The sequence below is a fragment of the Sciurus vulgaris genome (genome assembly GCF_902686455.1).
Source record: "Sciurus vulgaris genome assembly, chromosome: 5".
Lineage (NCBI taxonomy): Eukaryota > Metazoa > Chordata > Mammalia > Rodentia > Sciuridae > Sciurus > Sciurus vulgaris.
The window spans coordinates 171306982-171444679 of record NC_136465.1 but is presented as its reverse complement, the minus strand read 5'-3'; the positions used below and the strand labels follow the sequence as shown (position 1 = coordinate 171444679).

Here is a 137698-nt window from a genome sequence, read left to right as displayed (position 1 = left end):
CCGAGGGCCCCTGAGGGATTTCCCGCGGGCCGCTTCAGGCCTCAGGCCCGGGAGCTGCCCGCCGCGGCCCTGCATGGTGGCCAGGCCCCGGCTTGTCAGACCATAGCCTGCGTGCTGCCATCCTGCCCCCTCCTGCCACTCAGGGCTGCGGCCATCACCTCAGTACAGCCGCTGGGCACTGCCAGGTGGCCCTCAGGAGCTGGTCCCCTCCAGCCCCACTGGCCCGCGTGGTTGCCAGGGCCTGCCTTCCATCCGCCGCCCACCACAGCACCTTCCAGAGGCAGCGGGCCAGGCCATCGGACAGGACCCGCCTCGGCTTCCGGCTGGCCCGTCCTTCTCCTTCTCCCAGTCCCTTAGAAGCTGTCCCTTGTCTTGTCCCAGACCCACTTCTGCCCCTTCCTGGGCCCTCACGCTGGCACCTGTCCCTCACCCCTGGAATGTTCACAAGTGGCTGTCATTTGGCAGTCACCCCTGAACCCCGAACCCTGCCTTCCCCTCGTCCCTCTCCTCAGCCCCACCCCTTGTTCCTTCTCCCCTGTCACATCTCGGCTCCCTCCTCGGGAGGGACCCCTCCCTCTGGACCCCTCCCGGCCGGGCGCTGCCCCACAGAGGACTTCTCTATTGCTAAATCCAGGTCGGGTCCAGCCTTCTCTCTGTCCTGAGCACACGACCCAGTTCCCCTCCTTTTCATTTTTAATTTATTTCCTCTTTTTTTGGGGGGGGGGGTACTGGACACTGACCCCAGAGCCTCACACATGCTAGGCAAGTGCTCTACCACTGAGCTGTGTCCCCGACCTGTTTTATTTTTTATTTTGAGACAGAGTCTTGCTAAGTTAACCAGGATGGCCTCAAACCCACCATTCTCCTGTCTCAGCCCCCAGATAGCTGGGATTAATGGGCATGTGCCTCCGTGCCCAGATTTCCCCTCCTTTTTGAAACAGGCTTTCTAAAGCTTGGATCCTAAAGTCCGAATTCCCCTCAGCCTTCCAATCTCTGTCCCTGGCCTCCATCCCTCATTTCTATCCTGGGCCTCCATCCCTGGCCACCATCCCTGGCCTCTATCCCTGGCCTCCATCCTTGGTCTCCTTGGACCTTCTAGTTAGTAGTGAGACTCAGCTTTGGCCTTTGCCCTTTTTTTTTTTTTTAATTTATTTTTATTGTAAACAAATGGGATACATATTGTTTCTGTTTGTACATGGAGTAACAGCATACCATTTGCATATTCATAAATTTACATAGAGTAATGATGTTTGATTCATTCCATTATTTTTTTCCTTCCCCCCCACCCCTCCCACCTCTCTTTTCCCTCTATACAGTCCCTCCTTCCTCCATTCTTGTCCCACTCCCGCCCCCCATTAAGAGTCATCATTCGCTTATCAGTGAGATCATTCCTCTTTTGGATTTTTGAGATTGGCTTATCTCACTTAACATGATATTCTCCAATTTCATCCATTTGCCTGCAAATGCCATAATTTTATTATTCTTTATAGCTGAGTAATATTCCATTGTATATATATATACCACAGTTTCTTTATTCATTCATCAATTGAAGGGCATCTAGGTTGGTTCCATAGTCTGGCTATTGTGAATTGAGCCGCTATGAACATTGATGTGGCTGTATCTCTGTAGTGTGCTGATTTTAAGTCCTTTGGGCCTTTGCCCTTTTCTCTCGTGAGACGTGATGATGACAAGATTTTTATTGCCTGCTCACAACTGTCACCCCTGGCCCAGGTTCACTTCCCCTGCCCTTCTGGCCCATACAACTCAACATTGTCAAAGGGAACTCAGCGTCACCCTCCCACCTGTGCCCCCTTGTGGCTCTGACAGGTGGGTGATACCACCTTTCCCAGCCACTCTAGAGAGAAGCCAGGCCACCAAGCTTCAGCCATCCCTCTCCCTGGTTCCCGTGGCCTCGGTGACCCCACCTCCTCCATTTCTCTCTCTCTCTGTCCTCTCCTCTTCCCTCTTCACGATCTCTGCTCAAGCTGTGGCATCTCTCCTCAAGACAACTGCAGCGCCTCCTGCCCAGCCTCCCTACCTCCAGACTCCATGCAGAGAGAGTCTTCTGGACTGAGGGTAGAGCTGGCACGTGAGAAGCCCTGGGTCCTAACCCCAGTGCGCAGAGCGCGGCCGCCTGAGCCCCACCTGGGCCTGGCCCCTCCTCTTCGCCACAGCCCCCATGGCTCCCCATCGCCTTCACGCCGCGCGCAGCTTCCAGGGGCTCCCAGAGCTGGCCTCTGCCTGCCTCACTCGTTCCGCGTGGACCTGCAGCCATGGGACCTCTGTCCTCATGGGCACCCTGGCTGTCCAGCCGCAGAGGCCCGGCTGGAGCCCCCTGCCAGCCTGCATGGCTCTCGGGCCACCGTGCTGGCTCTGGTGCCTGGCGCCTGGTAGGACGCATGGGGCGCGTCCCTGCGTGGCAGCGCTTTTCCCCTCGTGCCTTGATGGCTGTCTTCCCTTAAGCCACAAGCTCTCCGAGGACAGGGATTCTGTTCTTCTCACTTCTGTGTCGCCCTGTCTGCCCAGGGCTGGCATGTGCTCGAGCAGAGCTGGATGAGTGGGGAGGTTGACCTTGGGGCCTCGACCTAGGTTGGAGAGGGAAGGTCAGGCGTGGCAGAGCCGGGAGGGAGGAAGGGGTGTTGCTCACCTCCTGCCAGGTCGCTTGGACCCCGGCTGCCTGATGGCCTCTGCTCCTACTCTCGTCTCTGCTCTGGGGATCCTGGCCATTCCTTTATTATCCCTGGAACAAGTCTGTGTGGCCTGCTTGGGAATGCGCCAGGGTAGGTGGCTGGCAGGAGCCCCCGGGACCCAAGAGAGGGTCACCAGCACAGCAAGCAGGTCACCCGGCTGAGGCGGCCCGGGCTGCCCCGGGGTGCGGCGCGCTCACACTCAGCACCTCTCCCCCCTCTGCCGCTTCACTCGCGATGCCTCCTGCCTGCCATCGTCCAGGACTCTCCACCCCTTCTTGACTCTTGGGGCTCCAGGTGTCCCCCCAGCCCCCATCACCTCCTTGGGGCCCAGGGGGCAACTGGATGGCTCAGGTGTCCCTACTCTCCTCCTGGTGGCTCTGCCCTGCTCAGCTGCCACAGGGCCGCAGAGCTGACGGTCCCAGCTGAGCCAGTGTCAGCTCCCCATCCCTGGCCAGAGCCGATGCTCAGGGGCAGGCGCCCTGCCCGCTTGCTCCGTTAGGGTTCCCACTGGGAATCAGGGGGAGAAGGTCAGTATGGCTCCGGCTGCAGTGCTGTGGGTTGGGAGGGACTGTGTCCTTCCTTCCTGCGCAGAAGAAGCCAGAGAAAGAACAAGGTGTCTGTGCAAAAAGACAGGCCACGTAAGGCCCACCTAGCTTCACCCTGACGCCTCCACCATTGGCGGGTCCCTCCTCCTGGGATTCTGGAAGATTCTCTGGTCACGTCCCAATGGTTTGCTTACTTACCCACACTGGTGTCGAGTTGGTTTCTGTCACACCGAGAGTCTGACTCATTGGGATCTGTCTTCTTGCTCCCGTAGAACCCTGGCCCTCTCCAACCAATTCCCTGCCAGAGAGCCCTGAAACGCATTCCTATTGCCACGCCAAGTTCATTTGTGTCACTGGAGAAAGCTTCATGCTGAAGACTGACGGGAGCATGTGTTGTAGTTGTTAAGCTTGGGGTTTCTGCCACCACAGACAGACAGCCTGTCACCTTGTCAATTAGGTGCAAGTCACGAGGGGTTTCACATATATTTTGGTTCCTCCCTCCTTTGACCCCACGGGAAAGCCGCATTTCCCACTTCCTTTGAAGTCAGGTACGACGTGGGGCTTGCTCCGGCCAATGAAAAGCTGAAGAGTGTGTCACTTCTGAGAAGGAGCTTTAAGAGCCAGGACTTGACTGATCGCAGACAGTCCCTCCCTCCCTGCCACAGTGGTCATGGAAGTCCATGTTGGGAGGTGCTCCTTGGCCTCTCAATAAACAGAGACTCTGCCCCTCCTTACACAGAGGGAACAAAGACATCAACTTGCGCAGAGCCGAGATTGAGGGGCTGTTTGTTACTGCACCGTTCCCTCGACTCTCCTGCCTGCTACAGGCTGGAGGGCAATGCACTGGAACTTCACGGTTTTGACTACATGTTTATGAACATTGTCTGAGTCCACCTGATCCTCCATAATAAAACACCTTGAACCAGGTAATTTACAAGCAGCAAGTTTTGCTCACGGTTGTGGAGGCTCATCAGTCTGTCCCAGATCAAGACATCAGCAGATCTGGTATTTGATGAGGGCTTACTCTCTGCTTCAGAGTCAGCGGCTTGTTGGAGGGGGTGCAGAAGGGGGCAGGTAGGCGCCCTCAAGCCTCTTTGTTGTTGTTGTTGTTGTGTTGTCCTGGGGATTGAATCCGGGGCCTTGTGTGTGCCAAGCAAGTACCCTACTATTGAGCTAAAATAAAAACAATTTTTTTTTTTTTTTTTTAGTTTTGAGATAGGCTAAGGTGCCCGGGCTGGCCTCTAGCTTGTGATCCTCCTCCTTCAACCTCCAGAGCAGCTGGGATTGCAGATGTGCGCCACCACAGCTGGCTTCCCGCCTCATCTGTAAGAGTACCGATCCCTTCTTGAGGGGGGGCGGGTGTGACCTAATAACCTCCTGAAGGCTCAGTGGACACCGTCTTCTTGGTGAGCAGGTTTAACACCTGAAGCTGGGGACAGAGACGTTCGGATCGCAGCAACCGTGATCCACACAGGGGTGAGGTCTCTGGGACTGGCTCATTTCGTCTAATGTGATGTCCTCCAGTCCCCTTCTCGTCTCAGATTACGGCGTTTCCTCCTTGCCCTGGCTGACCCATGTCCCACTGTATACGCGGACCACGTTCTCCTTGTCCACTCTTGGTCCGTGGGCACTTCAGAGAGCAGACGGCCAGCGCCATGCCAGGGAAACTGCGTGGCGTCCCTGCACAGTCACAGTGGCCTGTGGACTTGAGGTGAGACCATCTGAACTCTAAGAGCAGGAAGAGAGGTCTCTATAGTCCCTGAACTACCCAGGCGAGGCCATGCGTGTGGTGGGGACTTTGTAAATAACGCCGACGAGAAGCCCAAGAGGAGGATGGAAGGGAACACTATTTGAATGTCCCCTCAATGGCCCATGTGTCCAAGGCTCGGTCCCCAGCTTGGCACAGCCAGGAGGTGGTAGAAACTGCTGAGCCGGGCGTGGTGGCGCACACCTGTGATCACAGCGACTCGGGAGGCTGAGGCAGGAGGATACCCAGTTCAAAGCCAGCCTCAGTAATTTGGCGAGGCCCTAAACTACTCAGCAAGACCCTGTCTCTAAATAAAATATAATAAAGGCCTGGGGACGTGGCTCAGTGGTTAAGCGCCCCTGGCTTCAATCCCTGGTACCAAAAGAAAGAAAAGCTGGGCCCAGTGGGGGTCTTCTGGTCACGGGGTGGGGGGGGGCTTCCCAGGTGGAACAGTGGGACCCTCGCCTCTCCCCCACTTTCTCTTTCACTTCCCTGCCTCCTCCTCTTTGCTGTCACAGGGCGTGTTGGCCCCTCCCAGACCTAAACCCGACGTGCCTGCCGGATCCTGGGCTGGAACCCGCAAGCCCCCCAGCCAAAGTCAACCTTTCCTGTCCCACCGCGGCTGGGCTGTCTCGGGGTCTGCTGGGGCAGGGAGAGCTGACCGCCCTGCGAGCCCGCTGCCACCTCCGCCCTGTGCCGCCTCCAGGCCCGGACGCCCTCCGCTCAGCTCCCGCCGCCTTCCCAGCTGCAGGTTCAGCTGGCGCCTCTGCAAAGCGCCCCCCCCCCCCCCCGCCCCGCCTGAGCCTGTCCTGGGAGTCCCTGAGCCACCGAGCGTGCTCCAGGGTGGGGACTCCTCCTCCCCTGGGGCAGGGGGTGCGGGGGCTGCTGCCTCGGGGCTCAGGGTCGCCTGCATCTGCTTCCTTCGTGCAGAGGGCACGAGACCCAGTGGCCCCTCGGAAGCCCGGGATTACCGTTACCATACACAGCAGCCTCGTGGCCTCTGTGCCATCCGTCGCCTCTCCCCACGGCAGCCCTTCTGGGGCTCCACGGCCAGCAGGAGGTCTGGCACCACAGCCTGGCGCTCCAGACCCTTCACGGTGGCCCCTGTGGCTTCTCTTGCTACCACAGTGGCAATGCTCAGTTCCTCTGTGACCGAAAGCTCGGTCCTCGTCCCCCATGCCAATTCCATAATGAGGACACGGGTTTGAGAAAAAGGAAAAAGAAGTTTTATTGCTTGTCTAGCAAAGGAGACCAGGGACTCCTGTCCCGGAGGCCCTGATTCTGCGCATCAGGAGGAGCAGGGGCTCGTAGAGGCGCTCTTCAAAGGCTGCATTCCAGGCGCGTCTCGGTCCTGCGCCCTGAACATTCACTTGTGAATTTGGGAGAGATTCACTTCCTAGATCCTCAGCAGGCCTCTCCTTCCTGTGGAGCACAGAGCCTCAGGGTCATCTTGTTCCCTGACCCCAGGTTAGGGAGGGGGAGAGGGAGAGGAGGAAAAGGAAAACTTGTCTCTTTAAAAAATAAGTCCCAGAGCTATATTGGAAAGGTGAAGTGGACCCTGCTATACCTCCATGTTCCCCAACAAGCCTCACAATCTCAAGATAGTGACCTTTCCCCGTGGGCAACGGCTCCTTCTACCTAGGATGTTCTTACTCTCCTAATCCAGTCAGCAAACTCCTATTCAACCTTTGAAACCCAATTTAAGAACAGTGCTCGGTAAAGGAAAAAAAGAAGCAGTAAAGGGCCAGATAGAAATGTTTCAGGTTTCTTAGTCTATATGATTTCTGTCACTCGCACTCGAGTCTGACATTGCAGGAAGTGCAGATGTACAAGTTTCTCTAGAGAAGAGTGAATGCCTCCGGGCGATAACTTCTACCCATGGCACATGCTGTGGTCACACCAGCTCGGCTGTCATGGTTCCCTTGGTGTGATGACTAAATGAAATGCTGGCCAGATCATTGTCTCTCATCTAGATTTCTGCAACGGCCTCCTCACTGGTCTCCTGGCCTCTGCCTTGTCCTTACAGTCCATTCTCACGGAACAGACCTCATCTGTTAAAATATAAGTCTGATTCAATCACTCCTTTGCTATAAAACATTCCATGGCTCCCAATTTCTCTGAGGGGGGAAATCAAAGTCTTTTTTGGGGGGGTACTGGGGATGGAACTCAGGAGCACTCAACCACTAAGTCACATCCCCAGCCCTATTTTGTATTTTATTTAGAGACAGAGTCTCACCGAATTGCTTAGCACCTTGCTGTTGCTGAGGCTGGCTTTGAACTCAGGATCCTCCGGCCTCAGCCTTCCGAGTCACTGTGATCACAGGTGTGCACCACTGAGCCGGGCCAAAGTCTTAAAATGGTCTACAATGTCCTACAGATCTGACACTCCCCACCGCTTATATTTCCTTGACCTCATTACCTACTATGCTCCTTGTATTACTCAGCTTTCTGTCACTGTGACCAAATACCTGAGAAAAACAACTTAAAGGAGGAAAGATTTATTTTGGCTCCTAGTTTCAGAGGTTTCAATCCACATTACTTGGTGGTGTTGATTCTGGATTTTGGTCATCTGTGCTGAGGCAGGACATCATGATAGGGCGGCTGTGGTGTAGCAAAGCTGCTTACTTCATGGAGGCCAGGAATGGGGTGCAGAGGAGGGACAGACAGACAGAAACAGAGCGAGGGAGAGGGAAAGGGGCCAGGGCTCTCTTTAACTAGGTCCCACTTATAATTTCCACCCTCTCCATTCAGCTGTGAATCCGTCAGTGAAGTAATCCACCCACGAGGTCACAGCTGACACGATCCTATCACTTCCCCACGGCCCCACTCTGAACATGGCTACACTGAGGACCAAGCCTTCAACACACAAGCCCTTGGGGGACAGTCCAAATCCAAACCATGACAGTTCCCACTCACCCACTCTTCTCCAGCCACAACAACCTCCTTTGCTTTTCTTGAAACAAGCTAGGCCAACTCCTGCCCGGGGCCTTTGCACGTGCATGTGGAACATACTTCAGACAATCCACCTGGCTCCCTCCCTCCATCATGTCTTTATTTAAAGGTCTCCCTTCTCAGTGGGTCCTTTCCTGATCACTCCATTGAAACTGCAGGGACTGGGGTGCATCTCAGGGGCACAGAACTTGCTAGCAGGCTTCCGGAGTTCCCTCCCCAACCCCACAAACAAAACCCCCAAAGAACAAAAATTACAGCCCTCCCAAGTCTCCTCTCTGCTTTTTGTCCATAGCATTCATCATCCCTATTGCAGTATGTATTTCCCCCAACTTTTTAATTATAGAAATGTTCAATTTGCAGAGGATGGAAGGATGGGGCCATGACCCTCAAAACACATGACCTGGAAGTCCACCTTTGACTTCAGGACACCTCAGCCAAGACTTTAGCTCCAGGTTTCACTGTTCTTGTTTACTTTCCCTGCTGGGCTGTGAGCCCCAGGAGGGCAGGGTTTTGTGACTTCCTTCACTGCAGTTTTCTCAGCACCAGGAACTTGGCCTATCTGGCAGTCAGTACAGAAAAGACAAGCCAGGTCCTGACTCTGATGATGCCTCTCATCGACACGCACTTCTGGGGATCCTTTCCTTTCATGGAACCTCGGTTTCATCATCTAAAAAGTGGGGATAGTAGTATTATTTCTCAGGGACTTTATGAGAATCGGAAGGGCAAGAGGTATAAGACTGCTCTGTGAGCATGTCAGCTACTTCCTTGAGGGAGGCGGCTTGGTCTAGTCTGAGCCTCTGGACCGAGAGGGCCTGGCACAGCCCTGCAGGGGTTCTCTGACCTGGGCTGCTAACATCTCCAATGCAAAGCCCAGCAGAAACTCAACGGAGTACATTTCCTTGGATTTACTTGCTCTTCCCTTGACATTGCTTGTTCAGTGCTACCTAGTAATCCCGTGTACTCCACCTCTTGATTTCCCACTCACCTAACAGTTTCCACCAAGAATAACTTGGGAAGGGACACTTAAGTACATCAGGCACTGAGATTGTTTTTCAAATTGGTCTTTGTCTCCAAAGAAACAAAGTCTTCCTGAGCTAGACTTTCTTGGCCTGTTCTGTATTTCACATTCAGCTTGTGTCTACGTTGCCAAATCTGCCTTTCAGGCCACTTTGAACACAGGGTGGGTGTTTACTGAAGAATAGGACTCATCCTCTTAACCTTTCTGATTTTCTTGGGTCAGACTGCATGGTTGTGGGTGCAAAGTCTGGCCTTTTGCAAGCTCTCTGATTATCATCACCCAAACTTCACTTGTTGGGGTGTGGAGGGCAAGATATTTTCACTGAGAATTCTAAGTCTTCATCCTGTTCTCTCAGATCCAAGCTGGAAAAAAAAAAATTTTTTTTTGGTGGGGGGACAGGGCACTGGGGACTGAACCCAGAGGCGCTTACCCACTGAGCCCACGTCCCTAGCCCTTTTTAAATATTTTATTTAGAGACAGGTCTTGCTGAGTTACTTAGGGCCACACTAAGTTGCTGAGGTTGGCTTTGAACTCCTGTCTCAGTTTCCCAAGCCACTGGGATTTCAGGTGTGCACAACCTGGCCCGGCTTGAGTAAATTTTAAATCTTAGTTTAAGGGTACAGTTTCCCCAACTGCGAAATGGGGATAAGAGTTACTACAACCCATAGAAGATGGAGATGAAGTCACTTTGTAACTGATAAAGCTCTGTACAAATATTAGTTACTATAGTTAGCCTTATTAACCTGCATAGAATCTTATCTAAGCCTGTGGAACAGGTTGTATTTGCTGCTCAAGTCTGGGCGCTTATCTTTGGATGGACTAGGATAACACCAGCAGCTACACTGCTCAGAGTGGACAGAGTAGTCCAGCAGATACCTCCAGTTCTAGGGTAGGGGAATTATCGGGAAAAGTAAAAGCCCAACCGAGTCTGGTGGGCTGGAGTCGGGAAAGGGCCTGCTTAGGCGAAGCACACAACCTCACCATTGGCACTGTTCATCGTAAGAACTGCCAATCATTGAAATCCCACTATGTGCAGGCACAAGGACTAAGTTCTTTCTGGTCACAGCACACATCGCCGTGGGGTATTCCTGCACCCACCTCTCTCAGGTTCACTGAGATCATTTACCCAAGTGCTAAGAGCTTTCCAAGATTTGCCTGGAGTAGGGTTGTCAGAAAAAGTTTTAGCACTATGCTGTACTTACGCTGTATTATTTTTACGCACACTAAATATGCATTCGTTGGTTACCTGAAATTCAAATTTAATTGGAGGTCCCTTATTTTTTTATTTGCTGCATCTGGCAATTCTAGTTTGGGAGTACCTGGCAAAATCAGGGCAGGTTCCTCCCTGTCACGCCCGTGCCTCGGTTGGCTTTATTTTATCTTTAGGAGCCGCCGTGAGCCGCGAGCTCAGCGGGCGCGCCGGGATGTTTGGGGCGGGGCAGGGAGGAAAGGGACGAGGCTCTTGCCCCTCTTCAACATGTCCTCCAACTAGCCCTCTCGAGGGCCTTCCGCCCGGCACAGACATGGCCGCACCCCGCCGCCAAGAATTGGCTCCAGCCGAGAGCCCGTCCTCCCCCGGCGACGGGAGCCCCTTCCATTGGGCAGTTATTCAAGATGGCGGAGCCCCGCCCCCGCCCGTCCTCGAGCGCCGGGATCGCGGCGCGGGGGCGGAGCCGCAGCGACGTTCCGCGGCACAGGCTCAGGTGATTGGCGGAGAGCCGCGGTCGGGCCGTCACGTGGTCCGGCACGCGTTTGTTTGCGGAAGTGGGAGGAGGCGGAGGGCTGAGTAAGCCGAGGTGAGTGACGGCGCAGCGGGGCGGGGCCCGGGGCCTTCCCTAACCTCCTCGGCACCCCGGGCTCCGAGGTCTCCACCCGGACCCTCCTTGGGACCGTCCAGGGGCCTCCGATTCTGAGGCATGTCCTCCATTGATCCCTATGCAACCGCCCAGTGCCCCTGGCTTCCGTCCTTTGATCCCCCGACCTCCCAACTCCCCTCCTGTGGCCGCTCTTGACTGTCTCCAACTGTGCTCTCAAGGGGACCCCGGCCTCGTCCCTGGACCCCTCTTCAGTATCCCAGTCCCCTCCTCGTGCCTCCCTCAGCACCCCTAGCTTCCTGAATCGTCCCCTCCCAACCCTCGCAGCCTCCAGCTCCCACCTGGGACCCTTTGGTTGTCCTCAGCTTCCTTCCTGTGCCCTTCTAAGCGCTCCCGATTTTCTTCCACTGGCTTCCCCGCTTCCTCTTTGTCTCTTGCATTCTTCCTTTTGTGTTTTCTTCTTTTCCCCATTTCTAATTCCCTACCTCTCCCCGCTTACTGTTTCATGAGCCTCTGTTTCATCGGCTCTCTCCTTCCCCACAGCCTAGTTTCCCAGTCCCCGATCCTCTGTCCACCTCCAGTCCTACAGATGACCTGCAAGTCAGTGACAGGGAGCTTGTGAACTGGGTGACCATGGGACTGGTCAGGGTGTGGTTGTGGCACAGGGAGGGCACAGGGCTCTGGGATCTGTGCCCATTTTCTTAATGGGCTACCACATGACCCCAAACAAATAACCACCCCTTCGCCTGAGCTTCTGGGTCTTTCCCTCACCTGCCCTTTTACCAGCCCAACAGGATGTTAGGCAGGTTTGGTTTGGCAACACTGAAACTCCACCCTTGGGCTGAGTGCAGTGTTTTTGTTATTGTCTGTGCCTTAAAATGTTCCTGAAGTTTGGAGGCTATTTTCTATCCAATCTCAGTTTTCTCATCTGTGGCAAGGGACTGCAGTTCTACTGAGACTGTCATGAGGTTCAGCATTTGAGACACACATGTAGAAGGCACAGCTTTGTAACCATGTGGCCTGGTACAAATGTATGACCATTGCTGTCGTATCAGAGGCAGGACAGAATGGAACTCCAAGGGAAAGGAGTGAAATGATGAAGACAAGAGAAAGAGCAGCACATGTCTTTCCTTTGTCATTTGTCATTTGACAGTGTTTATTGAATCAGGCTCTTTTAGTGCCTATTCTTTTTTTTTTTTTTTTGCGGTGCTGGCGATCGAACCCAGGGCTTTGTGCTTGCAAGGCAAGCAACTCTACCGACTGAGCTATCTCCCCAGCCCCAAATCAGGCTCTTTTAAATCTTTACCATTTCATTCATTCACTGAACAGGTACTAATTTGACTCCAGTGTTTTGGGACACTTTCCATGTAGTCAGTGTTATTCCCACTTAATAGGTAGAGGAAGAGGGTAAAAGAGTTGTCTGAGGTCATACTAATGAGGTTGGAGCTGGGATCTGAGTTCAGTGTGCGTGGTCCCCAGTTCACAGTGGTTTGACTTGATTTTTGTAATGAATAATGCAAAGGGGATAATGCATTCAGTAGCAGCCATACTTTTGAATTTGGAATTTGGATCATTTCCTAGGTTAGGGATATGTGGCTCAGTCCTCTCCTCTCAATGCTGGGCGGTGGTGGTTTACTGCTCTCAGTCAGCCAGAGGATCACGAGGGGAAACTGCAGGCACTCTCCGGTGCACTGTGTTGCTAGGCTATGATGTCCGATGACATCGTACCAGGAGTTGAACCCAGGGGTGCTTAACCACTGAATCATATCCCCAGCCCTTTTATTTATTTTTGAGACAGGGTCTCAGTAAGTTGTTTAGGGCCTCGCCAAGTTGCTGAGACTGGTCATGAACTTGTGCTCCTCCTGCCTCAGCCTCTAGAGTCTCTGGGATTGCAGGTGTGCACTACCACTCCTGGCCAATAAAATGCATTTTTGACTTGTGATATTTCCAAGTTATGGTGGGTGTATTGGAGCAAAACCCCATCATAAGTCAGGGAGCGTCTGTACCGTCCGGTGGGGTGCCAGGGCCTATGTGATTGTCCTGTGTAAGGGTTGCTACTGTTGTCTCCGTGTGTGGGAGGTTTTCTCTCCCTGGGACGGGTTCCTTATATGCTAGATGACTTTACTTTTCACTCAGCGGAATGACATCACCAAGAAAAGGAAAAAGGGGGAATTTAAAGCTGTGTGTACACACGTGTGCTCACCTGCAGGGGTGTGTGTGCAGGGGCAGCGGGTAGGCGAGGTCTGTAGTGAGGGGAGTGTTCTGAACTTTGCTGGGTCTTAAGTGCCACTTCTCTTTTTCGTCCAGCCTCAGTTTCAAGTGATCTCATCTAGTCTCATAGTTTCAAAAGTACCATCTCTACTGTAATAGCCTGAATTTTTTTGCTTTTTTACTTCTTTGCAGGGCTGGGGTGGAACACTCTGCGTGCGTGCAGGTCTCTGCTACTGAAGCTACATCCCAGCCCGACGTTCCTCGCCTATAGGCCTCAAGTGCAGGGAGATCATTTCTCTGAGCGATGCTCACATTTCTTGATGCTCACTCGGCATCTCGAACTTAGGCATTTCGAACTTGAAGTACTTGGAGTTGAACTATTACTCATCCTCTCCACCCCTCACCCACTGCTGGAGCGAAACTTTTCCTCCCACTCTCTCTTCACCTTGTGGAAATGCGAGCATTATTCTTTCAGGTGTTCAGAGCAAAGCTGTGAGATTATCCCTGATGGCGCTCCTTTTTGCTACCCCATATCCAGCCAGAGTGATCTGGTTAAAATGTCACTCATTTGCTCCATGCTCTGCTGTGACTTCACTCCCTGCATAGGCCTGGCCCCTGTTCTTCCCATTTGTTTCCTTGCTGTTCCTGGAACTCACCAGGCATGCCGCAGCCCCAGGCCCCTTGCACCTGCTCTTCCTCTCCCTAAAAGAAAGCTCTTTACCTGGGTATCCATACGACTTTACCCTCCTTTCTTCCGGGTATTTATCCAAGGTCAAGTCTTGGTGAGGACTTCTCTGGACACCCTATCTAAAATTTCAGCCTCTACCTCCACCCTTCCTATCCACCTTCTCTGATTTGTTTTTGTCCTCGGCAGCTAATCAGCACCTATACACACACATATGCACACGCTTGTATGTGTGCACACACACATTTTATTTATCTTCTTTAGTGTTTGCAGTCCTCTCTGAAATACAAGTCCCAGGAGAGTAGGGAGCTTCTCTTTTCTGCCCACTGTTGTGTCCTCAGTGGTTGAACAGTGTCTGCCATGGCAGGTCCTTCGTAAGTGTGGAGTGAATCCCAAAACAGCCCACCTGTGCCCGCTGCGGGGGCTCTTGACTCTTCCTGGCTCACCTTCTCAGGGGCTCCCGCAGTCCTCTGGACAGTTTGTTATCGCTGTGCTTTGGCCTAACAGAGTGAATGGGAGAGACACCTTTCCATTTTATTTATTTGTTTGTTTATTTATTGGTACAGGGGATTGAACCTGGGGTGCTTAACCACTGAGCCACGTCCCTGGTCCTTTTTATTTTTTATTTAGAGACAGGGTCTTGCTGAGTTGCTTAGGACCACGCTAAGTTGCTGAGGCTGGCATTGAACTGTGACCCTCCTGCCTCAGCCTCCTGAGCCGCTGGGATGACAGGTGTGTGCCACCACACCCAGCACCTTTTCCCTTTTAAAAGGGCGCTTCACCCCGGCTCATGGGAACTGCAGCACATTTTAGATGAGGACCCTGGCTTTGGAAATCCAAGGGGCAAAATCAAGCCTCACTCAGCATTTCCGGCCAATTTCTTCTTGAAGGCGGTTTGGGCACTAAGTGCTGCTGCTCTGGATTCCAGCGAATTGAGTTCAGATCCTGGCAGTTACCAGGCCTCTTGTGCCTCAGCGTCTGGTGAAACACCGGGAGACCTGCCTTCTCTTGGGGTATTCTGAGGATTAGGGGTGATGATTCACCTCCTGCCCTTGAGGTGTCTGGCGCTCAGTGGACGAAGGTGTCAGGAGTGAGCCCTTTCCTTTCCTCACTTGCTTAGCAAAGAGGTTGGTGCGAGCTGGAGTCAGGGTGAGCAGCTGGAGGGACATTTTGGTGGGGCGGCAGGCTTGGAAGCACAGGGCGCGGATGGCAGGTAGACGTGACGTCCGACTTGGCCTCGGCCTTCATCTGGTCATCTCGCAGGTGAACTGCACGCCTGCTCTGTGGCAGGCCCCTCGCCTCCTGCTCTTCGGGATCCAGCCCCATGCAGGGCCCCCTTTCTGTCTCTGGCTGCTTTCTGCACGTGCCACACAGGGATACGCCGCCCCGTCCTGATTTCTGTCAGTGCACTGGCAGATATGGGAGCCCTTTGCCACCCATAAGACGTGGCCTCCTATTGGAGGCTGGGGTCCCATGCTGGTGGTCAGGCTGTGAGAGCTGCAGGAAGGAAGGCCAGGGGGCCTGTAAGCTCAGCGCTCTGGTCAGACCCAGTGTCCTCAGTGGGCTTTGTCCTGACGGGTGGCACGAGGTGTTGGTAGCTCAGGAAGGTGTCACTGTCCTGTTGCCAGGACTGGCTGCAGTTGTTCCAATCATGGGACGTCCTGCCGTAAGCGCCCAGGACCCATGAGGCCTCATTTCCGCCACCGGCAGTTCTGTGTGCTCCTAGAACCCCCACATGGCCTGTCCTGTGAGGCCTGCTCCTGGCCGGGTGCCTCTGGGCTCCTGTCACCTCCTGGGCAGCTGTCCCACTCTTCCGGCTCAGCTCGGCTCGGCTTAGTCAGGAGGAAGCCCGAGGCCTGGAGTGTGTTCCCTGCTTGGAGTAGGAGCGAGCTCAGCTGTCAGCACCCCGTCTGCGGGGCTGAGCCCTCCAGACCCGAGCCTGGGGGGCTGTGCCTCGCGCTGAGAGCCCCCAGAAGCCCTGCAGGTGCTGGAGGAGGGTTCTCCGGGTGGGGGGCTGAGCTCCTCACAACGGGGCCGCACTCGCAGCGGGGCGGGTGGTAGAGAGGAGCCTGGCAGAGCTGGTGGGGATGAGGGTGTGGTCTCCATTATCCCCGAAGGAGGGAGGCTTGGGGGACCTCACAGGCGCCCAGGGTGGGCTTGTTTTCAGCCAGCCATTCGTGTGAGGTTTATTAGACCCCCACTGGGGTCAGGAACAGCATGCCAGGTGCTTGGGGAACAAATAAAGAAGCCCACAGGTGCACCGTCATTGTCCCTTGGTAAGCATCCCACGGACTGCGCGCTGGCCATGTGGGGTGCTGAGGGGCGGGAGGACTCTTGCAGGAGGGGGCTCCCGAACTGAGTCTTGAAGGACAGGAAGGGTTTATTCGTGTCTCTCAGCGTCTCCTATGTTCTGTGTTGTTCTCTGGCATTCTGGGGACTGAACCCAGGGCCTCGCACATGCGAGGCAAGTGCTCTACTGCTGAGCCACGCCCCAGTCCTTTCTATTTTATTTTGAGACTGGGTCTCACTAAGTTGCCCAGGCTGGTCTCAAACTTGTGGTCTTCCTGGCTCAACCTCCAAAGCAGCTGGGATTATAGGCATGGCCACTATACCCAGGCAGATGTCCTTTACTGAGACAGACTCTGAGGCAGGAAGTGCGAGGGCAGCAGGTGGGGAGTGTGCACAGGCGCCGCTCAGGTGGTGGGTGAGTGGGGCTCCTCCTGTGGACACTTGTGCTCGGTGCTGGGGACCCACTGGACAGGGTCAGTAGCAGCACAGGGTTTGCACCTCCAGCAGGGCTGGAAGAAGCCCTGGCCCCTCGGTGTGTGCCTATAGAAAGGTCGTGGTGCAGCCAGCAGGGGAGGGCCTGAGGGGCAGGTCTGGCACTGAGCCGTCAGCGGAGCAGGTGGGCCTGAAGAACCCCGTCAGGAGCAAGGGGAGAGCATTCTGGGTCTGACAGCCAGGGAGGATGGAGGCACGGGTGCCCTCACCCCGAAAGAGCAGTTTTCATGTGAAACTGCAAAGGGTCAGGGGAAGACAGGGGACACCAAGCCTGGTGACTTTGGCAGATGACTAGCCACCAGAGGACAGAGACAGTTCCTTCCTCACCTGAGAGGGAGTTCATGACTGGGAAGCCACCAGTCCTTCAGGAGTGACCTTTCTTGACCCCTTTGCTCCCTGTCCTCTGCCGCACTTGCCCAGCTTGTCCCTTCTGAGACAGGGATAGAGCCTGCTTCCCTGGGCGGCCAGGTGCAGGGCTGACGTGGGTGCTGCACAGGGCGCTGGGTGGCTGTACTCCTGCAGATGGCAGCAGGACCCCCTCAGCTGCCCAGTCCAGACAGGCAGCTGTTCCTGGAGGGTCGGCAGGCCCGTCTGCTCCACCTGCCGAGGGCCTCTCCGGCAGCCTCCTCCAGTCATCTCCAGCAAGGGCCTGCATCCTGAGGCAGGGCCTGGGCTTGGGGCCCGTGACCTTCCTCTCCTGGATCGCAGATCCTGCCCCGGGGTTGCAGTCTTCCTCTATCTCAGGAGGGTTTTTTGATTTTATTTTGTTTTATGGCCCTGGGGGTTGCACCCAGTTGCTATCCACTAGGCTACATCCCCAGCCCTTTTTATTTTGAAACGATCTGGCAAATTTGCCCATTCTGGCCTTGAACTTGCGATCCTGCCTCCGCTTCCCAAGTTGCTGGGAGAACAGAGTGCACCCCTGCACCTGGCTTTTGTTAGGTTTTCCTTGCTGGTGGGGATCAGCACTGCCCACTCTGCTTGCTCTTTGAATGCGGACAGCTCGAGGCTGCTGGCCTCGTGCTCTCAGGTGGGAAGCCAGCAGTGGGTCCTCCTCTGTTTGGTGCCTCTGGAGGTGCTGCCTCAGTCCTGCAGATACTGTCAGTTTCCTTGAACACACTGCACAGGTGAGCTGGGCCTGTGACAAGGATTGATGAGCACAGACAAGGAGAAAGGTCACTGATATCTGGCCTCATCCCAGGGGAGACAAAATTGGCCCCTGGAAAGTGCCTGGAGTGACTGCCCTCGTCACAGGTCTTGGGTTTGTGTTTTTCTGCTGGGGAGTTCCAGGGAGTTGCTTGGCACAGCCGCGCATGCCCAGGAGGATGTCAGATGACCCACATCATGGTGTGCCACTGGCAAGCAGGGAGCAGGTGGGGAGCCGGAGGGGATAGTCATTAGTAGGTTAAAGCAGATGTTTACACCACGGGAAGGTCAAGGGTAGAGGCTGGAGGAACGGGGGAAGTGCAGAGGGAGGCCGTGCCGGGAAGGTGTCCCGTGCCCGGTGCGGAGGTCCTGAGTGGCTGCCCACTCCCCAGCCGTGTCCTGTGCCCTGCAGCTGGGCGGGGAGGAACCTGGCCTTGGGCTCCGCGTGGGGCAGGAATGGGGAGTCACGCGCCTGCCTTTCTCCCCACTTGCCGCCTTCCTGGCTGGCTGGGCTGTGATTGTTCCAGGATGTGGTGGTGGTTTTCGTTTCCTTTCTTCCGCCTAGTGATAACAATGGTGGCTGCTTGTGTGCACAGTGGGCCCGCGTCCCGGACCCTGCCCTCCATTGCGTCACTTCATCCTCACGCCAACCCGGGAGTCTGGGCACCAGCCAGGCCATCCTTTCTGTGGCCACACTGCCGTCAGCATGTGGGAGTCACCTCCACCAGCCCTGGCGCAGGGGCCTGGGCTGGGACCCCGAGGCAGGGCCTCCTCTGGAGTTGGGGGTTGTCCTCCAAGGCAGCGGAGCCGGCCGGTGAGCTTCCGCCTTGGTCCCAGGGCCCTGGCTGCCGGTGCTCTCGTGCTCTCCCCGTCCTGGGAGTCACTGTGTGCCTGGGCCTGCGGCCGGGAAGCCTGTCTGTGACTGTTCTAAGCCACCCTGACCCTGTAGCCCCAAGAGCTCAGCTGGCTCCCACTTTCTTTAGAGGCTTATAATCGTTTGCATCCCATTGGGAAAATACAGGAAAGCGAAAGTCGCCACAAGCCCAGCACCCTCCTCTGCTGTTCACACTTCGGTGTGTTTTCCATCTTGATATTCTTTTTTTCTCTGTGTAATACTTACTCAGTTAAATTCTGTTCTCACACACTTGCCATGAGCTGTGGGGTGAGCAGAGCCAGCAGCTGCCCTGAGGGAGCTCAGATCCAGAGCTGGCTGGGGCCTCTCCTCTGTCCCCGCCTTCTAGCCGTGTGACCTCAGGCACATCACTTAGCCTCCGTGGCTGACTCCCATGTGCGCTGAGGTCGGGGATGGTCGTGCAGGGTGGTGAGAGTCCATCGGGGACCGTGCGAGCACAGGGAGGCCTGGGTGGTGTCGTGTGATCGCTCCGAAGCTCGAGGTCTGGCAGGAGGGGTGCGCGGGACCCCTGGGGCACAGAGTGGAGATTTTTAACTTTGGTGGTGAGGGGGAGGGGACATACTGAGCACGTGCTGTATCTGAACTGAACTGTACCCCGAGTCCTGAGATGGCTTTATGATGGGGGGCAGCGCTGAGCAAGGGGACCTGGCAGCTTGTACTTGAAGAGACAGAAAAGGAGAGGGAGGACCCCGTTCCAGGTGGCCACAGCCGCAGGGCAGGTGGGGTGCTCGGGGCTCTGTTCTCCTGAACGACAGGAGGTTTGGAGCCTGAGGTGGGGAGGCTGCACGGGCAGCAGGGGCTACACGGGTCTCTGCGGCCCCGCTCTCACAGGAGCAGCACAGGCAGTGGTGTGGGCGGTCCCTCCCTGTCCCCTGGCTGTGGAAAGTGACACAATCTCCCCAGCTTCTTTGTCCTTAAAGCCCCAAGAAGGGGAGAGAGAAGGAGGCTTGGCAGGTCTGAGTGTTCCCACATTCTCACGTGCTCCTCACCGTGTGTGGGAGGTGAATGTTGTCCCCATTTTAAAGGAGAAAACTGAGGCTGCCTTCCCACACTGCATCTTTCCACGGCTCACAGAGGGAAAGACATTGCAAAGCTTCAGTGTTTTCAGAGGCCTGCAGTCATGGTGCGCTGAGCCTTCGCTTCCTTATCTGTAAGAGGGTTGACCAAAATTAAGACGGCTAATGTTTATTGAACATTTACTATCTGCATGTGCTATTGCTAGGCACTGTTATCAAGGTCTCTGTGATACAGATGAGGAAACCTAGACCCAGAGAGGTTAAGTGACCTACCTAAGGTCATGCAGCTGGTAAGTGGTAAGACCAGAACTTGAACTCAGTCTAGACCTGCACTGTGCTCTCAGTGCACCTGCCTCGTATGCTTTTGTGAGAAATAAGTGAGGCAATCATATAAAGTGCTGAGCTCAGGAATTATTGCATAGTAGGTTGTCAGCAAACATCTCAGTGTAATGACAGTAGTTCTCCCTCATTCAACAGGGGATACATTCCAAGAACCCCAGTAGTTGCCTAAAACCAAAGACAGTACCAAAAACTATATATTCATCACTTTAGGGCTTCTCTTTGGCATTTCCAAATGGCCAGCATTACTACTCGTGCACCTTCCAGCCGTCACTGAGTAAGCCAGGATCATTTGAACGCAAGCAGTGCAGAAAGGGGCCACTGATCTGGCTGCTGAGATGGCTAGTAAGTGACTAACGAGTGGGTAACGTATACATGTGGACGAGGGAATGAATTCACACCCTGGTTGGGACATAGCTGGAGGGCATGACGCTTCATCTTGCTGCTCACAATGGCATGCAAGTTATAACTTCTGGATTATTTATTTCTAGAACTTTTCATGTAATGTTTGGACTACAATCCCCAGAACTATGGGAAGTGAGAAGTCAAACAAGGGGCTCGTTTCTGGGGCTCCCCCTGCCAGGGCTCTTTGGGAAGCCAGTGCCAGCAGGAAGCAGGGAATGAGACGGATGCTCACTGCCCTTGTCCCCAAAAGAGCGCCATGAGATCTGGTTCCCTTTTGGTGTCTAGTGGGGAGGGGACACTGACTTTGCTTCTGGGATTGAAATGCTGACCTCTTTGCCAAAAACTTGTCTCTGTACCTTGTGAAGGAGAAGCCCTTGCGTGCCAGGGCCTTCCTGCCACAGTGTGCGTGTGCACATCTGCTGTCCCATTTGACCACTGATGAGGAAACTGAGTCTGTCAGGGACACTGGGTCAGAGAGTGGGGGCTTAAGGTCACTGTGCATCTGGGTCTCCAGCCTGGCCCCGAGGGCTCCAGAACTTCCTGTTAGACTTTCTGACCTCCTGCTCAGTGCTGTTTCTCTCTGTCTCCTTCTTTTTAGGTCCCTGCAGGCCCAGAATCAAGGGACACCTGGTGGGGGCCACAGGTGCCTGTGCAGGACGCTGCTGTGTTGGTGAGGTGGGCATGGGAGACGGAGCCCAGCTGACTCGAGACCCCGTTCTCTTCCAGACTGAGGGGGCAGGCGGCGGGGCCTCCCAACCTGCCCCACAGAAGATGCAGTTCTTCGGCCGCCTGGTCAATACCCTCACTAGCGTCACCAACCTGTTCTCTAACCCATTCCGGGTGAAGGAGGTGGCTGTGGTGGACTACGCCTCGAGCGATCGGGTTCGGGAAGAAGGGCAGCTGGTCCTGTTCCAGAACACTCCCAGTCGCACCTGGGACTGCATCCTGGTCAACCCCAGGCACTCACAGAATGGCTTCCGGTGGGTGATGAGTGGGGACACCCACACCCCTCCTTCCTTGGACTCCAGTGCTCAGACTGGAGGTGCCGTGCATGTGGGGTCTCCAGCTGAGGGCTCTGGGAGCAGAGGGGGGCGGAGAGGCTTCCTTCCTTCCTCACCTCGGGGCTGGGGAGGGGAGCCTGGGTCATTCCTGTCTGCAGGCCTGAGCCTTGCAGATGGAGGGAAGGGGAACGATGGGGGAGGCTGAGGAGGGCCGAGTCAGGTCAGGTCCTCCCGTGTGACCTTTACCCCTGGGACTTCACAGGCATGACCAGGGGCTGGCCAGGATTGGTTCTGGGGCCTGTGAGGCCTTGCCAGAGCTGTGCCTTCGCAGGCGTGTTGGAACTCTGCTGGGCTAGGAGGGCAGGGAGGAAGTCAGCACAGGCCTAGGGCATGGCCAGCTGCGGGACTGGCCGCACGGGAAGGCAGAGCCAGGTCTCTGACAGCAGGAGCCCGGCAGACCAACGTGGAGGTGTGCTCATAGCTCCTTTTCTCTTGTTTGTCTGTCTGACGGTCCCACATCTGTCCATTCAGCATGCACTGAGCTCTTGCAGTGTCTCGAGTCCTAGGCTGAGGCCGGGCCCCAGGGGGCCTGTGAGGTGACAAACGTGTCTTTAAGGAATGTGCGGAGCAGGGGTGCCTCGTGCACACAGGCATTTTGACACTGACACCCTGATGGGGGAGCGAGGAACTTCCTGGCGGGTTGAGCCCAGGGAATGGTGGGGCAGAAGGAGCGACCACTTCCTAGTGGGCTGGCCAGAGCCCCAGAGCTGCTCTGGAAGGACGAAGAGCGCTTGTCCTGCGGGACAGGCAGCTGTGGACGCGGGAGGTGTGCAGGCTGAGCTGCAGGCAGGGCCCTGGACGGGCTCCGGGGCTTCGGTGAGGTGTGAGGCTTGGGGTCAGCTGGGTCCATTCTGGTTGAGGAGATGTGGCATCAGGAGTCTCAGAGAGTGGCCAGCTGGGGGCCAGGGCCAGCTGACCAGAGAACAAGGCCAGTATCATGGTTCCGCCCAGTCAGGTGAACATCCAGAACCTGGCTCCACAAGAAAACTTGTGGTCCCCACAGCCGGTGCTGTCCAGACGCTGGCAGCAGAGCGGTCCAGATGCGGAGTGTGCTGGGGCCGGCACCTTCTGGCTGGCCACCATCAAGGCCGAGGATGGGACAGGCTTGCCCTGCAGTATAGGCTGCTGGGAAGACAGCCGGGCAGGGCAGCGGGTCCACTCCATAGGGATCCTGGGACGGGCCCGGGGAGCCCTCTGTCCTCCATGTGCAGGAATGCAGTCCCCTCAGGAAGCCTGAGCTTCTGTCCCAGGCACACCACACCCAGGGCGTTCAGTCCTCTTTGACAGCTGTTGACTGTGCTGATAAGTCATCTATGCTTTTTCTTTTTTTGCTTCTTCTTTCAGTGCTGGGGATGGAACCCAGGGCCTTGTGCACACTGGGCAAGCTCTCCCACTGAGCCGCCCCAGCCCCTGCTCTTAACCAGGGACTTTACAGTTTCCAGAATGCATTCATGTGTTACCGTAGTGCCAGCTCCACTGACCCACTGGGCTAGGCCAGGAAGGCAGTATCCCATCTTACAGGTGGGGAAACTGAGGCTGGGGTGGTAAGCGACTCACCTAGCGTGGCCCACGCAGCAGCGAGAAGGCGGAGCTGCGTCTTCCTCTCCTAGCCCCGTCCTCTGCGCTGCTGTGCTGCTTCACGTATTTAGCTGCAGTAAGGAGCACTGGCCAGTTTCAAGCTAAGCATGCTGACTCCCCTCTGAACTCCTGCCTCCCTCCCTTAGCTCTGGAGTCTTCCATCTCCTTCCGTCTGCTTCCATCTCAGCCAGTGGCAGCACCGTCCATTTCCGTGGTTGTACGATCCATAAACCCCGGCATGGTCCTTGGTTCCTGGGGCTCCTTCACCCCCAGATCCAGGTCACTGCTGGGTTCTGGAGAGGCTCCTCCTAGGTATGGCTTGAGTTGGCTGCTGCTTCTCTGGCAGTTACGCTTGCATTCAGATGAGTGATAGAAAGCCCAGCGTGATAGGCCACAGGATAGAACTGTAGTTCTTTCCCAATTGGGAGCCGTGGCGGCTGGTGTGGCTGCTCTGCTCCTCAGAGGCCTCAGGGATCGGGCTCCTGTCTTGTCGTTCCACCATGTGTGGCCATTCTCTGGGTCACCTTCCGTCCCATTTGGCTGTACCAGATCCACTCACCACATCTTTTACGGCCAGCACAAAGGCAGAAGGACATTCTCCCTCTTTCTTTTTATTTTTTGGGTACTGGGAACTGAACCCAGGGTCGCTGAACCACTGAGCTGTACCCCAGCCTTTATTTTTATTTTGAGATAAGATCTTGTTAAGTTGCCCAGGCTGACCTCAAACTTGAGACCCTCCTGCCTCAGCTTCGGGGTAGCTGGGATTCCAGATGTGCCCGTCCATGTCCAGCCACATGCTCTTTAGGGACAGTTCTTAGAAGTTGCACACGTTCCTTGTACTTGAACCCCACTGACCAGAAGGAGTCCCTGGCACAGCTGACTGCCAGGAGGCTGAGAGGTGAGGCTGTGTTTTAGACCGCGGGCGCCAGCCTCGAACCAGGCGTTCCTTTGCTGCCAGCTCTTCCAGGCCATGGGTGTGGCGCAGGCGGATGCTGCTCGGGCCTTCCAGCCCGTGGCGGTGGCCGTGCCTTGCTGTGCCCCCTCCTCTGCCAGGCTGCTGTCAGAGCCGCCTTCCCCGAGGCAGTCTGTTGTGTGGCTCCCGCTCGCCCTCTGCGCACGTCAGGTGCCCAGCCTGGCTCACAGGCCCTGTGCGCGGGCCTCTGCTTGCTGCTCTCGGCTCTTGCCACCTTGTGCTGCTGACCTTGGCTCCAGCCCTTAGGTGGCCTTTCTTTGTCTTGCTTCTGCTTGCCCTTCCCTGACCCTGAGGCTAGAGCAGACGCTTCTGCTGTGTCCTTGAGCTGTCCCTGCACTGGGACACCGTGTCTTGAATATCATGTGTCCCCAGCACCCAGCAGGTTTGTGGAATGGATGAAAGCAACGTATTTATTCATCTTTAACTGTACTTCCCAAGGCCAGCGTGTGCTGGTCCCCTCTCAGAGGGTGGACAAGTATGGATTCAGGGAGCAGAGGGTGGGCTGAGAGGCAGGAGGCAGTGGGTGGAGGTGGCAGCATGGGCTGCAGAAGTTCAGGATATGAAGAGTCGCAGACATGGTAACACCAAGGCCGCGGGTGTGACCTGGGAGTGCGGGCTGTGGGGGTCTTGGAGGAGGGGTGAGGGCACTCACTGCACCCTGGGGTTCTCACTGAGTAATGTTCTGTTGCTATCGTCAAATACCCCAAGCTAGGTACTTATAAACAAAAGAGGTTTATTTAGCTCACAGTTTTGGAGACTCAGAGTCTAAGATTGGCGACCCTGTCTTGGCCTGTATGAGGGCCCCTCGGTGTGTCATGAGATGGCAGGTGGCATCATGGTGGGAGTGCGTGGGTGAGATCACATGGTGAGACAGGAAGCCACAGGGTGGGGAGGGGCCGTCTTGTTCTTTTTTTAACTCACTCGGGAGAATAACTGCAAGGCCAGCGTTAAGGCCTTCTAAGGGCAGTGACCCCAGTGACTCTTACTCCCACTCTTAAGGAGTCCAGCACCACTTAATGCCACCACAGCGGGGACCCGGGCTCAAGCTTATGAACCCTGGGGGGCACGCTGTGGGGGGCATAGTCATTGCTGTGCCCCGAACACCTCGGGTTTTCGGAGAAGGCCGGCCCCGCCAGTGCCCTCTTCCAAGGAGTGGGGTGCTGCTCTTAGAGATCTGTCTCCCCCTTGGTTTCCCTGAAGGGCTTTGGGCCCTCCCCAGAGTGGCTCAGGTGAGTCATGTTGAGGTCCCGCGTCCTCAGGTGGAGGTTGCCGTTGGCCATCAGGAGCAGCCTGGGATGGGGGATGGGGTCAGGATCTGCATCCGAATCCTCGGGGCACATTCCCTGAGGCCTGTGAGCCCCACAGTGCCCCTTCTTGGGGGAGGAGATGGGACACCATCACTGAGCGCAGGGTCTGGTTTGGTGGTGGCTGCTGCGAGCTGGCTCTGGCCTGAGCTCGCTTTGCCTTCCCGGCGCCGACCCCCCGAATGCCCGTGCGTGCAGAGAAGGACTGCCCTGCCGGGCGTCCTCTCCCAGCATGGCTTTTCCAAGGGGCGGTCGTCCCTAGGAGGGGACCTTGCTGCCACCCCCTCACAGCGTGACCGCAGCCTCAGGACCCTCCTGAGGTGGCACAGCTGGTCCGTGCCCAGCTCTCCACAGCAGCGTTCGCTCTGGAGCCACCCTCTCATCCCAGGGCCCCCTGCTTGACCTGCGGCGCTGCCTGGGCTTCCGCTGCGAGCCCCTGGGCCGTCGCTGCCGTGTTGGGATGGCTCTGGTGCTGCTGTTGTGTGACTGACCGTCGCGCGGGCTCGCACCTCCGCCGCCGTGTGTGGCGGAAGCCCTCGGGAAGGGTGATCACGTGTGGGATAGGTGGTCTTGGTCTCCCTGAGGACTGACTTTCGGGCCCCCAGGACAGGACTTTGCCGCAGAACTGGTGAAGCCTCTTGCAGGTAGGCGGCCCGTGTCCCGCCATGGGCCCTGGCTCTGCTCCTCCTCCCTGTGTGCAGGAGCGGAACTGAAAGCAGCAGGTCTCCTTCCTCCGCCGGTCGCACCCCACAGTCCCTCGTGCACACTCTCTGCTCTCTGGTGCGCTGGCGATTGCCGTCTCCCCAGCCTGGGAGAGGCCACCAGCCTTCCTGCCGCCTGACCTCACTTCCAGATCTTGGGGTGAGCTGCAGGTGCCCCCGTCTCCAAGCCACCTGCCTGCCCCTCTAGCCCCTCCATCCTGCACCCCCACGCTGTGCGAGCAGATGACCTTGGTGACCTCAGTGTCCCATAAGAGGAGGACCATGAGCTGCCTCTGGACCTGTGTCCCACCCTCCCTGTGGCCCAGAGGTGCTCTGTCCATCCACTCCGGCCACGGTTCCCCCAGCCACTTCATGGCCTCATTTCAGCAGACCCCACGCAACCCTCTAGTGTCTCGGTAGGTATTTTCTGCTGTGGACTGAACGTTTGTGTCCCTCCAGAACTCCTGTGTGGCTTCCCCAATCCCCAGTGTGATGGCATCTGGAGGGGGCCTGGGAGGTGATCAGGTCATGAGGGGGAGGCCCTGGGAATGCGATCGGTGTCCTCTGAAGAGACATGAGAGATGCAGTCTCTCTGCCACGTGAGGACACAGCAAGAAGGCCATGCCTGCACTCTAGAAAGAGGGCCATCAGGAGCCCATCAGTGGCACCTTGACCTTGGACTTCCACCTCCAGAACCATACTTTGAGTCCCTGGTCTCTAGTGGGGTCTGGCAGCCTCCACTGAAGGCTTGTCCGTTTCTGTGCAATGTACTTTTTATCTTTAAAGATCTTTCTTGGTACCGCTTTCCCTCCAGCACCTGCCTAGATTTAACTGCTTAGTCTTTTCTTCCTATTGCCTCTCCTTAAATTTTTTGTGGCTCGGTGGTAGAGTGCTTGCCTGGCACACTTGAGGCTCTGGGCTCCATCCCTAGCACCTCACACACCACACAAGAAAAAAATATAGTGGAATATAATACAATATGGAAAAGTATATATAGCTCAATGACTTATCAGACACCCCTGTAACCACCACCATGTCAAGAAACAGAACTTTGCTGTAGCCCTAAGGTCCTCCCTTCCCACCCCCAAAGAAAAGTAACCATAACCTGACCTTGTCGTTAAGAGCTCTTGTGTTTGGCCTCTTTGCTCCGCACTTTGTTGGTGAGATGTGTGTGTGTTGATTAGGCCATGTGAGTCATGTTCATTGTGTAGGGTTCCACTGTACAGCCGTCCCTTGAGGTTAGTGCCTAGTGACACCGTAGTCATCCTGGTGTGTGAGTACACTCTGATGTTTACACAGCGGCACATTTCTCACACGTAGCCCTGTTGTGAAGTGGCACGTGATTGTACATCACAATTTACTTGTTCTGCTGTTGATGGAAATTTGGATTGTTTTGAAGCATGAAGAATGCGTGCATTTCTACACAGCAGTATTCTGGCTAGATCATAGTCCGTATCAACTTCAACTTCAGCAAGTAACACACATTTGATTTTCTTTCCTTTGTTTTGTGGTACTGGGGATTGAACCCAGAGATGCTCTGTCACTGAGCTATATCCCCTGCCTTTTTATTTTGTTTTTGAGATAGGATCTGACTAAGTTGCTGAGGCTGGCCTCAAATTTATGAGCCTCTTGCCTCAGCCTCCTGAGGAATTAGAGTCATGTGCCAGTGCACCCAATTTATAGAGCTGCTTGGACCTGTATCTTGACGTTTTTCATCAGTTTTGGAATATTATCAGTCAATGTTTTTATTGCTTCTGTTCTCTCTCCTCTCCTTTTGGGATTCTAATTGCACGTATATTAAATCTTTATACTGTTTTCTGTGTCTTTTAATCATTTTAGTATATTATCCCTCTTTTTTCTCCGTGTGCTGTATTTGTACACTTTTTTTGTTTGTGTTGGTTTTGCAGTGCTGGAGATCAAAATTGGCCTCATGCATGCCAGGCAAACACTACCAACGAGCCACACCCGGCCCTCTTCATGCTTTGAAATCTCTTCTACCAGCCTGTCTCATGGTCTCTTTCATACTATATTTAGACTTTTAGACCCACCTGTGGAATTCTGAATTTCAGTTACTGTATTTTTCCAGAATAAAATGTCCACTTAATTCTTTTTTAGTAGATTTTAATTTTTATTTTCTTGAATATATAAAAAAAAATTATAGTCTTTATTTGATAGCTCTGGATCATGGTGGTTTCTGTTTCCCTTGTTTTTTCTTCTTGTGCATCTTTGGTCTTTCATTTATGGTTTTTAGCACACCTGGTAATTTCCGTTTTCGTGGTGGATATTGTGTCTGAAAAAGGTAGTGGCCATGGTGGTATTATCATCCTTAGAGGATTTCTTTAAGTTGCATTCCGGCTGTGTTAAGGTCGGCCTCTCTCTTGGGTTTGCATCCTAAGTCACGACCTTTACTCTAGTGGGCAGCGGTTCTGAAGACTCAGCTGACAGTCTGTTTTTCCTTCTACCTTGGTGGTGGGATGTGTCCCTGGTACTGAAAAACTGCCAGAGTTTCTTCTCGACTCTCTCCTCCTTGTTGCTGTTTTCTGTTTGGTGTCTTGACATATGCTCTGCATAGTCTAGGAGGGAACATTGTGTGCAGAATTTTGGGCTCACTTCTCTGTGATTCCCTCAAGTCCTGGCCACCGGGAGCGTGGGACGCCAGCCTTTGCCCATCCTGGAAGAGTGCCAGAGCACCGGGCCGTAGGCTACACTTGGCGTTCAGACTGTACCACGGACCCCAGTGGCCAAAGTGAAAATGTAAACAGGTGGCGCTTAGCTCTGTGGGCTTCTTTCTTTTAAATCTTGGCGCTACACACTTGCCTGCTGGTTTCTCTCTAGTCTTCAGGGAACTGTATGAATTCAGTCCTGCCTTTGGACTTGCTGCACTAAGGTTGGCCTGTGTGTCATGGCCAGAGGCAGAAGTTCTTTCCTCAAGTTTGATAGGCAGTATTTGCATTATCTTTGAATCAAGATATTTCCTAAACTTCACCATGACCTGTTCTTTGAACCACAGATAATTTATGTATATCTTGCTTAATATTTAAACATGGCATTGTTCGTAGCTATTTTTTTGCTGTTGATTTCTAACTTGATTGCACTGTGGCCGGAGCACATAGTCTGAATATTTTCTGGTCTTTGAAATGTGTTCAGATTTGCTTTATGGCCAGCATAAGCCCAGCATTTATAATTTTTATATGTGTGTGATTGAAAAGAATGTGCTTTCTGTGGTGGGTGGGAGCCCTGTTTTATGTATGTTCTGTGGTCTGCCAGGTCGGCTCCCCCGTTGGAGTGTTAAAACCTGGTCCCTGGTGTGATGGTACTTAAGGGGTGAAGCTTTGGGAGGTGGTGAGGCTCATGAATGGAGTTGGTGCCATTATCGAAGAGGCTTGAAGGAGCCTGCTTCCACAGCGCGGGGACACAGGCCCTCCCCATACACGCAGACTGCTGGCACCTTCGTCTTGAACTTCCCACTTCCAAAAGTGCCGGTAGTAATTTTTGTTGTTTTTAAATTACTCAGTCTATATTTTGTCATAGCGGTCCAAATGGACAAAGACAGCATGCCCATTAGGTCGAGTTTGCTAACTATTCTGCATCCAAGAGGGTTTTTCTTTGTCTACTTGTTTTTTAAGTCAATACAGGATATTTAAGTATCTTGCTTTGAAGTTTTTCCCTCTTTTTTTGGTACTGGGGATTGAACTCAGGGGCACTCGACCACTGAGCCACATCCCCAGCCCTATTTTGTATCTTATTTAGAGACAGGCTCTCACCAAGTTGCTTCGTGCCTCACTTTTTGCTGAGGCTGGCTTTAAACTTGAGAGCGTCCAGTCTCAGCCTCCCAAGCTGCTGGGATTACATGGAGTTTTCTTATGAGGTTCACATTAATTTATAAGTGTCCTGCTCTCCTGGTGGATTGTGATGTCCTCGATTCTGTAGTGCTTTGTGCCCTAGGTTCCACCTTGCCTGATATTGAGGCATACCTGGCTTTCTCTTGGATTGTGTTTATGTATTTCCTTATACTTCTAATCTTGCCAAAAGTGTGTTGTAGTTTTTCTGTTATTCAGTCTGTTATTCCTTATACTTTAATTGGAGCATTTAGTTTATTTACACTAAATGTAATCCTGTTATATTGGGGTTTCAGTCGCCCATCTTACTCTTTGGTTTCTTTTCTGTTTCACCTATTTTGTTCTCTTTACTTTCTTCTTTCTTGCTTTCTTTTTATTTTTGGTACTGGGGATTGTAACCACTGCCACATCCCCAGCCCTTTTCTTTTTCTTTTTTAATTTATTTTTATTGTAAACAAATGGGATACATGTTGTTTCTGCTTGTACATGGAGTAACAGCATACCATTTGCGTAATCATACATTCACATAGGGTAATGATGTTTGATCCATTCTGTCATTTTTCCCTTCCCCCCATCCCTCCCACCCCTCTTTTCCCTCTATACAGTCAGTCCCTCCTTCCTCCATTCTTGCCCCCCTCCCACCCCCCATTATGTGTCATCATCCGCTTATCAGCGAGATCATTTGTCCTTTTCTTTTTTGAGATTGGCTTATCTCAGCATGATATTCTCCAATTTCATCCATTTGCCTGCAAATGCCATAATTTTATTATTCTTTATAGCTGAGTAATATTCCATTGTATATATATACCACAGTTTCTTTATCCATTCATCAATTGAAGGACATCTTGGTTGGTTCCATAGTCTGGCTATTGTGAATTGAGCAGCTATGAACATTGATGTGGCTGTATTTCTGTAGTATGCTGATTTTAAGTCCTTTGGGTATAGGCCAAGGAGTGGGATAGCTGGGTCAAATGGTGGCTCCATTCCAAGTTTTCTAAGGAATCTCCACACTGCTTTCCAGAGTGGCTGCACTAATTTGCAGTCCCACCAGCAATGTATGAGTGTACCTTTTTTCCCACATCCTCGCCAACACCTGTTGTTGCTTGTATTCTTGATAATCACCATTCTAATTGGGGTGAGATGGACTCTTAGTGTAGTTTTGATTTGCATTTCTCTTATTACTAAAGATGGTGAACGTTTTTTATATGTCTGTTGATTGCTTGTACATCTTCTTCTGTGAAGTGTCTGTTCATGTCCTTAGCCCATTTGTTGATTGGCTTATTTGTATTCTTCGTGTAGAGGTTTTTTTTTTTTTTTTCGGTATTGGGGATCGAACCCAGGGGCTTGTGCTTGCAAGGCAAGCACTCTACCAGCTGAGCTACCTCCCCAGCCGTCGTGTAGAGTTTTTTGAGTTCTTTATAGATTCTGGAGATTAGTGCTCTATCTGAAGTATGAGTGGCAAAGATATTCTCCCACTCTGTAGGCTCTCTCTTCGCATTGCTGATAGTTTCCTTTGCTGAGAGAAAGCTCTTTAGTTTGAATCTATCCCAGTTGTTGATTCTTGCTTTTATTTCTTGTGCTATGGGAGTCCTGTTAAGGAAGTCTGATTCTAAGCCAACAAGGCGAAGATTTGGACCTACTTTTTCTTCTATAAGATGCAGGGTCTCTGTTCTGATTTCAAGGTCCTTGATCCATTGTGAGTTGAGTTTTGTGCAGGGTGAGAGATAGGGGTTTAGTTTTATTCTGTTGCATATGGACTTCCAGTTTTCCCAGCACCATTTGTTGAAGAGGCTATCTTTTCTCCATTGCATATTTTTGGCACCTTTGCCAGGACCCGCTTTCTGTCACTGAGGCTTTGCCTTTGCTCATACGGTGCCTGGGCTGACGAGCCTGGCATTTTTCACAGCATGATGCTTTTGCAATTTGGGGTCATTTTCTTATTTTTCTGTTTCCCCTCTGTATTGGCTTGGAAAGCATACACTCTGTGATTAATTTTTAATTGTAATTGTTGGGAAATGGTTCCCCGTAGTCTGTCATGTTTCTTTCTGTGCATCTTAGTGGCCGAGACACTGACTCTTTGTTCCAAGCTGTCTTTTCGAGGATGTCTTTATACAAGACAGTCTTGGAAAATAGAGCTGGAGTCTCGGAGAACAGAGCGCAGCTTTGCTTACTTTACAGTATGAAAAGTTCTTCCTTTGTAGCACAGCCTCGGCTGCTTGGTTTATTTCAGTTAGGAGAGATTCCAGCTCCTTAGTTGGAGTTTCCCTCTTGTAATGCAACATAAGGAAGTGACATCTGCCCTCTTCAAGTTCCCCCTGTGAAATCGAGATCCCTAGACTTTGGCACAGATGTTGAAACTTTGGCTATTGTTGTGAGTAGTAAATAGTCCTTTGTCTTTGACCCAGGATTTTGTCTTCTCCCAACATCTGTGAAACTGTGTCAGGCTAACATGTTCGTGTGCGAGTAACGCAGAATTTTTTGATTTGCACAGGTCTTGATAGTATCCTAGATATTACAGCACGGAACCTCAGCTCACTGAAGCGTAATCATATGTTAGACTCTTCCAGAAAAATAAAAGGGTCTTAGAACCCCCTTCCAGTCTTTTATTATGCCATGTGTTGTTTTTAAATTCTGCATTTATTTTAAACCCAACAGGACATGTGACACCAATATCTGTAGATTTACGCACACATTTACCATACCACAGTGTTTCATTCTTTCTGGCTACTTTTTTGGGGGGCGCGTGGGATGTGTACTGGGAATTGAACTCAGAGTTACTCAGCTACTGAGCCACATCTCCAGCCCTATTTTGTATTTTATTTAGAGACAGGCTCTCACTAAGTTGCTTAGCACCTCGCTGTTGCTGAGCCTGACTTTGAACCCACAATCCTTCTGCCTCAGCCTCCTGAGCAGCTGGGATTATAGGTGTGCCACCATGCCCGGCCTCTTTCTGTCCATTTGACCAACCATGTGGGATCATGTGCCTTCTACCTGAAGAAAAATCCTTCTTATTTCCTTTTGTGTAGGTCTACTAATAACAAGGTCTGTGGAGTTTTTGTTTGACTAGTGTGTATTTTAATTCCAACTTGTGTGTGTGTGTGTGGTGCCGGGGATGGAACCCCGCGGGCCTCATATATGCTAGGCAAGTGCTCTACCCCCGAGCTGCACCTCACTCCTTTGCTGTGTTCTTGAAGGGTTGGTTGGTTTGCCTGCTTGCTTGCTGAGTGAAGGACTCACTGGTGTTTATTTTCTCTTAGCTCTTTAGGGACAGGAATGTCATTCCATTACCTCTGGCTTCTAGTGCAGAGGAGCCAGCTGTCGTTCTGATGGTTGCCCTTTGAAAGGAACTTGCTTCCTCACTGTTTCCATTATTTTCTCCTTATGTCTCCTTTTCTTTCAGCAGCTGTATTATGGCACGGGTGTCAATTATCGCTCTTATGTCAAACAATATGTATCATTATTTGTTGTTGTTATTTAACAAACTACCTCAAAACATGGTGGCTTAGCACCATAATTATTATTTGGCCTAAAGCTCTGCAGTAAACTGCAGAGCTCAGTGGAAAGGGCTTAATTCACTCTCTGTACGTGGGCTGGGGTGGCCTGACTGCAGGATCTGCCTTGAAGATGTCGCTCCTGGCTGGCAAGTTGGTGCTGGCAAGTTGGAGTTTACCTGGTTCCAGGACCCCGGGTCCTGGGGTCCTCACCACACTTTGCTTGGGCTTCCCTTGGCATGATGGTGGGGGCCCAAGAGAAGAGGAGAAGTTTCCAGTCTCTTAGGGCTGGGGCAGCCTCACGGCTGGCCACATTCTCTTGGTAAAGCAGTTACAGAGCAGGAAAAAAGGGTAAAAAGATACAAATTCCACTGCTCAGCAGTAGTATCAAAGCATTTGGGGCCACTTTTTAAAACCTTTACAAGGTGCTAAGTATGGTTTTGTTTTTGTGCTTTTGTTTGCTTCTTGTAGGGAGGAGGGCTCATAGGATATAGTGAATCAGTGGAATAATTTTAAGAAAAGTTTTGGAAAGCACATTCTTTCTTCAGTTAAGGATTCTGTCTACTGCTTTTGCACTTCTGATTTTGACTCCACTTACATGTATGACAGAGCTTTTCATTATGGGGTTGACGTCTCGTCTGCTTCCTGTGTGTTCCATCTGTCTCTCCATGCTTTATTCTGCCTGCTTTCCTGATCTTTCTTCCCATTCACTAGTTTTCTCTTCATCACTGTCTATTCTGCTAGTCTACCTGGCTATTGAGCTGGCTATTGAGCTCCTGACTTTGGCCATTGTATTTTTTGATTCTATGATTCCTATTTGATTATTTCTTTAAAAGTTTAAAGTTCTTTGTCAAAATTTTGAACGTTCTGTCTTCTTGAATGTTATCACAGTCATTTCAAGGTCTTTGTCAGATAATTGAAGTGTTTACAGCCCCTCTTGCAGTTCTGTTTCTGTTGGATGGTGTTTCTGTTGCTTTCTTTCCCATGTCCACATGTCTTGTGAGTGTGGCGACGTGCTGGACTTGTTTGCAAATGAGCTCGTAGGAATCACTTGAAGCTGGTCCAATGTTACAATTTTGCTTCTCCCAGGTACCTGGAGACAGTGTTAATCATGACAGCCTCACACCAGTTTCTGGACCTGAGTTACCTGAAGCCACTCTGTGTTCTGTGAGGACCTGTCCCCATGTGGCTCAGCCTCATTCCTTTATTGTGGTCCCACCGAGAGTAGGAGGTGTGCCCCAGGGCTGTGCCCTGAGACCCCTGGACTTAGCCCCTGGCCCAAGTCCCAGGAGGTTGTCAGTTGCACTGTTTATCTTGCCTCCTCTTCCAGTCTTTAGTTAGTTCATCGCTGTCTTAGTGGGTAGCCAGCATCTTGTCAATAGCAGACACTTGGGCTGGAAATGGATGAGAATAGTTATTTATCATAATTCCATGCAGATTTTGGCATATTTCTTTTTAGTCTTCTTTACACAGTTGCAGTCACATTGTATCATGTGTAATTTTTATCCTGCTTTTTTACAAAATAAATATCTCCATGTTCTTTTAATTTTGTTTTAATGACCACATAATGTTCATCCCATAGCTGCATCCTAATTTATATAATTTGTCGCTGGATATTAAGGTTAAATAGCACGTATTCAGTTCTTACCATGTACCAGGGGCTAGATATTGGAGACTGGGGCCTGAGATGTGACAATCAAATTAGAAAGGGGCTATGACAGAGCTTTGGGCAGATACAATTTAAAAGTGGGGAGGGGGAGGAAAAGAGGGTGGGAAAGAAAAAGGGAAACGTTTCCAAACACCAACAAGTCCAAACCAGACTCCTTCCAGGGGTGTGGGCAGGGACGAGTGGGCTCTGGTGGCCTGCCTGGGCACCCTGGCTTCTGACGGCACAGGCTGAGGTCTGCCCACGCACTGCCACGTCACTTCCTGTCCTGCGTAGACTCTTCCAGCTGGAGTCGGAGGCCGACGCGCTGGTGCACTTCCAGCAGTTCTCCTCCCAGCTGCCGCCCTTCTACGAGAGCTCCTCGCAGGTCCTGCACCTCGAGGTCCTGCAGCACCTGACCGACCTCATCCGCAACCACCCCAGCTGGTCAGTGGCGCACTTGGCCGTGGAGCTGGGGATCCGCGAGTGCTTCCATCACAGCCGCATCATCAGGTGCGCGGGCTGGGCTGGTGGTTTGAGCTCAAAAGGAGCAGCCTGGCCCCGGGCCAGAACCTAGGCAGGCTGCTCGGTCACTGAGCTGGAGAGGGCTGAACGGGGCTCCCGCCCTGTGTCTCCTTCCAAGGTGTGGTGCCCTTCTAGAAGCTGGATGCCCTCGTGGTGTGTCCGTTGGGCCAGCAGCTGTGTTGGTGAGGCCCTTGGAGAGGACACTATGTCGGTTCTTGCATAGGACACCAGGGGCCAGTGGTTAGAGATAGCCACACCACCTCTGGTTCTCCACCCAGGACCACTTGGCTCAGCCCCTGGGCCTGCAGCTCAAGCCTCATGCACATTTACATGTAGGATCCTGGGCACCAGGGCATCTGATGTCACAACAGATCTGTTTCCTGCAGGTGCAGCAGGTTCTGTACATAAGGATATTTAAACCCAGAGAGGTTAAGTGCATTGTTCAAGGTTAGCGGGATTTCTGTGTCCCATGACCCTTTTCCATGTCACCCCATTGCCCACCTCATGCTGGTGTGGCACCTCTCTCACACAGGTGTGCAAAGTGAACTAAACCCTGATACAGATCATCAGAAACATAATAAGTTGTGGCTCAGCGCTGAGTTTCAACCAGCCAGCCTAAGCATGGTGTGAATGCTCTGAGCGCAGACAGACCTCGGGATGTCCCAGTGCCCCAGCCTGCATCCGATTCCGTGTCTGGGCTTCTCAGCAGCCCTGACCCCTGGCCCCTGCCTGATCACTTTCCTGGCCTCCCTGCAGCTGTGCAAACAGCACGGAGAATGAGGAGGGCTGCACCCCGCTGCACCTGGCCTGCCGCAAAGGGGACGGGGAGATCCTGGTGGAGCTGGTGCAGTACTGCCATGCCCAGATGGATGTCACCGACAACAAGGGAGAGACTGCCTTCCATTATGCTGTGCAGGGTGACAACTCCCAGGTGCTGCAGGTGAGCAGGGGGCAGGGGCAAGGAATGGTTCTGGCCACACCTCCACGTACCTGCAAGTTCTCCTAGGGCTTCTGGGCTCATGTGTCATGTGACACTCATCAGGAGACCCAGGTTGGCTTATCTGCAGCCCGGAAAAGTCCTCCCACTCAGCAAACTAAACACACGCCCAGTTCCAGCCAATTAGTTCAGTTCTCCCTTTCCTGAGCACCTGCTGTGAACCTGACCTCTGGGCTGGGGCATCCAGGTCAGACCCTGCTTGTGGAGGCTCATGGTCCACAGTGGTCCGGTGGCACCTGAGCCTAATTTATAGGAACTCAAACAAAACAAATCAGCCTCCTTCGGACTCTGGTAGGTGTGTTTGTCAGAGGTGCTCCTGTTAATTTTTTGGTTACTTAGAAGGTTTTTTAAGAACTGTTATTTAAAAGCTACTGTATTAGGTTGAAAGGAAACGGGAATATCAGAAATTGTCTAGAAAGAGCAGCCCTCTGAAGGTCATATCCAGTCTGCCTTGGCACCAGGAGTCTTCTGGAAGTTGCGAACCGTATCTCATGCGCGGTGCTCCCAGAGAGTGCTGCAGTGCTGCCTCCAGGCCCGGCCGCTGTCCGGTCCGTGGCAGTGCCGCGGCTCCTCATCAGCTGCTCGTGGGCTGGCCTGTCCTCACGTGTTCTCGCTAATCCTCAGAAGGTCCCTAGCTGGGAACATGGTTCACTTTTTTCTCTTGCCATAGAAACTGAGGTTCAGGCCCCACTGAGGGCCATGAAGCAGGAGGCAGGTGGCCCTGGTCTCCAGCCTTGATGCCAACCCTGCTCCCTGCTGCTGTGTCACCAGCCAGACACCAGGAGGTGACCCTGCTGTCACATGGGTGCCCAGTGCAGTGGCCATAATTAACCTCAGGGAGATAGCATGCACCCAAAGTGAGAAACAAACCCCTCTCAACTGTACTAGCACAGTGGCCTCTAGATCTGTGGATTTTACATCCACCAACTTGACCAAGTGAGGATGGAAATATTTTTTTAAGAAATGGTTCTGTACTGAACATGTACAGACTTTTTTCTTGTGGTTATTCCCTAAACAACATAGTAGAAGAATTATTTACATAGCATTCACATTGTAGTAGGTACTGCAGATAATCTGGAGATGGTTTAAAGTATATAGTATAATCCCAGCTACCTGGGAGGCTGAGGCAGGAGGATCTCAAGTTCAAGGGAAGCCTCAAAATAAATGAATACAATATAATACACTATAACAAAGTACATGGGAGGATGTGTGTTGGTTACATGCAGCTGTTACACCATTTTATATAAAGACTTACATAGACTTTAGAATAGGGACATGTGTCCTGGAACTAATCTGGGGATACCAAGGGACAACTGTACTCTGTTACTGAAAATACATCTGCTAGTAGAAAAGACACTGAAGCCAGACAGCAGAATAAAACCTGGAAAGCAAGAAAGGCTTCCACTGGAACCTCAGGGCCCATCCCTAGGTGCCACCACCTTTTAAGCTTCTTGATTGAGGGACTTGGATGTGAGCCTCAGTGGCCACCCCTCACCTGGGTCTCCCTGGCCACTTGGTGCTGCCACTGCTTTTCTTTTCCCCAAGGCCTCCCTTCCCCATTGGTCCTCTTTAATTTCTTAGTAGCATCCTCAGGGCATCAAGCTCCCTTCCCCATCAGTCCCCAGAGAAGTGGTCTGGTAGGTGTTAGGGGAACGAGCAGGGGCTTCTCCCTGTCGGCTGCAGCCATCCCTGATGTCGTGCTGTCAGCTCCTAGGAAAGAACGCCTCGGCTGGCCTGAACCAGGTGAACAACCAAGGGCTGACCCCGCTGCACCTGGCCTGCCAGCTGGGGAAGCAGGAGATGGTGCGCGTGCTGCTGCTGTGCAATGCCCGCTGCAACATCGTGGGGCCCGGGGGCTACCCCATCCACACTGCCATGAAGTTCTCCCAGAAGGGGTAAGACGCGCACTTTGTCAGCTGACCCCCGGGGCTGGCCTGGGGCCAGGAACATGCTTGCCGCTAACTGGGTGGGGGTGGTGGGGGTGCGCCTTGGTCTGCGAGCTCAACTACGCAAGCAGTGCAACTGTAGAATTTTCCGTGTGCACCTTAATCTCTAACCACGAGCTTCTCTTTGCCAAAGTGGAGAAGGTCCTCCAGTCCATCTCCCCTTCTCACCCTGCGCCACCCGGAGCGCCTCTTCTGCGGGGCGAAGCAGTCGGACTTGGAGGGGTCCCACTTCTTCACGGCTGCAGTGCTTGGTGGCTTCTGTGCCTGGCCAGGTGCCTTGTTCCTTCCTGACTGGTGGCACCGCTGGGCTGCAGGTGCTAGGCCCATGTCCTGGAAGATCTAGACACTCTCTTATCTGTCCCCTTCTCCCAGACTTGGGAAACCCAGCCTTGGGAAAATACTACGTGTGTGTGAGCGGGGAGGGGGATCAGAGGCGACACGGCCCAAAGTCACACCCAGCAGGGGCAGTATCTAGACCGAATGAATGGGTGAATCGACTTAATTGGCCCATCGATCCTGTGGCCTTACAGAAATGATCCAGATGAGCCCTGAACCAGCAGCTGCAGGACAGGAGACACCACGTCACCCAGACCTGGCAATGCAGCCTGCTGGGTGGCCGTCATAAAGCACAGAGGGCAGACTCAGATGAGGAGGGCTTTCGTTCCCTGGGGCTTGCACCTGCCGTTCTGGCACCCGGGGGACACTACTGTCACCTGTGAGGTCTTGTCCCAGCTGGGATGAGCCTGCTTCCTTTTTTTTTTTTTTTTCCATTTTTGTTTTTGGTACTGGGAATTGAACCCAGATGCGCTTTCTCACTGAGCTTCATCCCAGCGCTTTTTGAATTTTTAAAAATTTTGAAATGGGTTCTCACTAAATTGCTCAGGCTGGGCTCGAATTTGTGATCCTCCTGCCTCAGTTTCCTGAGTTGCTGGGATTACAGGTGTGCCCCACCGCACCCAGCCTAAACCCTACTTTCTCGATTCTCCCTAGCACAGCCAGAATGGACTGGAACTTTCAGAAAGACTTGACCAAATGGTTACAGAAAATACCAACACCCCCAGTGGTCAGGTGGCCTAGTTGCGGGTTGTGACCTGAAAGGACACCAAGTGACAGGTGATGCTTTTCTGTACCCAGGGGGCTGGCACATACCTGGCTCTTGCTGGGCTCCAACCACCCCAGGCTTCTTTGTGCAGGCCCTATGTGCTCCCTGCTCGGCCCCCTCAGCCACCTCCCCTCTCTGCCCCCGGGCCATTCTCTGTGGGCCTGGCTTCTGAGCACCCAGGAAGATCCTTGCCCAGAGGACCAGGATGCCTCATGCTGTGGTTGAACCCAGCGGGGCGAGGGCTTGCACGCGGTAGCCGGCCGTGTTCCGCTCTAAGAATTGCGTGCTCTGTGTCCAGTTGTACTGACAGTTGCTGTCCTGGCTCAGACCAGCAGCCCCCTCTGCTTTGTCTTTGGATTCACTGAACTTGACCATAGCTGGGCTTGTGCCTGCACTCAGATGATGCGGTCCCTGTCCTGAAGGAAGGGAAATGTGCTGCCAGACAGTGAGAGGGCAGAGAAGAGGACACATGGGCTACCCTCTGAGTTAGGGAGGGTGTCCAGGTGCTGGGTCCAGGGAAGGCTTGTGGGGAGCTGAACCTGAGCCCGGCCGTGCGTGGCCCGCTGGAGCTGGAGCCCCTGAGACCTCAGGGAAGGAAGTGGCGCTCAACCCCACAGCCTGGAACTGGGCGCCTGGCCCTGGGGCGAGGGCTGTCGGGAGACGAGGCTCCAGTCCACTCTGGGGCCGACAGCACGTCGTGGCAGTAGCGGGTGGGAGTGGGAGCTGCCGCTGCTGGAGCCACTGGGCGCAGCGACCCAGAGAGCAGCCAAGTTAGCCCATCTTACGGACGAGGGGCCAGAGCCTCAGGTTGAGTAGCTCGCCAAGCCTTGGGGGTTGTGCAGGGGTGTGAAGCCCAGGCAGCCTGTCCCTAGTAACTGCTTTTGTTTTTTTGATAGTTTTTTTTTTTTTTAATTTTATTTTTATTAATTTTTATTTTTTTAGTTGTAGATGGACCCAATACCTTTATATTATTTATTTTTATGTGGTACTGAGGATCGAATCCAGTGCCTCACGTGTGCTAGGCAAGTGCTCTGCCACTGTGCCACAACCCCAGCCCTTATTTATTTTTTAATTTTTTTTAGATGCAGGTGGACACAATGCCTTTGTTTTGTTTATTTATTTTTATGTGGTGCTGAGAATCGAACCAGTGCCTCGCATTTGCTGGGCAAGTTCTCCACCTCTGAGCTATAACCCAGGCCCCTGCATTCATTTTTTTTTAACAGCTTTATTGAGATATAATTAGCATGCCCTATAATTCACCTATTTAAAATATGCGATTCAATGATTTGGATATTTTAAAATTAATTATTACTATTCAGCCTAAAAAAAGGAAGGAAGTTCCGCTAGAAGTTAATCAGCTTGAGAACGCTGCCGTCGAGCTGCGGGAGTTCTCTGCGGGTCTTGGTATCACCCTCTTACTTGATTCGTGGTTTGCAGCCCCCTCGCCCCTCCCCTCTCTGTGTGTCACCTTCACATTTTGTGGATCGTTTCTTGTGCCGAGCAGCAGCTCTTTGGTTTGACATAGTTCCATTTATTTGTTTTTGCCTTTGCATCCTGAGTTTTCAGTGTGGTATCCAAGAATCGTTGCCACGGCCAGTGTGTTGGCTTCATTGTGATTTTTAAGCAGGTGACACTGCCCCTCCTTGGTAGGCAAAGTCCTGAGTCCCCGGCCTCACCCAGCGCCAGACTGCCTGCCTCTCCTCACTGCTGGGGGCCCCTCTCCCTGCAGGTGCGCTGAGATGATCATCAGCATGGACAGCAACCAGATCCACAGCAAGGACCCTCGCTACGGGGCCAGCCCCCTGCACTGGGCCAAGAATGCGGAGGTGAGTGGGGCCAGGGCAGGACTGGGCCCCGTGTTCCTCAACACCTGCAGGCAGGAGGCTCCAAGTGCACCCGAAGGTGGCACGTCTCGCGGTGCCCCGTGGGAGAGAAGCCCAAGGAGAGGCAGAGTCCTGTCTCTGCTCTGCCGCTCACGGGCTGGTGCAGTTGTCCCCTTCGGCAGTTGTCCCCTTTGGGCTCAGGGCTCCTGCGGCCTGTCTGCAGTGTTGGAAGGTAGTGCTGAGACGTTCTGCGTGAATTGTAAAGTGCCTCACAAACAGTAGCTGTGCTGGTGGCGATGAGGATGCTGGTCAGCTGGCCCTGACGCACACCTGGCTGGGCGTCCCTTCTGTGTTCTGGCCCAAGCCGAGCTAGGGTGGGGGCCTCTGGGCTCATCACCAGGAAGCACAGCTCAGCAATCCACAGTGCCCCAGGCCCTGGCCTGCCCTGAGGCCTGCTGGGTCCGCAGGGGGAGATGCCAGCCTCGGACGGGACACCTTTTGGGCAGAAGTGTGGCGCCAGTGTGGCCCTTTCCTGCTTCCTCGCCTGCCATCACCACACCTGTGCAGTCGGGACTCGCAGTGCCATTTACACAGCAGAGAGTGTCTGGCACCAGAGCCCAGGCTCACCCCTCGGTTGCTCAGCTGCAGGATTGACTGAGTCGCAGGGATGTGGCTGCTGAGGCATCGCCCCCGGGGCTGCAGGAGCGCAGCAGTCTGGGACAGGCCCCGAGGGGCCTTGCCGGGAGGGAGCAGGATCCCTAGAAGGAGCACATCTGGCTCCTCGTCCCCTTGCTCCTGGGGTGCGATGGTGTGGGGTCCAGGGCCACCTCTGTAGCTGGGACCTGCACCTGAACTCTGGCTGCTCGAGCTTCCCAGGGGCCTCACTGCCTGAGGGCCTCTTGGGGAGGAGCCTGGTGCCCAGTGCTCCCCAGGTTCCCCTGCTGACCCCTCCTGGCCCGTGCCCCTCAGATGGCCCGGATGCTGCTTAGGCGGGGCTGCGACGTGGACAGCACCAGTGCCTCAGGGAACACGGCCCTGCACGTGGCCGTGATGCGAGGCCGCTTCGACTGCGTCATGGTGTTGCTGACCCACGGGGCCAACGCAGGAGCCCGCGGCGAAAACGGCAACACCCCGCTGCACCTGGCCATGTCGGTGAGCCCTGCCCGCACCTGGCGCCGTCCCCCTGCCCGCCTCTGCGTCAGGGCTGGCTCGCAGCCCCCGGCCCCTCCTTTCCTCACCCACTCACCGTCTGCCCCCCATTCAGGGCTCCGTTCAGACCCTGCTTCCTCCCTCAGGAAGCCTTCCGGGATCTTTCTCAGCCCCAGATGACATCTCCCTCCTCTTCCTCCACTGACTTTTCCTCCTGGACCTCAGAGCCTCGCACGGCACCAGGGGAGCTCACCCCTGGCCGCCAACAGCTATGATCTTGGGCAAGTCTTGTCACTTGTCAGCTTTGATGTCCTCTCTGAAAAATGGGGTGTCACTGCCCAGCCAGGAGGTAGCTCTGTGCGGAATGTCTGATGACACAGGCAGTAACTGGCAGGTAGTGGCCACCCCACCGGTCAGTGCTGCTGCCCTTCAGACAGGGAAGAATGTCCTCCTGCAGATCCATCTCCCCAGGGGCCCGTAAGCCCCGGGACAGCAGGGCCTGCGGATGCTGCCGGGCAGCCATGGTGGTGGTGTGAGGACGGCACGTTTATTGGTTCATTGAAGACGAGGAGGGGGAGCGATAATTCCTGCCCTTAGAGCCCCAGGCCTCCTCAGACTCTAGCATGAATTTATTCCTCGGGAGGAGAAGATACTGTGTTGCAGGCGCACGTGTGTGGGTGTGGGTGTGGGTGCACGCTAGCCACGCGCTGCTACAGAGTCCATGTGAACGTACGTCTGCTAGTGACTCGGCACAGGCAAGGCTCCGGGGACTCTAAAAGAAAGAGTCAGGACAAATTCAAAGATATCCTGTTTTGTACCAAAGGTCATAACTGCAGCAGAGACATTGTTGCCTAAGAGACTAGAACTATAAATAAGACTGAACATTTTTAGCTCTTGAAGGGGCCCTTGGAATGATCTAGTTAAGCAGTTCTCGAAGGCGAAGTCTATGTGGTCTGTTTGGTCCCCTTATACTCTTTTAAAAATATTGATGATCCCAGAGACTTCTCATTTGTATGGATTTTGTCCAGCTATATTTGCCACTTCAAAAGCTTAAAGACATTTTCAAAATATTTATTAATTCATTTAAAAACAATAATCGTGGGCCAGGAGTGTGGCTAATGGTAAAGCACTTGCCTAGTGTGCCTAAGGCCCTGGGTTACTCCCCCAGATCCCCAGCACCAAAAAAGAAAAAAATAAGTAAATTAAAGAAACAGCAGTAATGAACCAAGCACATGCTAACTAACATCAATAATGTTTTCATGGAAAACCAACTCTGTTTTCTGAAACAAAAAAATAATTGGTGAATGAGAAGAGTTGGTATCGTCATACATTTTAGTGACTCTTTTTAATGCCCAGCTTCTGCTATACCTGTTCTCAAGACACTATGTACTTAGTTGAAGAGTATGAAGAAAATCTGGCCTCACGGGCATAGAGTTGGAAAAGGTATGTGTTGGTACCTCTTCAGGGATTGCAGATATTCTTTGATCTTATGCCAACACTGCAAAAGTGATGGTTTCTGACCCAGTTGCAGTGGGCAGCCTAAACCACCTCTATGAACTATTCAGACCTCGTTGCACTGATGTCCACTGGAAGCTGTGTGCCCTGCACAGGTCCTTCACTCACACAGCTTCCTGCGTCAGCCTTGGGAAATGTTGTTCCCTGAGATTGCATAGCTTCCAGCGTGGACCTGTTTTGTTGTACAGTACAGCTTGAGCATCCCTTATCTGAAATCCTTAGGACCAGAAGCATTTCAGATTCAGTTTTATAAATTTTGGAATGTTTGCATAGACTTCACCTTTTGGGTATCCCTAATCTGAAAATATGAAATTGTCCAAAATATGGATCTTTGAAGTACAATTTCAGATTTTAAAGCATTTTGGATTTCATATTTTCAGATTAGGGGATGTTCAACTTTGTGTCAAAAACCTCCATTTGTAAATCTCACCACCAACCTTGTTAGGAAAGTCTTTAAATTGGGGGAAGCTGTCCAGCCCATCCTGATACATTCTGGTTTTCTAAAATTATTACTTTTTCTTGGAAGTTTCAACTTTATTATGGAAAAAGATTTTCTTGAAGCAACAGGCTGACTGCATTCATTTTTTGCGGAAAATGTCTCCTGAATGTCTACGGCTGAATGCTCCTGGCTTATCGGTCAGTCATTCCAGTAAAAACAATGCCCGTGATAAAAGCAGCTAGTTGGACTGGTAACCGAACAGCCGTGCAATTCTTACTGCTTTATCAAGGTCATTCTTAAATGAAGCTAGTTTATTTAGTTAGTTATTTTTTATTTTAGTACCTGAGTGGGTCGCAGTGAAGAAATCTGTGCTGGCTGTTTAATGCCCTCTCCCCCGACCCTTGGGTACTGGGTATTGAACTCAGGGCACCCAACCACTGAGTCATGTCCCCAACCCTATTCTGTATTTATCAGTCACCGTCCTGATGCTCTGGTCACTTCCACGCCCTCTGTTTGGGCACATCCATCAGCCACCTTTTCAGTTGTGGACTTAATTTCTTCTTCAAACTGGCTTGCTTTTAACCGTTACTTAAATTTATTTGGAAGGCAAAGCTTTATCACTAGTGTAAGTGACAAACCAGTGCCACACATAAAGGGAAACTCAAAAAGAAATATGTTAACTAGTAGTTAAAACGCACACATATTCTCCTGTACCCAGATGAGTCCTAATGGAACGTCAACCCCGTTTGTGAGACACTGCTTCGTTTTGCAGGCAGCCTGTCCGTTGGTTTGTCCTGTGCAGCCACGCCGTGCCCACCCCTCTGCTCAGCCACCCGTGTCGCGCAGCACCATGGAGAGAGGCTGGCCCTGGAGGCAGTGTGCTCAGTGTCCCTGGACTCGATGGGCAGGGCAGCCTTCCTGGTCCTCAGTCACCCTCTCCCTGTTCCTCCTGAAAGCTACCAGCAGCTGGCTCTTCCCTGTTCCCAGGGCTTCTGGTTAGGGTCATAGGTGCATTTCTTCCCTGGAAGAGGAGCTGGGGCCACCCCCAGTTTCTGAGTTCTCAAGCCTTCTCCTGGGGGCACGTTGAAGCCCATTTGTAGGGTCTGCTCTTCGCTGCAGGCGTGGGAGAGCCAGGGGCCAGGAGGGCCCTGGTCTCCACGGCGGCCGAGAGACCGCTGAGTTGGCTCCGTTTCCTGAGCTGTTGCCTGTCCACTCCCCTCAACAGAAAGACAACGTGGAGATGATCAAGGCCCTCATTGTGTTTGGAGCAGAGGTGGACACCCCAAACGACTTTGGGGAGACTCCTACACTCATAGCCTCCAAGATCAGCAAACGTACGTGTCTGCCCCACGGGATCGGAATCAGGCAGGGTTAGGGCTCAGATACTGAAAAGGAGGAAGTTCCAGCCATGAGGCCCCAGCCACTCCCTACCGAGAGTGGCCTGAGCACGTGGGACTCAGGGAGCCTCCTTCCCCCAAGTTGGGCCCTGAGCGCTAGGTTCAGGCCCACCTGGGCCTGCCGGGCTAGGGTCCTGTTCATGCACCCTGGCCCATGTCAGGATCTTCAGGCTCCCAGGGTGGTTGGGGACGGGTAGGTGGCAGCAGAACAGGGTGGGATTAGTGCATGCGCTGCACTCACAAGGCCGGTGCATGCCCTGTGTGTACAAGCATGAGCATGCATGTGCTGCGCTGCACAAGCCCTGCGCCTCCCCTGGTGGGCACCAACGCACACGTGCCTGCGCTGCACCCGGCCCACCTGGCTCAGCTTCAGAGCTGGAAGAGGCAGGTCCTCCTCCCAGAAGCCTGGAGCCCCTCGGAGAATGGAGGGTTTTAGGGAGCTGCGGGGTTACCAGGGTGTGCGCCTGATTGTGTGTGCGTGCAGATGTGGTGCTGTTTCCCACTATCCGTCCTCCGATGGGCTGGCTGGCTGGCTGGTTATCCCTTTCGAGCTCTGAAAGGAACCGTCCACTCAGCATTTTTGAGAGCTGCTGATTGTGGAGGTGGGAACCCTGCTCTCTTGGAAGTGGAAGTAGAAGGGAAGAGGGGTTCCCCAAAATAATCCGGCAGGGGGACTCTGCCCTCCTCCTGCCACTCGCCACGGTCAGCCCCAGCACCTTCCCTGGCCCCAGGAGCCTGCTTTGAACAAGGCAGACGGGCAGTGCACACTGTCAGGGTGCTCCACCCACGTTCGGGTCGCCCAGTAGGTGGGCTGGGTCCATGTGGAAGGAGGGGCCTCTTGCATGTTGACACCTCTCTGTCCTCTGCCAAAACATGACAAGTTGTCACCAGGAAGGCGCTCTTGACTCTGCTGAGAACCGTGGGGGCCGACTACCGCTTCTCACTCATCCAAGAGGTCCCCACGGAGCAGGGTTCCACGGCATCACATCACCCCTTCTTCCTGGAAAGAGCGCAGCCCCCGCCGATCAGCTTAAACAACCTAGGTAGGCCGCTCCCTGCCTTCTCTGTAGCAGTGCCGGGCCGGGCCGTGGATGCAGGCCTGACTACACAGAGACAGGCCCAGGGTGGAAGTCGCTGCAGGCAGCAAGGGAGGATGGGGTGAGATTTAGCTAACGCAGGCGGACAGCAGCCGGGGCTCCCCCTGGCTGAGGTCCCACAATCTGCCTCTGAGAGGATGCGAAGGCACAATCTCAGTTGGGTATTTCCCATTGGCACCCATGAAGTGGGCACTCTCAAGAAGGGCCTTCTCTTTTCCCCGTGGAAAGTGAGGAGAGCTGAGAGGGGCCCAGGGCCCTGGCCCTCTGGCTTCAACTCTATCATTGTTTGATTCTGTACAGCGTGAGGCCCGGTCTGCCCCCTGCTGGCCCCATAAGTGACCTACAGGCTTTTGAGTGTGACCAGGCAGCCAGCACATGTTCCTGGGCATCCTAAGTATCCTCAAAGACAGCCCCAAAGGAGACCAGGGTCCTGCTCTGGGCTTTCTGTGACCTGGTCCATTTCAGGGACCTAGGTTGTCCCTAAACAGAGGGCAGCCAGGATCAGCTGGCCAGGCCTGGGGCCCTGGAGGGGCACAGCAGTGGCTGCCTCTCTCCCCATCTTCGCCTCTCCATTTTGCAGGCAGGCAGTCACCCAAGCCAGGATGGACAGTGGGCTTGGGCTGTGGCAGCAGATGGGCGATGCCTGAGTCTAGAGGGCGCGGTGCTCGGCTTGGCCTCCTTAGCCACAGCTCTTGTTCCTTCTCCTCTCTGCCAGACACACTCCTCCCCTCCGGCTCCCCAGCCTCTGTCCGCTGCCCTCCCGCCGCCTGTCTCCTGCTTGCCTTGGCTGCTCTATAGAACACGCCCTGGTGCAGCCCGCCTCCCTCGCTGCCAGGGGCTCCCTGCAGTGGCAGTGGGCTGTTAGGGTCATGATCACATGGTACTGCTGGGCGGAGCCACTGGGACTGTCCTGTTTTTCAGCCTGCTTGTGGGCCTTGGGCACAGAGGAAGTCTGAATGGGTGGGCCTGACCCCAGAGGCCCCTGGGCACAGGACAGACCTGGACCAGGACACAGGCAGTACAAAGGCTTTGGGATGTCTCCCTTCATTCACGTAGGTCAGCTCTAGGCAACACCCTCCACAGCCCTTTTGGCTAAGTGACTCTGGGCTTGTCATGGAGCCTATTGGGCCTCTTTGGATCCTGCACTGGCTATAGATTGGGACTGAGCCTCAGGCCTCAAGGTGGCTGTTAGCATGAGCTGACCCATGAAGAAACGGGCACATCAGGGGAGTTCGTGCCTTGGGGTTTCGGGAGGAGGACACCGAGGAGAATCTGGGAGCAGATGGGCCGAGTGGGGAGCCCTCCCCAGAGCAGTGGGAAGTCCCCCTGGCAGGCCTGCAGCCTCTAGTTTAGCAGGAGGTAGACGATGGGGCACTGGGGTCAGGGCTCAGCTCTAGATTTGCTCTAGGGACCCATGGGGCACAGGGCCAGGGACCTGCTGGCCCCAGTGCACGCCCTATGCCTCGCAGAACTGCAAGACCTCATGCACATCTCCCGGGCCCGGAAGCCGGCTTTCATCCTGAACTCCATGCGGGACGAGAAGCGGACGTGAGTGCAGCGTGGCGGGGGACCCCCAGCAAACCTGTCTGGGCGCCCCAGCAGGCTCGGGCTTTGACCTTGTGCCCATGCACCCTGTGAGGCAGCTCTTCTGCTTCTGCAGTTTGTGGCAGAGATCACGTCCTGGGTGCCTGTGGTGGCTTATTAGTGACATGGAGTAGGGTCTGGGGACAGTGCAGTCATGCAGCTGGGTGCTGGGGCCAATGCAGTGCGGTCTCTTTCCTTTCTACCCTGACGTTGTCATGGTTTGGGGGCACTGGGCCCCCTCTGGAGAGATCCCAGCCACCACTTTCCCTGCGTCCACCTGCTCCCTCGCCGCCCTCCACACGTCCGTGGCTGCCCGGAGGTGTGGGCACAAGAGCAGGCCTAGGTGAGGGCCCAGGGGAGGCGGCCCAAGTCCCACCCCTAGCACAGGCCCTGGTGCTTAGAGCGAGCGCCAGCCCAAGGGCCCTCCGCCTCGGGAACACCTTCCTCTGCTCCTCGTGGTGTTCCTCGGGAGGCACGGGCACCTGGCTTTGCAGAAGCAGAGCCTGAGCCTCTAGGAGAGGAGGGGACTTGCTCAAGGCACAGCATGGAGGCTCACGCCCGGGCCTCTCAGAGCCACGTCTGTCCTGCTGCTCTCGGGCGCAGCCCCCTGCCTGGCCCACAGGGAATGTGCTCTTACCATCAGGTGCGGCTCCTGCTCCCAGGCCAGCAGCCAGACCTTGTGGCTGTCGCCCTTGTCTGAGGTGTTAGCATCCCTTGGACAGCCACTCGTGCCCACGGCACCCTGGATGCAGCGGGTCCTGGACCCACACCTGTGCCACCAGCATCCTGGCCCCCCACGTGCCCCGCCCAGGGAGGCTGTTGGCAGCCTCACTGGCCTTGTTCTGGCCGGCACTGCGGTGCACTGCTGGGGGCCGCGCCGACTGCTACCACTGCTGTCCTCACTGCAGCCACGACCACCTGCTCTGCCTGGACGGAGGGGGCGTGAAAGGCCTGGTCATCATCCAGCTCCTCATTGCCATTGAGAAGGCCTCAGGCGTGGCCACCAAGGACCTCTTCGACTGGGTGGCGGGGACCAGCACAGGGGGCATCCTGGCTCTGGCCATTTTGCACAGTGAGCACAGCCCTGGGGGCGGGGGTGGGTGGGCAGGGTGGGCCCCAACCTGACCTCACAGGCCAGTGCATTGGCAGAGCCTTGCAAAAAGGTGGTGGGCTCTGCGGGGGCCGAGGGTCCCGGGCTGGAAGGAGAAGGCTGGGCGGGGGTGCAGTTCAAGGGCCCTGCCCAGCCCCAGAAGCTTTGGCTAGTGTGGGACACCGTGCCATGCAGCAACCTCTGCCACCCTGGCACCCACCACCCTTGCACAGTGGGCAGTCAGGAATGAGGAGCCACAGAGTCAGAGAAGGCCAGAACCCTGGTGTGCCTGGGAAATTAAGGTCCCAGGCAGAAGGGTGGCCCAGCATCACATGGCTCGTCCCTAAATTGCTCGGGCCAAAACAGTCCCCTACACTCCCATTATGTCCCCTGCATCCCAGGCCACAGGCCACTGACCCTATCTCCTTCCACGCAGCCCTGCAGAGGTGACAGGGTGCTTGGCTTACTGGACAGGCCACAGGTAGGCCCACATCGCCACTCAGTGGCACCTCTGTGGCGCTATTTGAGCTGCATGACACTGGCTGGGACAGACATCCCAGGTCAGGGCCAAGCTGCAGCTGGGCACGCGTGGTCCTCAGCCTCTACATCCCCAGTTGGCACTCCCTTGCCCTGGTGCTGGGCAGCACTTCCAAGGCAACTTCCAAATCCAGATCCTGGTGACCCAAGGCCTGGAAGCAATAAGGGAGGACTCCTCCCCAGGGTAGGGACATCAAGGCCCATGGCAGGACCTGTGCAGGGTGCTGGGGATACAGAGCTGGGTCCCCATCTCAGGGAACCCAGTCAGATGGGTACAGGCATCTGCGCATCTGCCAGGCCAGGAGAGGAGGCCAGGCTGGGTGGGGCAGGGTGCTGTAGGAACACGGGCTTCACCTGCTTGTGATGCTGTTGAGCTGCTTCCTGGGGCTCCAGCAGGAGGGCGGTCACGTGGCAGGTTGCAGGGCACATCATCCTCAGCAGTTTTGGGATAGTATTGAAGTTCGTTTTGAAAAGTCTCCCCATAGTCTCGTGAGGTGGGCAGTTGGGGAAGCTGAGGACCAGATAAGGTCACCCAGTTAGTTGGGGCAGAGGCAAGTCTGGTGTCTAGCCATCTGCCAAGCTCTCTCCCCTGGCCTTAGGGGCCCCGCGTCCCCTCTCTGGTCCTCTGTGAGAGAAGAGCCATCTCGGGACCATCCCAGCCAGCAGGGCATGAGACTGGGCCAGCAGAGTGGGCGGAGGTCCCATCCTCTCTGGGAGGACCACTTTCTTCAGGGACTGTCTTCCTACATCCTGGGTCTTCAGACTCCCAGGAGCTGTGGCGGGGGTGTGGGCAGCTGCCTGGAGAACCTCACCTGGGGAGAAGCCCTGCATTCAGCTGGCCCCCAGCTCACACCCCTGCCCGGCAGCTTCCCTTGACCTTGTCCGCCCTGGAGGCTCAGAGGACAGGGCTGCGCCTTCTTTTCTGTGATACACAAGGTAGATCTACCTTTAAGCTTTGAGAGTCTTTCTGTAAAGAAAATACCACAAATCATGAAGACACAGTGAGGTCCAGAGCCTTGGGCCTGGGGTAGGCTGCTTTCTGTCCACGCGGGGGGGAGGATGTCAAGGAAGGGTCCGGAGGCTCAGGCGCAGCCACCCCCTGGAAACGCACCAACGCCCGCTGCCTCCTCCACGGCCCCCAGGGCTGGCGTGTGGGGCGTTCTCTTCCCGTGGGAGGCTCTGTGGGCCTGGGTCTCCCTACCTCTCCCCTCCCTGTTCCTAGGTAAATCCATGGCCTACATGCGTGGGGTGTACTTCCGCATGAAGGACGAAGTGTTCCGGGGCTCACGGCCGTACGAGTCAGGGCCCCTGGAAGAGTTCCTGAAGCGGGAGTTTGGGGAGCACACCAAGATGACTGACGTCAGGAAGCCCAAGTAAGAGCAGAGGGCCCGCCTGCTCTGCCTACAGCTCTGACCCTGCAGCCTCAGGGGGGTCTCCTGGTGAACACCCGCGCCCTGCAGGGGCAGAGGGACGCTGCCAGGAGGGCTGGACTCTCATTGAGCTCACGTGCTCTGGGGACAAAGGCGGGGCCTACCCCGTGGCCTGGGCTGTCTGGAGAGAGCCCGGGCCTCCCTTAGGCTGGATGGAGGCACGGTTCTTGCTGCACAGGCCAAAGGAGCCCCCGGCCTTCCACAGTAGGTGGCTGGACACTTTCTTGCACTTCAAATAGCGCTTGCCCCATATTCAGAAGTGGGGTGCCCAGCAGACGGCTGTGGTGCCATCTTGGGTTTAAGGCCCACAGACTGGAACTTATAAATAAGGCCAGGGCTTCAGGGAGAGTCACACACAGGAAGCATTTGTTCGGAACGCCTAAACCCCAGGAGGGTCATCCCAGGACTAAGCAAAGCATCCTGACCTTCCCCTGGGGCTGACCTGGGGTGAGCCTTGGGCAGGTCTGGACCCCCTTCCTGAGCTCAGGGTGCGGCAGGGGAAGGAGGAGGCGAACAGCAGGGATTTGCCTCTGGCTCCTCCACAGGGCTGGGTCCCGGTGTCCTCCAGACTGACTGTCAGGCTCAGCCCTCTGCCCCTACGGAAGCCTCCCTCAGTTCACCCAGCCTCAGTTCACCCAACTTCCGTGACCATCACATTCTGGTGGGGTGGGGGAGAGTGCAAGCACGCCAGGCCCTCCTGTTGAGGGCGGCAGCCACGCCCTTTGCCCTTCCTTTGCTGACACTTGTCTGATGTTGTCCCCACCCACACAGCCTGGCCCAGGGGCTGTGCTCTCCCCCACAACTGGTAGATGGAGGGGGAGGAGGGATGCACCTGGGAAATGAAAAGGCTGGGTGATCAGTAAGCTGCAGAACAGCAGCCAGGCAAGGCAGCGCCACGGCTGCAGAGGTTCCAGGAGTTTGCAGCCCGCCCCTGGTCCATGCTGTGCTCCCCGCTGCAGTAGGCCCGTCACTAGGCTGGGAGCTTGGAAGGCAGGGACGTGACCCTCTTGCTTTTCTCTGTATCCCTGACGGAGGATGAGGTTGTCAGGGAGGCCTGCCTGGAGGAAGCAGGTGGGCTAGGCCTGGAGGGTAGGGAGGATTTCCTTCCTTAATAAGGCTTCTTCCTTCCCCCATGAGTCTTTGCTGCGGGTTTCTCCCAGAGAGATGGGACACTGGCCCGGCTGATTCGCATCCAAAGGCTGAGCCCCAGTGCAGCTGGCATTGCCATGTGTACCTGTTAGTGCCCCGTTAGTGTTAGCCTTTTGTCCCCTCTGGGTGGTGACACACATCCTGCTGGGTGCTCTGCAGAGTTGCTGTGCATGTGCACGAAGTTCCTCCTCTGTGTTCTGGGAGAGCCCTCAGCCCACCTTGTTAGAGAATGATACAGTCTTTCACGAAAAGTGGGTAGGAATGTAGCTCTGGGGAGAGCGCCTGCCTCGCCTCTCTGAGGCCCTGGGTCCATCCGTAATGCACAGGGTCCATCCAATCCGAAAAAAGGAAAGGTGGAAAATGCAGAAAGCAAAAAAAAGATCGATTTATTAACCAAAAGATAATGTTTTCAAAACATTTTTGTTATTTTATTCTAGACATTTTTTTCTTTTTCTGGTGAAATAAAACATACATTTAAAAAGCACGTATATATACATAGAGAGCGGGGCATGGTGGCCCAGCCTATAATCCCAGCGACTGGGGAGGCTGAGGCAGGAGGATTCTAAGGTTGAAGCCAGCTTCAGGACTTGGTAAGACCCTGTCTCTAAATAAAATATAAAAAGGGCTGGGATGTGGCTCAGTGGTTAAGTGCCTCTGGGTTCAATCCCCAGTACCAAAAAAAGAAAAAGAAAAATTCTAAAGAAAGCAGCCACATCCCTCCAGCCACGTCTGAGCCCCGCCCATCCCAGCCCCTCCCTCCGGGCTCTCCAAGTGGGCGGGAAGCTGGCCTCCTAGCTTTTCTCTCCTTGGCCGCCGCCAAGGCAGCCCTGAGGAGCCTGGTGTAGTTTTGCCTGCCCCTGGTTTGGATGGGATCTTTGTTCTCCCCTCTGCCCCAGTTACTCTGCCCACCTCCGTCCTGCTGTTTCCCTCGTCACTTGGTGGGCTCCATCTTGCAGGCCTCGCCCCTGGTTTCTCCAAGTGTCAGCTGCACGCGAGTTTCCCAGGCGCCTGTCCCAGAGCTGCAGGCCCGACTCTTGAGGCTCCACCTGCCCGGCAGTCCCAGGGCACCTGCTCTGCCCCTGGCTCACACTGGTCGCCACCCTGCTGGTTGTCTTTGTGGACGCGAGGTGTCCTGATCATTAGTGAGGTGACACTCCTTTTCATACGGTTAAAGGTAATGTGGATTTCTGGTTTTGTCAAGTTCCTGTTCAAGTGTTTTGCCAGTTTTTGGCCTTGTTGGGTTGTGAGTTCTGAGTTCTGAGGTTGATTAACGAGGTTGCTGTCTGTCTGTCTTTGATGGTGCTGGCATGGCACCCAGGGCCTCCCCCGTGCTAGGCAAACGCTACACAGAGCCACAGCCCAGCCCTGTATTTTTTTTTTTAATTTATTTTTATTGTAAACAAATGGGATACATGTTGTATCTGTTTGTACATGGAGTAACAGCATATCATTTGTGTAATCATACATTTACACAGGGTAATGAGGTTTGATTCATTCTGTTATTTTCCCCTTCCCCCCCACCCCTCCCACCCCTCTTTTCCCTCTATACAATCAGTCCCTCCTTCCTCCATTCTTGCCCCCCTCCCACCCCCCATTATGTGTCATCATTCGCTTATCAGTGAGATCATTCGTCTTTTGGATTTTTGAGATTGGCTTATCTCACTTAGCATGATATTCTCCAATTTCATCCATTTGCCTGCAAATGCCATAATTTTATTATTCTTTATAGCTGAGTAATATTCCATTGTGTGTGTGTGTATATATATATATATATATATATATATATCACAGTTTCTTTATCCATTCATCAATTGAAGGACATCTAGGTTGGTTCCATAGTCTGGCTATTGTGAATTGAGCAGCTATGAACATTGATGTGGCTGTATCTCTGTAGTATGCTGATTTTAAGTCCTTTGGGTATAGGCCGAAGAGTGGGATAGCTGGGTCAAATGGTGGGTCCATTCCAAGTTTTCTAAGGAATCTCCACACTGCTTCCCAGAGTGGCTGCACTAATTTGCAGCCCCACCAGCAATGTATGAGTGTACCTTTTTCCCCACATCCTCTCCAACACCTGTTGTTGCTTGTATTCTTGATAATCACCATTCTAATTGGGGTGAGATGGAATCTTAGTGTAGTTTTGATTTGCATTTTTCTTATTACTAAAGATGGTGAACATTTTTTCATATGTTTGTGATTGCTTGTAGATCTTCTTCTGTGAAGCATCTGTTCATATCCTTAGCCCATTTGTTGATTGGGTTATTTGTATTCTTGGTGTAGAGTTTTTTGAGTTCTTTATATATTCTGGAAATTAGTGCTCTCTCTGAAGTATGAGTGGCAAAGATTTTCTCCCACTCTGTAGGCTCTCTCTTCACATTGATGATAGTTTCCTTTGCTGAGAGAAAGCTATTTAGTTTGAATCTATCTCAGTTATTGATTCTTGCTTTTATTTCTTGTGCTATGGAAGTCCTGTTAAGGAAGTCTGATCCTAAGCCAACAAGGTGAAGATGTGGACCTACTTTTTCTTCTATAAGATGCAGGGTCTCTGTTCTGATTTCAAGGTCCTTGATCCATTGTGAGTTGATTTTTGTGCAGGGTGAGAGATAGGGGTTTAGTTTCATTCTATTGCATATGGATTTCCAGTTTTCCCAGCACCATTTGTTGAACAGGCTGTCTTTTCTCCATTGCATATTTTTGGCCCCTTTGTCTAGTATGAGAAAATTGTATTTATTTGGGTTTGTGTCTGTGTCCTCTATTCTGTACATTGATCTACCTGTCTATTTTGGTGCCAATACCATGCCATTTTTGTTACTATTGCTTTGTAGTATAGTTGAAGTTCTGGTATTGCGATACCCCCTGTTTCATTCTTCCTGCTAAGGACTGCTTTAGCTATTCTGGGTTTCTTATTCTTCCAGATGAATTTCACGATTGCTTGCTCTATTTCTGTAAGGTACGTCATTGGGATTTTAATTGAAATTGCATTGAATCTGTATAGCACTTTTGGTAGTATGGTCATTTTGACCCTATTAATTCTGCCTATCCAAGAGCATGGGAGATCTTTCCATCTTCTAAGGTCTTCCTCAATTTCTTTCTTCAGTGTTTTGTAGTTTTCATTGTAGAGATCTTTTACCTCTTTGGTTAGATTGATTCCCAAGTTTGTTTTTTTTTTTTTTTTTTTTGAGGCTATTGCAAATGGAGTTGTTTTCCTCAGTTCCCTTTCAGCTGTTTCGTCGCTTGCATATAAAAATGCTTTAGATTTATGTGTGTTGATTTTATAGCCTGCTATTTTGCTGAATTCATTGATGAGGTCTAGAAGTTTTCTGGAGGAGGTTTTTGGATCCTCTAAATATAGAATCATGTCATCAGCAAATAATGACAGCTTAAGTTCCTCTTTTCCTATTTGTATCCCTTTAATTTCTTTGGTCTGCCTAATTGCTCTGGCTAGTTTCGAGGACAATGTTGAATAGAAGTGGTGAAAGAGGACATCCCTGTCTTGTTCCCATTTTTAAAGGGAATGGTTTCAGGTTTTCTCCATTAAGAATGATGTTGGCCATGGCTTAGCATAAATAGCCTTTACAATGTTCAGGTATGTTCCTAGTATCCCTATTTTTTCTAGTGTTTTGAGTATGAAGGGGTGTTGTATTTTGTTGAACGCTTTTTCTGCGTCAATTGAAATAACCATATGATTCTTATCCTTAAGTCTATTGACATGATGGATTACGTTTATTGATTTACGGATGTTAAACCATCTTGCATTCCAGGGATGAACCCCACTTGATCGTGGTGCACAATTTTTTTAATATGTTTTTGGATACGGTTTGCCAATATTTTGTTAAGGATCTTTGCATCTATATTCATCAAGGATATTGGTCTAAAATTTTCTTTCCTTGATGTGTCTTTTCCTGGTTTGGGTATGAGGGTGATATTAACTTCATAGGATGAGATCGGTAGGGTACCCTCCTTTTCTAATTCCAGCCCTGTATTTTTAAACGAAGCCCTTTGGTAAATGTCTGCACTTAAACTCTCTCCTCCCACTCGGGGCTTATCTTGTGGCCCTCTCTCTGGTGTTTCAAGACCTCAGGGTCCTGAACCTGAAGAGTCCCTCCAGTCAGTCTCCCAGGGAGGTGTTCCCTACCACAGGTGCTGGACAAAGGATGGGTTCACCTCCTGGGCAGGAGGAGCAGGACAGTCAAGACGTTTTTGCTTGCTGGTGTGGTGGTGCTTGCCTGTAGTCCCAGAGGCTTGGGAGGCTGAAGCAGGAGGATCTCAAAAACCTTTTCAAAAGGGCTGGGGATGTAGCAGAGTGGTACAGCACCTCTGGGCTCAAACCCCAGCACCACAAAACAAACAAAAATATTCTCTGCTTCTTTTCCCACTAGTCTAGGTCATTACCTGTCACTTCCCATCCCCGATTAAGCTTGGGTTTGGTGGCCTTGAACATCCCAGGCCTCCCTGCCATCTTTGCCGCGGTTCCACGGTGCTGCTGGTTTGTGCTTCCTTGGAGCCTCTACTTCGTTGCGTGCACACCTCCCTTCATTGTCAACGGCATGTCGCCCTTGGTGTTGGAAAACATACTGCGCGTATCATGTTGGAGCTGAACGTGTCTCCCTGGAGCGTGTGGGGTCAGCTCTTCCGGCTCGGAGGCACGCTGCACCCAGGCCACTTAAAGTTGTTGGCCCTTCCCTCGGGTGATGGGAATTTACACTACTAATTCCTAAGAGGGTCACCACAGTTAAACACGGCCAGGGATTTTGTCTTCCCTGTTTCTTCCTGGCAGCCTGCAGGGGTGGGTCTGCTGGTGCTTCCTCTTTATCCCAGGAGTGGAGCCCCTTGGGCCCCATTAGACCCCGGACCTTTGGTGGGCCCTGGACTTTGGCTTGTCCCTCCTGCCACACAGGCCACACACACCGAAGTCCACGTTGGCCGAGTCTGGCGTCTGCCTTCAGGTTGCAGCTGGGTCTGAGTCCTTTCTTGTCCTCACTGTTTACCCTGGTGTTCCCTTCCTATCTTGTCAGCTCTTCTGTTTTTAAGTTTATTAAACATTTTTTGGCATTTAGATTTTTTTCAGTTGGCAGAGTCTTCAGATGACCTTCCCGCAGTATTCCCAGGGTGGAAAGCTGGCCTTTTTGGTTTTCCTATGCGGTTTGTGTTCCCTTTCCTTTCTGGCTTTCTCCATGGCATAACACGCTTCTGGGATCCCTGCACTCCCTTCATGAGCACCGTGTTGAACGGTTGCACTGTCCGCTGCTCCTGCCCTTTGCCTCCTGCCCTGGGCTTCCACTGCCCGCCTCGCTGCCCTGAGCAGCCTGTCGCAAGAAGCCCTCCTCATGGTCCGGGGGAGTTCTGGCTCCAAGAGCCAGGGTGTCTGTAAGGGTCTGGAGACATATTAGTTCCCTTCTCTTTTTCTCCTTTTTGGGGGTTGAACTCGGGGTGCTCTGCCACTGAGCTGCATCCCGGCCCTTTTAATGTTTATTTTGAGACTGAGTCTTGGTGTCACCCAGGCTGGCCTCAAACTTACTATCCTCCTACCTCAGCCTCAAGTCTCTGGGATGCAAGATGTGCACTGCGCCCAGCTTACATGTTAGTTTCCAAGGGGGCCGTGCCAGCAGGTTAAGGGTGTCTGTGTTTCTTGGAGAGAACAGGTCTCCGAGGTCACGGTGGTTCTCCCCCCTCTGCCTGCAGCTGCACTCCTGGGTGACTGCCCGTCCCAGAGTCAGCTCTGCTACCAGGCGCAACCATGGGTCTTTTCAGAATCACCCGCTGACCTTGCAAAGAGATCCGTCGTCATTCTGTTTTGAAGTAGATGGTGCGGGTGTTCGGTGCAGAGTCCCGAGCCCACCTTGTCTGCGCAACCGTGGCCTTGGCCTTCCCGGCCCCTCGTGCACGCAGCCTCCTGCTCCTTCCGTGGTCACACCGAGTCCGTTGGGCGGGTGAGCTGTAGTATTTGGAGCTTCCCACTCATGGGCGCATCACTTGTTTCCAGTCCTTTGCTTTAATAATGGACACTGCCATCCATGTGGCACCTTCTTAGGATGAACTCACAGAAGCAAGGTCACTGGGCACGAGGATTGACCCCTGATGGCCTCAGCAAGGTGTACGGACCCGCCACGCCCACACTGTGCAGGGGACGCCTGCATGGGGAAGGTGGTGGGAGGGGGGCAGCTGGCACCTGGGGGAGTGGACTCTGCCACCCGGACCCAGGGGTGGATGCCAGCTGGCAAAAGCTGGGTGGGGGCAGGGCACCCATCCTGTGTGTTCCTCCCCAGGGTGATGCTGACGGGGACGCTGTCCGACCGGCAGCCGGCTGAACTCCACCTCTTCCGGAACTACGAGGCCCCGGAGGCCGCCAGGGAGCCGCGCTTCAGCTCCAGTATCAACCTGAAGCCTCCAACTCACCCCTCAGGTGAGACCGTCTGATGTGTCCATGGAGAGCCAGGTGGCGGCGAGTGACAGGCTTGCCTGGGGCCAGCTCCCACAGCCCGTCAGAGCCCTGGCAGGCCTTGGCAGGCTGGCGGGGCCCAGGAGGGCCGGGCCTCCCCGCTCTGCACCCCTCCGGCACACACGGCCGGGGATCTGGAGAGCGCGCTTCGTGCCGCCCGCGTCACTGGCCACCCTCCTCCCTGTCCCCAGACCAGCTGGTATGGCGGGCAGCCCGGAGCAGCGGGGCGGCCCCCACCTACTTCCGGCCCAACGGGCGCTTCCTGGATGGCGGGCTGCTGGCCAACAACCCCACGCTGGACGCCATGACGGAGATCCACGAGTACAACCAGGACCTGATCCGCAAGGTGAGCGCCACCTCAGGTCGCGGGCTGGACGCGCCCCCCGCAGGGCAGGCGGCCTCCCCGGGGCCCTGCCTGGGGCACTGTGGTGGGAGGGATTCTGGGGTCCCAGCAGCCCGCGTGGGCGTGAGTTCCATGTACCCACCGCCCTGCCCAGGACGCGGCCTGCCCTTGAGGAGGCTCCCAGGCGGCCCCTGGGTCACATTCTCCGAGGGCCTCCGAGGGTGGCAGGGTGAGCGCCGTGCGGGGCTGTCGGGGGTGGGCTCCGCTTGGCGCTGGGGGCTTGGAAGACTTGTCTGGAGGCTTCTGGGCTGGAGGGGTGCCGTCAGGGACCGGGGGACAGCAGCAGCCCCCACCAGCGGAGCGGGAGCAGGTGGGCCAGGCCGGCGCGCCAGGGGAGGCCCGCCTCTGCCCGCCTCTGCCCGCCTCGCTTTGGCTGCGGACTGGGTGAAGCAGCGCCGGGTTGTCGTGTGATTGTCTGAAGCGGTGGGAAAGCTCGGGCCAGTTGGAGACGCTGCTGCTCCTGGTTGTCCAGAATCCCGGCGCAGCCCTGGCGGCTGGAGGAGCACCCGCCCCCGGGCAGCCAGGCAGGCTTCCTTCTGAGGGAGTCAGAGGTGTCCTCGGTCACACACCATGGAGCACGAGGAGCCGGGTCCAGAGCGCAGAGATTCACCTCAACATCACCCAGCAAACTTGAGGTGGCACCAAGATCCTGGGTTTAAGCCTCAGCCCTGCATCCCGCCGTGTGGCCCAGGAAGGCCTCCCATCTGCCCAAATTTCACAGAGGTTCCTCTTTTGTGAAGTGGGGTAACTGTGCCCCTCTAGACCGGCTGGAGGATTAGCGAGATGGTGGTGTGAACACCTGAGACAAGAGGCAGGGAGCCTCCTGCCCCGCCCCGCAAGCCTTGGACCCCTGGGGGAGTGCGTGGTGGCGGCGGCCATGGGGGCACCCACACCAGCCCTTCCAGAGAAGGGGCTGCGGATGAGCCCTGGCGAGGCCCCTGCCTACAAGGGGTCCAGGACCAGCGATCAGCGCCAGGTGCACTTGGCGCCCAGCTCCTAGCCGGGGGCCCCAGTGCCCCCACCAGTGGAAGGTCCCCTCTGACAACCCTTGTCCTGTCCCTACAGGGTCAGGCCAACAAGGTGAAGAAGCTCTCCATCGTCGTCTCCCTGGGGACCGGGAGGTCCCCGCAGGTGCCTGTAACCTGTGTGGATGTCTTCCGCCCCAGCAACCCCTGGGAACTGGCCAAGACTGTTTTTGGAGCCAAGGAACTGGGCAAGATGGTGGTGGACTGTGTGAGTCTGGGCCTCTTCCCTTGGGGTTTCCAGCCCGGTTGGCACCTCCCCTCTCCACATGGGGCAAAATGACAGGCTCTGATGTTCCTCTTTAGCCAGCATGGGAATCAAGCCCCTGATTGGGTCTCAGGGCTGGGCGGGCCCTCAGAGACCACCCACCGTGGGGTTTTCAGGTGTCCTTTAGCTGTGAATCCGTTCTGACAGAGCCCTGTGGAAGCCAGAACACACATGGGCAGAAGCCACGGGAGGGAGGGACAGGGAGGCCTGCTACCAGCTGCTGCCCCCACTGCCACTCACTGACCCCGAACAGACTGTTGAGCCACATGTGAAACCACTGTCCCCTGATTGCACAGCAGGGCCACTGTGACCTGGGGAGGGACTTGCCCAGAGTCACTCTGCTGATGGGCAGCTGGAACCCAGGGAGTCTGGGGGACTTGGGGATGGCAGTGCCAGGCACGTGGGCAGGGCTCACCAAGGCTGCTTGTCCCCAGTGCACGGATCCAGATGGGCGGGCTGTGGACCGGGCCCGGGCCTGGTGTGAGATGGTCGGCATCCAGTACTTCAGGTGAGGCTCAGTCTGGCCCACCCTGGCCTAGTCAGACCCACCAACCCCGCCCAGACCTTGGCATGGCTGTTCCCTATTCCTCCCAGTCCCAGCCCTTGTCCCCAGCGGGCATCCCGGCTGATGCCTCCTCCTTGGTCTATACAGATTGAACCCGCAGCTGGGCACAGACATCATGTTGGATGAGGTCAGCGACGCGGTGCTGGTCAACGCGCTCTGGGAGACCGAGGTCTACATCTATGAGCACCGGGAGCAGTTCCAGAAACTCGTCCAGCTGCTGCTCGCGCCCTGAGCCCCTCCCGGCCCCTGCTGCAGAGCTGGGCGAGGCCACCCACCAGCCCATGGGGCAGAGCCAGGACCACACAGCTCCATGTCCGTTCCCCGACTGGGCCTGGAGCCCGCACCCTCCGCCCATGGTTCTGAAGGCCTCTCTCCACCCACCTTCTGCACCTTTGGGCGCTCCAGACTGGGGAAGCCCAGGGGCCCCTTGGCCCTTCCCTGACTGTGAAGGACAACCGACTTGATCAGTGGCCCTGCGCCCAGCCTCTAACACTAAGGGTGCCCAGCGTGCCTCCAGCCCTGCCTCCCAGAGGCCCGTGCAGGCGCTGCTGCACCGCAGCTGCAGCCCACTGTCCTACTCTCTTCCCAGGGGCAGGGCTGTAGAAATTGGGCACCCCTGCCCGTCCGCAGGGGAGACCCAGGCTCCGGGCGTGGGTGCTGCTTTCGACTTCGCCCCTCAGGCACCCCACCCTGGAGCGGCCCCGCCCCAGCCCTCCCAGGTTCAAGGGTCACCCCGTTAGCTCACTTAGTCCCTTTGAAAGTGGTTTGAGAGTGGGGAGGGGCTCGGGGCCCCCAAACTGTGAAATAAATGGTTTGGACTCAAGTTTGTCTGTGGTCCTGTGTGTGAGTGCCCTCTCCCCACCCCACTACCCGCTGCCTCTTCCTGTGCCCTCTCTTTTGGGCTCCTTGGACACCAAATCTGTCCTCAGGGCCTCCCAGTGTCCAGAGGTAGCTTTTGGTCCCACCTGCCCAGGGACATCCATTCTCACAGTGAGGGATGGCAGAGTCCCACTGGAGACCTGGCAAGGCTGGGGACCTGGGCATGGTCAGGCAGCGAGTCGCTGGGCCATGGTCGGCCCCAGGTCTTTGTGACTTGGGTTTGCGCCTCCCCCTCTGGCATTTGGAGAAGCAGTGGGGTCAGAGTAGTGGACATGGTGCCACCCTGAGGTGCAGCTCTGAGGGGCTCAGCAGAGACAAGGCCTGCGGACAGTGACGGTCCACTGTGAGTTGGCCTCCTGCCAGGGTTCCCAGGGGGCCTGGGAGGAGTGCAGGGAGCAGCTCCAGCCCGGTGGCGTCAGCGGGGCCCTGTGCAGGTGGGTGGCAGGGATCCTGGAAGAGGAGGTGGCCCGGGAGAGCAGCCCGTCCACGCATGCCCACTGGCCTCTCCTCAGAGGGGTAAATAATTGAAGGACACGTCACATGAACCCACCCGCGTCACAGGATGCCTTCCCTGCCGGGTCTGGTTACACCCCAGATCGCATTGACGTTCCTGGCTGGTGAATAATTAAGCGGCCACCTCCTGAGGCAGGCCTCCATCTGCAGGACCCACTCTGAGCCTCCTCGCTGCCCGTGGAGCCCCGAGCACCTGCAGAGACCTGCCTCAGTGCTGCCAGTCTCCTGCTCAGCACCAGCCACCCGATGGCACCCGAGATGGACCAGTTCTACAGGTCCACCATGGCCATCTACAAGGTGAGCATGTGGCAGCCGGGGCCAGGAGTGGGAGACAGGCCTGCCCCAGAGCACAGGGGGCAGGCTCAGGCTGCGGGTGCTCTGGGAGGCTGGACTGAATGGTGGGCCAGTGGAAGGGCGTCCCTGGGAGCCGTCAGCTGCGTGCCCCAAAAGGACCCCAGCTGCACCTGCTCCCAACAAGGAGGACGGCCACAGAGCTGGCCACCCAGCATAAGGAAACAGGGACTCTGTCTCTCTCGTTGCTCAGCATCTCACTCAGAATGATTTCACCTCCCAAGGTTGCTGTAGTTGCCATAGGCACTTATTGAGCATCTGCTGTATACGGGGCCTTTTGACATGTAAGCCTCACATCGCCCTTCCTGTGAAATAGGAAATAATCTCCGTTTGAGTAGACGAGAAAACCGAGAGCGCAGAGGCTAAACAGCTTGCTCAGGGTCACAAAAGAAGGGATTTGAATCAAGACACAAGTCCAAGTCCAAGGCCGTCTCTATCACAGAGTGCTTTCCAATTGCCGCAGCCCAGGGTAACCCACAGTGACCCACAGTAACCCGGCCATTAACTTGCTCCCAGGGGTCTCTTTGAGAAGGCGAGACGGCCCCCACCCCTGAGGTGACTTTCAGCAGCCCCACCTGTTGAGCCCTGTGAGGCCTGACCCAGGCAGGGCCACAGCCAGTGGACAGGCCTCAGCCCCAGGGGAGGAGGCGAGCCTTTGAAGTAGACTGTCCCAGGAGCTGGGCAGGTGTCTGAGCAGAAGCTGGCTGTGAGGGGACCCTGACCTAAAATGGGCCCACCCACAGAGAGCCAGGACTGTGAGTTACCCAGTTTTCTGGGTGGGCTTCCCGAGGGGAGGCGCCTCTGTCCATTGGTCCTCATCTCTTCCTCCCATGCCCTGTCTCCCTTGCCGTGGGTGCAGAGCATCCTGGAGCAGTTTAACCCCGCCCTGGAGAACCTGGTGTATCTGGGCAACAACTACCTCCGGGCCTTTCATGGTGAGTGCCCCGCTGGCAGCCTGGTCCACCCACTGCAGTCCCCGGAGCTCCAGCCCTTGTCCTCTGCAGCTGCAAGGCCAGCACAGCGCCTCCTGTGCTGTCCCCACTCCTCCATCCCAGGCCACACCCCACGCCCTACCCACACCCCCAGGTGCCCGAGAGGCTCCCGGGAATCCGTACCAGGCCCTGCAGGTCTCACACAGCTGAGGGCACACCCCGACATTCACTCCTGTGTCACCTGGAAGCCACCATGGAGCCCACCCCCAGACCCAGTGCCACCTCTGCACCCAGCATCACACCACAGCTGGCCACCCCTCCACGTGAACCGCAGTCCCTCTGTGTGGACGGTCACCCCTCACCTGCCCCATGTGACCTCCCACATCTCTCAGCACCAACCAAGAGAGAAGCCAAGGCCACCACCCTCCCTGTCTCTCCCAGAACCAAGTCCCCGCACCTGAGCTCAGCACGCCCTCTGCCCACCCTCTCCTGGGCACACTCAGACGCTGCATCCCACGTGCAACCGACACCAGGCAGCATTGTGCTCAGTGCCAGGTGTGGCGGTGCCCACTCTGCTGTCCCCTGGTCAATGCCACAGCTGCACACACCACCTAGGGCGCTCCTCCCTCTCTCCCCCATACCAGACCCCAGGGGGTCCTCCACACACTCTCCCAACCAAGGCGGGATCCCCAGGAGGCAGGGACAGACGCAGGACTGGGGACAGACACAGGGCCAGATGCGCCCTCTCTCCTGTAGCACTGTCCGAGGCCGCGGAGGTATACTTCAGAGCCATCCAGAAGATCGGGGAGCAGGCCTTGCAGAGTCCCACCTCGCAGATTCTGGGTGAGGCCCCCCTCCCCTGTACCCCGCCTCTTGGGCCTGGGGGTCACTCCTCTTAGCTCTGTGTCCTGGGCCCTCCACCTGTTTTTGATGCCCCCCTCAACTTAGCGCCTGCCTTTGCCCATATTCTGGGGTCCAGTGGGCTTCCTTTGGCCCGCTGGCCATTCTGGAGTCCCGGCCCCCAACACGCCCCGGCCTGCAGCTGAGCCTGGAGGCTTATTCTGGAGCCCCAACCCCTCCCTGCTCCTCCAGGGCTGCTTCAGGGCTGGGACAAGGGCTGCAGAGTCCCAAGGTCTCCATGGGAAATACCCGGACTTTGGTCCCCAAATCCAGCCTCAGGCACAGAAGCGGGCAGGCGGGGCAGGCTCCCCACACTGAAGCCGCAGCTCCCTCCTGCCCCTAGGGGAAATCTTGGTGCAGATGTCGGACACCCAGCGGCACTTGAACTCAGACCTGGAGGTGGTGGTGAGTATCAGTCGCCCGGGCCTGGGGTCACTCAAGAAAGTGGGCTGCCTTTCCAGGAGAATGAAGGCCCAAACTCCCAGGGTCCATCTCAGGTAGGACTTCCTGCCCCATCCTGCTCTGAGTGACACCACAAGGGCCACTCTCCCCAGCACCTGCCAGGGCCAGGTTCCGTGGGCACGTTCCCTGCAGTGGCTCGACTGGGCCGCCAGCGAACCTCGAAGGCCAGTGCTGTTCCCACCCCCATTTCACAGAGGAGGAAACTGAGTCTCTGAGATCTAGTTGTCCCCTATGATCCCAGAGTGGGGGGAGCTAGAAGAGAAGGGACCGCCCAGGCCCTCCTCAGCCTCCTCTTGGGAGCAGCCGCCGGCCTGGCCACGCCACTGCAGAGCAAAACCTCCCGTGCCCCACCCTTAGGACTAAACATGGGCTCCTTGGCAGGGAGGACCTCCTGATCCAGCAGCCCAGACCCCAGTGACAGCCCAGCCGCCATGAAGAGCTGGCCCTCTGCAGGTGGGGCCGCTGAGCTGCCGTCCTGCTAGAACAACCAGACCCTCCCTGCACTGCCCAGCACACTGTCCCTTCTACCAGGACACCTCCCGACCCCCCCACGGGGAGCCACCCTCCCTCCTGACTCCACAGCTGCTTCTAGCTGTTCTTAGAGCGCGGCTGTCAAGAAAGGGAACTCGCAGCCCAAGCACTGGGTTTGAAGCCCAGCACCACCAGTTCCCGGCTTTGCCTCAGTTTCCCTGTCTGAAAATGGAGACAATCAAATTGCCAGGCAGGGTTCTCAGGCGGACGGAGTTAAGGAACGAGTCTAAACCGTTTCCCTGGCCCTTAGCTGGAATCACCGGAAGTGGAACGTAGCTTGCCTGACTTACTCCCGGGACACTGGGGGCCGAGAAGGGGCCGGACGGGGTCTTCTCTCTGCCGCTCCAGCCGCCGGGAGGGGCCTGAGCAGGGCTTCAGTGGGTGTGGACGGAGAGTGAGCTTTGGAAAGATGGAGAGGAAGAGAGAGCCTTCCAGAAAGGCCCAGCTGCGGGCACAAGTAAGCCAGAGCCCAGAGAATGGCAGAGCGGAGGCGTTAGCCAACCTGACGGTCCCTGGCTCTCAGGCAGGGGTGAGGGGGTCCACGGAAATCGGGGTGCTCTTTGTAAAATATGGACCTTTTTGGTGCAGGGGCCAATTTTACTAGCAGAAAGTGTGTGTCACACCCACACACAGTAGAGCCGCACCCCGGCCCTGGGGCTTAGGCACCCAATGGACAGACACTGGGGTTAGCGCCAGCCCACTGCCCCTTGGTCCTGTGTTCAGCAGCTCTCCAAGTCGCGGTGGCACCCCTGGGCTGGGCAGGGATGAGTGTCACCCAGGATGATCTGTAAGGGGAGCTGCCCTCTCCAGGCCCCCGCGTCTTGGCTGTGACAATGGGGCAGGGCCCCCAGCCAGGGCTGTGCCGGAGGCAGTGCCACGGTCACCTGCACCTGGAGCTCCCTGTTCCGTCAGTGCCAGGCACTGATCAGGCACCAGAGGCGCGGCAGACAGAAACCCATCCTCCCTCCCACAGAGCGGCTGGGCGGGCGCACCTTCCACGCCACGCCTGCGATGGAGACGCAGGGTGGGGTGACGAGGGCTTGGGCCACTTTTAGCAGATGCTCAAGGAAAACACGACTGGAAAGGGGACACGGAGGAAGGCCCAGGGGGTGAGGGAGCCCCCCGGGGAGGGTCGGGGAAGGCCAGTGAGCAGAGGGGACACTGCGAAAAGGTCCAGGGCCGCGGCGGGCAGCGAGGGCCAGCGGGGCACGAGGGGGTGGTACCAGGGCCACTGACGGCCGTCCTCTGTGAAAATGCCACCATTGGTGGGTTTTGAGCCAGAAGGGGCAGGATTTGGCTCAGATGTGTGTGTGGTGCTGGGTTTTGATGGTTTTTTAATGCTATTGTATTGTTTCCAACTTTTAAAAATTGTAAACTGCAAAACAGATACAGGGACTCTCATTGAACAAGTTAGAGCTCATTAGGCAACCGGCCTTGAAACCAGGTCTAGAACACGGCCAGCCCCCCCGGGACCCGCTCCTCCTTCTCTGTCCCCAGAAGTGGCCGCTGGTCTGAGCTGACGCCCCCCCCCCCCCATGTTCTTTTGTAGTTTATCACCTCAACAGACATCCTGAGACACTGGAATGTGGTTTCACTCTTTCAAAAAATATCTGAGTTTCTTTTAGCCTGCTGGCTCTCCTGGGTCCCTTTCTTTATCTTTCTATGTCTGTTGAGGACCTGGGCAGGGTGACTTGGCTCCCACAGAGAGAAGTTGCTGGTCACAGGTTCCCCGTGAAGTTTGGGGGGTTCCTCTGTCCTTCCCTAGCCTGCTTGGCCTCCTCTGGTTCTGTCACATTGGCAAGGGACGCCACCGTGTCTAGATCCATTTGTACATTGGAGTTACACAGTCCTGCCTCCAGAGCACCGTCACCGGGAAGCCTGGGTGGACAGGGCTGCCCCCGCCTGCACTTTGTCCCCCGCTGCTCGATCTGTAGGGGAGAAGCAGGAGGAAGTTTCAAGCCTCCCTTTAATTCACCCATCCTCAAGGAGCGAGTTGGCTTCCCCATGGCAACCAAGCGTCTTTTACTAGCATCAGGGCTGGGGTGGAGCTCAGGATGGAGGCTGTCTAGTGTGCGCGGGCCCCGGGGCCATTCTGTACCTAGACCTCATGTGTAGACTTAGGCCCATCAGATGTTTCAGAGCTTTGCCATTTGGGGAGATGAAAGTGTACGTCTTCCCCCAGGTGGCCTCTTCCTTCGGCCTCGATCCTTTGGAATGACCCTAGTGGCTCTGACAGCTTTCCTGCTAGCATGTAGGACAAGGAGCTCCACCCTCTTTGGAGACTTTGCTGCTTTAAACAAATTTGGCTCCACAAATTCTATTATTTTTTGTTTTTATTGGAAGTGGTATTTTGAGGCCATAGTCCGGCACTGGGGGCGTTCATTGCTACTGCACCTGTCTGTGCTTCCAGCTTTTTCAGTGGCCGGCAGGGTGCGCACATATGCACACATCCTTAGCATATGTACACACGTGCATGGACACTAACACACGGCTCTCCCTGCACATATTTATACATAGAGGGCTCTCTCTACACATAAAAAGACGAAAAACAGCTGGCAGTGGCTCGTGCCTGTAATCCTAGCAGCTTGGGAGGCTGAGGCAGGAGGATGACAAGTTCAAAGCCAGTCTCAGCAATGTAGTCAGGCCCTGTGCAACTTAGCAAGACCCTGGCTCTAAACAAAATATAAAAAAGGGTTGGGGATTTGACTCAGTGGTTAAGTGCCCCTGGTTTCAATCCCTGGTTACCCCCCGACCCCCACCGAAAAAAAGATCAAACACTTCATATGATCATGGTGCTTCCGATCCAGCTTCAGCTCTACAGGGTTTTTATTTGTTTATTTTTGCAGTGCTGGGGATGGAAGCCAGGGCCTTGTGCATGCAAGGCCAGTGCTCTATACTGAGCTGCATTCCCAGCCCTTGAACTACATTTTTAAAATTTCTTTAATTTTTTTTTTTTTTACTTGTAAATGGACACAATGCCTTTATTTTATTTATTTATTTTTATGCGGTGCTGAGGATCAAACCCAGTGCCTCACACGTACCAGGCAAGTGCTCCACCACTGAGCCACAACCCAGTCCCACCTTGAATTACGTTTTTTGAATTTTTGGTGCCCTTTCTTTGCTTTTCTTCTTCAGAGACTCCTATCATCTTTATGTTAGATCTTCACAGCCTAACTTCAATGTTTGTCTCCCTCTTGGATATTTTTACTTTTTTTCTTTATTTCTATTTTGTTCTGCTGCCCGATGTTATGATCTACTATCTGGAGTTAGGACCCATAAATAGAAACCTTACTGTAAGTTTGGATCTATAGCTATAGATGCTTATAGGTATCAGTTTTATTGAGATATAATTCACATACTATAAAATTCAGAGGTTTTGAGTATATGGATAGACTTATGCAATCAACTTCACCATCTAATTTTGAAACACTTCATTACCCCCCAAAAAACTTCTGGACACATTGCTTTATTGCGTTTTCATTTGAATTGTTTCCTTTCCTCCTTTTTCCTTTCTATCTCTCTCAAGCATTATGTATCGTTCATTCACTTTCATGTTCCTTACAGTCTAATCTTCATTACCAAACTTATGTTTTTCTTTTTTAATTTCTAATTCTGTTCTAAATTGTCACCCATTTCTGAATTTTGGAAATTCTCATCTGTGCTGCTCTTTCCTGTTCTTTCATTTACCATCTTCTTAATGTCTTTTATCTTAATTTATTTATTTTTTTGGTGCTGGGGATGGAACCCAGGGCCTTGAGCATGTGAGGCAAGTGCTCTACCACTGAACTACATCCCCTGTCCTTTTTTCAATTAAAATAAAATTTTTAAAAAATCTTATTTTGTACTGGAGATTGAACTCAGGGGCACTTTGCCACTAAGCTACATCCCCAGAATTTTTTTTTAATTTTTTTTTTTTTTTTTAAAGATTTGGTCTCACTAAATTGCTGAGGTTGGCCTCAAACTTGTGATCCTCCTGCCTGGGCCAACCAATTCACAGGCACACGACACTGCCCAGGCTTTCTTAATGTCATTAAAACTGCAGTTTGCACTTCCCTTCTGTTTTGCTGATCTTTCTGGTGTGCTTGTGTGTCTGTGGGAATGTTACTCTGTTCTGGAGTCTTTTTTCTTTTAATAACTTTCTCCTGGATTTTACTTCACAGATGTCTTGCTGCTCTTTCTTATGTGAGGTGAGTTCTAGATTCTAGAAGGTGGCGTGGAGGGCAGGTTCCCAGCCCGACAAGATGGCTTCCTGTCGTTAGATTTCCCTAAAGCATGGCAGTGCCTTTGCAGAAGGCTTCCTGCGGCTTCCTGGTTCTGTTTGCCCCCATGCTTTTGTTGGCTTCCTCTGTCCCTTGTGTCTGTCATGTCCCCTGTCCTGGAGTGGATCTGACTTGTCCCTTTCAAGAGCCCGTGGACACCCAGCTGCTTCTGCCCTGGGTCCTCTACCAGGGACCCCCCCCAACTGGCCCCTTGGGACCAGCAGGCCCCTCGGGGTTTCAGCTGCCATTCAGACTGGCCTGCGTGAGGCAGTCCTGTGCCCAGACCCACGGGTCACCTTCCACTGCCTCCTCTGTCTGTGCTGGCCCCACACTGACCTCTCCACAGACGGGGCTGTATCTGGGGATTTCAGGCATGTGTGGTGGTCCCCCTTCACTCTGGGCTTGTGCTGAGAACCCAGAGGGTGCCTGGAGCCACAGATGGCACCACAGATGGCACCACAGATGGCACCCTACGTGGCTGTTTGTCCTATGTCGCACACTATGATAAGGTCTGACTTATAAATTAGGTGCAGTAAAAGATTAACGACAATAACTACTGATAGCAAGAACTGCTGCGCGCAGTGGCACACACCTGTGATCCCAGCGACCGCAGGTTCAAGGTCAGGCCGGGCAACTTAGTGGGATCTCGACTCAGAAACGACACAAACAAAAGGCAAAACAGTTGTAATGAGATACTGAAGAAAAGTTCTTTAAAACTTGTGAATCATTTATTTCTGGAGATTTCCACTGAATATTTTCAGGCCCCCATGAACTGCGGGCCCCTGAAAGGGTAGAAAGCCAGACCGTGGATAAGAATGGGCCACTGCAGGTCACCTACGTTTATTCTGAGGGCGTCCTGGGTTTTTGGTTTCGCCCTGTCGTTTCTCACTTGTTTTCACAAGGAGCTGGAGGGAGGTCTGAAAGGGACACTTCCCTGACACTCTTGTCCTAGACTCGGACTGACTTGGTTTTCTCTTGGTAAAATTCACACACGCCAGAAGCCCAGCCACCACAAGCTGAGTTCTGCAAGTTTTAGCAAGCGCACATGCCGTGTCACCACCGTGCTGTGAGCGCGAGCACCTGCCAGCCCAGAGCTCCTGCCGCCCTGTCATCAGCCACCCCGTGATGCGTTGTCTTCCTCTGTGCCGCGCTCCCGTCTCTTGGCACGGACGTGCTAGACGAGTCGTCGCTGGGCGTCTTCTGGCTTGCTGCTCGCCTTCTCTGGTGTGAGCATAGTACAATTGTTCCCTTGTTCCGCACTGGTGGTCACCTGGGTCATTTCTAGTTGAAGGCGATTATGGACTATTATGAATAACGCTGCTGTGAACGTTCTCGAACTCGTCTTCCCGTGGGGTGTGCCGGGTACAGAGCTGGGTACGGATTGCATGGGTCGTGGCGTTGGCTTCTGCGGGCGCCTGGGCGGTGGCGTGGGAAGCGCTGCTCTACCTCCTGGCCGCGGTGGGGGGTGTCTGTCTCGCACCTTCCAGTGCGTGTGGAAAGGCGTCTTGGCATGGCCCTGTGCTGCGTACCCCTGACAACTGGTGACTTTATTGGGCTTTTCACACATTTGAACCTCTTCCTGCACAGGAGCGTGTCTAGGGTTTCCCCCATTTGTTATTGGGCTAAACTTCTTGCTGACTTCTAGGGGTTCTTTATTTAGTTAAGATATGATTCTCTTCTCCTTCTCAGATGTCCATATGGCAAATGCTTTTCCCAATCTGTTACTCATCTCTCTGCTCATTTTTCTTAATACTTTCCTTCTTTGATGGGCAGAAATCTAAAATTTTTATAAGCAGTCCACATTTACATACTAGCCAAGAAATGATTGTCATAGGGGAGGTATTAAGATATTCTCCTAAGTTTTCTTCTGGAAACCCTGTAATCTGGCTTTGTTTATTTCTATTATCCATCTCAAATCTGTGTGTGTGTGTGTGTGTGTGTGTGTGTGTGTGTGTGTGTGTATGAAAGTGAATCGGGGTCCATTTTTTCCTGTGTGGATAATCAATTTTCTTTTTTCTTTTTTCTTTTTTTTTTTTTTTTTTTTTGGTGGTGCTGGGAATTAAACCCAGGGCTTTGTGCTTGCAAGGCAAGCACTGTACTGACTGAGCTATATCCCCAGCCCCAATTTTCTTAATGTCACATTAAAAAGACTTGTCTATTGAATTACTTGCTGTCTTAGTAAAAAATTGATTTGTCCTCTGTGTGTCTATTTCTGAACTCTACTCCATTCCATGAATTTGTCTCCTTACATCAGTACCACACTGTATCAGTTTAGTGTGGCCCAGAGTGAGGTATGCAGACAGAGTTCCTTGCCTGACCCTGGGGTCAGTGACTTCTTTTTCTTTTTATAATAAGTATTGAAATCAAGTAGTCTAGGAACTTTTTGTTCTTATATATGTATATGTTGTAGGTGGACACAATACCTTTATTTTACTATTTTTTATGTGGTGCTGATGATTGACCCTAGGGTCTCATGCATGCTAGACAAGCACTCTATCACTGAGCCAAAACCCCAGCTGCAGAACTGTTTTGTTCTTTTTCAAAATTGTTGTCTCTCTTCAAGACCCTTTGCCTTTCCTTATAAATTACAAAATCAACTTATCAATTTCTTCCAGTAAGCTCACTGGAATTTTGACAGGGTTTGTATTGATCTGTAAATCAGTGGTTGTCTTAATGTTGCATCTTCAGATCCATGAATATGGTATACCTTTCCATTTATTTATTTTTCTCAGCAGTGTTTTGTCATTTTAGCACAGCAGTCTTGCTCATCTTTTGATAGGTTTGTTCCTAGGTATTTGATGTTTTTGGAAGTTGTCATAAATGGCATTGCAATTGTTTTTACAATTTTACAATTGTTCATTGCTACACTTTTATTTTAGTAGGATGATGCTGGCTCCTGTCCTAAGAGTAAATGACTGGGAGTGGAGGCAAAAGAAGGAGCAGGAAGGCCAGAGAGGAGGCCAGTGCCTCCTGGGGGAGGGACGAGGTGACCAGTATGTGGGGACTAGTATGGAGAGACTAGATTGAGCATTTTCGGATGGATCCAATGTCAGGTGTGAAAGAGAAAAGTCAAGGATGACGCCAAGGCTTTAGCTTGACCATATAGAAAGGCTGCCATCAGCTGTGCCATTTTCCAGAAGACCTGTCAGTTGACGTGGAATTGTCAATGGTAGGGCTGAGCCTGGAGACGCGGGGAGGCCTGGCTGGACTGTGCATGTGGAGCGTCGGCACAGAGCTGGGCAAGCTCACTGAGGGTGCAGCAGATGAAGGGAAGAGGCCCAAGGCCTGCACCCTGGGGCCAGCCAGCCCTAGGGGCCAGGGGACAGGGGACTCAGCACCAGACAGAGAAGAAACAGCCAGGGAGGCAGGAGGAGGGTGTTTCCAGGAGGAGTGGGGGTCAGCCATGGGAAAGGGCGATGGCAGGACAAGTTACTGAGGCCCCAGAGTCACCATGGCACTTAGCAACTTGGAGCCAGCCGCCATTTTGACAAACCATTTCTGCTCAAGGGAGCAACAGCCCGAGCAGAGGGAGCTCAGAGGAAGCAGCAGGCGAGCAGCTGGGTTGCCCGTGCAGACTGTTCTTTGCTGGGAAAAAGAACTTTTTCCTGCAAGGACAGCAAGAAAACTTCCTGAGGGCTGGGACGACACTGTCCCAGACCTTACAGTGCATGTCTCCACCCAGGGCTGCAATCAGCGTCCTGCACTGTGGCCAGGAGCTTCCAGAACCCTCTCCTGAAGTGTGTGGTCCCGGGCGAGGTGTGCAGAGGGAGCTCCTCAGCGGCCCTGGCTCGGGGACTTCCTCATGTCCAAAGACACCTGCTGCTTACCCACAGTCCTCGGAACTCAACGCTTGCTTCAAGTACCAACCTTAGTAGGCCCACCTCTCCAGGAGCTTGACGAAGCCTTCCCGTCAGCCCCGTGGTGCCTGCGCCAGGCTGCCGCATCCTCTCCCCACTGTCAGCACTGCCACCTGCCTGCCTTGATCTTGGGCCCAGTTCCATTGGCCTCTTGGTTCCCATGTGACAGGAAGCAGAGGAAGCTGCTGCCCTGCATGGTGTCGGCTTCTGCATAAGTGGCTTTCCCAGGCACAGGGACAGGGACAGGGAAGGAGCAGGAAAGGGATGAGCCTAACCTTTGTGTGGCACTGAAGCCCCAGAGCTCGGTAGGCTGCATTCTGGGGACCCTGAAAAGCACCCCCTCACCCAGGCCTCCAGGGAGGATCTGTGGCCTGCCAGGGCCCTGGGGCAGTTGTGCCCGCCTCACGTTCCCCCGCAATGTCCCTGCCAGGCTCTGCTTCTTCCTGCGGCGTGTCCGCAGGCCAGCCTCCATAAGTAGGGTGCTCCCAGCATGTCTGTTCTGTCGGTTTCGGGCCTTCCTTTAAGATTTTCCTGTGGCTTTGGCAGGAGTTAAGGCAGCCTCTGTTCCTACGGCTCGCGGTCTTTACGAGAGCTCTGGTTACATGGTGGCCTGGGTTGGAGGATCCGTCCCAACCCTGCACATCCCAACAGCCCTGTTGATTATGGGCCGTTGTGGAGGGGCCGAGGGTTTTCAGGAACACACCCATGGAATCTGAACAGAAATCCGGGACGTCTCTAGAGGGAGGCAGAGCCAGGAGGAGCGTGGGGCCAGCAAGGAGGCAGCACTGGGCTCAGCACCGGCGCAGGGTGGGGAGACCTCCTTCCTCCGGCCATGCAGTAGAACACCTGTCTGAGGCGTCCATACTCGTTCCTGAGTCCCCTGGCGTTTCTCTAAGGACGCGCACCTGCATCTTGGCACCCCTATCCCGCCAACACATACTGGCAATGACAGCTCAGGTTTTAGGGCTTGGCTGGCACGGAGGAGATGCCCTTCAGTCCCTAGCAGACCAGCAGTGACCAAGGATATGGAAACAATTGTGGGGTAGAACTTAAACTTTAGAAATGTCCTGATACACAGATTTCCCCGCACCCCAGGGGAGGACTGCCGGCATTGCTTTTCAGGGCAGTGCCCATCCCCTTGATGGGCACTTGAGGAAGTAGCTCTTGAGGAAGTAGCAGGACCAGGGCGGCAGGAAGGCCGCCAGGAGAAGCGGCGTGCAGAGGGGCTGAGCAGAGGGGGGCCGTTAGGAGCTGGGGGAAGCTCCTCCATCCCGTGTGGCCTGCGCCCAAGGGCAGTGCAGCTGGCTGGGAACTCAGGGAAAGCCGTGAGGGCACAGGAGACGCGGCAGGTGACCACCCAGCCACGGCAGCAGAGCTCATCGGGTCCTGAGAGAGCATCTCACCAAGACTGTCCTGCTATAGATGGGAAACCAGGCCCAACGAGGGGCATCAGCTTGCCCAGAGTCACCAACCAGATTGACGTTCTGAGCCCTGCAGCCCTCCCCAGCCTCCCCAGGTGGCCAGACGCCTACTTCCTGCTCGTGATGGGACTCCCCCAGCTGCCACCCGAGCCAAGGCCTCAGCAGTTCTGGGCCCCTTTGCTGGGCCAGGCTCTGCCCATGGTGCAGAGACTTGGCTCTGCCTGCGGCAGCTCCAAGGGGCTTGGACAGGGCCTGGCAGCACTGTGCCACGCGGCTGCGGGAGGGGGTGGTTGATGAGCGGATGTTTATGCATTCCAGGAACAACTGGGGGGTGGATGCCGCCTGGGGAAGCAGCAAGTCTCAGCAGAGGGCGGGGAAACTGGCACTTGGGGACTCGTAGGCAGAGGGGTGACACAGCAAAGCACAGACTAAGACTAACCCAATCAGCATGTTGATCAAGGCTGTGTTGAGCTGGTTACTAGGTTTTCAACCAGGGAGCCACCTCCAGCCAGGTGACCTTCTCACCCCAGGTGCCTGGCGTGTCAGGAGCACGGTGGGCAGTATGTTGTAGTGGAGAATGCCAGGGGATGCTGGAGCCCGGGGACAGCAGGGCCGCCCTGATCAGCCCCACCCTGCCCTCCACACAGGTGCAAACATTCCATGGTGACCTGCTACAGCACATGGAGAAGAACACCAAGCTGGACATGCAGTTCATCAAGGTGAGCCTGGCCTCCCCACCCAGGGCCCCGCTCCACACAGGCAGGACCACCTCTGTTCAGTGCTCTGAGCCCTGGGGTGGACATCCTGAGTTTTCCGACCTGGGGTCTTCCCTGCCTCTGCACCCTCCCCCAGGACAGCCGCCAGCACTATGAGATGGAGTACCGCCACCGAGCTGCCAACCTGGAGAAGTGCATGTCCGAGCTGTGGCGCATGGAGCGCAACAGGGACAAGAACGCGCGGGAGATGAAGGTGCAGGGCTGGGGCTGGTCCCTGGGGAGCCCCAGCACCCCCAGCCCCTCCCAACTCCAGCCCTACTGTGGAGCCTGCTCCAGTGGCCCGGGCACTGCAGGAGGTCAGGGCCACCCTAGGCACCCCCCACCCTGTGGCCTTCTGGCCTTTCCAGGCTCCCCAGGTCCCTGCCGAAACCCCAGCTTCCTTGCCCCTTCTACTTCACCAGGAAAACAGACCATCTATCCCGCTGCCCTGAACTTGTAGCAAAGGTGTAATCCACAGTGCCCTCCTCCTGCCCAGGCACAGGGACGCTGCCCTGCCCAAGGCCAGTCCCTGCTCCCATCCCTGGCTTCTGTCTCCAGGACCCAAACCCGTGGATTAGGCCCCTGCCGCCTCCTGTCTCCTTCTCTGGCCCTCTAAGTGAGCTATGTCCCCTCTTGAGAGTCCGCCCTCCCAAGTCCAGCCTTATTAATCCACTTAGTCATGTCTTCACTAAACTAACCTCCTGGGGCCTCCCTCTGTGCTCAGGCCTGTGCCGGGAGACAGGAACAGAGTGATGGCTCAGGTGCCCTGACTGGCGGTCAGGAGGAGCAGAATCAGGTTGAGGATGATAGGGCAGGTTCAGGAGTTGGGATGGGCCGGGTACTGGAGGAGGCGCTCGGAGGAGGTGGCCCCAACCAGAGCCTCCCCCCAGGAGAGCGTCAACCGGCTGCACGCACAGATGCAAGCCTTCGTGTCCGAGAGCCAGCGCGCGGCTGAGCTGGAGGAGAAGCGGCGCTACCGCTTCCTGGCCGAGAAGCACCTGCTGCTCTCTAACACCTTCCTGCAGTTCTTTGGCCGGGTGAGTGTGGGGAGGTGGTGGGGGGAGACCGAAGCTGCGCCCCAGGGGGCTGCACAGAGTCTCCTCTGTCCTTCCTTCATCTGTGCAGAAATGGATTTTTAAAAAAATTGGCACCAAGGATTGAACCTAGAGGTGCTTAACCACTGAGCCACACCCCCAGCCCCTCCCCTACCTCCTTCCTTTGAGACAGGGTTTCACTAAGCTGCTGAGGCTGGCCTCAAACTTATGATCCTCCAGCCTCCACCTCCAGGCCGCTGGGATTACAGGCAGGAGCCACTGGGCCTGGCCAGAAGTTGATTCTATTTCCCCCTCACCACCCTCTTTGCTGTTTCGGCTTGTTTGCATCACCGCGCGCCCAGTACCCATCCCTGCATTCACGATTTGGCTTTTGCAAGGCCCCTTGCTGGGCTGCACGTACTGGAGCTGCAGAAGGAAGGGCACCCACTGGGGCCAAGGGCAGGGGACCAGGGCCCCTCCTCACAGGGAGCCCAGCGTGACCCCTGAGGGCGGTGCCCGGGCCGTCTCCTCTGTAAACCTCCCTAAGCTCCCACCGCCTGGCAGGATTGCCACCTGGGGACCAAGCTGCCAGCACATGGACACCCCCAAGTGTACCCAAGTCACAGCACACACGGTAAGGGCAAGCGCCAAGTCAGGGGTTCAGGCTATGCAGGTGGACGACTGCCACCACAAATCAATGTCAGAACATCTTCCTCACCCTATGATGGTCGCTCTCCACCCTCCCCCACTGCCCAGCGACCACTGACCACTGGCCTGTCTGCCTCAGGAGCTGCGCCCCTTGCAGACATTTCACAGAAAAGGGGCCATGCCACACTGGGTCCTCCGCGACGGCTCCCTTGGTATGGCCACATAGCGTCCTGCTGCCCGATGGACCATTGATTGACCGGGCGCCGGCTGATGGGCACCTGGGCGGGTGGCCATCTTCATGCGTCTTAGTGTGGACAGCCGTGTTCGTTCCTCCCGGCGAGCGGAAGTGCTGGGCGGGGGTTGCTTGTTCAACCGGCCCCCCCAGTGCCGGGCCACGAGCCGCTGCAGGTGGACTTTCCCAGCAGCAGGTCCGGTGCCGTCTCCACACCCCGAGCCCAGCACGTGATCTCGCTGGGCTGCTGATTCCCCTCCCCTCCGCCTCCCTCTCCCGGGCTCACACACGCCTTTGGGTTTTTTCCACATTTTTGAAGTTGGAGCATCACAGCTGCCGACCAGGACGGGACTGGGTGTGGACGTCCACACGTGCACACGACGCACAGTGCGACAGTGACGCTCGGCCCCCTCCCTGGCCCCGCGCCCCGGCTCCCTTTCCTGCAGGGCCTCCCTGGGATTCCCGTGAGCCCGCCCTTCTTTTCCGTGTTCCGCTCGGGCTTCCACCTACGAGAGGGAGCCGTCGCCGGACCTCCTGAGTGTGGCGTGTCCACTCAACGCGACGGCTCCTCGCTGCCTCCATTTCCCTGCAGGTGCTGTCACTTCACCTTTCCCGAGCTGAATGAGACCCGAGCGCGCCTGCCACACTTCCTGTAGGTCCACCCGCCGGCGGGCCGGGGGCTGGCTCCTAGCCGGCTGGGGTCGTGCCTCGGGCGTGCAGGGTGACGCCGAGGCGTGGCGTGGCGTGGCGGCTCACGGGCGGCTGCAGGCCGACGTCCACAGAGGCCCCACATCCGCGGCCAGGCGCCCGCGCTCACTGCGCCAGTCCGTCGGAGCGGGGTCCACTGGCCTCTCCCTCGTCGCTGAGGACGTTCCACGTCCTTTCACGGTTGTGGCCGCCGTGCTGCTTCCTTTGAGAAGTATCGGCTGACCCACTTGCCCACTTGGTGGTCGGGTTGTTTGCCGTGCTCCTGTCCACGTGCTAGGCAGTCCCCTCGGAGACGGCAGACTTTTTAATTCCAGGCTGCCCGCCTTGTCCCGGGTCCTTGGTCCTTTTTGAACTGCTTTTTATGCAGGTGAGGGACAAGGACCTCGTCTCGTCCTCCTTCAGAGGATGAGCAGTCTGTGCAACGCCATTTGGTCAAAAGGCTGTCTTTTCTCCAGTGTGTGCTTTTTGGCACCTTTGTCAAGGATGAGATGACAGTAGTCGTGCGGGTTTGTCCCGTGTCTTTCTGTACCTGCAGGTCTGTCCCCGTGTCTTTCTGCACCCTGGGTCTACGCTCCGTTTTAAGCCAGCACCACCAGCTTCTGTCACGGCAGCTCTGCGGTACAATTTGAAGCCTGCGGATTGCGTGGCCTCCAGCCTTGCTCTTTTGGTTTAAAATTCCTTTGGCTATTCTTGGCCTTTTATTCTTCCAAATTCAGTGGAGGACTTTTTCTAGTTCTGTGAAGGATGTCTTTGGTATTTCCATGGGAATTGTGTTGAATTTTTTTTTTTTTTTTATGTGGTGCTGGGGTTTGAACCCAGGGCCTCTGCATGCGAGGCAAGCGCTCCACCAACTGAGCTACATCCCCAGCGCTGCAGTGGATCTTCATATTGCTTTTGGTAGTATGGCCATTTTCACAATATTAATTCTGCCTACCCATGAACATGAGTGGTCTTTCCATCTTCTGAGGTTCTTCAATTTCTTTCTTCAATATTCTATAGTTTACATTGTAGAGGTTTTCATGTCCTTGGTTAGATTTATTCCTAGGGTTTTTGTTTCGGGGGCTATTGTGAATGGAATGGGTTTCCTGATTTCTTTTCCAGCAGATTCATTGTTGGTATATAGGAAAGCTATTGATTTTTGTTTGCTGATTTTGTAAACTGCCACTTGTCAAAGTTTGGTGATTTTTTTTTTTTTAATCTTCTAAGTATAGGATCTTATCATCTGCAAACAGTGATAATTTAATTTTCTTTCTTCCTATTTTTATCCCTTTTATTCCTTCTCTTGCCTAACTGCTCTGGCTAGAATTTCTAGCACTGTATTAAATAAGAGTGGTGAGAGTGGACATTCTTGTTTCAAAGGAAATGCTTTCAATTTTTCCCCATTTACTGTGAAGCTGGCTTTGGGCTTGCCGTAAGTAGCCTTTTTGACGTTGAGGTGTCCTTCCATCTTTAGTTTCTTCATTGTCTTTATCATGAATGGGTGCTGAATTTTATCAAAGGCCTTCTCTGCGTCTGTTGAGAATACCAAGTGATTTTCGTCCTTAATGCTATTTATGTGATGGATTACATTTATGGATCTGCATATGTTCAGCCATCCTAGCATCCCTGGAATAAAAGCATCTTGGTTGTGATGTATAATCTTCTTAATATGTTGTTGAACACAATTTGTAATATTTTCTTAAGTATTTTTGCTTCTAAGTTCATCAGGGATATTGGTCTGGAGTCTTCTTTCCTTGATGTGTCCTTAGCTGGTTTTGGTATGAGTGGTATCATACCAGTACCTGGCTTCATAGAATGCATTTGGAAGTGTTCCTTCCTTCTCTGTCTCATGAAATAATTTGATGAATACTGATGTTTTGTTTTGGTTTGGTTCTTTTGGTACGAGGGATTGAACCCTGGTGCTTAACCACTGAACAACTTCCCCAATCCTTTTTTATTTTTATTTTTTAATTTTGAGACAGGGTCTCACTAAGTTGCTTAGGACCTTGCTAAGCTGCTGAGACTGGCCTCTAACTTGGCAATCCTCCTGCCTCAGACTCATGAGTTGCTGGGATTACAGGCATGCAGCACCTTGTCTGCTGACATTGGTTCTTTTTTAAAGGTCTGGTAGAATTCAGCTGAGACTCCATCTGGTCCTGGGCTTTTCTTTGTTGGAAATCATTTTATTACTGCTTTTATCTCATTGCAAATTATTGTGATTTTGTCCTTAATTATATTTATGCAATGGATTTAGGTTTTCTATGTCCTCTTGATTTAATATTGGCAGGTTGTATTTGTCTAGAAATGTATCCATTACTTCTATGTTTTCCAATTTTTTAGAGTAGACATTTTCAAAATCATTCCTAATGATCTACTGAATTTCTGTGATATCTGTGGTGATTTCTCCTTTCTTATCTGTAATTTTATTAATTTGGGTCTCTCTGCTTTTCTTTTGGCTAGTTGGGCTAAGGGCTTATCATTTTGTTCATTTTTTAAAGAAAGAAGTCTTTGCTTCATTGAGTCTTTGCATTTTTTTTTCATACTCAAGTGCACTGATTTTGGCTCTGATTTTAATTATGTCCTTCCTCCAGCTGGTTTTGGAATTGACTTGTTCTTTTTTAAGGGCCTCAATGTGCATCATTAGGTTGTTCATTTGGGATCTTTCTCATTTTCTTATGTAGATGCTCATAGCCATAAACTTGTCTCTGAAAACTGACTTCATAGTGTCCCAGAGAGTCTGGTGTGTTGTATCACTATTCTCATTTGAGTCTAAGATTTTTAAAATTTCTCCCCTGCTTTCTTTTAAAAAATGCATTGTTCAATTTCCATGTGTTTATATAGTTTCCGTAGGTTTTTTTGTTTTTTTTTTTTTTATATTTTTTTAGTTGTCAACAGATCTTTATTTTATTTATGAATATGTGATGCTGAGAATCAAACCTAGTGCCTCACACATGCTAGGCAAGCGCTCTACCCCTGAGCCACAGCCTCAGCATCATGGTGTTGATTTTTAATTTCATTCCATTATGATCTGATAAGATGCAAGGAATTAAATCAACTTCTTATATATGCTGAGAGTTGTTTTGTGGCCTAAAACAGTGTCTATTTTGGAGAATGTTCCATGAACTTCTGAGGAGAAAGTATATTCTGCTGTTATTGGATGAAATATTCTGTAGATGTCTTTTAAGTTCATTTGATTTATAATATTTTTCAGGCCCAAAGAGTCTTTACTGAGTTTATGTCTGAATGACCTATCTAATAGTGAAAGAGGTGTTTTGAAATTGCCCAGTATTATTGTACTGGGGTCTATCTGAATCTTTAATTTGAGTAGTGTCACTTTTATGGAATTAGTTGCACCCACATTTGGGGCATAAATATTCATTATTTTTATGTATTTTTGTTGTATTGTTCTACTTACCATATGAAGTGAACTTCTTTGTCTCTTCTGGTTAATTTTGGCATGAAGTCTGTTTTGTCAGGAGAGTAGCTACTCCTGCTAGTTTTCAGGATCCATTTGCATGGTATATCGATTTCCATCCTTTTACTTTCAGTTTGTAGCTGTCTTTGCCTGTGACGTGTGTCTCTTGCAAGTAACAATGTTAGATCTTTTTTCTTTAAATCCATTCTGCTAGCTTTTAATTGGAGATTTGAGACCATTTACATTTGATGATATTATAGAGAGGTGTTTATTAATCCCTGCCAGTTTGATTTATTTGTATAGTTTAGTTTGGTCTGTTTCTCATTTGCCTAGCTACTTTTCAAATGACATTTGTTCATTTGTGAGCTCTGGGGTTTGTTTTTTATTTCTTCTGTGTGGAACTTACTTAAAGAAGTAAGTAAGTTCTTTTAAGTTCTGTAGCACAGGTTTAGTAGTCATGAAATCTTTTAGTTTCTACTTATTTTGGAAGGTTTACTTCTCTTTCAATTTTGAAGGATAACTTTGCTGGACATAGCAATCTTGGTTGACAGTATTTTCTTTTAGGACTTGGAACACATCTTTCCAAGTGCTTCTGGCTAATTAATTCTGGTTGGCTTGCCTCTAAATGTGACCTGATGTTTTTCTCTTGAGGTTTTTAAAATTCTATTCTTATTCTGTATGTTAGGCATTTTATTTATAATGTTTTGTGGAGAGTTTCTTTTTTGATCTTGTCTATTTGGGGTTCTGAATGATTCCTGATTCTGGATGTCCACCTCATTCTCAAGGTTTGGAAATGTTTCTGTTATTATTTCCCTGAAGATGTTATCCACTCCATTAACCTGCATCTTACAACCCTCCTTAATTCCAGTGATTCTTAAATTTGGTCCCTTAATGTTGTCCTATAGCTCTTGTATATTCTGATCATGGCTACTTATTTTCTTTTCTTTAATAGTGTCTGAATGTTCAAGGCTGGCCACTTTGTCTTCTAGCTTTGAGATTCTGTTTTCATCAACTGAACATTTTAGTTGATTTATTGTGTCTTTCATTTCCAAGATTTCTGTTTGATTCCTTTTTAATATCTCTACCTCCTTCTTGAATTTCTCATTCACATCCTATACTGACTTCCTTAATTCCTTTAGTTGTTTTTCTGTGTTCTCTTGGAATTCATTGATCATTTTTACAATCATTCTTTTAAATTTTTTATCTCATGTTTCATCCCATTCAATATCTTTAGGACCAGTTGCTGGTGTAATAGGAACTTTAGGAGGTATCATGCTACCCTGTTTTTTCATGTTTCTTGTATTCCTGTGGTGGATTTTATACATCATTGGGATGGATTCATCTTCCATTTTTATGTGTGGGTCTTTTAATGGCACAATCTTCACTTGCCAAAAATGTCCTAGAGTGATTCAGATTGAGACTCATTCACAGGAGTGGACTCTATAGTCTTTATGTTAATTCTCTCTGTTTTTGCTATAGCAGTAGATGTCCGTAAACAGGACCTGAGAGCCTACTCCTAGCTTTTATGCTTAGAGTCTGGTCATCAGTTTGGGTTTTTGTCCTTCTAGTCTTTGTATTAAAGTATAGCTGAAGACTGGGTGTCGATGATTTGTGTGTGGAGCAAGGTGGGCAATCTTTTGGTTGCATTTAGTTCAGCAGCTACATCTCTACCCGGTGAACTTGTAGTGTCCCTGTAGGTTCCCAGAACCCCACAGAATAGGGGAAACAAACAAGAGCAATAATAATGCAAATATGCTCATTAAAATAAATACCTGGTTCCTACTATGACATCTACAATGTTAATAATTATCACAAAAACCTGAAATGGTGGGTCAACAAATGCCAATAGCAAAAACAATAAGTAACCAGAAACTAGATCTGGCATTAAAGCAAATGGCAGTGTCAACTACGTCACCCACAGCAGTTGTGACTGCCGCAGTATGAATGGTGGGGGGCAGAAGTTATGTAAACCGATCGGTGCTAAGAGATGGCAAGAATGCAGTGATTTAGGAGGAAAAATGTGACTGAAAGGCAGAAAAGAGTTTAAATGTCACAAAAGTGAACAGAGAATTCAGGAGTGATGAGCAGGGGATGATTATAAAAAAGGAGGAGAAAAATAGGGAAAGTCAAGTGAAGGGAGAGAGAACAAGAGAATTTTGCTGTTAGCAGGAGAAGAAAAGAGAAAGAGGAACAGACAAATGAAAACAATAGGAAATCAACCCAAAATATACAAACCCAAAACCCTGACTCTTGGACTGGGGCTGTGGCTCAGTGGCAGAGCACTTGCCCAGCACACATGAGGCACTGGGTTCGATCTCAGCACCACATAAAAATAAATAAAATATAGTTAAAAAAAGAAACTATTAAAAAATACACCCTAACCCTCAAGACATGGAAAAATAACCATAGTAAAAAAAAAAAAAAATACTAACTCTGGGGTTCAGTGGCACGCCTGTCATCTCGGCGACTCCAGAGGCTGAGGCAGGAGGATCGAGAGTTCAAAACAAGCCTCAGCAACCTAGCAAGCAAGATCCTAAGCAACTTAGAGAGACTCTGTCTCAAAATAAAAAATGAAAAGGGCTAACAGTGGTAAAGCACCTCTGGGTTCAATCCTGGTACCAAAAAAAAAAAAAAAAAAAAAAGCTAAAAATGAGCAAAAAAGAAACAAACATATGTCCATAAACCAATCAGTTCAGCAAACGCATGAACACACACACACACACACACACACACACAAAGATTCTTAAAATGAAGGCGTTCTCTCCATCGAGGTGGTCAAAACAGTTGACGGAACAGATGGTCCCTGTTTATGCCTGACCCGCATTCTCTCTGTTGCTTCTTGAGCCACGCAGAGAGCGAGCCAGGCCGGGGGTTTCTGGAATGGCCGAAGGCTGAAGCAGGTGGCAGCGTGAGGCAGGCTGGGGTGGGAGGTACCGTCAGCTGGAGTTTTGTCCCCACAGAGCAGACCAGCCCACTGGCAGGTGGAGCTGCTACAGTTCCATGCGTGGAGTTGGGGGGTGGGCTGGGGTCTGAACAGGCCTCGGGGGCTTTGCTGGTGGCATCCACTCTGGAGAGATTAGATCAGCACTCCAGGGCCTGGCAGTTGGGAGTCTCCCTAGGGTTCTACGCCTGGGCCAGGGGAGCCAGTCCTCCACCCCCTCTGCTGCCAGGAACACAGCCTTCCTGGTTTGCTCCCTGAGGTGTTCACACCTGCTGCCAGACGCAAAGGAGAAGCGGGTCGGGCTCCCTTTGCTGTTCCAGGGACACTCTTCTCAGTGCCTGTTTCCCTCGCGGTCTGCTGGGTACACCCAGGCTGCGCCGCAGGAGCTCCCTGGGGCAGGGTGGCCGTGTCTGCTCTGACCGCAGGCTCCGCAGCGGCGCGGCCACCTCACGAGGGCTCCATCTCAGCGCCGCCGCCAGCTGAGGAGCCCAGAGCACTTTCTCGCCCCCGTGCGCCAGCTCCGTCCAGGCTGCTTTTCTGATCTCAGGTCCCCCTGCCTGATGTGTCCGTGGTCGTGTCGCCGTGTCCTCCCTCCCCTCTGTGCACCTCTTTCTTGTGCCTCTTGGACACTCAGATATCTGCTCTGAAGGAGACTCCCTTTTTTCCTGCTCTGAACAGTTAACTTCCAGCATTAAGAAAAGAGCTGAGGCCAGGCAGGTGGCACACAGCTGTATGCCAGCGTCTCCAGAGGTGGAGGATCGTGAGTTCAAAGGCAGCCTCAGCAACTTAGGCAGGCCCTAAGCTACTCAGTGAGACCCTGTCTCTAAATAAAATACTAAAATAGGGCTGGGAGTGTGGCTCCGTGGTTAAGGGCTCCTGGGTTCAATCCCTGGTATAAAAAAAGCAGAAGAAAAAGAAGAGAGCTGACGAGGGTGGGTGGCCCCCTGGGCAGCAGGCCTCCCACTCACAGGGATGCTGCCAGGCACGCTTTCAGACACCACGGTCTGAACCCGAGACAGCCGATCGTGTTTTCTTGGTCGTATATTTATAAGCAGAATGCAGTTAGGACCGATTTAAAGAACCCTACGTGTGGGGGCTTCAGCCATGTCCTGGTGGACGAGGGAAGGGCTCACTGCCGGAGGACAGCGTTCGGCAATCCATCCATCAGTTACCAGTCAGCTTATCCGGTCCGTAAACACACAAGAGCCAGCACTCTTTTCAGATGGGAGGGTGACGGATGGCATGCCAGCTCGGCCTCTGACACATGGAGTAGCCAGCTGTCCTCTATCTTATAGTCACAGGTGAAGGGGGCCCAGACTGGGAGGGGCTGCTCCTGTGAGGAGCAGGAAGGGTGGAGCCCAGGAAGCCACTTGCTCAGGCAGAGCAAATCACCAAACGGTGAGTCCCCCACACGGGCCACTGCTCCTAGGCGACCTGGGACCATCCGTCAGGCCTCCGTCCCTGAGCTCGGCCAGGCCCGCTACCGCTGGCTGTGATGCTCCCACACATACTTCCTGGGGCAGCGAGGCCTCCTTCTCCTTCGCCTCTAGTAATCAGCCCTGCGCAGTCCAGATGTGGATGCAGGCAACTCCTCTGGGCTTAGCGCGGCTGCGCAGGTCTGTCGGACACAGTCCCAGAGGCGGGCCGCTGCGCCCGAGGATGTGGTCTCCTTGGGTTGTTCCAGCATGCGCTCCATCAGTGCCCTTGACCATGGCGTGGGCAAACTGTTTGCTCTTGGCTAATCGGAAAGGTAAGGACGGCCGAGGGGGCTCCATCACACTGGATCGCAGGGGGCTGGACGCGGCTCCTGCGGGAGAGCCACTTGGTCTTCTTCACCGAGTCACGTCTGGTCTTTTCTTCCACTTCTCTTACCCACTTAGGAGCTTTTATCCGAGCTGCGCTTGGTGATGGGTTGCTGCCAGTTTGCCTTTTATTATCTGATGTTCTGATTGTAGGTTTTGCTGTGTGAAAAAGTTGGCTTTGGTCGAATGTCCCTGTCCTTTCTTCCAGGGCTTGGAGTTTGCCCTGCTCAGCGGGGCTTTTCTACTCCTGAGTACTTGGAACTTCTCCCCTGGTCTCGCCTGTGGTTGGGAAGCACCAACTCCATGCAGAGTTCCTTCCAGTCCAGGTGACCTGCTTGGACAGGGCCCAGCTGAGCGCTGGGGGTTGTGGTTGTCACTCCCAGAACTCCCTGGGCCTGCCAGGTGTTTTCCCTGAATGCAGACAGAGACTCCTGACATGCAGGATTCATGTCCTTGCTTTGCTTCCTGCCTCTGGGACAAGGGCAATGAGGCCAGCTGGGCTTTGTCTTTGGGCCATTTTACTAATTAATCACTGCAAGGAGTCAGATGGAGCATCCACTGAGCAGCCAGTCCAGCTGATATGACACTTAGAGCTTTGTTATTGCTGCCTGATGTTGCTGGACCAGGTTGAAGGGAGAAATCATTGAAAAGTTTGGTCATCAACTAGGCACAATGGTGCACACCTGAAACCCAGCATCTTGGGAGGCCAAGGCAAGAGGCTTGCAAGTTGGAGGCCAGCCTCAGCAACTTGGCCAGATCCTGCCTCAAAACAAAAAATTTTAAAAAGGGTTAGGGATAGCTCAGTGGTAGAGTGCTTGCCTAGCATGTGGGAGGCCCTGGGCTCCATCCCCACCAAAAACAAAAACAGTGTAGTCTTAAGAGGCTTCATCAAAGACAGATTAGTACAGACCACGCCACCGCTTACTGATGTGAGACCGTGGGCCAGTTACTGAACTCCCCTGACCTGCAGACTCTTCTTCAGATGGAGAAAACAGTAGAACATAGGGCCTGGCAGGCAGATGCTCTGGAAAGGGAGGCTTTCTTATTCCTATTGCCTGGAGTGCAGCCAGGCCTTGGGGGACCGGACGTTGGAACAGGAAAAGGGCCGCCCTTCAGAGTCTGGTGTTTTCATTGCCCCAGGGTTCAGTACACAGAGGTGGCTGAGTGACAGTGGAGAGATCAGACACATCACTGAGAGGAGGTCCCAAGAAAGAGCAGCACGGAGCCCGGAGCCACAAGAAGAAGCCCGCCGGGGCGGCCAGGCAGGCCGGCAAGTCTGAGGGAGGTTGGGGTCGGCAGGTCCGATGATCCAGCGGGCTCGGGCTCAGCGGTCTGGTCACTGGCCCTGGCCATGTGGGGCTTGGGTTGCTGAGCAAGCTGGGGCAGCCCAGACCCAACGTGCCTGCGTCCTTCCGCGAGGTCGGGATGTATTCATAGTAGCACAGTCACAGGCCAGCCACGTTCAGCCTGAACGCAGGGACTTATTAAGCCCAGGTCAGCAATGCCACAGTGTCCACTTGGGGGGGACTTGCCTGGTTGTCACAGGCGGGAGAAGCCGCACTCTGCGGAAGCTGAAGGACAGGTTCCGAGGCTGGTCACTGTGGATGTCCCTGGGCAAGTCTCGTGACCAGGCTGCTGCCGTGCCCGCCTCTGACGTCTGAGTGAGGGGTCGTGGCATTTGGAGGTCTGGTGGTTCAGGGGCTCATGGCCTGGCCTCTCTGGTGGGCGTTTGGCCGCCTGCGTCCCTGGGCTTCTGATTAACCCTGGGGCCTGCAGGTGGGCATCCTCTTTATTTTATTGGTCTCGCTTTTACTCGATCTTAGTTAGGCGTGACCGTGGGCTGCGTCTTGACGAACAGCGCACACACGGAGCACAGCGGCCTGCTCTCGTGGTTGGGCGAGACGCGGCATCTCACTGGTCACGTAGTCACATGTGAACACAGGACAGCGATGTCCCCGCCCTCCATCTCCGGTCTAACCCAGGGAACGCCTGGTCTCCTCTCCCGGGCTGAGCCGGCATCCATGGGTCAGAGGGGACAAGCGGCCTTTGCTTTTTGGGACCGGCTGGCTTTACTCAGCAGGACAGTCTCCCAGACAGTCATTCCTATTAGCACCCTTCACTTACCAGCCTGTGCCTTACACTGGTGCCAGGCCAATGGCAGCTGTTTCCCTGGACAAACAAGGTGTGGCGTCCTCCCACCTCCACCTTGAACTCAGACTGGAGGTGCTCACGGCAAACTACGGCTTTACCAAGTGGAGTGGCGGACATTGAGGCGCAGCCTGGAAACTGCTGTCTGCGCCGCCTTCTGTCCACCCTGGGCCTGAGCCTGGCTGGCTCACCTAGGACAGGCAGGACCTAGCAAGCTGCTTACTCCCCAGGAAGGGCAGTCTCTCCAGGATCAGCAAATCCCCAGGGTGTAAAGCATCGTAAAATTCAGGAAATAAAAGCCATGATCAGGCCTAGCATCTAAAGGGACTTGGTAGGTAGGGCTGTGCTCAGTGGTGATGCTCCCTGTCCTTCAAAGCGTTCAGGCACAGGTGGACGCCCGAGCGAGCGTGAGGTGGTCTAGAAACAAGACGCCTGGAAGCTACAGGGATGAACTGGAAAACTGTTTGAAAGGCCTCTTTCAGAAAACAGATCAAACTGGCTTACATGAAAAAGGGACTGTTAGTTAACTGGAGGTTGAAGGATTTCAGATGCAGCTTGATCCAGGAGCACACATAAAAAAGATGCCATCCGATATCCTGTCACCGGCTGTTGCTTAGTTTTAGCTTTCTGTGTTGGCTTCACTCTACCTAGGCATTTAGCAAACTCCACAAAGTTTAAGAAAAAAGGAATTTGCCCAGATTGTTCTAGGGTCAGTACTGGGGCTGGGTTCTTCAGTCAAGGCTTTGGGGTAAGAGCCACGCCTGAGCCCATCTCTTGTACTCAGGAGGACAGGGCGCCTGGGGGCCAGGCCTGGGCACTCTGCTACCCACAAAGCCGGCAGGCAGGACCCTAGCCCAGGTGAACAAGGGCAGCGGCTCAAGGATTTGATTGGACTTTGACACACGAGGCGGGGCTTTGGATGGGCGCCCACCACCCCACAGGGTCTCCTGGATCCTCCCAGCAAGAAAACCAGGACATCCCGAGCTTGCGGGCCCCCTCTAGAATCCTGGGGGCCACCGGGATGCAGCTGACCCCTGTGTCCCCACCGGCCAGGCCCGGGGGATGCTCCAGAACCGCGTGCTGCTGTGGAAGGAGCAGTCGGAGGCCAGCCGCAGCCCGACGCGCGCCCACTCCCCGGGCCTGCTAGGCCCGGTGCTGGGGCCGCCCTACCCCTCGGGCCGCCTGACGCCCACCCGCCTGGACATGGTGAGGCCCTGGGCGCCCCCGCCGCCCTTCGCGCCCCCGCCGGTCTTCGCGGGGCCCTGGGGCCGGCGGCCCCCAGCCTGGAGCCTGCTGCCCCCCAGGCTCCCACCCTACGCCGCGCCCCTCGGGCCGCCCTTCCGCCCCGGCGCGGCCTCGGCGCCCCCGTGGTGGCCCGGCCGCCGGCCCCAGAACCCCTACGCCGACGTCTGGGACTGGGGGTGGGGGCTGGACTAGGGCGCGGCCGCCCCGCGCGCCCCACGCCCTGCCCTCTCCCCCGCAGCCCCCCAGGCCTCTGGGAGAGTTCGGCTCCCCCCGCAGCCGGCACGGCTCCGGCTCCTACGGTCCTGAGCCCGCCGAGGCGAGGTCCGCGTCCCAGCTGGAGCCAGACCGCCGGTCTCTGCCCCGGACGCCGTCGGCCTGTGAGTACCTCGGGTCCAGAGCGCAGAGGGACGGGCCTGGAAGAGGATCCAGGGTTGGGCTGCAGCAGGAGGGATGGAGGACAAACTCCAGGGAGAACTTCCCGCCCATGCTCAGCTGCGCTCTCCGCCCGGCAGCCTCGCTGTACACCAGCAGCTCCCAGCGCTCGCGCTCTAACTCCTTCGGCGAGCGCCCAGGCCGCGGCGTTGGCGGCGGGGGCGCCAGAAGAGTCCGCGCCCTGGTCTCCCATTCCGAGGGCGCCAACCACACGCTGCTGCGCTTCTCGGCTGGAGACGTAGTGGAGGTGCTAGTGCCCGAGGCCCAGAACGGCTGGCTCTACGGCAAGCTGGAGGGCGCCTCCGCGTGAGTGGGAGTGTGGGGCACCGGAGGGTGGGAGGCCCCTGGAGGAGAGCCGGGCTGGTGGCCAGTGAGCGTGTAGGGACCACGGACTCCGGCGGTTGGAAAGGGGAAGGTGCGGCCTGCCGGAGCAGGCAGTGCCCCTGGGACTTTGTGGACGACAGCCAGCGGTGCCCACTCCCACCCATGCCGCAGGAGGAGGAGCCAAGGGCACGAGAGAGTGGACAGATGCCCAGGCGGCCGGCGATGTGCACCGGTCCATGGCTGGGGACAGATGGATGAGGGCGGGTGGGGGGTGGGGGTGGCCAGGTGGGTGGGGGCAGCTGGGTGGCTGGGGTTGTGCCTGCAGGGACTGCTGGGTGACCAGACAGGAGTGGGTGGCAGTGGGTGCTCTGGTGAGCGCTCCCTGGCCTGGCCTGCGGTGGCCACCGGGTGTGTGATGACCCTTGAGCCAGGTGAGCAGCCTTCCGCCACCCCACGAACCTCTAGCCAGGGCCACCTATCCTCCTGGGCGCATCCCTGCTGTCCTGGGCTCCCAGGTGGGGAAGTGATGACCAGGTGTCTGTCATCTGTAGGCCCTGCCCCTTGAAACCGGGCAGCAAGGAGACCCTGGCTTTGGCGGGGCCCTGAGTGGGCGCTGTGGACTGGCTTGCGGGGTGGGCAGCTCTCTGGGGACATTTTGCAGGTGTTCTGAAGTCTGGGAAGGTCCAGGGGCCTCCATCAGGGGCCCTTCCCAGGTGCCCAGCTGCTCTGCAGGGCTGGGGGCAGAGGTCTCTGGGGACCAGGGGCTGGGGAAAGGAGCCCTGGCATGGAGTCGGGCACCCCGTGTGCGGGCGCCCCTTCCTCTAAGCCTCCAGTCGCCCTGGTCCCCCACCCTTCCCTTGTCCCCCTTAGCTCCCCACCTGGTCCCATCCCAGCTTATGGAGGAAGGACGCCAGGCCACCACAGCCCCTGGACAGACTGCTCTCCTGCTGGACCCCAGCCCCTTTGGAGGCTGGAAGGGCCACTGGTGCCCACACTGGGCCCGAGTGCGGGGAGCTCCTGGGGAGTCGGCTCTCACGCGCCTGACCGCTCCCCCTGCAGGCCTCAGGGCACCTCTGCCTCTGCCCTGCAGGAGCGGCTGGTTCCCCGAGGCCTACGTGAAGCCCTTAGAGGAAGCGCCCGTGTCCCCCAGGAACCCCTTGAGCCCCATGACCTCCGTGAACCCCGTGAACGAGCTGCCTGCCAGGTACCTTCCAGGGGTGGCCGGTGTCCCCGCCACAGGGCACGCAGCCGTGAGTTTTCCCAGCCTCAGCCCCTGGAGAGCCACACCTGGACCCCTCTCTACCCTGAAGGCCACCGTGTCCATCCCTCCGCCTCCCCTGGGTGCTCTCTAGCGGATTCCTTTCACCCAGGTGCAAAGAAGAGGCCGGCGGATGGTCGGGCGCCGAAGGGGTGGGGCCCCAGGGACGGCCCCTGAACCCCCCTTCTCCCTCCCTTCTGGGGACTCAGGTCCTACCCGCTCCGGGGCAGCCACAGCCTCGATGACCTCCTGGACCGGCCAGGCGGCTCCACAGCGTCCTCCGAGGACTGGGATGGTCAGTCCCGCTCCCGCACCCCGAGCAGGGTCCCAAGCCGCGCCCCCAGCCCTGCGCCCACACCCTTGCCTGGCAGCCGCCGAAGCAGTACGGGGGGAGCCAATGACGTCAAGGTGAGCCCCCAGCTGCCTCAGCCCCGGGCACGGAGCAGGACCAGGGCAACCACCTCGCACTGCCATGGCTGCCTGGCAGGGGCCCTCCCGTCGGCCTCAGGCTGCCCCTGGCGCTGGGCAGGAGTGATGTCCTGAGTCTGGGGGCGGGCGGGGACAGGTGTCTCAGCGCTGCAGCCTGCTGTCCTGCCGGGGACACTGACAACGTGCCCCTCCCCTGCCCAGGGCAGAAAGGCCAGGGTCCTGGGTCAGAGCGTGGCTGGGGCCACTGGGCGGGCAGAGGGCACCCCCATGGGGAGGGACAGTTAGTCCCAGGAGATGGCGCGCTGCGAGCCCAGAGCCTCCCGGCGCAGGTCTCCCTTCCCAGAGCTTGGTCGCCCCGCCCGGGCCTCCGCCCTGCTGGCTGGGGGCGGGGAGGCGCAGGGCCTGGCTTGCCCCGCCCCCCGCCCCCTCCTGACGCCCCTCGCGCCCCCTCCGCAGAAGCTGATGTCCTGGGAGCAGCAGCCCCCCGAGCTCTTCCCGCGGTGAGTCCCCGCCCAGGCCAGAGGGCCAGTGGGGGAGGGGCGAGAGGGTGGCGCCCGGGGACGGGGGCAGGAGCTGGACGCCCTCCCCGGACCCCTCGTGTCAGCCTCTCCCTCCACACAGGGGCACAAACCCCTTTGCCACCGTGAAGCTGCGTCCCACGGTCACCAATGACCGCTCGGCACCCCTCATCCGCTGAGGTGCCTTCCTCCTCGGGTGGAGGTCGGCCCGCACCCCTGCCCGGAGCCGTCCGGTGGCGGCGGCAGCAGCAGCCGTGGATCCAAGACCTGGAGCCCTGACGCCCAGGGTGGTGTCCTTCCCCCCCGGCCCTCGGCCTGGGCCTGCAGAGCAGAGCAGGCGGCACTGGACGGAGCCATTTCCTCCTCCGAGGGGCCGGGACTCTCGGGGCGACCCCTGGGCCCGCTGCCCCGGTGGGGAGGAGCCCCCTGCCGGCCCCGCCCCGGGCCCGGTTCGCTGTTGTGAAGGACGAGAAATAAAGGCAGCGCGTGGCCTCCGGGTGCTGGTGTCTGATTTGGGGGTCAGGCCAGGGGTGGGGATGGAGACCCCGGGGAGAACAGAGTCCCGGCTGTTCCGCACCGCGCCCCTCACGTGCCTCACGCTGAGCAGGGGTAGCCCTCAGCGCCTCCCCCAGGTCCACTCCAGAGACCCAGGAAGGAGTGGACGCTCTCGAGTGGGTGCGTGCAGTGGCCCAAGTCGCGGGACCACCAGGCCCCACCCTGGGGCAGCCTGGACACAGCAGCCTTTGTTCTGCCCTCCCCCCCACATTCCCAGGCTCTCAGGCGGGATTAGCCTTATCCAGGGGAAGCCAGGAGCCCTCCTGGAATGCGGCCTGGGGCTGTGGGGCAGCCAAGGGGCCAGGGCTGCTGGGGTCTCTCCAGGACAGGTCTGTGCCAGGCTAAGGTCCCCTGAGCAGGTTCTGGGTGTCTTCCACCTGAGGCCCCAAAGGTGGAAGGGGTGTCCTTGTCCACCTTTGGACCAGGACAGGTCACTCCACTTTGGACTAGGAGACCCATCTGGCCCTGTGGTCATGGTCACTCAGGCTCCGTCCCCTTCCTGGGCAAAAGCCTCTTAGCGGGCTGGGGTGGGGGGCAGGGGTGGGGGACGCTCTAAGCCCCAGGCCTGGGGGAGGGAGTCCTCAGGAGAGCTTTGGGCCACAGCACCAGAAGCACTGGACAGCAGGGAGTCTGCGAGACCCATCCAGAAGCTTCTCAGGAGCTGGTGCGGGGCCTCCCTGCAGGCCTTGGGAGATGTGAGGCAGGCCCTCAACCCCCGGCTCGGTGAGTGTTGGGGAGGCCTGTCAGAATTCTCTGGTCCCCAAGCTCGCAGTCATGGTGAGAGGGGACAGGTAAAGCCAGATCCTGGGGCTGGTGGAGGGCAGAGTCACAGAGGCCCCTGGGGAGGGGGCCTGGCCTTGCAGTTCCAGAAGGCAGGGCGCAGGCACTGAGAGCCAAGGAGGGAAGGAGGCTGTCCTGGCAGCCCTGGGCTTCTGCCCTCTGGCCTGTCCACCTTCATCTGGAACTGGGCACATGGGGCTGTGGAGAGGACCCCGGCAGGAACTTCAGGGCTCAGAGAGTGTCATCTGTGGATGGAGGGTTGGGCTGCTGCGGTTGGAGGGCAGGTCTCTCGTCAGTGCCCTCTCAAAGGTCCCCACTGGGCCAGGTGCGGCGGCACATGCCTGCAATCCCAGTGGCTCTGGAGGCTGAGGCAGGAGGATCACCAGAACAAAGCCAGCCTCAGCAATTTAGTGAGGTCCTAAGCAACTCAGTGAGACCCTGTCTCTAAATAAAAAATTTTAAAAGGGCTGAGGATGTGGCTCAGTGGTTAAGCACCCTTGGGTTCAATACCTCGTACCAAAAAAAAAAAAAAAGTCCTCAAAGTCCTCATTGTCCAGAGGGAGCCAGAGCCCCTCCCCCACCCCAAGGTTTCCCGCTGGCCTGGGAGTGATCGTCACCATCTTACAGCTGGAGAAACGGAGGCTCAGTGAGGGCAAGGGACCTGCCAAGTCACAGAACAGAGGCACTGAACCAGACCTCAGCACCCCTGCTTCTGAGAAAGGCTGAGGTCTGAGTTACAGGGTTTTCCTTGTCACGCGCTGATGACAACAGTCGTTCCTGACCATGGAGGACAGTCGAGCATACTGCAAGGCCACAGAGGTCGAGAGGCCCTCTCGACAGCTGGAATCTGACCCACCGAGGGTTCCTTTTGTCCAGAGACCGTCACTTGTATTCACTGGGGGCACGGGCAGTCCCGAGCACTGCCCTGGGCACCTGCCGTCACGCCCTTCCGCCACCCCTAGGTCCTGAGGGAGAGGTGCCCTCCAGGGGAGCCTTGCTGCAGTCAAGCCTCAGGTGACCAGTACCTCGCCCTTCCCAGCCCCTGCGGGAGGGTGGGTGCTTCCTCCTGGGTCTCTCTGGCCTGCAGGGCTCTCTGGGGCAGCCCTGCACCTCTGTTTCCTCTGCGGGTCTCCAGCCCCCTGCTCTGGGCTGCAGACTCAGTTGCTCCCTCTTGTCCCCCTTTTCCCAGCAGCGGTGGTGGTGATGGGCTCTGGTGGCCCCCGGCCAGGTGTGGGCCCTCCCGACGGCGGCTGGGGCTGGGTGGTGCTGGGCGCCTGCTTCGTGGTCACAGGCTTTGCCTACGGCTTCCCCAAGGCCGTAAGCGTCTTCTTCCGCGCGCTCATGCGGGACTTTGGCGCCGGCTACAGCGACACGGCCTGGGTGTCCTCCATCATGCTGGCCATGCTCTACGGAACCGGTCAGCGCCCCTCCTGGGCCCTCCACTCCAAGGGCCCCAGCACTGGGGGGCTGGACCAGGGACCAGGAGACACCAGGCCCCTGAACATCCCTAACCCTTTCTTCCTGCGGAAACCCTGGCACCAGAGGGAGGGAAGGGGATAGGAAAGAGGCAAGCAGAGGTGGAGCCCGGCTGACCTGGCCACCCTGGTCAGCGGCAGGGCGGGGCAGGGGATCCATTCCTGCCAGCCAGCCTGTACCCGCCGTTTTCCTTTTTTCTTTCCGGCGCGGGGCTGGCACGGAAGGAAGCCTGGCCTCCCGCAGGCTGGTGAGCCCGCTAGGTCAGGCCGCCCCCGTCCCACCCTCCTGTTTTGCGCGTGGAATTTGAAATCTAAGGAACCACTCCTGTCCCTGTGGCCTGACCACCTGATGGGGGAGGAGGAGGGAGCCCAGGGGGAAGGCAGCCCAGGCTGTGCCAGGTGGGGACTTGGTGTCTTGAAGATAAAATGGGAGCAGAAGCCGCCCCCACCCCCCCGCTGGCTTTCTGCCTTGGGTTCTGGGTTCTCAAGAGGGATGAGGGATGGGGAGCCCCGGGTCAGGACAGATTCCTTCCTCACTGCCCTCCTTGGTCTGTCCCAGCCAAGCTGTGTGATCCTGGACAAACACTGCCCACTCTGGGTCTCTGAACGTGTGTGACCTTATCCTTCCAGGCCAATTCCAGGGCTGGGAGGTTCACAGCCTGACTGATGTTCCCTGGGTCCACCTGGCCCTGCTGGTGACCCTGCCCTGCCCACAGGCCCCGTGTCCAGCATTCTTGTGACTCGCTTTGGCTGCCGGCCGGTGATGCTGGCGGGTGGGCTTCTGGCCTCGGCGGGCATGATCCTGGCTTCCTTCGCCTCGCGCCTCCTGGAGCTGTACCTGACGGCTGGGGTGCTCACAGGTGAGGGTGCCACTCTTCTGCCACGGTGGGGGTGTCTGTCGGGGGTCCTTCCTGTACGACCGCCTGTCCTTAATTTCCCCACAAGGGATGCTCCTCCAAGACCCCGGCTCAGGTCCCCGGGGCTTGCCCTCCCGTCGGGTCTGGCCTCTCCCTCCTGCTGGGGACGGGCGGGGGCCCTGGGGAGCCCCGCATAGCGCCGCCTCGCCCGCAGGCCTGGGCCTGGCCCTCAACTTCCAGCCGTCGCTCATCATGCTGGGGCTGTACTTTGAGCGGCGGCGGCCTCTGGCCAACGGGCTGGCGGCGGCGGGTAGCCCGGTGTTCCTGTCGGCATTGTCGCCGCTCGGCCAGCTGCTGCTCGAGCGCTTCGGCTGGCGCGGCGGCTTCCTGCTGTTCGGCGGCCTCCTCCTGCACTGCTGCGCGTGCGGAGCCGTCATGCGACCGCCGCCGGGGCCAGGCCCCCGGCCGCGTGCGGACCGCGAGGAGGACTGCGCGGGGGAAGCTCCCGGGGAGGCGGACGGCGCCAGGCTGCGGTTGCGCGAGGCGCCCCCTCGCGGCCGGGCCCGCCGGCGCCTGCTAGACGTGGCGGTGTGCACCGATCGCGCCTTCGTCGTGTACGTGGTCACCAAGTTCCTGATGGCGCTGGGGCTCTTCGTGCCTGCCATACTGCTGGTGAACTACGCTAAGGACGCGGGTGTGCCTGACGCCGAGGCTGCCTTCCTGCTGTCCATCGTGGGCTTCGTGGACATCGTGGCGCGACCGGCCTGCGGAGCCCTGGCGGGTTTGGCACGCCTGAGACCGCACGTCCCCTACCTCTTCAGCCTGGCCCTGCTGGCCAACGGGCTCACCGATCTGAGCAGCGCGCGCGCGCGCTCCTATGGCACCCTTGTCGCCTTCTGCATCGCCTTCGGCCTGTCCTATGGCATGGTGGGTGCGCTGCAGTTCGAGGTGCTTATGGCGGCTGTGGGTGCGCCCCGCTTCCCCAGTGCGCTCGGCCTGGTGCTGCTCGTGGAGGCCGTGGCTGTGCTCATCGGACCACCCTCTGCAGGTGCCCCCCGCAGGAGGAGGGGGTAGCAAGGCCTAGAGCCACTTAGTCCCTGGGAAGTCTCCTCCCTGTCCCAAATGGAACTTCTGGGGATGAGGGGAAGGGACCAATGGCAGAAACAACCTGGTGGGTAGATTCCCCCTGGTGGCCAAACCCTCGCTAAGCAGGGACCCCCAGCTGTGAGTGGGGAAGAAGCAGGGAGGGTGCTGGGAAGAAATGAGCCTGCTAAGGGCCCCACCAGCCACGTCAAGCAGTGGCGCAGAGCCTGTGAAGCGTGCATGCTTATTCTCACTTTGCAGATGGGGAAACAGGCACAGAGGCTCAGCCCAAGTTGCAGTCCCAGAGTTAGAGCCATGATCTGCCCATGCTAACAGTGTCTCTGTGGTTTAGTTCCCCTGCCTGTAAGGGGGACAGGGATGCCACCTTTGGGAACTGGCCTCAGGGGTGCCTAGTGGGCAGCTGAGAGGAGAGGCACCTGTGCCTTCCACTGTGCAGGCTTCCATTCATCACCTGCCTCGGGCAGTAGCCATGGGGAGGATGGCCAGGGCTGATGAATGTCCTGCAGAGCCCCCTGGGGGGTGCACAGCGTGAACAGGTGCGGGGTTTGCCTTGACCCATATGAGTGAGGCAGGACTAAGATTGGAAAGGCAGGAGTAGGCGTCACAATGGGTCTTCCTGGGTTGCCAAAGCAGCAGGGAAGCGAGCAGGAGAGGCCTGCCATCAGGCTGTGGGATGGGACAGTGACAGGGTTGGGAACCAGGCTGCAGCTGAGTTGGGGTGAGCTGCCCATCTCCCCTCCAGGGCAGGGCCAGCAGAGTGCCCTCATCAAGCTAGTAACCTGCCTGACCTCAAACCCAGCCACCCAGAGGTTCAGGAGCCTACCTGCCATTTCTTGTGTGGCCCTGGGATGGGTCCAAAGACCAGGGAATGCATCAGGGGTGGGAAGGTGAGGACACTACAGGGCTGAGTTTGGGTGGACTGGCTGGCTGGGCAGGGACCAGGATGTTCAGAGGAGGCTGCTTAGAGGGGCTTAGGTGGGGCAGCTGGCTTGGGGGACACCAGGAAACTTCCTGAAGGTCATGGCTTGGTGTGGTCAGCTACAAGAATGCTCCAGAGAGAGGGTGGAGTCCCCAGAGGAACCACAGTTTAGGGGGGAAATATTTGCAGTTAGACAAATTTTCAGAGGCTAGCATGCCTGAGGTCCTGGTTCAATCCCTAATACACATGCACGTGCGCGTGCACACACACACATCTATCAGGGCACAGGCTGAACCCTGCTCAGTCAGGTCCTTGTGGGCCCCAGGGAGGGACAGGAAGCTGGAGGAGGCTGAACCATGTCCCTGAAGACCAGGGGTTTATGGGGACACAGCAAGAGCTAGAGTCCCAGGAGAAAGGGCTAAACCAGGGTCCTCCCCATGCTACCTGGGATGGTCACAGGACACTTGTACCAGGACACATATACTCTAAAGAGCTGCCTCACCCCTAGTCCCACACTGCTAAAGAAACTGAGGTCCAGGGAGAGGGAGTGACACTTTTTAAAGTCTTAAGTGGCAGCAGCCAAGTGGGGTGTTGCGTCCGCAGAATGGGAGAGACAGGGCCCTGAGTCACCAACGAGCCTGCCACATCAGCAGCGCTGCCTCGCACTGGAGGGCAACTCCGCCCAGGCCCTGACCTCCTGTCCCCACCCCCAGGCCGCCTGGTGGATGCGCTCAAGAACTACGAGATCATCTTCTACCTGGCTGGCTCGGAGGTGGCCCTGGCAGGGGTCTTCATGGCGGTTGCCACCTACTGCTGCCTGCGCCGCTCTCGGGACACCCCACCTAGCCCCACCACTGAGGGTGGGGCCAGTGACACTGAGGACGCTGAGGTGGAGGGGGAATCTGAACCCCTACCTCCTGGCACCCAGGAGCCCAGCAGCCTCGAGGCCCTGGAGGTGCTGAGCCCCGGGACTGGGTCCGCAGAACTGGAGGCAGAGGCAGATCCGGGGCTGAGCCTCGAGTCTGTGTAGCCCCAGGCGCGACCCCAGGGCCAGGGACGGCTTGCCCTCTCCCAGGGCCTGGCCCACTGGGAGGCAGGTTGGGGGGGGGGGTCCCTCCAGGGGAAAAGTCTGGACGGTGGATGTCCCAGGAACGTCCTTCCCGCTGCCGGTATTTGTCCCCTGTGCACCGGTTGTGGACTGATGAAACTCAAATCCATAAAGCTCAACTGAAACATGAGTTCTGTGCCTCCATCTGGAGATCTGGTCACCAGGTTGGGACAGGGATGGGTGCAGAGGGGTCTTCCCCCGACCCTGAGGGGCTGGAGTTGGGCAAGTGCCAAAGACGGTGGAGGGCTAGGGAGCACTTCCCAGGCAGAGGCACGGAGCTGGGTGGCTGAGCTGGGCACTGAAGCCCATGGGCTGCCTTCTGCCTCTCCCTGTGCACGTAGCCAGCTGTTGGCAGCACCTTAGGCTGGAGAGTGTGTGCTGCTCACAGGCAGGGGTCACAGTAGCCAGTGAGTGCGCGTGGGCACTGGAGGCCGTGCTGCGGCCTGGGCCTCCTGTCACGGGGGTTAAGGATAAACAAGAGGCAGGGGCAGGTGCTCAGGAGCACCCGGCCGACGGTCTTCTGCAAGTGGTGCGCCTCCCCTCACTGTCCTGAGGGCACCCTCCCTCTGGAGAACTCGCCTGTGCACAGCCTGGTCATGGCCGTCTTCTCTCTGGCATTTGGCTCACATGCAGGGACCTGTCCCGCCAGCACAGCCAGCCCATGGAGACCTTGCCCACTGGTCCCAGCTGTGCAGGTGGGCTGTGTGGGCCGCAGGAGGGGCTGGGAGCCCTGTGGCCTGGCCAACCTATCCTTTACGGCTGCCGTCCCCAGGCCACCCGAGCAACACAGCACCTACCACCCCAGAGGGCCGGCGAGGGCCAGCTCTGTCCTCCACAAACGCCGACTCGGGAAATGCCAGCCACCAGGGAGGCCAGCACCGTCACCACTTTGCAGGCTGGGAACTGAGGCCCAGGGTCACAGAAGCCACGAGCCCCAGCCATGGGTTATGGTCACTGCCCTTGACTTCCACACTGGCTGCCCCTTCAGAGGTGGGGTGGCCTGTCGGCTCTGCAGGGACCCCCAGCCCAAGAATGGCCTGGATTAGTGCCAGGACCTGCATGCTCAGGGCAAGGAGAACCCTGCTTCTCAACGTGGAGTTCGGCCGTCTCTGGCCCTCCCCATCCTGTCGTCAGGATCACTATATTCTGAAGGGGGCACTTCAGTGTGAAAGGGCCACAAGTGTGGCCTGGAACTGGCCAGGCATGTGGGCCACCCTGTCCTGTCACTTTATGAAGACCTACAGCATAGGGGACACCATCTCCACCTGGGGCCTCGGGTCTCCTGACCCCACATCTGTCCACCCTCTGCCAAATAAACATTTGCTTCACATCCAGAAGCACCCAGGGGTCAAAGACAACGGAGGACACAAAAGGGGTTCAGAAGCAGGGGGACAGGTGACAGTCAGCCTGGGACCTGGCAGATGGTGCTCAGATGCCACTCTGTCCCCTGGTCAGGGATCTGCCAGTGACCCTGTGACCGGGAGGGAGACCGAGAGGCAGGCGAGGAAGAGGAGGGCCCGTGGCCACTGCAAAGAGCCGGCTCCGTCTGGTTTGTTTATTTGACACAGGCCCAGCAGCCAGCCCTGTTCCAGAAACGGCTGAGCTGGGGAACAAATAAATAAAGGCCGCAAGGTGTGCGGGATGGCGGGCGGCTGGAGGCGTGCCAAGACGCGGCGCTCCCAGCAGGCTCGGGTGGGTCCTGGGCTTTCCGCCACCTCCAGCCCCTCTGCCTTCTGCCCTCTCCTTCCCAAGGCAGGTCCAGGGGCCTCGCTCTCCCCCTGGCTGGGAAGGTGAGGGAGGCTGGGGCCAGTGTCCAGGGCTGGGCCTCAGCCTGGCACCGTTCCTGGGCAGGAGCCCAGGTTCGCTGTGCGAGGACAGAGGAGCAGGGAGGCAGGCGCCTGGGCCAGCAGGCTTTATGCGCCACGGTGCCCACGGCCCACCCCGTTCCCGCTGCAGCCCGCCCGCTGCCCTTCCCTGATCACACCTCGGGGTGCTCAGGAGTCACACCAGCTTCCGCCCTTGTCCAGGGGTCCAGCAGCCCCGTGGGCGTCCCTGGCCGGCTCCCTGGCCGCAGTGTCCTCTTCCTCCTCCTCCTCGTCCTCCCCGTCAGTGAACTCGCCCTGGCTGAGGCCATAAGCCAGCGTGGTGTGCGCCAGGTCCACCTCGATGGGGAAGACGTCTGCATCGCGCAGCACGGAGTAGCAGTCGTTGTAGTACTTGGACATGGTGGACACGAAGCGCTGCAGCTGGAACACGATGTCCTGGACTGGGGCAGGAGGGCAGGTGGACAGGCCCCGTGGCTGAGGCTGTGGGCCTGGCGGAGACCCTGGGCCTGCCCCCGCCTCCGACCCCGAGGCCCTGGAAGGGGCAGAGGCGAGCACTGCACAGCCTCTGGGAGGACCCAGGTGCCTTGGCTCCCAGTTCAGAGCAGAGGAGACCGCAGGGCACGTCACACACTCCGGGGGCCCATCCAGACCAGGCTCTGGACGGTGGGTGGGCTGCAGCCAGGGCCTGGCCCTGGGGCTCAGTTAGGCACTGGACCTCTCTGTGTCTGTTTTCCCAGCTCTAAAACGGGGAGAAGTAGGTACCCACCCCTGTGCCAAGGACTGACCACAGAACTGACCGTGTGGCCCGTGAGCCCCTTACCGTGCTTCTGGTCCAGCAGCTCCATCTTCTCCAGCACATCCTTGCGCATCTGCGAGAAACGGGCTCGGGCCTCCTGGCGGCAGCGCAGGATCAGGCGGTACTCGTAGTTGCCTGTGCTCACGCGGTACAGGGGCTCACCTAGGGCCTGGGGCGGGGAGCACATTAGGGATCCTGGGTGCTGGGGGCCTGCTGGGTGGGCGGGCAGGAGGGCTGCAGGCCGACCACCAGCTCAGCCCCACAACACAGCACCCTTTTCAGAGCCACAGGGTCCCTTGTGTGAGATGCCAGCCCTCGTTAGGAGCCCATGGCAATAGCTTTGGAGGGAGAAAGATCAACAAAGGACAGGAACCTGTCCCGTGAAACGAACCAACATGGGTTCCCGGATGGGTCCCGGGAACAAAGACGGTACAGACTGGATACATTAAAGCAGCGCTCGGGAGCGAGGCTGGACAGCTCTTCCCTCAGGGGCCCAGAGGGACTGGGTGTGGATAGCCCCACACCCCAGGAACAAGAGTCTGACCAAGCCCCCAGGACTTTCCTGGGATGCCTGACCCACCTGATAGCCCTGGCAGATCCAGGGCATCCTGGGGGCTCTGAGGCACGTGGGAGGAGGTGGGTGCGCCCCAGCCTGTCACTACAAGGGCTGGCCCCTCAGCCCGCAATACTCACAATGCAGCTGTACTCCTCGTCATCCATCTCCTTCACCTTCAGGCAGTACGACTGCGTGGGACAACGAGGCCTGTCAGAGGCTGCAGACGCAGCCTCCTGACATCCCCAACTCCACCCATGCCACACCATGCCCCCAGGAATCTGGGCCCACCCGAAGGGCAGCAGCATGCCAGGCCTCCTGGCTCCCGCAGACCCAGCTGGATAAGCTGCGGCATCTCCGGGAGGCTAGTGGCAGGTGCACAGGAGGCCTAGGGCAGCAGAGCGGATGAGCAGGGCATTGTTTGGAAGGAAGGGCAGGTCTGAGGGATTGGGCAGCCCAGCGCTGACCAAATTCTAGTCCCAAGAGATGCTCTGGGGGCGAGGGGAATGGGTCAGTGGTACAGCACTGACTTAGCATCTGCAAGGCCCTGGGTTCCAGCCCCAGCAATGAAGGAAAAAATGCCCTGGGAAAATTGGTTCCCAGCCGAAGGCTGCACACAGGCCTGGCTTGGCTCTAGAAGTCCCACAAAGGGAAGCTTGGCTTGTAAATGAAGCATTATCCCAACTCTTTTGACCACAAATTATTAACTAAAACTCACTAACATCCCTTGGCATGCACTTTAAACCACTTAGACCCAGTCTGTTAGGGTTTGGATTGAGGTGTCCCCAAAAGCTCAGAGGAATGCAAAGTTCAGAGGAGAAACTGCTGGGCTGGGACAGCCTTAACCCAATCAGTGAATTAGTCCCCAAGCCCTTAACTGCGAAGTAACTGAAGGCGGTGGCATGTGACGGGAGGAGGTGCTCATTAGGGGCGTGACCTTGGGTATATATTTTGTGTGGCAAGTGGAGTCTGTTTCCTGACCATCACGAGCTGCTTCCCTCCACCACGCTCTACCACCAGCTGTCCTGCCTCACCTGCAGCCCCAGGGAATGGGGCCTGCTGTCTATGGATCAAGATCTCTGAAGCTGAGCCCTAAAAGAAACTTCTCCTCCTCTAAAATTGTTCTGGTCATGTCTTTTTGTTGCAGTGGCAAAAAAAGCTGACCAAAGCACTAACTCATTGGTAACTGTGATTTAAAACCAACCAAACAAGTCCTCAAGGGTCAGAGTGAGGCAGACCAAGAGCTCTAGGACCAGCCCCACGCCTGGCAGGTGTCTCTGCATGGCCGAGGCTGCTTGAGTCTCCAGCGGGGCCCTGGCCCCTTGCTCCCATCAGATGCAGGACAGGGGGCTGCGTGGGGCTGGCTGGTGCAAGGCAGGGCAGGCCTCCTGCCGGACCCCCCGCAGGCTACTCACCAGGTACTCGAACTTCACGTCCAGGTACTTCTTGATAGTGAGGCGAGTGTCGGGGATGGCTTTGTTGAGGTACGTGTTCAGGTCTGTCAGCATCTGGAGGGTGGGGTGTGCTTAGGCCTTCCCAGGGGGACGAAGAGTGGCACTGCTGGATCACCTGATCGGGTGTCCCAGCCCAAGGGCACTCCCCAGTGGCCTGTCCCATCTCAAGATTAGAGGACCAAGTCCAGGCCATGAGCAAGCTGTGATTTGGTGCAACAGGGCTGACCCAGCCTCCAGCTCCCCACGGGCCTGAGGCAATGCAGCAGCTTGCTGGGGACAGTCACACAGGCGCCCAGGCAGGACCCACACCCCAGCACCTGGAGGGAGCACAGAACCCCTTCTGCACGCCATGCCGTCCCCGCCCTGGCCTCACACGCTGGACACACGTGTTCAACGGGACACACCGGCTTGATGGTCTTCAGCAGCCGGATGCCAAACTTCTCAATGCTGCGGTGGGCGTCGGCAAACTTTACAAACGCCTCGCTGGCTGCCGGCTGGGGCTCCCGCACCCCAATCACAGAGAACACGTCCCCAAAGGCTGCATGACAAGTATGACTTGAAGGCTGCTCCCACCTGACCCCCGATGCAAAGCCAAGGCGTCGACAGGGGCCGGCAGGCTGGAAGACTAGGTCTGCGTGGGTTCTACACCCCAGAAGGGATTGAATACCCAAGGCAACCGGTCTATACCCCCAAAGGAGCTGGGAATACTCACTCCATGAGAGCTGGCCTGCACCCCCCCCAGTGACCCCACGAGAGAAAGCCGAGCCAGTCTGAGGGCACAGCTCTGGCCTGGGAATCTGGGTTCTGGTGTCAGTACCCACCTTTGGCCATTTCCCCACCTATAAATGGGGCTAACGGTGGCTGCCTTGCAAGGCCACAGGACTTGTGGGAAATGATACCACAACGGAGGGAAACTCATGCACTTCAAGTGGCAATGTAAGGAGCAGGACAGAGTCCTCAGGAGGCCAGCGGCCCAGATGTTCCGCTGGTCCCTCACTGCCCTACCCCAGCTGGAGGTATGAGCTGTGGTTCTCCTCAGCATGGGTATGACAAGGGCCCCAGGGCGGAAGTTGGACATTCTTGGACAGGGTTACTGAGCTCAGAGAGAGGCAGGGACTTGCCCAGGGCCATGCAGCAGGCTTGGGGATGCCATTACCCCGATGGGTCTGTGATAGTTCATAAAAGGCCCGTAGGAGGTTCTTCGTGTGTTCCGTCATCCCTGTGAGAGAGAGCCGAAGGAGAACAGGGCACCTATCACGGGCCACACAGGCCAGGGCACACCCCCAACCCCGGCTTACCCAGGTCCTTACTGGTACTGGGTCCACTGGGTCTTCCCACAGCCCCACAAGCCAGTCCCACCAAGAGGTCCCTCAGACAGGGGACTGGGACTCTGTATGATGCAGGAGGACAAGGCCTCACTGGGGCTTCATCTTCATGAGAATGGGGATTCTGGGGACTCTCATAAGTTTAGAGGTCCCAGAGTGTCCTTGGTGGCCTTCCTGCCCCCATGGCCACTCTCTCCGGAACAGGTTCCCCGGGCAGAGCCAGGGCTGGGTGCGTCCTGGCCAAGGCCCTACCCACCTTTGTAAAGCTCGGCTGTCCGCTCCAGCTCCTCCAGCCTCTTCACCAGCCCATCTGTGGGGTCCAGAGAACAGGTGGGGTCAGGGCAGGGGTGAGGAGGGCAGCCTGAGGCGGCCAAGGCAGGTGCAGGGAGGGGTAGGCCTGGAGAACCGGCTTCTACACAACATGGGGGTCTGGGCATGGGGTGTGGCATCTCAGGGTCAGCGGGGTTCAAGGGTGATCTGCAAACAGGCTCAAGAGGCAAGTGGGGGACTTGCTCCTGGGATGAGCCTCCACCCCATCTGCTGGGGCCAATCCAGGGGCAGAAGGATGATGCTTCCAAAGGCATCAAGTGCCCCCACGACCAAGCCCAAGGGCAGCTCCCTGTACTGCAGGAGGTGGGCAAGTCCTTGGGGAGCAGCCAGGCTCCCGGCCCTGCTGACACAGCTCGGCCAGGCAGCGGGCAGGCAGGGAGATCAGACTGGGGCCCAGGCAGGCTGGCAGCAGTCGCTGCCATGGCAAAGCACGTGGTGGTGGGCGGGTTGGACCGGGAAAGAATGGCAGGGGCTGGGGAAGGGTTGGCACTGGAGGTAGGACTCGGTGATCCCAGCCACTGGCTCAGCAGGCCTCTGCTGAGCACGTGTGCCACCATGTTGGGAACGATCATGGTAAACGGGATCCAAGTCTTGCCCTCTGGCTCCAAAGGCAGAGGCACGGGAGAAGTGGGGGCCGCAGCCTTCCCTCAGGGCCTCCAAATGGGAGGAAGCCAATGACCAGGGGTGGGCAGGATTCTAGACTGGGGGCAGGGGGTGCAGGGAGCACATAAGACCGGCCAAGGGTCAGCCCAGGGGGAGTCAGCACACTTGGGACTCCTCCAGCAGGACCACCACCCTCCCCAGAACTCCCAGCGATCCCAGATAGGCCTCCACCTGGGGAGGACAAGGGGCACACCCCTCTACGTGGGCAGCAACGGTAAGGCAACGTCCCCGTGATGGTGGCTTCTTTGTGCAGCCACCTCCCAGGAAAGGGCCTGGCCTGTGCAGCATCTGCATCCATCACAGACCGCTGTGCACCAGGCCTGCTGGGCTTCCCGGACAGGGCTCGATCCTCCTCAGTCAGAGTCTCTGGGACAGGGATTACTTCCCCTATTCTACTGAGAAAACCAAGGGACAGAGAGGAAAAGTAATTTGTCCCAAGCCACACAGCTGGGGGACGTCTAAGATGGGGTGCTTTTGCTTCCCAGTGTCCTGTGCTGACCAGGGCCAGGGTCTTCAGAGCAGGAAGAGAAGGGGTGGACCAGGCAAAGAAGGTGGCTGGGGAATGGGCTGTCAGGAGGAAGGGGTCCCTTGCAGGTCTCTAGGAGGCTGTAACCAACAGGCCTCCTGGCCCTGCCTCCCTGAGCCCGAGCACGTGGCCAGGGGCAGGAGAGGAGCCGCGTAAGCATCGGCTGTTGTTTTTAGCTGGGTCATGGGACATCATGACAGCTTCGATTTTAGAAACCCTATTCATGGCTGGGGAAATTGCAAGGTTTGGGGGGAAAAAACACAACAACCAGTTCTAATTTCATCTCAACGCATGGTAACTACAGTAACAGGATTTATAGGCTCCGAGAGCCAAAAATAGCAGCCACCACTTTTGTACCCCATTTGGACCAGCCTCAGGCCCCACCTCCACTTCCCCAGCCAATAAAGCCCAGCGTGCCCAGCTGAGCCTCCGTTTATGTAGGTATTTATATCTCCCCCGCGGCCAAGGCGCAGCAGAGCTATTTATAAGCCAGGCTGGCGGTGGAGGGAGCCGCTGCTGTCTCGCTGGCCTCCCCCAGAGAGAAGGTGCCTGTGCGCGAGTGTGTACGCCTGCATGCGGCTGCTCCCTGCCTAGGCGGCCACCTCCACAGCGACCGCAGGGACCAGAGGCAAGGGTAGTAGCGCCACCTCCTGGGGGAAGGTAGGGCTGAGGCGGGCGGATGGGGAGCTGGGGCAGCGGCTCAGGCTGGCCCTGGCTCCGTGTCCCAGACTTGGGGAGGCAGGAGGAGACATCTGCCCTCTGAGTCTGTCTCATTTGTGACCTGAGGGGCCCTGGCGGTGAGGCAGCCCAGGCGACAGCTGTGGGAGCTCTCTGGGAACCAGGAAGGCCTCCAGGGACACAAAGAAACGGTGACTTCTCAGGCCCCAGGCAGAAGCAGGGCCAGGCCAGCAGGACCCACGTCAGCTTGGCAGGCAGTCACGGTGCCCCACAGGCCTGAGGGACAGTGCTGGGCCAGAGCTGGGTGGGACGAGGGGACTCACCATTGCACAGGATGGCCCGGCTCAGGCCCAGCGCGTCAGCAGTCCCCGAGCTCATGTTCTCTACCAGCCGGTGCTTGACCTTCTTCAGCACTGGGGCCAGGAGAGGAAGGACCCAGTGAGTTTGCTACTGGGCCCCAGGCTGTCCCTGTCCTGGGTCCCCTCACGGCTGGCTGAGCTGCACGGGGGCTCGCTGTGGGGAATCTAGGAAGCAGCAGAGTCCAGTGGGGAGGCCGGGCACCCTGCGCTCTCCGCTCCCCAGCTCTGGGGGGTTGGCAGGCTGGAGGAAGCAAGCACGGGTGGGCAGCCCAGGGCCACCACAGTCAGCTGTCGGCAGCACTGAGGGCCCAGAGCTACCCTGCTCAACAACGGCCAACAGGCCAGTCAGGAGCCCCTCACCCCCCTCTCTCCCATCAGGAGCAGCGGTGACCCCTGTGAGGGAAAGGGGAAGGGTCAGTTTCTGTGCTGGTTACATCAGAGTTCTGGGTGCCATCCTGGACCACTGGCCTCAGGCCAGACTGTTATGGCTTCTGACCAGCTTAGTTCCTGGAGGGATTCTGGGATAGAACTGAGGTTCTAAGAGGGGACCTCCAGGCTGACTTGATCTGCCCTTAGGCTCTGGACAGTACGGGTGGGATGTGTGCTCATCAGGAGGTCACTGAGCCTCCTCTGGGACTCAGCCTTTGGCCAGTAATGTGGCCGGCGGGCGGGGGGGGGGGGGGGGGTTTGATCCAGAGGACCATGAGGCCATTGTCCCACTTATTCTTTTTTTTGGACTGGGGGTCTAACCCAGGGGCAATTTACCACTGAGCTACATTCCCAGTCTTTTTTATTTCTTGAGACAGGGTCTCACTAAGCTGCTGAGGCTGGTTTTGAACTCATGATCCTCCCACGTCAGCCTCCTGACTTGCTGAGTCACCACGACACCTGGCCCCACTCTTACTTTTAAAGCTTCTACAGAACCAAAGCCCAGACCCCTCGGGCAGGAGGCACCTTGTCCCAGAGTATGCTGTGGGCCAAGGGCTGGCCTGTGACCCTCTACCCAATGCCCAAGGCCCAGTTCCAACCCTGCATCTTCCTGAGAGCAGATGGCAGGAAAGGGGGCCAAGGAGGAGGGGTGGGCAGGTAGGCATGAGGCACTGGCCAGGGCTGGCTGCCTCCCTCTCTGGACGGTAGTGAGCCCAGAGCTGGCCTACAGAGGAAACGCTAAGACAGCAAGGTCCCAGAGGAGGCGGCTAGCGGGTCAGGGCAGTGAGACATCAGGGACAGGCTGGCCACAGGGAGGGCACCCCAGGTCCTGCCAGTCCTTTCAGATTAGCTTGGTCAGCAGTCAGATACCAGAGCCACTGAACCACCAATGACACCACACAGGGGGACGGGAGCTGGAGCTCTTTTGCTTCGGGTGGGGGTTGGCAGGCAATGGAACCACTGCTCTGGCCAGCTTACCAATGTCCAGGGACATGCCCTGCTTGGGGTCCGCCTGCAGCTTGTTGTAGTGAATGGTCACCTCCCCCTGCAAAAGCAGCACAGGCAGCATGTGACAAGGCTCTTGTTATGGTTTGGATGTGAGGTGTTCTTCAAAAGCTCACGTGTGAGACATGCAAGGTCTGGAGGAGAAATGGCTGGCTCACAGCTGTAACCTCCTCAGTGAAACGACCCCTGCTGGGACGCACTGAGCGGCAACTGGGCGCTGGTGTGGCTGGAGGAGGTGGGCACTGGGGCCGTGGTTCTGGGGCATATATTTTGTGTCTGGAGAGGGGACCACCATGAGAGCTGCTTCCCTCCACCACATCCTTCTGCCATGACGTCCTGCCTCACCTCTAGCCCTAGGGACTGAGACACTGTGAGCCTCACATAAACCCTCCCCTCTACAGTTGAGCTGGTGGGGTCTTTTAGTTGCAGCAGCAAACAAGCTGACTAAATGGTTCTTGAGTGCCAGACCCCACCCTGCAGCCTTCCTTCTTTGTGCCTCTTGCTAGGACACCGAGGAAAAGGGGCTGGGGACAGCCAAGACCTGGGGCCCTGTCCAGCAGGCGAGGCCGAAGAGAATCAGGGGGTCACAGGGTTGTGTTCTAGTGGCTGCAGGGGAGGCCTCTACACAGAGCTGGGACTCCTCCAAGAAGCTCTCGCTGACCATAGGCCACAGTGGTCACTCATCCTTAGAATCCTAAGGCCCTTGAACTTGGAACTGAATCCATCCAAATATAAAATAGAATTTAAAAATCCAGTCCCCAAGGGGAACGGAAATGAGCCAATGCAGTCAGAATCAGGAGCAGGTGCCCTCAGGAGGCGGTGGGGACACTGCAGAACCAGCCCGCAGAGTAGCTGGGGGGAAGGAGGGTGCCACGGTGGAGTCGGCCGGGCCCAGGGCTGGCACACACAGCTGAGCCAGTTTAACAGGTCACTTCCTCCTCTGGACACCAGTGAAAGGAGACAGTGATTCCCGCCTGGCACCCGCACTTGGGAGCTGGAAATCGTGTTCAGGTCAGGGCTGCGTAGGAATAGGAGCCCCACCCTCACGTGAGGCAGCACAAGGGGCTGGAGAGACAGGCCTGCGAGGACAGGATCTACGAGCATAGCAGTGAGGGGCTGGAGGAAGGCGCTGCTGGTGGGGGCACATGCCTCCCACACAGGGTCAGCGTGGAGGGCCCGCCCATCACCTGTGCCCGGCAGGTAAGGCTGCGACTCAGATGCACAGTGGTATCTAGTGACTCAGTGAAGCTGGCTGCTGTCTTTAGCACCCAGAACCGAGACCCAGTCCCTGGCTCATCCCTTGGCTGAAGGGGCGCTAGGAGGCGGCCTCAAGGACTAGAGGCCTCTCCCTGAGGCAGGAAGCACACGTGATGACTCGGGCCGCACGGGGGTTGGGGGGCAAGAGGGGAGAAGCCAGAGAAGGGGCTGCCTGGGTGGAAGAAAGGAAAGGGATGTGGGGACATGGAAACAGGTCCCCACAGAGGAAGGGAGAGGGCTGGCGAGGGAGGAGTGCTTGTCACGGCTGGGGACGTGGCAGCTAAAACACTGGACCCGGCCTAAGCCATGCTGGGCCGAGCCTGCCCCTGGGGCCTGTCAATCACCCCAGCTCTGCACTGCTTCACACTGGTTCTTTCAAATGTCTAGAAGTGGCAGAAAGGCCTCATGCTCACTTGCACAGTGGCCAGGATGCTGCCTGCTTTGCAGGGAGGGAGGGTCCCTGTGGAGGGAGGCCTTGGAGCAGTGGAAGTGGGGGGAGCAGGGGCAGGCAGCATGGGATTGTGGGTTATAGGACAGAAGCCCAGCTGGACCAGGTGCTGCCCCAAATCTCAGGGGAGTCCAAGGGGGTCTGAGCCGTGGGGACCCTCTGGATTCAAAGTTCCCACAGAGATGAGGAAGGGACGCTCCTCTCCCCCTGCCCAGGACCAATATGGCCCATTACTACTATGCGCTGACCCAAGGAGGATCACCTTGGGCTTTCGGCTTCTGTTCCAGCCCTGACCAGAGATACCCCGGTTTGCCCAAGTGTGTCGGCAGCCCAAGAGCTCACAGGCACCTTGTGGTCCTGCTCTTTCATGAGGCCCGGCACAAGTCCCTGAACACATCGGTATTTTCTGAAGGAAGGAGACTGAGAGAGACTGGAGTGTATCCCCCACTACCACATCCAGGAGGGGAGTGGCAGTCCCTCCTGAGTCTGCGCAGAGGGCTCAGAGCAGACCTGGCGCCTCCGGCCCCACAGCAGCTGCCCTTACCTTCACCTCCTGGATCATCTTTGCCACCTCCACCTTGGTTTTCCCCTTGATTGACCTGCCATTGACACCGGTGATCTCATCGCCAGCTGCCACCGTGCCATCGAGGGCAGCAGGCGTGTTGTCGAACACCTGCAGATGCAAAGGGTTGGGGCGGGGGAGAAGGAGGACTGAGGCGAAACCAGGGGATGGTCACTCCCTCCACTCGCCACTGCCTGATTTGGTCTCCATCTCTGCCCTCTGGCTTCTCAGGTGGAACCAGCAAGGGAGGGACGAGCCCACATTCCTGAGGAAGGACAGGACGTAAATCTGAACTGATGAGACCTTCCTTTTCTAACAGCAAATACACCAACCTCACACACCCATATGAGGGCTTTCACCTCTTCAGGTCTGCCCAGCAAGCTGCTCCATGCCGACTCAGCATCCCAAAGCACCTCTTATCGATTCCTACACCTCACTTTGATCCCCAAAGAACAGGCCATGTCTCTTCTAAACAGAGATCCCAAAATGCCTGTGAGCCCCTAATCCCAAAGTGACCCCTTAATAGGGTCCAAACCCACTGGCTGTGTGTGTCTGTCATTGAAGATCAGAAATATGAGTGATGTAGCAAGGGGAAAGAAAGCTCCCAGGAGTACACCCAGAACACACCCAAAAGAAACCAAATTTCCAGCAGTGGTTCTGATATGTATTCCTTTTACACTAAAAACAAATACAACTGTGAAAGACGTACAATGAAAACAACAAAACACTGATGAAAGTAAGTAAGACAAATGATTTGAAGTATATCCCATGTTCATGGATGGGAAGACTTAACGTCATTCAGATGACAACATCACCCTAAGCAACCTACAGAGTCAGGGCAAACACTATCAAGATCCCAATGATTGATAGATAGATAGATAGATAGATAGATAGATAGATAGATAGATAGATAGATAGATTTTTTTTTTTTTACAGAAATAGAAAAATCCATCCTAAAATCCACATGGAATCTCAAGGAACCCACAATAGCTAAATCTTGAACAAAATAACAAAGCTGGGAGACCCATACTTCTTGATTCCAAAGTTTCTACAAAGCTATACTAATTAAAACAGAATAGTACTGGCATAAAGGCAGACATACAGACCAATGGAACGGAACAGAGAGCTCAGAAATACACCCTGGTGGATGTGCTAGAATGATTTTTGAAAGGGGAGCCAAGAACATTCAGTGGGGAAAGGAAAGTCCTTCAACGGTAGATGCCAAGGGAAATGGGATCCACATGCAAAGAAAGAAGCTGGACCCTTACCTAAGATGATATGCAAAAACTAACTCAAACTGGATCAGCAACCTAAATGTAAGACCCAAGACTACAAAACCGAGAAGAAAACAAAAGCTTCAGCACAAGGATTTGGCAATAACTTCTCGGATATGACACCAAAGGCACAAGAAACAAAGGAAGAATACAAATGGACTTTGTGAAATTTTTAAAAATTTGTGCATCAAAATCACTATCAACCGAGTAAAAAGTCAACCCACAAAATGAAAGGAAATGGCATTTGATAAGATACTAATATTCAAATACACAGAGAAGGAACACCAAAAACCAAAAAGCCAACTCAAACATGGGCAAAGGACTTGAATAGAGAGTTCTCCAGAGACACAAGTGGCCTATGAGCACAGAAGATGCTCAACATCACTAATCACTGGGGAAGTGACAAGCAAGGCCACCACAAATCAGGTCACACCCATTAGGACGGCTAGTACAGACGACGACAGAAAGTAACAAGTACTACTGAGGAAGCCGAAACTGGAACCCTCAGGCGCTGCTGGTGGGGATGAAAAGTGACAGGCCCGTGGAGGACAGCCTGGCAGCTCCTCAGAAATCAGAAACAATGCCCATGTGACCCCGTGGCTGCTCCTAGGTCTACACCAAACTGCAAGCAGGGTCTTAAGGAGGAGACCTCTGCACGGTCTGGCTCAGAGCAGACCTTACTCACAACAAGGGGTGGAAGCAGCGCAGATGTCCGTCAGAGGATGACTGGATAGCAGTGTGCGACGGAATGTTGTCTGGCCTTCAAGAGGAAGAATCCCATGTGCTACACCACAGATGAACCGGGAGGACGTCGGGCGAGAACTTGCCAGGAACCGTACAAACAGAGGCACGACTTAGTTTGTGTGAGGAGTCTGGAGTGGTCGGAACCAGAGGCAGGGCGTGCAGGGGGCTGCCAGGACTGAGGGGAGGGTTGGAGGAGCCAATGTTGGATGGTATGGTCTCAGTGTCACAAGGTTCCGGGGACAGTGTCGATGGCTGCACACACTATGAGGATATTTAATACCAGTGAACTGTGCAGTTAAAAATGGTTAAGACAGCCAGGCATGGTGGCACACACCTGTAATCCCAGTGGCTCGGGGGGTTGAGACAGAAGGATCACAAGTTCAAGGCCAGCCTCAGCAACTTAGTGAGGTCCTCAGCAACTTATCAAGACCCTGCCTCAAAATTAAAAATAAAAAGGGTTGGGGATAGGGCTCAGTGGTTAAGCACCCCCAGTCCTGGGTACCAAAAAAAGCTTACAATGGAAAAGTCTACGTATTTACCACAACCAAACGACTGCAGAACAGAAGAGAGAGCAGAGACCACAGAGGGCAGGCTGTCATCTCTGAGTAACACAAAACTCTCATGGAGCAGAAAGACTCAGTGTTCTGATGAAGCCACCCTCTGGGGACCCAGGACAGACAACAAAGAAGGCCCCTGCCAGCTGCTGTCATCATGACACCTCAGAACACCAGGGATGAGGAGTTTCCAAGTCTTGACAGATCAGTAACAGGCACATTACAACAAAGGTCCCCAATAAGAAAGGCGAAGCTCTGATGGCCACAGGCAGGAGGTAACGCCATCAGACTTCCAGTCAAATGGATTTCCTGGCCTGACATTCCTTCTTGAGCCTGATGAGCCAAAGGTCAACTGAAAAGAGTATAGCAGTGATGATGTCAAAAAAGACCAGAGGCTTCCAAGACAGTCTCAAACTGTTCTTCCACCTGTGTAGCTTCTCTTGTGTCGGGCTAGCTCATATGCGGGGTAAGGGCGCAGAGTCAAGACCCAGACTCCGGGAGTTGGGTGGAAACAGGCTTGTCGTGAGCAGCCTGCAAACTCATTTATTGTGGGAACAGCTATACATTTTATAGGTTTCTTGCCAATCACAATGTGCCATGGGGGATCAGACCACCAGGTTCCTACATGGGTTCTCTTGGTAATAAGTCAATTTGGGGCAGTTGTTTACTTTCCTAGGAGGCCGAAGCAGAATGCTCCTCTCTGCAAGTTTTCCTTACACACTTGAGACGTTCACTGCTGCCAGCCAAGAACTAGGATTTCTCCCAACACACGTGCCCTCAGAAAGCTACAGGACAGTCCCCACCCAGACGGTGACCCTGGAAGATGGGGACTCCAAAAGAGGACAGGGAGGGAAAGGGCCTGGGGGTCGGGGAGATTGAGGGGCAGAGAAGAGACTGCTGGGGAATGGGAAGGGCCAGACTGGAAAGTGAACTGAGAAAACAAGGATGCAGACAGGAAAGACCAGGAGACTAGCAAGAAAAGATGGAAAGAAAGGCTGAGGGAGAAAGAAACGCGTCCTCAAAAGTTAAACACGGAGCTCCCGGGATGAAGGCTCGGGAAGGGGGCACTGGTTTTCTTCTTCCCCAGGACCTGCGGCAGAGCTGGCCAGGCACTTAGAAAAGATCTGTTGAGTAGAGCATGTTGCACTAATAGTGACTTAGCCAAAAACACCAAGATGACCGTGCTGGGAAAACGGGTGAGAGGAAGCCGAGTGGACCAGGGATATTTACCATGATAGAAGAAGAGGAAAGGACAAGCACCCGGAGACAAGTGGAAGCCACGTCTGAAGAAATAGCTACAGGGGCCGGGAGAAGGGCCAGACAGTGAGCTGCTCTTGACTTGTCAGAGGCCAGCCAGCTAGTACTTTGATAAAAACAAAATTGAATTTTAGAGAACAAATTCTAATAGTTTATAATCCCAGTTCATATTAAACAAACCTGCCCACCAAGACCCAACAGACGGAGAAGGGAGGTGGCACAGAGGCTGAGCAGGCAGATGGCAAGAAGGCCAGGCCTTGAAGAGGCCCCTCTAAAGCCTCCTGATCGGAGGAGGCCAAGTTCATACCCTGGGCCGAGACACAACCAGATGATTCGCCAGAAGCTGCAGTGCCTACTTCCACCAATGGCTACTCAGTCAGGAGAACGGGAACAGGTACAATTCAATCCTTCCAAGGTGACAGAAAAGTCACTGACAAACCAGTCACCAGGTGAAGGAGGCCTCCCAGCAGGACTGTCCACTCCTGTGTCAAGCTGACAGAAAATCAGCAGGGCAGCTCCCTCAGCAGGGACCACAAAGTCGCCACTGTCACTGGCAGAGCAGGTAAGGAAAGGCACAGCTGCCAGGAGTTGTCAGCTGCTACTCGAGGACTTAAGCACCAATGTATGAAGTCATTTTGTTCAATTTTTCAAGAATCCAAAGATGCTTATGCCTGTATATTTTAAATCCTCATTTTCTGGGAGAGGAAACTGAGGCCCAGAGAAGTTAAGGAACTCGCTAGTAAGCAGGGAAGCTACTATTTCACAGTCTTCCCACTTCACTTGGGCTAGCACCCGAGGCTGACAGCTCTGTGATTCATCAAAGACATTTTTACTGAATGTCCACCGCATGCCAGGCACTGTACCTGGCTCCAATCATGGTGAAAAGGCAAAGTGCAACCCTGCCCTCATAATGCCCAAAGTCTGGCAGGGCAGCCAGCTGTAGAACAAGTAACAAGGAGATGATTATAGATGGCAACAAGTGCCACAGGCAAAGAAGGGGTTGAACTGGCAGAGAAAAATATGGCCACTCTAGGTGGTCCAAAGGCCTTGCTGAGGTCAGATCTCAAAAAGGAGAAGGAACCAGCTTCTTCAGAGTGGAACAAGGAACCTGTCTCTGTCATGCTCAAGTAGGGAGGTGACATCCTCCGTCCAGGATCCTACCCCCACCTCGAAAGCACCTGATACCTGGACAATGTAAAGGCAGGGACAATACTGGGCCCCTCCTCCAATGCTGATCCCGATCAGGTTCTGAGCATCCTTCTGCAGGGTCACCTTCCCAGGCACCGTAGGGATTCCACTAGAAAGAGAAGCAAATGGGGCTGAGGACAGAGCTGGAGGGGGAGGGCCCTCCAACAGCCCACAAGGCACCAAGGCTGTCCACGCTCTCTTCTTCCTTACTTGGCCAAAGAGCAATCTGTGCTAGAACATAATGCTGCTCTTGGAGTTGTGCAGAGGTGGAATGAAACCCCAGCCCTGCCATTTCTCTGCCACAGAACTCAGGTAAATCACCCTCTCTGCATCTTAATTTCCTCATCCATAAAAGGAGAATGGGTCTCCATTATCAGAGGTCCCACAAGAATAGGCACAGAAGGCACCAACGCCAGCCCAGTCCATAGCAGACACTCCATAAAAACCACCTTCCTGCTCTTTCCTGCCTTCCAACTTTCAAAAGATTTAGCCAGGTTCTGTCACCTTCTCAGAAACATGTGGAACATTATAACCACCTCTGGAGAGTCTTTCCCTGTTTCAATTCCCCTACAATTCACATAAATTAGCAGCTACATACATTCTATGTAAAGGGTCTCATGTATTAACTTATTCATTCAAAAGACAATTGCTAACAAGCTACTGGTGTCCGGCACTTACCAAGTGCCGAGAACACAGAAAGGCATTAGAACCAGTCTTTGCTCTGAGACTATATTCTAATGAGCAGAGAGCTCTAAATTTGAAACTCTATCCTACTAATCATCTATGCTGCAGCAAAACCTGGTTGGCTTGCCACCTCCTCTGTGAAGCCTTCCCTAACCACCCAGCAGAAGCACTGCTCCATCAGCTCTGCTTTCCTTAGCACTGGGTGATGGGGTAAGTGCCCTTCTGGCCCTAACAGTAATCATCCGTTAACCTGTCCACAGCCCCTTGCAGAAGATGAATTCCTAGAAGGGTAGGGCCCATTTCTGCTACGGTACACCTGACCCCCACTGGGAAAAAAGGGTTTGTGGAGCTGGGAAGTTCAAGGAAACGAGGGACACCTGAGTTCCTGAACGCCTAAGCCTTGGGGGAGCAAAATACTCACAGTTTATCCTCCTCGATGTCATAATCCAGGTCTGCAAACATGGTTCCGAGAGTCGGGGTGGGCTGGCTAACTGCCCAGCCCGACAGGGGAATGGGGAACTGGATCCGGGAAAGAAAGGAGCACAGGGCTTAGGGAACGGAAGTGCCCGGAGGCCGGCCGCAAGCTCCCACCACCCCTTCGGGCTCGGGCAGGGCAGTCCCGGCTGGAGGAGGTGGGCGGCGGTCCTTACTAGGTACAGGGAGGGACTCCAGGCCAGGGCGGTGGGCTCGGATCCCAGAGCCCGCCCCACGGGTCTCCAGGCCCTTGGAGCTGCCTCTGTCGCTCAGCGGAGAGTCGGTCCCACAGCGGGGCCGGGGCCGGGTTGGCACCTGAACCCACCTGCCGTTCCACCTGGCGGCGGCCGCGACTGTCGCGTCACTTCCGGCGGGCCGCGGAAGTCCCGCCCCCCGGGCACGTGCCCCAATCCCTGCCGGCCTGCCTTCCCTTCCCGCGCCCCGACTCAGAACCAGGGAAGAGCAGAGCGCCCGCGGCAGCTCGCCTTGGTACGAAAGAGCGGAAACCAAGGCGCCGCCTGGCCCGGCCGCAGCGCCGAACCCCGCCCTTCGCCCCGGCGCCGCCGCCATCACGGCGAGGGCAGGCTCCTCCCAGGTTCCCCAGCGGCACGCTGGGGACCACGCCAGCGCTGCGGTTGCCGTGGCAACGAAAGCATCCCTGGGCCGCGGTTACCTCTGGCCGGGTTCAGTGGACTACACACTCGAGACCTTCACTTTTACCTTGTCCCCTCGTCGTCCTAGGGAAAGTCTGTGACTTATCTACTAGCGTGAGTGTCAGAGACGGAAGGGCCCTTCGAGATCCCGCCCAAACCAGTTTTGCTGACAAGGAAACCAAGTGCCAGTCAGAGGAAGTAGTTTTGCCCAGAGCCACACAGAGTTGGCCTAAGATCTCGGTCCTGAGACCCCTGCCGCCATTGGTGCCCTGTGGTTTTCTCTTCTCCTCCCCTCCTCCTCCTTTACCACCGAGCTGTATATCACCTGCCCTTATAATTTTTGAGACTAAGTTGCCCAGGCTAGCTTCGAACTTGCCATTTTCCTGCCTCAGCCTCGTGAGTATCTGGGATCACAGGCATGTGCTAGTGTGCCCATCTGTCCAGTGTCCTTTGAACACCCACACATCTGGATCCAGGAGTGTATTCAGTGGATCTGTTAATAAGGACTGATTGGACTTGTCACTTTTTTTCCTTTATAAGTCTTGGTTTCCTCATATGAAAACGAATGGCATTGAGTAGATGCTTTCTGTGGTGTTTGGTGAAAGATTCCTTACACCCCCTCCTTCCTTAAGTCCTCAGTAAGCTGGGGGGTGGGGGCTTAGCCCCCCATGTCCTGAGACTCAACAAACACCATCAGTGTTTTCCAGTTGAGGAACCTGCATCTAAGCTCCCCCTGATATTGTGTAAAAAGATTTCCCTGGAGGACGTTGGCCCTCTCAGGACCACAGCTCTCTTTTTTGACTCATTCAGGCAGCACGGGGACAGGCTTACCCAGTGTCCTTCCCCAGCTGCCCCAGGGACCCTGAGGTAAGGAGAGTTGCAGAGGGATGATCATCGACATATCCCTCCCACCCGCTCCTTAGGAAGCTGATCCGAGTTGGGCAGATATGTGAATGCTGAGGTAGCAGCGGCTCTCCCGGCGCCCACTGCTGTGGAGTTCAGATCACTTTCACAGCATTCTAAGGTTCACCACCACCCTGGGAGCAGAGCAGGCACGCCAGCCACACTGCAGGCAGGGGAACTGAGACCGAGAAGCAACTCCCTGTCTTTGCCGGTGCTCTGTGGCAGAGCTGGGATCACCAAGCCCTGATTTCAAGCCACAGTTTCAGTCTTGAAGAATAGCTGCCTCCAAGCCCAGAGGCCTTAACGTGGCGTGGCTCTTCCTGCCCACTTGGCCTGAGCTCAAGTGGGAGATCCTGGGCAAGTCACTGGCTAGCTCTGAGCCTCAGGCACTGTGGAAGGGGCAAACAATCCCTCCCACAGGAACCTGTGAAAGTCAAGATTAAAAGGAGAAACAGGTGCGAGTGTTTTGTAAACAGTTCACATGGCGCAGATGTCTCTAGAACCTCCAGACCCCCCGCCCATTCTGGTCCTCCTCCCATGCCCCTCTTTTCTGCCTTGTCCCTTCCAGCCTCCAGGCTCAGCGGTCGTCCCTCTCTCCCAGCAGCTTTCCCAGAGAATCCAGCTCTCAAACCTTGCTCCTCTTGTTGAGCTCCCGAAGCAATTATTATTTGGACAATTCTTTTGGCAACTTTGTCTTGGGAAATCCCTTCATGGTTTCCCTGAACCTCTTCTGAGGGGACTGACTTACTTGCATGCTGTATTTTGTCTGGGGAGGGATTTTCCCTTTAAAACTGGGGCTTACGGAGCTGAGGATGTGGCTCAGTATTAAAGCACTTGCTTAGCATGTGTGAGGCCCTGGCTTCAATCCCCCACGTGAAAAAAAAAATGAGAATAATTAAAATTGAGGCTTAGGGCTCATATCTGGAGAAATTATAAAATGTTTCTCCCACCTTTCTCCTTCCCGGATCTCTTCTCTACTGACTTTACCATCCTGGGATTCCTATCTTCCATAGATGCTATGAATCCATCAACAGGTGACACTATGACAAGCAAGAAAAGGAAAATCAGATTTCTTTGTAATTAATACCTGCTAGCGTAAAAATATCATGACCCACTATTTTTTCAGCAGAGGGCTCACCTGGGTCACCCACCCAGCACAGGAACATGTTCTGCCAATCGAGGCGGTTAGATTGGGACCATAATTTATCTGAGGGGTAAGAACTTCCAGGTTTACTCCATTGCAAAGGAAGCACTTTGTGTCTTCCCAACTGCACGGGAGACCCTGGCAGTAGCCCAGGTTTTCTCCATGAAGCTGGAATCACCCAACTGAGAAGAGGCCCTGGATTTGGGATTTCGAGAAACCGCCTCCTCCAAATCTGGAGACGTGCACGTAGACCAAAGCCCGACCCCTGGGAGCCTGACTCCAATCCAGGAGCCCTGTGGTTTCAGCTGGGGGTCTCAGGCAAGTCGCCCCTTTCCCTGAGCCTCGGGTGCCTGTGGAGTGATGGTCTTCCCCAGAGAGCAGCTACAGAGATGAAGATGACAGGAAGCGGGGCGTTGTGAGCGATGTTGGGTGGCACACATGTCAGAGGTTTCATCGTCACTCTGATGGGTCATCGTTTTGCCCAACCTCTTCAGAAGGCAGGGCCAGCGGCGCCCTCAGAGGGCCTTACGAGGGCCTCAAGGTGCTCAGGCCTCGGCCTCAGACCCATCGGGAAGCATCCTAAGTGCACTTTCCTGGGCTCCACCTAGACCCGTTGGACCCAAATCTCTGGGGAAGGAGAGATCTTGGAGGCTGCATTTTCACAAAGCTCTAGGGGTGACATCCTGCCGCCAACGGTCTGAAGACCCTGTGTCAGAGGCCCAGAATGCACAGGGTTTCCAGCTCAGGGTGGGGCTGTTCAGGCCACCAACCACCCCATCCCGGGGGCCTCACCGTCCCAATGGCCAGGTTGTTGTGTGGTCCTAGAGGGGAGCAGCTGCCGGGGCCACAGCCAGGGCTTGGGCATCTCCAGGCCTGGGGTCTTGAAGGAGGTGCCGGTGGTCCTAGGCTGGGGGAGGGCAGGTGCGAAGGCATTAGGGGCAGGGGGTGCTGGTTCAAGGCACAATCCCTGCCCTCAGGAGTCACAGTCTGGGGTGTGCTCTGCCAGTCCTGTTGGGAGGCCCAGGGTGAGCCCCACCTCTGCCAGCATGGAGGTGGTGAGGGCCAGCCAGGGCCTTGGAGGGCAGGGAGCGCCTTCCTCCAGGAAGCGGGGGATTCTGGGAACTGAACAAAGGGTGAGGACAGCCACCCACCTCAGGGCTGGGCGGGCTGGAGCTCCAAGCCTCTCTCCTAGCTCATCTCCTGCTCCCCGTTGCCACTCCTGTCTCCCCAGGAAAGCGGTGACCTTTCGCCCAGCCCAGCCCTGCCACTGAAAGCTGTGTGGATGATGGCAAGTTCCGACCCCTCTCTGGGCTTGGCTTCCCACCAGGACGCCATCCTCCCAGCCTCAGATTCCATGGCCAGAGGTCAGCTCCTGCCAACCTTTTCCTGGAGAAGTGCTGCCACCTGGTGGCTGCTAGGAGAAATACCTCCTGGGAAACCAGATCCACCTCCCTTGCCAGTCACCACCTGTGGTCTCAGGCTGGCTGCTGAGCCCCAGACACTTGGTAGTTTGTGGACACTGGGTGAGGCTGGTGTCGCACACAAGCTGGGCTTTGCCTAACCTACCCGCCCCTCAGTTGCTGCTGTCCCCCAGCACGAGGTCTGCAGTCCTCACCATCTGACCCCACCAGGCTCTGAAAGGTCAAGAAGACAAGGGTGGGTCTGGTGGATCCCGCTCAGTCCCCAGCTCATGGAGGTGAGCGCGGTTTCCAAGTCCAGCAGAGAACAGCAGAAGCAGCAGCCAGTGCTCAGAGCGCAGGCCCTCCATCCTGGGGTCTGACTCCTGCACTCCTTCCCTCACTGGTTCAGCAAACATTTATGTGCGCCTACCATGTCCAGGTCACCAGGACATCAGGGAAGGGGGCAGGTGCACGTGAGCAGCACAGGCAGCAAGGCATGGGCCAATTCCGGCTGTCATGGGCCTGGAACAGAACCAGACCCAAGAGTCCTGTGCCTGCCGCTGGGGACCCCAGCAGGGGAGGGAGAGAGCCCTCGGGTCTGTATTTTCCCAGAGCCCATTGGCCATATGGGCAGATCGAGGGGTCCAGGGAGGCCCTCTGGGGCAGCCTGATGAAATACGGGAGAGGGGATGCTTGACAGGGAAGCTGGGTTGGAGAGGAAGAAGGGACCCTGGCCAGGTGGGCCAGCCTTGGGGACCATGGGTCTGTAGGTCAGAGTACCTAGGGACAGGACAATGTCCCCACTGGGGCATGCTGGGAGGGGACCAGGGTTGCTCAGAGGGGTTTGCTTCCTTTTGGAAGCCTATTCCCAGCTTCAATGAAGTCGGGGACCTCACTGCCCTTGGTCACAGGGCAACCCTCTCCTCCCTTCTCGCTGGCTGCCTCTAGTTGGCTGCCCGGGCTAGAGGTGGGACGTGGGCCTCTGTGGGGCCCAAAGTCCCCCCAACCACCCCCTAAGAAGCTCTATTCCTGGCTCAGCTTGGCATGTAATGGGCTGACCTCTGACCTTGCCCTTCCCCCTCTCCCCCAGCACTCTGCCCTCTGGGTTAGGTCAGTGATGAAAGCTGCTGGGCGCCCAGGGGTGAGGAGGAGAGGGACAGTGCCCGATTGTTCCCACCCCTCCTCATCAAGGAGCGGCTGGCCTTTGCTCCTACCCGCCCCCAGTCTCCACCAGGGTTCTCAGACTCCTGCCCCCTCCCACCCCTTGAGACTGCGAAGCCACAGTCTGGCTTGGAGCCCGAGGCTCAGGCCCAGGCTGGGGAGTCTGGTAGGATCAGAGTCAGAAGAACTTGAGTGTCAGTGGCCCTCAAGTGTGAAATGGGAGCTTGGGACCCTAAGAGCCAGGCCAGCCCCACGAGAAGGTTCTGAGGATGACACCCAAAGATGGACCCAAGGCCGGCCCTCCTTTCTCCGCGCCGGGCTGCAGTCTCCACTTGGCCACGGGTCTGGGCCAGGCTCTTGCCCAGGACCCAGGGCCCCGCACGGCAGCAGAGTCACAATGGCTAGACTAGAGTCCATCCTAAGCCTTCCAGGTGGCAGGGCAAGGGTCCCGTCCGCCCCCGCAGGGGAGACTCAGCCAGTCTTTGCACTTTGCTCTTTCTGTTTTTCTGAATCTGCTTGATAAACCACCAAAAACCCTGTGCGGGTTTTGACCAGAATTGAATAGAATTAGACATTAATACGGGAAGAACTAACATCCTCACGTTGACTCTGTGCAGGTCTGCTGCTTCTCTACATCAAGGAAGGTCTTTTTATAAAATTCTTACCTTACGGAAATTTTCAGCCAAGTGTGGTGGCTCATGCCTGCAATTCCAGCAACGTGGGAGGCTGAGGCAGGAGGATTGAGAGTTTGAGGCCAGCCTAAGCAAACTAGCAAGGTCCTAAGCGCCTTACTGAGACCCTCTCTGAAAATTAAAAATAAAAAGGTTCTGGGAACGTGGCTTGGTAGTTAAGCGCCCCTGGGGTCAATCCTTGTGGTACAAAAAGAAAAAAAAAAAGAAAATGCAATACTAGGAAATTCTCAAATGTGCATAATTAGAGAATAACAAGCCTTTTTAACCAATGCCAAGCTTCACCAGTGTCCCCTTATGGTCACTATGTCTTCAGCCACAACCCTGTCCATGCTGCACCCCTTCTCCATTCCAACATTCCTTCTGTGGGGTCTTCTTTAATGTCTTTGAGTAACATTTTTGTCTGTTTTTATTCTCAAATACTTCTAGAATCACAGAAAGTTGCAAAAATGGTAGAGAGGACGAGGTGCCCTTTACCCAGTCTCTCCCAAACGTGGAATCTCATGTAGCTAGAGAACTTGGTCACAACCAAGGCAGTAGCGTTGGTCCCCTGCACAGACCTTAACGGGTTACCAGGTCCGGCGGGCAGACGGGCACACGTGTGCGAGTGCGCATGCGCATGTCCGTGACCCCCTTTAAGAACTCTTGGGTGCGGGGCTTGTGCTCATCTTTGGCAGGTAGGGAGTTCCTTTCCAGTCATGTGCTGGGACATGTTCATCAGGTGCAGAGGCCGAAGTTTCTGTTCAGGGCCAAGGTGGTCTCATTACTCCTCTGCCTGAATTTATTCACACAGTGAGTTGTGTTGACAGATTTCCAAATGTCAAACCCCCCTTGCATTTTGAGGACCAAGCGATTGGGTCGTGATGTGTACGTCCTTCTCACCCACTGTTGAGTGGATTTGCTCATTTTTATTTCGGACTCTTGCACCTCATTTCTCGGCAGGGTTGGTCTCTGTGCCTTTGGATGTACTTTGTAGGTAGAAAACAGCCATCTGAGTCTCTCCAGTGTCTGTCTGGGGTCTTTGTCCGCTGTCACTGTTCTCCCCCCCCCATACACTGCTTTGACTTGAAACAGCTCAGTGGGTGCTCCCCAGGGTGGCATCAGATGGAGGACACCTGCCGAATGCTCCCCACCTGCTGCCCGGCAGCCATGAAGGACACGAGCTGGAAACCTGGGTCCCCAGCTTCAGAAGGGCCTGCAGAGTCGTGGCCCCCAAACCAGCTCAGGGGCTGCCTCTCCTGGCCCCTCACTGAAAAGGGAGGTTTGACAGCAACCCTCCCTGCGGGTGCCAGCTCAGCCCCTGCCCAGCCCTGCAGAGGAAGTGGCTAAGAGGGGCTGGGGCAGGGGTTAATGACCCCATTGTGCTCAGGGCTGATGGATGGTCCGCTTGTCAGTGACAGTGGCAGAGCCTTAGCAGCCCCAGGGAGACCCCTCCCCTCCTCATCCAGTCATTGGAGGGAAGGGTTCCCGGTGGCCTTCGGTAGCCACTGGGGACACCTACTGCTGTGGGGAAACCAGGCCAGCCCCACACTGTAGCCCTCCACTGCTCTGCCCCCACCAGCGGCTACAGGGAGATGGCGAGACCCCACCCGATCTCAGGGAGCTGACGCAGGCTGTCCCAGGCCAGCCACGCCTATCTTCTCTAAACCAGGATCTGGTGGCACCTCACTTACGGGGAAACTGAGATGTGACTTGATCAGGAAGACACCCAGGAGTAGAGCTGGGTCCCAAGACCCCCCACTCCACATGCCGGACAGGGCCAGCATGAGGGAGTCAGCCGTGAGCCAGAACACGACCTCCCTCCAGGGCCTCACAGTCCAGCGAGGTCAGGGAGGGAACAGCAGGGGCCAGAGCAGAGCTCCCAGCCCAGCCAAGAGATCAGGGAGCTGCCAGGAGCTGATGCTGAGGCAGCTCCTTAGGGGATGAGTAGGAGTTAGACGAAAGTGGATGGGGGCAGTAGGGAAAAGCATTCCAGACAGAGGGAACAGCATAAGTAAAGGCACAGAGTAAACCAGCATGGTGTGTGTGAACCACAACAGTTCTGTGGTAAGAGTGGAGGCCAAGCAGGCCAGCAGGACAGAGGTCTCCAGAGCCCAGCACACTGTGTTAGATGTTCAGACTTGGCAGTTTGTCACTTGGGCAGGGCAAGAGTCAGTATCTGGGCTCTGCCTGTTTCTGTTCATCCATATACTTCCTTCTCTCGTCATTCAGCTCAGAGTAGCGATGAGAGCTTGGGCAGGTGCCACGGTTCAGAGGTGAGGTGCCCACAAGTTCATGTGTGAGACGATCAGTGCAAAGATGTTCAGAGTGAGCCGGGCACTGTGGCACCAATGTGATCCCAGCGGCTCGGGAGGCTGAGGCAGGAGGATCCAAGTTCAAAGCCAGCCTGGGCAACTGAGTGAGGCCGGGAGCAGCTCAGTGAGACCCTGTCTCTAATGAAATACACACAGGGCTGGGGATGTGGCTCCTTGGCTAAGCGCCCCTGGGTTCAGCCCCCAGTACAGAGGTTAGAGTCCCTGATAGGGACTAACTGGGTGGTGACTGTAGGCAGGTGGGGTGTGGCTGGAGGAGGTGGGCTGATGTGGGCATGCCTTTGGGGTTTATACTTTGTCCCTGGTCTGGGGACCCGCCCCCTCTGTGTCCTGGTGTCATGTCCTAAGCCACTTTCCTCTGCTACACCCTTCCGCCATGATTTTCTGCCTCACCTCGGGTCCCGAGCAACGGAGATGCTGTCAATAGACTGAGACCCCTGAAACCATGACCCTCAAATAAACTTTTCCTCCTCTCAAATTGTCCTTGTCAGGTCTTTTGGTCACAGCAGCGAAAAATCTGAATAAAATAGCAGGTCACTCCCTGGTGATGGCCTCCCAGTCGGCCCTCCCTGTACTGCCTGGACCTGGTCCCCAAGCAGGACCTGGGAGACAGGGGCAGATGAGCTCAGCAGAACCTCGCCTGGCATCTTCCCTTAGGAGACCAGGGCCATGCGGGGCCCACAGAGACTGCGCAGGCTCAGATGTTGGAAACGGGAAGGGGCTTGGGACGTCTCTCAGCTAGGGCCTTGCCTGGGGTGTGCAAGGTCCTGGGTTCAGTCCCCAGAGAAAAAAATTAAAGTGATTTTCAAAATGAACCCCCATAGTATGCACAACTAGACTGCATTAATAAAAAAAAAAAAGGAACTAGGGGCGGGGGCAGAAGCTTGAGAGGGGTGGTTTGGGGAGAGTAACAGGAAGTTGGCTTTGGACCCAGAAAGCGGGTCCACTAGCATCATGAAGCCACATCAGTCCCTGATGGGGACTTCTTGTTAGGGGAATTGTATGTGAGTTGGGTTTTCTGTCGTTTGAGTAAGAGGCCTTCCTCGCTGGTTCAAGCTGAAAACATTTACATACATTCCAAGAACTCATCCGTCCACATAAGAGATTTTGCAGAGACACGGGGCTCTTTCTTAAACATGGGACCTGCTCCTTGCCTTCATTTCCAATACCTTTTAAAAATTTGTAAGTGGGCTTGCAGGAACAGCTCAGTGTGCTTTGCATGAGCAAGGCCCTGGTTCCATCTCAGCACTGGAAAATTTTAAAAATGTTTTTAAAAAATAGAAAGCATTCATTGTAGAAATTTGGAAACAAAAATATAGCACTAAAATTTTAGAAATCAGACAGGTGCAGTACCGCACACCTGTAATCCCAGCAGCTGGGGAGGCTGAGGCAGGAGGATCCAAGTTCAAAGCCAGCCTCAGCAACTCAGCAAGGCCCTAAGCAACTCTGAGACCTGTCTCTAAATGAAATACAAAAAAGGATTGGGATGTGGCTCAGTGGTTAAGCGTCCCTGGGTTCAATTCCCAGAAACCCCCCCCCATTTTGAAACCACTCAAAGTTCTACCACCCCAAAATAAATAGGGCTCACAGCTTTGTGTATAGCCTTCCTTTTTCCCACGTTTGAGTGAACTTGAGCTCACAGCACGTAGTGCTTATCTCTCTGGTTTTGGTGAAGCCATCTGAGCGCGTGTCGCACTGTACCCCACCTCTTCCCACGGCTGTAGCTGAAGGCCTTTCCCACATCGTGAAGATTCCTTGTGGGCGTCATTTCAGCAGCTGTGGCGCCCGTTCTGTGGCAGAATGAGGCTGGCCGCCACTGAAGGCCCCGCGAAGCCGAGGGGCATCTGGTTGCGGCTCCCGCAGAGACCTTTGCTTAGACCTCATTTGCTCCACCAAAGTGTCACAAATTGGGCTCCCGAGGCCAGCATCATTGTCTGTGTGTCCTTTGACAAGGAGCCCCGCCTGGCAGAGCCCTGAGGGCAGGTCTATGGCCCACAGTGGCCAGGGCTGCAGGTGGGATCAGGACCCTCCTGCAGCACCTGCCTCCCCACCCTGGCACATCTTTCTAATTGTCCTTTACTCTGCTCTGGTCTAGGAAACCAAAGCCCAAGGTATGTGGCCAGACAGAGCACAAATGAACGGTCCTTCAGGGGTCTAGGAGGCTCCCTTGGGAGCAAGAGCCTGACTTGGGCTTGGAGCGCGGGAGCTGCCCCCACCACACACGCACTGCAGACCGGGAGACCGGCAGCAGGCCACACCGCAGCCCTGTGCTCCGTCTCCTGGAAGGAGCACGCTGGCTCCCGCCCCCGCTCAAGGGTCTCCGTGTTAGTGGCAGCAGAAGGACAGGCCGATGGGGCCAGGGACGAAGAGCTTTGGAGGGACAAACACTGACTGAGGCCCTACTGTGTGCTGAGAGCCATGATGTCAGGGGCAGTGGCTTGGGGACAGTCTGGCTGTGCAGCCACAGTGGGCAGGGGATGTGCAGCCCACACTGAGGGCAGGGCAGAGAAACACCTGAGGGCTGCTCCCCTCACCCCAGGTCTCCTTGGGAGGCACACCGTGGGCTGATGGTGGCCACCAGGACACCGGGCACCTTTAAGAAGCTGTCAGGAAGTCCACAGAGGACAGGCCTCAGCTCCCCCGACCAGGAACTCATGGCCAGCACTCAGAGCCCTCAGAAAGGACAGCCTAGCAGCACCCACACTCCCCGAACCCCAAGGCTTCTGTCTGCAGCCTTCTGTGGAGACACCCCCTTGGGGCCTCTCAAGCCCCACACCTCCCACACCCGCATTGCAGAGAGGACTTAGGACAGGAGGCCCTCAGCCTCCCCTCCAGAAACCTGGGTGTGCTCTCAGCTCTGAGACCCTCCCACCCCATTGGGGACGACCCCTTCTTCCTCCAGGCCACCCTGCCTGCCCCCCAGGAGGCCCCACTCGACTCACCTCCTCTGCACCAGCAGCACCCCTCCCTTCCCTTCTGTCACCTGTGAGAGAGAGACCCAAATCCCTTTAGGCTCTTGCCCCATGTTATGGTTTGGATGTGGTGTCCCTCAAAAGCTCACGTGTGAGACAATGCAAGAAGGTTCAGAGGAGAGATGACTGGGTTGTGAGAGCCTTAACCCAGTCAGTGAATTAATCCCTGATAGGGATTAACTGAGTGGTAACTGGAGGCAGGTGGGGTGTGGCTGGAGGAGGCAGGCATTGGGGTATGGGTTTGGGGTATATATATTTGTATCTGGCAAGTGGAGTCTCTTTTCTCTGCTTTCTGATCATGATGTGAGCTGCTTCCCTCTGCCGCACTCTTCTGCCATGATGTTCAACCTCACCTTGAGCCCCGGGGAATGGAGCTGGCCTTCTATGGACTAAGACCTCTGAAACCATGAGCCCTTAAATAAACATTTCCTCCTGTATAATTGCTCTGGTTGGGTCTTTTAGTCACAGAAGTCAAAAAGCTGACTAAAACAGGAATTGGTACCGGGAATGGGGCCTTCGCTGTGCCTAATCTGACCATGTGGTTCAGAAGCTTTTTGAGCTTTTTGGAATTGGTGGGATGAATTTTGAGATGTTTAGCAGTGCAAGTTGGAAATGCTTTAGGTTGTTGTAAGTGGAGCTTAATGGCTGATTCTGGTGGGAGCTCAGAAGACCAGAATACCAATAGGACCATGGACAGTGAAGACAGGGCTCAAGAGGGTTCAGAAAAGGAGAACTTTGTTGGAATTTGGAGTAGAGGCCATTCATGTTATGTTCTGGCTGAGAAGTTGTCTGCATTTTGCTCATGTCCTGAGATTTTTCTATGAAGCTGATTTTAAAAGTGATGGACTTCTTAACCTGGTGGAAGAAATGTCTAGGCAGCATAACATTCAGGAAGTGGCATGGGTATTGTTGATTACTTTTAACCAAGTTTATTGTGATATTCAGAAAACAAGGCAGAAAAAATTTAAAACCTTGTACTTGAAAGGCAGGAGTAAAACTGGGCCTAAGTTGTAATTTTTAAATTTTATTTTTTACAATCACTAAAGAAACCCTGAAAACTTTTCCTAGAGACAATAAGAAAGATCGCTTGAGGGCATCTCAGGAGTTAGCAAGACCACACCCATCTCAGGTTCAAGAGTGTAAAAGTGAAAATTCTCTTGAGAAGAGACCAGTGGGGCTCCCCTCTTGCACAAGGGGGCCTAGGAAGTTTCTTCAACTTGCTTAGACACCCACTCAAGGCTGCTGCAGCCAGGGTCCCTGGAGGCTTGGCTACTGCTCAAGATAGCAGCAGACCTTGGTGTCAACCATATGCTGCTGGTTCTGTGGGAATGCAGGAGGCTTCCACCAAGATTTCAAGGTCAGGCAAAGTGCGGCAGGGTCAGAGTCCCTGCAGGCAGCCCCTGAGAAAGCAAGATGAGGAGATGTGTGGAGACCCCTAAGATTAAAAAATGCTAGTAATGTGGGACATCGTCCTAAGAAAGCTGCAGGAATTGAGGCGAGACAAGCCAACAGAGAGGCCACTTGGGCTGCCACCAACCAGGCTTCAGGGGTGGAGCTACCCAAGCACTTTGGAGAGGACATCATATCCTGTGCTCCAGATGGTGAACCCAGAACTATAGGACTTATCTGTCTTGCTGGATTTCAGTCTTGCTTTGGTCCCCCCCCCGCCTTTTTTTTTTTTTTTTTTTTTTTTTTTTTGGTGGTGCTGGGAATTGAACCCAGGGCCTTTCCAAAGCAGGTATTCTACCAACTGAGCTATAGCCCCGGCCCCATCCCTTCTTTCTATGCCCCTAATTTTGTAAATGCAAATGTTTACTCTGCACCATTATATATTGGATGCTTGTAAATTGCTTTTAATTTTAGAGGAGCTCACCATGAGAGATTGCCTTGAGCCTCAGAGAAGACTTGGACTTGAACTTTGAGCAATCTTGAAAATGTTGAGGCTTTGGGGATTCTTGGGAATAGACTAAATGTATTTTGCATTGTGAGATGATTGTGAGCTTTTGGGGGCCAGGGGCAGAACGTCATAGTTTGGGTATAAGATGTGCCCCAAAACTCATGTGTTAGACAATGCAAGAAGGTTCAGAGGAGAAATGATCAGGTCGTAAGAGTCTTAACCCAATCAGCAATTTAGTCCCCTGACAGGGATTAGCCCGGGGTAACTGAGGTGGTGGGCGTGGCTGGAGGAGGTGGGCATTGGGGCGTGGCCTGGGTGCACATCTGTATCTGGCAGTGGAGCCTGCCTGCTTTCTGATCTCCTGTGAGCAGCTTCCCTCTGCCACCCTCTCCCGCCATGATGCCTATGGACTGAGACCTCTGAAACCGTGAGCCCTTAAATAAGCTTTTCCTCCTCTACAATTATAGTCACAGCAGCAAAAAAGCTGACTAAAACACCCTATGTCTCCCTCCTCTTCCCAGAAAGTCGCCCAGAAACAGAACCATCTACACTGCTGGCCACACCTCCTCGCTCGGGATGCTCCTGCCTCTGCCCCGGGGAAGGTTCCTCAGCACGAAAGCTTCCCCCTGTGCCCTCTCCCCCGAGTCTCTAGAGGCCACTTTGCCAGTTGCCCTGGCCTCTGTGACCCTGTCCTCGAGGGCGAGGTCAGCAGCCTCACCCAGGCTCACACCTGGGGGCACTGCGGAGACCCACATGCCTGTCTCTTGCCTTAGCCATGGGTAGTCACGGTCCATGGGTGCAGGGCAGGTGGGGCCGTCCACACTCAGTGGGATGCAGAGTGAGAGACTGGGTGTTGGCCTGATGGTGACAGTGACAGCCAGGCGGCCAGGGCCTCTGCCCACTGCCTGCAGGACCAGGAGTGCTGGGAGGGAGGCAGCCCCCACTTCCTGGGGCCCAGCAGGCACTGCGCTGGGGAACTGTCTTTCCAGGAGAGGCAACTGAGGCCTTTTCCTGCCCCCAACCCTCCCCCAAAGACTCCCCCAAATCTTTAGTAAGCATTAAAACACCCGATGGTTGAAAGCCAGGCACAGTGTCGTCCCAGCTACTCAGAAGGCTGAGGCAGGAGGCTCGCTTGAGCCCAGGAGATCCTGGGCAGCCTGGGAACCAGGGAAAACCCACCTCAAAATTTACTCAAATAGAACAGTACTGGTGACCAGGTTTACTCCTTCCTGAGAGGGAGAAACTGCCACCCAGGAGCAAAGATGTCCAGGTACACAATGAGGATGTCTTCCTGGGAGACTTTCACTTCCAGAGGTGCCCGCCCTCCTGTGGGACCCGGGCCCCCACCCAGCTGGGCCAGGTCACCAGGGAAGATCCAGGTCTCACCCTCGGGCCAGCCAGAGCGGCTGATGCTACCGACCCTCCAGGGGCTGCGCTGTGGAGGCCCCCAAGCACCCGGACCACTTCCCACACGCCCGGCTCCCGGCTGGGCCCTTGCTCCCTGCTCTCGGCTCTTGGCAGCAGCTTTATCGAGACGTGGTTCCCAGGCCGCCTCATCCCCACGCGGGAGGCACAGGGCGCGGGCTGGTGCCCTCAGGGACCGTGTCTCCACACTCGTCCCAAAACATTTTCCCGCTGCAGGAGAGAAGCCGCACCCTTTGGCCGTCACTCCTGGCCCCTTGCAACTGCTCACCCACTCTGTCCCTCAAATTCCTATTCCAGACATTCTAGAATCAACTTCTCTTGCCTCGGTTTCCCCCTCTATAAAATGGGGGTGCTCACGGTGCCACCAGTTGAACACAGTGAGGCCGTGTCAGGGCCGAGAGCTGCGTCTGGCCGAGGCCAGAGGCCGTCCTGCCCCCGGCTGTGACTCCACGCACCCGCTTCCCCTTGCCCTGTGAGCTCGTTCCGCCCTCCTCGCCCCCCGCCTGGGCCCCCTCCAGACACCAGACCTCCTGGCAACCCCTCCCCAAGCTCGTCTGTCCTGCTGTGTCCCCGGCTCAGGAAATGGAGTGACCTTCCACCTGGCCACCCCCTGCCCTGTGCCTGCCCCCCCGCCATCCGGCCCATCAGTCTGGACGGTCCTAGGCCACTGCAGCTCCTTCCCACCAGTGGTCACCAGTCGCTCGGGGGTCTTATGCATTTCCATCCACCTGCTGGCCAAGGAGCCTCAGGGGGTCACTCTTCTCCGAGCCTCAGCTTCCCGGATGACCAAACAGGAGTGACCACAGTGCCTTGTCCCAGCAGGAATGGAACCCACGCGAGCATCGCTGCCCTTGCCGTCCTCTCCCGCCGGGGTGCTCCTGCCTCAGGGTCCCCGCATCCTACATGTGTGTCCGGGTGCCACAGGCAGGACAGGGACCAAGCCCCGCCGCGTTCCTTGAACCATCACGACGCTTTCATGCCTCTGTTGCTCTCACCTCCCAAATGGGGAAACTGAGGCTCAGAGTCCCACGGTGGAGCTGACCGTGGCCCCGGTGTGCGGTGGTCATCTGTGCATGGATCACACATGTGCCGGGCACCGAGGTAGATGCTGGGGAAACAAAAACCCAGACGGGCAGACCCAGCCACAGGATAGTGACCTTTCCAGAACACACATCGGACCTCTTCCAATTCAGGGGCCATCACTCTGCCCCCAGGCCACACTACCGTGCGTGCGGAACACCTGGCCTCAGGGCCCGCTCGGCCCAATGGTGCCTTCGCCCTGCTCAGCTGGGGCCGGCCCTGCCCTACTCTGCTTCAGCACTCAGGCAGCTCGGGCCCCACCCAGCACTCCTGCCTCGTCTCCCTCTCAGGCTCCCCCAGCTCTTCCACCCTCCCTCCAGGTCTTTGCCTGCCGGACCCTCATGGATCTCGTCTTGGTCACCTTCTCCAGGAGGCTTCCTTCTTGTTGCTGGGCAGGGGTAGGGGCACTGGTACCTCAGGCCTGTGTCTTGCACATGAGATTTATCTCTTGTCCTTGAGGGACAACCCAGGGCCTTTGTCAGTTCCGAAAGGCCACCTTCTCCTGTGCCCCACGTCCCATCCACCACCCGGTCCTCTCCCTTCCCCAGGACCCTGGGCCCAGCATGGTGATTTCAAGGGAGCATCTACACAGGCCCAGTGTGCTGAACGGGCAGTTGCTGGGCCGTCTTCTCTCTATACAGGGACGGAGGGAGGTGGAGGGAGCACTGGACATTCGGGGGTGTGGGGCACAGCCTCCCCAGGGCTCTGGCTCCTGTCACTCTAGACCAGGGCACCAGGGACTCTGAACCGCCTGAGTGTCCACCCCCTTCCCAAGTTCCAGGCCCTCTCCGGGGTAGGCAGCGTCCTTGATGAGATGACCAGAGTTACAGTCAGCTGGGTGAGCTCAGGTTCTGACCGTGCAGCCTCCCTGGGCCTCAGCCTCCTCATCTGAAAATGACGTCATCAGCCCGTCCTTGCCTCTCTCCCAGGGTGGTTGTGAGGGTCCATAGAGGAGACAGTGACAGAAGCTGTCTTTTCAGAGAGCAGACACTTCATTGTCTGGCTGGCTTCCTGACATTCCCATTTTGGACATTTTCTGTTTTGTCTGTAAAAAGCATCCCAATGAATTAGGCTTTGGCTTTCTCTGGAGGCCCAGACCCGGCGTGGGTGTTGCCCTGAGTCGGGGTCGGTGCAGGAGGTTCTTTCTGGAAATGTCTGAGGGAGCGTGCGACTCAGCCCAGCTGCAGCACCTGCCCACTGAGGTCCTGGGACAGACCTCACCCTCGGGCCCCAGTCTCCACCTCCCGAGACAGGCAGCTCGCTGGCCTCTGGAGGCCGCTGTGTGGATCAAGTGGGGTGGCCCACGGAAGGCCCCCGCCTCACGGTGCAGGGAGGCGGCCTGGGCTGGGGCTTTGGGAGAGGAGGGTCCCACCTCTTCCTGGAGGATAAGAAGGGGCCACAGGACACCACCCTGGGTGCTAGACACCCCCGATGCGGCCACCCTGACCCCGTGGCTTCAGAGAAGCTGGGACGCTCAGAAGGGCGCTCTCAAGATGGCCGCCGGCCGCCAAGGCCCGCTCTCCTCCCAGGCGCCTTGGGAGAGGGAGGGCGCTGCGGCCAGGCCACGGTCACTCCTCACAGCCCAGGGGTGCAGAGTGGGGCGGGAGGCGTGGGGAGGAGGGAGTCGGGTGGGTGGGGGGCCGGGGAAGAGCCAGAGAGAGGGGCCGGGAGGGAACAAAAGGTCCCTTTGTGGCGCAGGGCAGGAGACGAGGGAGCGCATTACCCAATGCCCAGAAGCCATGTTGGTAACAAGAGAACCATTCTCTGCCTCGCTTGGAAAACAACTTGGAGCAGAGAGAGACAGGGAGAGATTTAACCCCATGGGCGCGGGCGCAGGGGCCCGAGGCCACTGTTGGGGTGGGGGGAGCGAGGGCACCTCGGGGCCTTCCAGTGAGCAGGCCATTTCCTGTCTCCCAGGCCTGGTCTGCAGTGGCCAGGACCAGACTCCCAACATGGCCGCTTGGCCAAATCCCAGCAGCCTTTAGACTAGGGACAGGAGCCGTGGACGGGCCTCTACCTGCCTGGGCCCTGTCAGGCTCCACGGCCTGGCCCACCCCCGCCTCTGGGGGATCCTTACATCTTCTGGCTTCAGGTTCCAGGACTGGCCCCAGTTCCAGGGCTGCCCGACTCCTCTTCCTCCTGGTTCTTCCTGAAACACTGCATACTTCTGTCTGGTAGAAAGTTTTCCCTAAAATTTAATCAAATGTCCTCATTCTCAGCCCAGCTTTCTCTCCTTCTCCCACCTTCACCTACCCACCCCGATGCCCAGGTCCTCGAGACCTCACCTGGTAACAGGGCAAGGGATACCAAGAGAGCCTGCCGGCCTGCCTGCCTGCCTTCCCCAGCTCTGGTCAGGCCCCAGGGCTATGGCTATGGACAAGAGAGACACCCCTGCCCTCAGGGAGCGGGACAGTGAACCCTTGACCTCAGGAAGATGGACAATAACCCTGCACGAAGAGTCAGGTGGTCATAAGCTCCATGATGAGAAGCCGAGCAGGTAGAGGGGAGTCGCGTTAGACAGGTGGTCAGGGAGGTCCCCTGCAGGAGCTGCCTGAGAGAGGAAGGAATGGGGGACGAGCGTTCCAGGCAGAGGGAGCAGCAAGGGAAGGCCTGAGGGGGACGGCCGCTGGGCTTAGCCACGGCCAGAGACAGTGTGGCCAGAGGGATGAGGAAAAGGAGACTGGGCGAGGGGGTCGGAGGGCCTGGCCGGGCAAGCCTAGGTGTGAGGAAACTCGGGGGCTTCAGCAGGGACCCTGTGGCTGAGACTCTCTGGCTGCCCTACACGGAATACCCTGAGGGGTCCAGGGCAGAAGCCTGGGACCTAGCAGGACATTGCTGCTGCCCCTGCACTCTGTACACTCCTGACCCCCGGCCACAGGGCCCTGGGCTGCCCACCCCTCCTCAATGCTATTCGTGTTGACCCAGCCCTGCTCTGTGCCAAGGGAGGCCCCTGTTCCTACAGGACAGGTGCCCAAGGAGAGCGGCACTGGCCTGCGGGCTCCACAGGAAGGTGAGCCTCAACTGAGCCACTCTGGCTGCATGTCATGAAGCCTCCCCCGCGGGTGGTTATTAAGCTTCAAAGGGCCCTGAGGACACCCCCCCACCCCCAACCCTACCTTGCAACATCAGCAAATTTCCCAGAAAAGCAGAGCCCAGAGCTCAGCCTCCAACCTCAGGCTGGTCCCTGGACTCCCAGAGCCTCAGTTTCCTTATCTGTAAAATCGCGCCCACCAGGCAGGTTTGCCAGCAAGTGCAAAGAAGACAGCTCGCTCTCCACAGGCAGAAGGGACGCTCTGCCGGGTGAGGCCACAACTCTTGGTCACCTGGTTGGGAAGACACAGCGTCTCCCAACCAGCCCTTGTGCCAGGGCTCGCCACCTGCTGCTGCCACCAAAGCCTGCTGGGCCGCAGTTCAGTTCCGGGCATTAGCAGCAGACAGGTGCCAAGTGCCTGCCTGTGTCAGCATCGCCCGGAGTGCGGGGCTGTCACCGTGGAAAGTACTGACAGCTTCAGGGGCTTCAGACGGCAGAGAGACCAGTGGGCAGGAGGGGGTGCGCAGCTTGGGGACCGTGGGGCAG

The 137698-nt window shown here is 55.5% G+C and overlaps 4 protein-coding genes and 2 long non-coding RNA genes across 12 annotated transcripts in view; 4 read left to right on the top strand and 2 right to left on the bottom strand.

The window, feature by feature from the left end:
- Nucleotides 1-4868: 4868 nt before the first annotated feature.
- On the top strand, nt 4869-6715 carry LOC306661681. Its single transcript, XR_013763938.1, has 2 exons — nt 4869-4946; nt 5501-6715. It is a non-coding gene; the product is annotated as an uncharacterized lncRNA (long non-coding RNA).
- Nucleotides 6716-18280: 11565 nt separating this feature from the next.
- PLA2G6 (phospholipase A2 group VI) lies at nt 18281-62151 on the top strand. 4 transcript variants are annotated; one of them, XM_079140714.1, is made up of 17 exons: nt 18281-18403; nt 20989-21242; nt 35152-35367; nt 36136-36319; nt 38084-38271; nt 41154-41250; nt 42217-42399; nt 45576-45684; nt 46629-46790; nt 48314-48392; nt 49337-49500; nt 51278-51428; nt 58898-59034; nt 59262-59416; nt 60539-60706; nt 61198-61271; nt 61416-62151. In XM_079140714.1, the coding sequence occupies exons 1-17, from the start codon at nt 18296-18298 to the stop codon at nt 61558-61560; spliced, it is 2574 nt and encodes an 857-aa protein (XP_078996840.1). In that variant the 5' UTR covers nt 18281-18295; the 3' UTR covers nt 61561-62151. The 4 variants fall into 4 exon arrangements, with proteins under 4 accessions (XP_078996840.1, XP_078996838.1, XP_078996839.1 ...); XM_079140712.1 differs by lacking the exons at nt 18281-18403; nt 46629-46790 and having other exon boundaries at nt 20861-21242; XM_079140713.1 differs by lacking the exons at nt 18281-18403; nt 61198-61271 and having other exon boundaries at nt 20861-21242.
- Nucleotides 62152-62248: 97 nt separating this feature from the next.
- Nucleotides 62249-94104, top strand: BAIAP2L2 (BAR/IMD domain containing adaptor protein 2 like 2). 2 transcript variants are annotated; one of them, XM_079140732.1, is made up of 14 exons: nt 62249-63017; nt 63931-64006; nt 64760-64846; nt 65247-65308; nt 76081-76152; nt 76286-76402; nt 77079-77225; nt 90149-90301; nt 90579-90717; nt 90853-91078; nt 92187-92300; nt 92564-92762; nt 93240-93283; nt 93405-94102. In XM_079140732.1, the coding sequence occupies exons 1-14, from the start codon at nt 62967-62969 to the stop codon at nt 93478-93480; spliced, it is 1563 nt and encodes a 520-aa protein (XP_078996858.1). In that variant the 5' UTR covers nt 62249-62966; the 3' UTR covers nt 93481-94102. The 2 variants fall into 2 exon arrangements, with proteins under 2 accessions (XP_078996858.1, XP_078996859.1); XM_079140733.1 differs by lacking the exons at nt 62249-63017; nt 63931-64006; nt 64760-64846; nt 65247-65308 and adding an exon at nt 67943-70083 and having other exon boundaries at nt 93405-94104.
- Nucleotides 94105-95274: 1170 nt separating this feature from the next.
- Nucleotides 95275-100509, top strand: SLC16A8 (solute carrier family 16 member 8). The gene is made up of 5 exons (XM_079140587.1): nt 95275-95650; nt 95826-96053; nt 96828-96971; nt 97183-98016; nt 99705-100509. Exons 2-5 carry the CDS (start codon nt 95840-95842, stop codon nt 100019-100021), a joined length of 1509 nt encoding a protein of 502 aa, XP_078996713.1. The 5' UTR covers nt 95275-95650; nt 95826-95839; the 3' UTR covers nt 100022-100509.
- A 1445-nt stretch (nt 100510-101954) lies between these two features.
- Nucleotides 101955-118839, bottom strand: PICK1 (protein interacting with PRKCA 1). Of its 2 annotated transcripts, none has more exons than XM_079143115.1 (13): nt 118662-118835; nt 118433-118530; nt 117325-117436; nt 112293-112421; nt 110017-110083; nt 108574-108663; nt 106310-106363; nt 105885-105947; nt 105133-105266; nt 104690-104782; nt 103415-103465; nt 102746-102890; nt 101955-102365 (listed from the first exon to the last, which is right to left on the bottom strand). In XM_079143115.1, the coding sequence occupies exons 2-13, from the start codon at nt 118471-118473 to the stop codon at nt 102094-102096; spliced, it is 1251 nt and encodes a 416-aa protein (XP_078999241.1). In that variant the 5' UTR covers nt 118474-118530; nt 118662-118835; the 3' UTR covers nt 101955-102093. The 2 variants fall into 2 exon arrangements, with proteins under 2 accessions (XP_078999241.1, XP_078999242.1); XM_079143116.1 differs by having other exon boundaries at nt 102073-102360; nt 118662-118839.
- Nucleotides 118840-134317: 15478 nt separating this feature from the next.
- Nucleotides 134318-137698, bottom strand: part of LOC306661678 — a 43035-nt gene continuing 39654 nt past the window's right edge. For both annotated transcript variants that reach the window (XR_013763933.1, XR_013763934.1), the window contains exon 3: nt 134318-136309. This is a non-coding gene — a long non-coding RNA (uncharacterized lncRNA). The remainder of the gene's footprint in view (nt 136310-137698) is intronic.

What these genes read in the sequence shown, in the direction of transcription:
- PLA2G6 (XM_079140714.1), top strand. Translation starts at nt 18,296, where the DNA reads ATGTGGGAGTCACCTCCACCAGCCCTGGCGCAGGGGCCTGGGCTGGGA. An exon ending in ACAACTCCCAGGTGCTGCAG is followed by an intron (nt 36,320 to 38,083) that starts GTGAGCAGGGGG and finishes TCGTGCTGTCAG; the next exon opens with CTCCTAGGAAAGAACGCCTC. An exon ending in GTCGGCATCCAGTACTTCAG is followed by an intron (nt 61,272 to 61,415) that starts GTGAGGCTCAGT and finishes TGGTCTATACAG; the next exon opens with ATTGAACCCGCAGCTGGGCA.
- BAIAP2L2 (XM_079140732.1), top strand. Translation starts at nt 62,967, where the DNA reads ATGGCACCCGAGATGGACCAGTTCTACAGGTCCACCATGGCCATCTAC. An exon ending in ACTCAGACCTGGAGGTGGTG is followed by an intron (nt 65,309 to 76,080) that starts GTGAGTATCAGT and finishes CCCTCCACACAG; the next exon opens with GTGCAAACATTCCATGGTGA. An exon ending in GTGAACGAGCTGCCTGCCAG is followed by an intron (nt 92,301 to 92,563) that starts GTACCTTCCAGG and finishes CTGGGGACTCAG; the next exon opens with GTCCTACCCGCTCCGGGGCA.
- SLC16A8 (XM_079140587.1), top strand. Translation starts at nt 95,840, where the DNA reads ATGGGCTCTGGTGGCCCCCGGCCAGGTGTGGGCCCTCCCGACGGCGGC. An exon ending in GACGGCTGGGGTGCTCACAG is followed by an intron (nt 96,972 to 97,182) that starts GTGAGGGTGCCA and finishes CCTCGCCCGCAG; the next exon opens with GCCTGGGCCTGGCCCTCAAC. An exon ending in CATCGGACCACCCTCTGCAG is followed by an intron (nt 98,017 to 99,704) that starts GTGCCCCCCGCA and finishes CCCCACCCCCAG; the next exon opens with GCCGCCTGGTGGATGCGCTC.
- PICK1 (XM_079143115.1), bottom strand. Translation starts at nt 118,473, where the DNA reads ATGTTTGCAGACCTGGATTATGACATCGAGGAGGATAAACT. An exon ending in GGGCATGTCCCTGGACATTG is followed by an intron (nt 108,664 to 110,016) that starts GTAAGCTGGCCA and finishes TCCTGGCCCCAG; the next exon opens with TGCTGAAGAAGGTCAAGCAC. An exon ending in TGCTGAAGACCATCAAGCCG is followed by an intron (nt 104,783 to 105,132) that starts GTGTGTCCCGTT and finishes CCCACCCTCCAG; the next exon opens with ATGCTGACAGACCTGAACAC.